Source organism: Theobroma umbraticum, unplaced genomic scaffold (assembly GCF_002168275.2).
Source record: "Theobroma umbraticum cultivar Fairchild unplaced genomic scaffold, ASM216827v3 scaffold_55.0, whole genome shotgun sequence".
Lineage (NCBI taxonomy): Eukaryota > Viridiplantae > Streptophyta > Magnoliopsida > Malvales > Malvaceae > Theobroma > Theobroma umbraticum.
The window spans coordinates 4,087,188-4,193,699 of NW_018397270.1; the positions used below are offsets into that span (position 1 = coordinate 4,087,188).

The window sequence follows — 106,512 nt, forward strand, 5'->3', positions numbered from 1 at the left end:
AAGTTAACAATGGATGATAATTTTATAAAAAAAAAAAAAGCCAAAACAAAAGTGACGTGAAGAATCTAAACTCAAACCCAATTGGAACTGAGCTGAACTTATGAGTTTGGATTGACCATTCGATTCGTTTCTTGGATACTTTTATTAGAAAAACTTTTATTATATTTTAGTGTTTAAAATACCGTAAATTTAATTAACACGAGACTTATTAATTACTATAATTTTAACACATCCTAACGTTTGTTGATCTCTAAAGTACCATCAATGTCTTTGTTGCACTTGTGCTAGTTTCTTTCCTTGATAGGGCCAAGTTTCCAATCTTTACGTCCATCAATGATTCGGCCCCAGAGAAAGTTTCTACATAGATCGAATAGCTTTTGTTCTCTCCATGATGATTCGTCTGTTTTCAATGAAAATTGCAATGATCAATTTGTTCAATGGTTGCTTGTATGTATTATCTTTCTCTTTCATTCCTGGGTAACGTTATAAATTAAGGACAAATTACAAAAAAGGAAGAAGAAATATCCTTGTGGATGGTTGGCATCCATGCCCTCTCTGGACTGCCTTTCTAACCCTTAGGAACAACAATGGTTTAGGCAAGAAAAGGACAGATCGAGCAAGTTGGTGAATTGATGGACCAATTGCACTTTGTGTCCAGTGGTGGATTTGCTTTGTATCAATTTGCCATTGTCTCCGTATAAGGCTTTTGTTAATCAAGTGGAAGATTATACTTTTTTTTATTATTTTTTAAAATTAATTTTTTGATGGAGTGGAATATTTGATGCCAAAGCTAGCCGCCAGCATGATGTTAAGGTGAAACATTTCCGAAAAGATATGATAAATATCAACCAAATTTCCATAATTATGATATCATCATCAAATATGAAAAAACCCCTCATACCCATTTTTTTTAAAAAAATCAATTATTAGATATAAATAGCGGTGTTCAAGAGTCAAACCACTTGTCCAAAATCGTTAGGTCAATTCAATTTGAGTCAGGTTTGGGTGCATATTTTTAAGCCGAAAGTTTGGCTTAATACAAATACGGGAGTTACGATCGTCATTTCTTTTCAATATTCTTATCATTATCATTCACACATATGTGAAATCTGTAAATTAATTGTGAACTTTTTGAATATATTAACGAAAGAGTTATTGGATAAAAAAAATAAAGACGAGTCGAATCAAATACGACACGGGAATCTGAAATATTACTTTTTCTAAACTTGATATTAATGTTTACCCTAACTTAGGGTGATTATATTCAAAAGAAAGCTTGAGTCTCAAACAATATTAAAGAAATGATTGGCCAAAAGGGAAAATTGTATCAAAACCAAATCCAAGTTGCAATTTATATATGCTTGGAATGGTGGGGGATGAGTAGAAGCATGTTTTGAGTGTTGCCAAGAGGCCTCACACTTAATGATTATTATTGAAAAAAGCTTACTTAGTTGCATAATCAATGTTTTCTATACAAATAAAGGCAAGTGATGATAATCATCCACTTATAATTACTATTTGCAAAATTAATCAAGGTGATTGAGCAGAGGGGGTGGCTAGCTTTAATTTGTGTGTATACTATCAGTTTCTTTTCAACACTTTTTCTAAGTGATGAAGTTCATGTATTTGGCATCATCTTGCTGAATGTGCAATGCATCATTTGAAAATTCAAGCAAGTTGAGTGATCAAATCTTTCAAATCCCATTTTTCTTTTCATTCATTAGACTAATTAAACTTGTGTGAGATTATTTAATTATTTTAAATAGGCATTTATATATGCAAGCTTTTGTTAACAATATACATGAAAATACGAATAGAAAATAATTATAAAACAATAATTTTTTTTTCGTTATATACTTCTAGATTCGATTTTAATATTATTTAATAGAAACCCATAAATTGAGAGCTTCAATCGCTGTCAATATATATTATTCAATCATCGTACTAATAAGAGGATATATATATATATATATATATATTCATTTTCATATCTTAAATTAAAATTTAAAAATTATTCAAGGTATCAAAGTATCATTTTCATGTGATGCTAGGTATTTATATGACACAATTGGAAAGAATATTTAATTCTTGCCACTAAACTATAAGACCTTAGGTGGTCTTTCTAGTCAACTTTTGTTTTGTTTTTTTATTCTTTAATGGCCTTGTACCCAATTTTTTTATTTTTTGAATGGATTTCTATGGCAGCAATGCATTGATTGGATGGGTTTGGCTTCTGTGAGACTCTTAAAGAAGCACAAGTTGTACGAATGCTAGGTCAGTCTCTATCTCTATATCTCATTGCCTGTGCTTCAAGGAAAGTTAGCCAACCTAGCTAGGTGGGCCTAAACCCTTAGCCGAGGGGCCGTCCACTTTACCGTGATGTGGCGCACCGGTCTCAGTGCCATGCAGACACAATTTATAGCTTCGGCTCGATCACAACATGGACCATTTTCTTCCACCATGGAAAAAGTGTCCCTTTGAGACCCATCTAGGTCTATCAGCAATAACCCTTTTAATTACATTGCGTATTAGTGCAAAAAAAATGTGAGATTATTAAATTAAATTTTATCATAATTAAAATTTCACTTAACCGTTTGATATTATTTAAAAAAAATTAATGTTTGTTGTCATGTGTAACATATGTGAAAATCCTGATATTACCTTAAGACGATGCTAGTGGGGGTGGATGGAGCTAGGAGTGCCGAACATACATGAAAACATTGATACCACCTTAAGACGATGTTAGTGGGGGCAAACAGAGCTATGGGTGCCAAACGAGGAATTTTGATACCGACTCGATCCTCCAATGTTAAATCGTTGACTTTTTTTATCTTTCAACACTGATCAGTCATCACTAGTCATATACATAGTCTTACAAATTTGTCAAGAGATTGTGTTTTCAATAAGCACTAGTTTAAATCTGTGTAAAACTCGTTGTTTTTGTATTAATAGCTCTTGAAAACTATAAAAACTTATAAAATATAATTTCACTTTAAAAACTCCTAACTAGGTTTATGTTTAAAATTTAAGAATACTGAAGTCTGATCAATATCTACGTTAAAGACAAAAGTTATTCTTTCATTACCTAACTTGAACATGGGTCAAACATTAATCAATTCAAATTAAAATAATTGATCAAAATCGATTGAATTTAATTAATTCAGATGGATTTATCTTATTTTAAAATTAATCGGTTACAAGAGAAGATCTATTTGATTATTTATCGATTTTTTATATTAAAAATTTACAATCAAACTGATCAAATCAATCAAAATAAACCAGTTTTAATTATTTTTATTATAATTTAGTCTATTGTGATTATTTTTAAAAAAAAATTAATTAATTTGATTTTAAAAATTTTAAACTGTAGCAACCGACCAATTATATAGTCTCTCCTATTAAATTTGGAAAGTGTTCACATTTATAATAAATAAAATAAATAAATTATTGGTAGTCAAAAGAGCTGTCAAAGAAAGAAAAAAAAAGAAAAGAAAAACAGAACACTTATCTTTGTACGGCCATAAAAGAAATTAATGCGGCTATATAAAGCGCAGGGTTTTGGGTGAAGCAACAATAGTTTGTGGAGTGAACTATTTTACTACCGTAACACTAAAGCTAAGATCACCACCTTCTGCTTTGCTGCCCTCTTTCTTCTTCTCCATTCCATTAAATGGAAACCAAAGGTTACACCCAAGATGGAACAGTCGACCTTCGTGGCCGCCCTGTCCTTGCCTCTAAGACTGGAAGATGGAAAGCTTGCGCCTTCCTTGTTGGTAAGAACCTGACACACTGTTTTTTCTTTGTCTCTCAATTCTTGTCTTGAAATGCAAAGCAGACAGTTGGAAAGATTTTCAGGAGTTTTTCTTCTGATGTCCCAGATATGTAAATGAAGACTCAATCTTTGTGCGTTTTTCTTAACAGGGTATGAGGCATTTGAAAGGATGGCTTTCTATGGAATAGCTTCAAACCTGGTAAACTACCTGACCACCCAACTTCATGAAGATACAGTTGCATCTGTCAGGAATGTGAATAGCTGGTCAGGTTCGGTCTGGATTACACCCATCCTTGGAGCATACATAGCAGATACTTACCTGGGTCGATTCTGGACTTTCACTGTGTCATCCCTCATCTATGTCATGGTAAAACTCAACAAATTCTCCGAACTCATTTATTTATTTTCAATATTTTTGGTGATTTTCAAAACTGTCTGATCTGAAAGGCAATTTATCAGTACCATAACTTCCAAATTTTGATGAGGTTTATATTCACTATGTTCATCTATCAAGAAGGTCACACCATTTGTTTGGACCATAGTCCTAGATACCGACAATCAGGAGGCCAATTAGGTTCATTATTTTTGCTCTAGTGGGGGTCCAGTGATGAATAGTAAAGCTTTGATTCATTGGGATTAACATAGCTTGGATGTTAGCTCGTACTTTGTTCTCCACAAAGACCATAGCTCCGATTTTCGTTAGACCCACACAGAAGTTGCCATCCCTGTCTCATTTGGCACTTAATATGGGGAAACTATTCTGTTATAGTGTTTAAATTTATGGAAAATGATTTGCAACAAAAATGAAAAAGACAGGTAATTTGTATCCAATGATGAAAACAGAAAAATAATTCAATATTCTATTGCTAATGGGAAAGAAAAGAAGAGAGATTTCTTGTCATTGATGATAAGAGAGAGAGAGAGACAGACACAGAGACACAGAATTGTTTGATACTTCAGATAACTTTGTTGTTAGTGCTTAATTTGACTTGCACCTGCGCATTAAACAATGACTGGTTCATAATTTTCTTGCTTAATACCATACATTTTTTTTTTTTTGTGTGTGAACACGAGTTTTTGGCCCTGGAAATTCTAGATATGTTTTGATTAATATATATATATATATATATAAATGATGATGTAATGTGATGAACAGGGAATGATAATGCTCACTACAGCAGTTTCACTGAAATCTTTGAAGCCAACTTGCAGAGATGGAGTCTGCAACAAGGCCTCTACTTTACAGATAGCATTTTTCTATACATCTCTCTACACCATAGCCATAGGGGCAGGGGGAACGAAACCTAACATATCAACCTTTGGAGCAGACCAGTTTGATGACTTTAACCCCCATGAGAAGGAGCTCAAGGTCTCATTCTTCAATTGGTGGATGTTTAGCTCCTTCTTGGGTGCCTTGGTTGCTACCCTTGGCCTTGTCTACATTCAAGAAAACTTGGGATGGGGCCTAGGCTATATGATCCCTACAGCTGGCCTCCTCTTCTCCCTGTTTGTATTCTATCTTGGAGCCCCAATTTACAGACACAAAGTGAGGAAGACTAAAAGCCCTGCCAGGGACCTGATTCAAGTCCCCATTACCGCCTTCAAAAATCGCAGACTCCAGCTCCCTGACAACCCATCAGAACTCCATGAGCATGAGCCTCAACATTACATCAACAGTGGAAAACGGCAGGTCCATTACACTCCAATTTTCAGGTGACTCTTCCTTTTTCTTTTGAAATATCTGTGTCCGACACATATCTGACAGACATTTGACTTCCGAATTGAAGTAACATAGTAATATTACTTACAATAGACAAACTAAAGCATTAAAATTTTCCACTATTACAAGATAATATAAACTTATAAAAGTATGTGTAGATGCAAAGAACAAGTTGAAATGAGAATAAACAGCACTGTCCCATTTCCTACAATCATTGTGGCCTGGAATCTTTGAAGAGCCAGGTCAATTAGAGTTCGTACAAAATTCCAAAGTGCTTTAAATCCTTGGGTTGCCAGAACAGGCGCAAGGGGGACCTTCAAATTCATGCGCATAACTGGGAAATCTCCTGTGCCAAAGGCAAATGTGGGGCTTTTATGGGGGAAAACTCGATAGCCGTTGGCTCAATAAATTCCTTCCATGTGAAACTGTTTCATCAGTACTCCTACTAGATACCCTTCTCTTTGATCAACGGTCATAATCTCCATGGGGCCAAGTTGTTTCTTGATGGATGAGGTGTTACAGTGAAATGGTGCAGCCCAAGTGCCCCCACCATTATGTTAATCAAATTCAGACAAATGATACGTGAAACACGTTTGGTGGAATCCTCGATTGCATAGCAATAAGTTTTCATTTCAAGGTCAACATCGAATTAGAATCTTGAATATGATTAGGATCCACCATCTTAACAATTATTATGATGATAAGTACTACTAATAAATGACATAGTGCTTATAATTATAAAATCATCTTATTTTAATCTTATGTATCATTTTGTGATTCGTTTTTTCTTATACAAAAATGTTAATCAATATTTATAACCACTCGGTTAATGGAACTTTTTTAATAATACGCATATACACATCCGTGTTCACAGATGCTTGGACAAGGCTGCAGTGAAAGATGGAAACTCATCAGGTAGGCCACCCTGTACGGTAACTCAAGTGGAAGGAACTAAGCTTGTACTTGGGATGCTCTTAATATGGCTAGTGACCTTGATTCCTAGCACCATATGGGCACAAATAAACACATTGTTTGTGAAACAAGGTACCACCTTGGATAGAAACTTGGGTTCAAGCTTCCAAATCCCTGCAGCCTCACTCGGGAGCTTCGTGACTCTCTCCATGCTTGTCTCTGTGCCGATGTACGACCGCTATTTCGTGCCATTCATGCGTAGGAAAACAAAAAACCCGAGGGGAATCACCCTCCTGCAGAGACTTGGCACTGGGTTTGTTATCCAAGTCATAGCTATTGCCATTGCTTATGCGGTGGAGGTCCGGAGAATGCATGTCATAAGACTGCATCAGATCGTAGGTCCTAAACAAATTGTCCCCATGAACATATTCTGGCTGCTGCCTCAGTATGTCTTGTTGGGGGTAGCAGATGTGTTCAATGCTATAGGACTGCTGGAATTTTTCTACGACCAGTCACCGGAAGAAATGCAAAGCCTAGGGACAACATTCTTCACCAGTGGGATTGGGGTGGGGAACTTCCTCAACAGCTTTTTAGTAACAATGGTGGATAAAATCACAGGGAGGGGAGAGAACAAGAGCTGGATTGGAGACAACTTGAATGACTCTCACTTAGATTACTACTACGGATTCCTTCTGGTCATATCTACTCTTAACTTGGGGGCTTTCCTTTGGGCATCAAGCAAGTATGTCTACAAAAGGGAAACCAAAGAAGTGAATGAGGGTTGTATTGAAATCGAGAACAAAACCTTGGAGATTTCTCCACTAGGATTGCAAGTATGAACAAAAAGGCAAAAACAAATGGTAAGTGGTATAAAAAGTACTATCATGATATAGCCTTTGTATAATATGTGCAGCAATTAACGGTTTTAATTTCCATATTAATGAAGCAAGTGTAATTCCCTCTGGTTAACACCTAGCAGGACTACTTGTGCATGAATAAATTAGCATAACTTTGATCCCAAAGATGGAGTTATGGAACATTGATCATCAGTCATATGATTCTGTCTGTCCTAACAATATTTGTCTAATAAGATATATTAACTAAACTAAATTTTCAGAATCAAAAATCAATTGCAAAAATACGTGATGGCATTTTAATTTAATCTATAGAGTTTAAAAGGTCTTTCATGAATGCATTAAATAACAATCTTTTTCTATAATATACTTTTTCCGTTTCAAATTGGATACCTAATTTTATGAATTTTACTCTTGTAATGATGTAAGAGTAAGAAAATCCGGTCGAAAATTAGCATTTCAATGAATAAGAATATTGAAAGGTACTTCCCATTCCTAGCAGAAGACTTGATGACAGAAGCTGTTAAATCTCCTATTGCTTTGCTTGGAGGAGTTTAGTTACCTTTATTATAAGCGAAGCACAACAACTAGTACCAAATTTGGCAAAGAGCAAACGTGAAAGACTCTGCAATTGTAGATACATCCTGTCAGCAAGCAATTGAGTAAATTTTCCTTTGCTATTAAGCATTAACCAAGTGCAGATACTTGGGTTTGCCCGGATTTCATCCATGGCTTCATCAGGGCAACTTTCTCTGGAGTTGTATTGCATTTATAAATGATTCAGAGAAACTTATAATCAAAAAGGAAAGAGGAATGCAGGAATTTGCTGGCAAAGCCAAAACATGGAATCAAAGCAAAGGAGAAACAGAGCTGTTAGCATGAAAGCCAACCCTAAATATTTCTCAAACTTGACCATTCTGTCCAACAAAACATGCTAGAATGCAAGTTAAACTGCAAAGGAAGATATCTAGTTGCAAAATTGAGATCTTTGGGTTTGTACTGACTTTGGATGTACAAGATCTTGTGAAGGGAATCTGTACAGGTACTCTGGGAAATTTATCACTGCCGAGCAAGCCGCTTGTTCTGTGTATTTCTCTTATCATCCTTACGGTCTTGTAACGTGCGGTTCATGGTCTGATGTGATTTTCGCCGTTTAGCTGATAGTCGAGGTCTCAACTGCACAGGATGTGAAATGTTAAAAAACCCTCCAAAGAAACTGAAACAAACGCAAGAGCACATGGTTCAGAGAACCATCCTGAACCCAAAACCACAGAATGTTCTATGCAAGAATAAGAGTGCTTTGATTCGAAGCCAAAGGCAAGTCCAAACCATGAAAGATAATGAATTAATAGCCAATATGCTAGAAGACAGTTATATAACAGATTACAGGAAAACTTGAAACTATAAAATCACATTTTACCCCACCCATCCAGTCTCTAGAAGCCTTGTTTCCCAGAAAATACTAAATACAGAGCCTTCAGATATATCCGAACCTAATGCTGAGAATGCAATCCAACTTGTTGCAGGAGTTCCCTTCTAATTTTCCTTCTTTGTGAAAAAGAATAAATTTTGCATTTCATACAGTTTTTATCATTTGCAGTGGCTTTTCATGTTAAAACACTTCTATTACTTCTTAAGATAGATATTCTACCAAACACCACCTTTTTCTTTTTTCAACAACTGATTATGCAGTTTCTTCAATACATCAATCAAATAGCATCTTTCTTAGTTTATTATTTTCTTTCATAATGTTCCTGAGTTTTATGGTTCATATTATGGAGTGATCAAGTTCAAAACACATAGGCTTCATTGAACCAGTTGGCCTCGTTTTGGAGGTTCTGTATCCCGCTTAGAGCATCCAATAAATCCCAATCACACACGTAATTGTTTTGGATGTATAAATGCCACGTGGTATACTAATAAGTCGTCTTGGCTATAACAAATTTGCTTCCTGGAGAAATGTATAACGTTAAATGTAGAATTAAGCTATTTTACACATAAGAGCACTATGGCTCAAACTCAGGACCTCTACCCCAACCCTACTCCACTATTACTACTTGAGCTAAGACCAAGTTGCAAACATGGCTCAAGGCTTCTTTAACCCTCCTTTCTCGCATTATTTTATATGCAAAAATAACGACAATAAATTGCAACCAGTAATTAATGAAGATAACTAAATAAGAGCATCAGCACATACCATCTCAATATACTTGAGTTGCTTCAAAACTTCATCTGTTTCCAGCTCCTGATGGAATAAATACAGCAAACAGTTCAATTAAAATAAAAATATGGTCATGCTCAAAACAATTATGATAGACTAAAATTGAATTTTTATATATTAGAAAAAAGAACTCAAATTTCTTGGGCTTCAAGCCTTTTTATTACTGACTAAAACCACAGACATCTCTATAATGACTAAAATAAATAAATAACTGGTATTTCTATAATGACTAAAACAAAAGAAAGTACATCCTGTAGTTACGGTACCTTGACCAGGGATACTAGCAGTGTGATAAGGGGGGAGGATGGAAGTGGGTGCAGACGATATGCTATAAAACCTTAGATTGGGGACAACTTGTTCTTCAGGCAAAACTACCATTTACATGACACTGTAAATTCTGTTTCAGACAGATTAATGGACTACAACCAAGATTCTTTCTAGCAATTGATGACACATGAATAGTAATCACTTTACTAAGTTTGAGTTTTAAGTCGACATCATGTAATTAAATAGGTACTTGCATAGTGACATAGTGACATAAATCTTGGACTACTTTTTCGGTTTGGAAAGAACCAATCAAAATTCTAGAATAATTACTGCTCCATGAAGACGTTCCCCATTAACACAAAATCACAAATTCTATGTTCAGGTACCATAACCTGAGGTTGCAATCAAAAAACAATGGCAAGGGATAGAATAAGTTTACTAAAAGGGTTATCACCTGAGGTACAGAACAATCAGCATGGGATGGATCCCATTGGACAGAGCAGAAGCACTCCCAGTCATCAGTTTGGACTTCAGAAAGAGGAGCCCTATAAGAGCCAGAACTAAAATTATGCATCTTGCATGAGCAATACCAAAACCAAAACTACACCAAGAAAGAAACTTGTAAATTTATGTGCATGTTAAGTTACTTGCATTTGGATATTAAAGCTCAATAGCTCATCTAAGTATGCTCAGTACTTAGTCTGAACTGAATTCCTACTGCTCTTGAAAACAGCATAATCATTTTTGTCCTCAATTATCATTATCTACAATATCTTAGGTGTACAGCATTGACCAATTTATAACTGATAAGAAACATGCTATGCTGAGTTTCCATCTCCTCAATTTTCAATTTTACCATGAGACAGTATTATCCACAAATCATTAGGCATCGGATAATGAAAAGGAGGGTGAAGTGAATTCCTCCTGCCCTTGAAAACGGCATAAACCTTTTCATCCTCCATTATGATTATCTACAATATCTTAGGTGTACAGCATTGATCAATTTATAGCTGATAAGAAACATGATATGCTGAATTTCCATCTCCTCAATTTTCAATTTTTACTATCGGACAGTATTATCCACAAATCATTAGGCATAGGATAATGAAAAGGAGGGTGAACTGAATTCCTCCTGCTCTTGAAAACAGCATAATCATTTTTGTCCTCAATTATCATTATCTACAATATCTTAGGTGTACAGCATTGACCAATTTATAGCTGATAAGAAACATGTTACACTGAATTTCCATCTCCTCAATTTTCAATTTTTACTATGAGACAGTATTATCTACAAATCGTTAGGCATAGGATAATGAAAAGGAGGGGGCTATGTGACAAGTAATCTGGTTTGGATTCTATTAGAGTTTATTCTTTGCAAGTTGAAAAGTTTTTATTGTTTGTTACTAGAGGATCAACTATATCGACATTTATCATAATATAACATGTTTACTTGAAGATACGATTCTATGAGTTCAACATTTAAGCTTTTAGACATAAAAGCTATTCCCTCCACAAAAATGCCAAGAGTTTTAGCAAATACCAACTTGTGCTAACATAAAAAACAAGCAAGAAAGTAAAATATCCACAGAAGTAGACTATACCTGCGCCACTTTCCACAGATGGTTCCATTACTACCTCCTATGCCTTCTATGAACTCTCTACATTGAAGCCAGTTCCCTATTGAGCTTACTTTAGATGACTTGTTGCAATTCAGTTCCTATGAAGAAAGATGTGTCAATTCTCCCCAAACGAAATGGTCACTTATCTGCAAATGCTAACCAACACAAAAATTTGAAGCCTTACATTGAAATCAGTAAATTCTAAAGGATCCCATTCCAGTGGTTCACCAATGGTATCAACATCGCTGCATCATATAACAAGAAACTATTTATGAATAAAAGATTTGTGGATCAAGAAGGCCTACATTGAACACAATTTATGACAGAGGAAGAAACTTGAAATCAAATATGAAAGAAAGCTAACAGCAAAGAAACAAAATCGAAAAATGGTCACCTACCAGTCAATCATTTGAGTAATTTGTAACTACATTACACTTTGCATAGGTGACTGATTGATGAATCAAAAAACAAATTGCAGAAAAATGGAAAAGCATAAAGAGGGGAGAAAGTTACATTAATTATAAAACACTCACAAAAGTTTTTGCCCCTACCCCAAAGATTCAGTCCTTTAAGTTATCCAACTTGGAATTTCTCATACTATGAATCAGAAGATTAATCAGAAAAACTGATTTTGAGGCAACTTTCAAGACCAAGGTGACAAGATTAATCAAAAACAAGGCCAAGAACATGACAAGATCCAGCAATAATAATTTTTATTTCACCCAAGATTTTGTTCCAAAAATTAGTTCTTGCCCTGAAATCAGAAGTGCTTATGATTTGGGAAAGACGGATAACTAGATTTCTCAATCAATATAAAAACGACACTACTGCTAGGTTATTTAAACAACGATGAAATGATAGAAGATTTAATTCACTTAAAGCATTCAAATTAAACCAATTGGCAGTATAACCAGAACATAAGACCACAACGAGCGTCCAACCAAACTAATGCTGGATGTAACACCATTTTACACTCCTTTTCACATGTACAGTCGATAAAGCAACTGATGAAAATAAGCGTAACATTGGGACCACTACAGCAGGGAAGCAAACAACTAGGACTCTAAAACCATACTAAAGCATCCAACACATAAACAATTGCAAAGTGTTGGAAAAGCCCAACCAAAATATAGAGCCACAATCAAACCCAAAACAAATTGACATCACATGTAACACACACTAACAGATCCCAGCCCATTCACACACAACACATCTCTTTTCTTCTTCAATTTCTCTTTCAAGATAACCTATTAATTTGGGTATCACTAACTAACTTAGTATTAATCATGCTTTGTCAATGAAAATCATATTCATTTTATCCCCAACGCTGCTTCTTTCATGCACCTCTATTCCAAGAGCTGACTTTCTCCTACTTCAAAGCATGCTTCCACTTTGGAACGAAACTAGCAACCTTAGTTCAATGCAAATATTACAACATTAAATGTATCCTCTGGTTCAAACTTCCTTCCATTTCCTATTTACACTAAAAAGAAAGTTAAAGAAAATCAAAGCGTAGTAATTAGTTCAAAATGAAAAGTTTAAACAACTTTTATAAAGGGGGAGGGGGGGGATATTTCGGATGGTTCAAAATAAAAATTTTCCTGCTTTCAAAGGAGTGATATACCAATTTGAAGTTTTTCTGAAGCCAACACCAGCCACTACACCCCCCCCCCCCCCCCCCCAACCCATTTTGCCACCAGGCTTAGACATGATCATAGCAACATACTGGTAGCTTTTCTAAATAGGGAAGGCGTAAACATTTTGCTATTGTAGTGCAGAAATCTTTACAACCATTCTGTAATTAGACTGGCAGCACAACAAGCCATCAAAGAAAGGTTTGGAAAGCCTATCAGGGTAATAGAAAGAAAAGATAAATAGCCTATTAGTTGGCACTGGGTTTCTTCCAGGTTGTTGCAATTAGCTCACTACCAAAGTCAAATTTTTACTGTTTTATTTTTCTTGGAAAAACTAATGTAGCTTCCCTGTATTTCATGTCCTTTGTCTAGGTCATGACGGAATCTATAGGACCTATTAGCATTTATAATCAATATATAACTATATAAAGTCAAAAGATAATTACATTTGTAATCAATATAACCTATTAGCATGCTTTCCTTTAAAATTCTTATCCATCCAAGCATAAAACAACAATTTGGACTGCCTTGTTTCCGACAGAATTTTGTCTTTCACAAAGGAAGCCTAATTAAAATAATTTGGGAACATAACAAAATAAATGGAACTTCAAGTAGAATGGAATGGTCATATCCATGTTTAGCTATGCACACAATAAGACAGCCTATAAACCTATGCATTCCATATAGACAATTATTTAAAATAAATAGCGTGAGAGCTAATTGAACATACTCATCAATTGGACCTGACCAGTCAGGAACGTCTGCTTGAAAACCCTTGCCAATTCGAACGCTAGTTCTATAAGGCTCAGCATCTCTCAACATTAATTCTATTGGACTGGATTCCCCTTCAGATGATACACCTCTGCATCTGCCCATGCCACCAGTGATACTTGAAGAATTTCTTGCAGTTGTATCCTTGACCATTATTCGCTTCTTTTTCATACAAGAAAAACAATACCACTCATCAACTGGTACTTTCTTTATCCTGGGATTGCAGCAACGTACATGAAATGCTTCTTCACAATTATCACAAATTAGCATCTTTTGTGCAGTTTCTGAACGACCACAAATTTTGCATAACCTAGAAGAACTGCTAGCACCACTAGTCCCAATTTCCTCATTGAGAGGAGCCCTAGAAGGCCCAACTTCCTCAACATTCCCCTGGTTCTGAAGTATAGAGAGGCACCTATCTTTTTCAGATAGATCTTCCCTCACAACTTCAGCAGCTATTACACTAGAGGAGCAGCACTCACCATTTTCATCCATCTCACCTTTAATAGAAGCTAATGCAAGTTCCATATTTGACTTCGATGATGAGCAACTATCATTTATACTGTCAACATCTATGGTTTTCTGCCTAACAGTTTTATGTACATCGTCAGAACCATGGTTGTCCACACTAGAAAATCCATTAGGAAATTCATACTTTGAAATGTGAGGCTCTCTACTGCAAGCAAGAGGCATCAAAGAATCTCCAGTGGCTACATTTCCATGTCCAACTTGAGAAACTCCATTTTGCTCCATGACTGCCATTGAAAGAGCATCAGAACTGACAACAGAAAGACAATCCCCACTTCTCTTTGAATTCACAGGGGCCTCTGCACAAAAATTGGCAACAGCTGCGCTAGCGCTGCTGCCGCTAACCCGCCGTTTTTTTCTCCTACTGTAAACAAAAGTAGGTACAGGACCTTCAGACATTACACTCACAGATGATTGTTGAGAACCAGTTCTTGGTAAGGGGGGGCATGAATACTCAGCCTCTTTACATCCACTCAGAGAAGGGACATCACATTTTGGAGAAATCTGCCTAGTTTCATATCCAGGCATCCAATCACATAAAGAATCTTGTTTCCTGTGTTCAGATACATAAAATAGGCTAGCTTCAATTGAACTAGAAATTGAAGTCTCTATCAGCATTTCACCTGATGTATCTCAATCAAAAAAATCTGGGTCTTTTCACTAGCACCCCTAAATTACTTCCATATAAACTCTCTTTTTGTTCCAATTCCAAACTGTGGGTTTCAGTGCATCAACCTCCCTGGACATCAAATATTTATTCTATTCAATTTCCAACAATATTTTTCAGAAACTATCTAATAAACGAAATTAATAAAATATACCCAATTGGCAGAAAAAGATATCATGAGAATTTGACATACCCTTTTGCAAGAAAACCAAAGAAATCATAAAAGTTATCTTCTTTCTCCTTCTCTAGCCTTGACCATCCTTTTCTTCCAAGAATTAAAGAAAGGGATGTTGGGGTTTTGCAACTTTTTTACAATAAAACAAAAGGCTGGAGAAAATTCAACGGTTCAAAACTGGAACAAATGTTGCAAATCGAAGCGTTTGAGGCAGAACCTGAAGAGGGGCAAGGGCTTTGGGTATTCTTGGTGCAAGGGTGACTGGTTGAACTGGTAGGCAGTGGGCTTAGAGGTTGCTTTTGTAACCAGTCCAACAAGTCTTTTGGCCCTTAAAAGTTCTGAATTTTGCAATTATTTTTCTTTGTATGTGTGAATTTTTGTACCTTAATTAGACTCAATTAAATCTTCTTGATATGTTTTCTTCAAAATAAAAATCTTCCAAATGTTTTACTACCTAACATTGGAATTTATCTAGAGAATATGTTAAATGGTCTGAATTTAAAAGTAAAGAAATACAAATAATAATATTATACATAATTAATACAAATTTAAATGTAATGAATGTCTAATGAATGAATTATTTCATTAAATTTTTATTTTCAAAGTTTTTAGTAATTAGATTGAATGTTCTCATTTTCATCCTAAAAGACATACTTATCGAATGAAAGAATGTTTCTTTTAGTGATATAGAATTTATGACAATCACTTTCTACATAAAAGAAAAGCTCACATTAATTGAGATTTATCTCAATCTTGATATTTCTCATAGAGACTTATCTTGATCCTCATATTTTTCATAAAGGGTCTTACTTCAATGAGGAGTTGGATAAACTTTAATACCATTTTACAAGCTCACATTTTTTACTCAAAAAACATGTTTGTTAAGTTAAAAAAGACTTCTACTTATAAACCCAACACCTATCTCTTCTCTTACTGATGAAATTCACAATAAAAGTTCATGACTAACTTAATTAAGTTTGTCAATGACACAAGTTTTGGGACTGAGGCACATTTTTTGTCCTCAACTTGCTTCTCATACCCATCCTAGTCCCTATATTGTATTGAGGAGAAAATTTCTCTCCGTTTTCACTTCTCAAGAGAAATTATCCGTTTATTTTTTTGAATTTAAAAAAGTTTAAATTTAAAGATTTAAATGTTGAGTTAAGTTATCATATTTAGTTAATATAATTAATTTAAAATTTTAAACTGAATTCATTAAAGTACACTCTTATAAAAATTTCGACAATTTCAAATAAAAGTTTAAATAATAATAAAGTAAAATTATCAAAAGTACAAAATACAAATACAACCAAAACAAATAAAAATCTAAACTTATAAAAGTTAAGCAAATAAAATTTATAAATTAGAACAATGTCAAGCCTTTAAATAATTAACTAAAACATATCTATGTTATGTGTAAAGCCATTGTCAAGTTTGATATTATCAATATAATGACACCAATTCAATTTACGAAATTATTTAAAAATTAAAATAAAATAATAATCAAAATATTATAAATTATAATTATATAAAAATATATTTAATATTTTGTCTCTATATATCCACATTGAAGTGAAGAATATATTCCACTTCGCTACTTTTGTCCTCTTTGGGGAATTCATTTTCTCCTGTCTTTGTTTTTATGCTTGTGCTTATTTTTCATTCTATGAACCAAATTTCATTCGGGTGGACAATTGGGTCCGCATCGAGGCTTAGTAAGATCGACATCCCTAACCTTGATGCGAAATGGGTCGTGTGCTGAGCACGTGCTACAGTACTGGGTCTAGCCTGGAAAAGCACGAGGCAAATAGACTATCCTAAGCCATCGAGACAGGAGGGCAAGGTCCAGGATGAGGCCATGCTCCATTTATTTTACTTTCTATCTCCTTTTTAAGGCAAAGAAGGGATTGAAGAAGTCATGTTCAATGGTTTTGTAGTGGCTTACCTACCAAATAACATTCAAAACCCAATCCTTACCTAAACAAAAACTTTTCTATTTGGGTCTCTTATTGCACCTTCTTTCGAGGTAAAAGTATTTGAAACTTTGATTTATTTTGGGTATAAAGTCTCGAGTCAGAAGAGTACATAAAGGTGATCCCATCCATTTCATGTGAAAATTGTAGACTTTGTGACAAATTTTAGCCATTTTCTTGTGATTGTTGAATAATATATACATAACTAAGACCTTTGATTTTCTTCATTGTAAAGCAACAACTCATGCCCTTAGCTTTCTTCCACTCCAAGGTCTTCTTTAGAGAATATGAAAAGTAATGCTTGTTATAGAATAATATTAAGAAAATTATTGTATATATTGAGGGTAAAGTTTTTAAATTTTACATATTGGGTTAGAAGATTGATGTATGTCTCATTAGAATACAATTATTAAAATTAATAAAATAATTAATTATTAAATGAAGATACGATAATCATTTAATTGTATTTGTGAAAACCGTCCGTGTATGAAATAATAATTTATTATATTATGAGGGTTCACTTGTTTCTTTGTTTTTATTCACAATCTCATTCCATCTAAAAACATTTGAAAATCCTCGATGGTGATCCTATAATAATATGATGATGTATATATGCTTACAAAATATTATTTGTTTTGACGCAATTAATCCTTTTAACATATGCTAAGGACATATATAGCATCTGATAAAATCCTAAATGAATAACATTTTTAACATAATATCATATAGAATTGCCATGGGTCGAGCCTACACGGCCTTTTTTTTACAAGCCAAGTTCAAGTCTAATTCGACTTGCCCACTTAATTATTATTTTATTAATATAATAATTGAATTAAATTGAATCAAATTAAATTCGAGTCTATTTAGAAACAAGTCAAGACCACAAACTTAAATAGATAACTCAACTCTTGGACACCTCTAGAATCAAAGTAATCGAAAATAAGGTGTGGCCATGTCCTCTTAATGTGACAAGAAGAGTCATACTCTTATCTTTATCTTTGTGACATTATTGTAGTCATTTCCATTCCTTTTTAATGTCTACCAACCAACCCATTAAAACCCTAGACAAGTACATAAACCGAGTTGTCCACCTTTTCCGCCATGCATTAAAATCTTTTTAACTAGAACCAACTTTGAGATGATGACCAAGTGGAGCAAATCATACATACGTGGAGGCAGGCTTGAGGCACAAACTCTAAAAGAGGACAATAGAATCAACTTTGGTCATTGAAAGACACTGCTGTCGGGACATTTCCATAACTACTCCAGTTGACATGAACAATGTAAAAGGAATCAATGCTTTGAAATGTTAAGCAGATGGTATTTCTTTTTCACCCTTTACATTTGTTTTATAACTATAGCTGTATGCATGCTTGCTTAGCCACCAAGTTCCAAGCACATTTTTACTTAGTCAATCTTCATATGATTATTGGGTTTGAACTCAATTTTATTTTCTCTATGTAAGAAGACAATTGGGTGTCATATTTGGACTGGGAATCATATCGGATTGTATTATATTTTAGGGAAAGCTATTCAACCTAACTTTACCCTTAATTTGGAAGATTCAATGACATACATTGCCTTTGGTTCTTTCTCTAATTTCTCATATGCTAATCTTCACACTCAATTCTCATGACTATTAATTATTGCATATTAACTTTCAAGTTCAATATTCAAGTCTTATCATATGTACAATTGATCTAATTTTATGTTGGAATTTATTTAGCATATATGTTGGTTTGTTTTGTTTGATTTATTTGATTACCTATTAAAATGGTTTATCTATTTGATCAAATGTTGCTTTCATTCTAGATTTACAGATGGATATATCATATGAGAGAAAATAAAAAAGAAACACTCATGGTGAGCGTTTTAGTGCATTGGAAAAGAATGATCTTAAAATTCCTACTTAATTTTATAATTTTACACAAGTCAGTCTACATGATCTAATTAATCATGTCTAATTTCCTTAATTACCAACCAAGATTGCTTTCAAGGTAATTTGGTATTGAATATATGAATGTAATAATTGATTGCGCTTACTTTTCAAAAAAAAAAAATAATTGATTGCGATTATCATTTTTAGTTATACTTGTAATTTCATCGGAATAATCATATGTATTAAGGAATTCGTCTATAGTGTCACTTTTTATTCTAAATTTACAAACGAATATGTCATGTGAGACAAATTGAAGAAGAAACACTTATGGTAGACTTTTAAGTGCATTGGATAAGAATAATTTTAAAATTTTGTTTTAATTTACAATTTTCCACAAAGCCATTGTTCTTGATCTAATCACATTTATTTTTCGATATTGACTAACCAAGATTCCCTTCGAGGTAATTTGGCATTAAACATTAACATAGTGATTGATTGCAATTGCTAGGTTTAATCGGACTTGTAATTTTATAAAAAAGTAGATCACGTATTAAAGAATTTTGTCTATTTTATCAAGTGTCGTTTTTGTTCTAAACTTACAACGAATATGCCATATGAGACAAAATAAAAAAGAAAGACTTAAAGTAGACTTTTTAGTACACTAAATGAAAAATCTTAAAATTCCTATTTAATTTACAATTTTAAAAAAAAAGTCATTGTGCTGATCTAATCACATCTAATTTCGTTATTGACTAACCAAGATTCCACTCAAGATAATTAGGAATTGAATATGAATGTACTAATTGATTGTGATTGTCACTTTTACTTGCACTCGTAATTACATAAAAAAAAATAACATATTAAACAATTTTATTTATATTTTATTAAGTGTTACTTTCGTTCTAGATTTACAGACGAATACATGAAAAGAATAATCTTAAAATTCTTATTTAATTTACACTTTTGCAACAAGTAATCGTTATTGATCTAATCACATCTAATTTCGTTATTGACTAACCAAGATTCCCCTCGAGTTAATTGGACATGGATTGGATATTGTAGACCTTCATCATCTAGATCTTGCATATGCCATTAATTAATTTAATCAACACCCTGGCCATGCAAATGCAATCTCTTTCCTCAAGGTATCATAATGATCGAGACTTGGAATAAGTCACCATAGTGGAAAATTCATAGTTACCCTTTAAATTGGCAGACATTCTGGTAAACAAACCTGTCTAGTTTTTTGACAAATATATGTGACGTGTTTGACATAGACAGATATGGAAGCCCCTCGAGGGTTTAACTTGTGAAGGCTCTCTAAGCCTTAGTTGAACAATTCAGAGAAGCTCCTGGCTTTATCAGGTGCAAGTAAAATCCGTATTGTGTTAATAAATGCAGTACATTGACTCTAAAGAGACACCCCCAACGATCAATGTTTAATACTCCATTCTAAAAGTTTCGAGTTCAACTCTTCGGATGAGTCTTCGGCTGAGTCAGATGAGAAACAATAACATCCCTTCATATATAATTTAATATCACATATATAAAAAATATTAAATGTAGTAAATTACCAATGGAATCCATTAAAAATAGCTAATTTAGAAATTTCGAGTTCAACTCTTCATATAAGTTGGGTGAGAAAAGATAACTACCTGTTTTATATATATAATCTAATGTCACATGTATCACAAAAGGTTAAATAATGGAATCCATTAAAGCTAGCCGAGATGCTAAAAGATTATGCCCTCGGTTAAGGGTTATTAAACATAATCTTGCTTCTTTTTGAAAAGTAGTAGTCAAATTTTGCTGTTTTTGATATCATAGTCTCAGGTCTTCACCAAATCATTAAGATTTAAGCTGTATCAGTTGGGGGGGACGGGGGGGACCAAGGGCTTTGAAATTTTGCTACCAACAAAACTGGCCTTCTTGACAAATGGATGTGAAACGCCATAGCCAAGTCGTTGGGAAGTGATGTTTTTCAAAGGAAAACGCGTTCTAACAAGCTGCTAAGTCCTAATCTGTACTTTTTTCCTTTCAATTGAATATCATCAGTCAAATATCAGTTTGTTTCTGATATTTTTTTTTTTGCACAACGTTAAAGAAATGCCATGCACATTCAAAGAGTCTACGTGTTAGGTAACCTGCCAAGAGTGATAACAGCCTTGAGAACATCTCTATATAAAGAAAAGGTTTGGCCACAGTTTGTTTTCCAAGCCAATCCACTACTTTTGATCTGATTCTAGTACTTCCCCATGGCTTCTTCTTCTTCTTCCAAGTTTCTTCTGACTTTGCTTCTCCTTGTTCTTGCCTTGGGGAGCAGCAATGCTCAACTTTCAACAAATTATTACTCCAAAACATGCCCCAATCTGTTTCCCACTGTGAAATTCACTGTTCACTCTGCTATAATGAAAGAGGCCCGGATGGGTGCCTCCCTGCTTCGATTGTTCTTCCATGACTGTTTTGTTAATGTAATTCTTCTTCTCCCCATTCTTCCAAACTGAAATATTTCCATAGTCCTAAATGTTACAGCTTTTACATAAACTAGACAAAAAGGTCAAATGCAAAGAACTGATAATAGTATTATATAGTTTATTGATGTCAAGTCTTATGTCTGAAGCTTTTTACCTGGAGTTTTTTTATTAGGAACATGGCTTTCTTTGTTTGACTTATGTCAAAAAGGACAGCAATAAACAGTGTCGTTTCCAAGGGAAACCGACCAAATTGACCATTTTGTTATTGGTCTAATGGCCTTGACTTTGCCATCCTTTTTTCCATGTAGGGATGTGATGGATCATTGCTACTCGACGACACATCTTCCTTCACCGGGGAGAAAAATGCTGCCCCAAATCGTAACTCTGCTCGAGGGTTCGATGTGGTTGACAACATCAAGTCTGCAGTTGAGGGTGTTTGCCCTGGTGTAGTTTCATGTGCTGATATCTTGGCTATTGCTGCTAGAGACTCTGTTGCCATTGTAAGTTCCTGGTTTTGATTATATTTTTTCAATAATCTAAGCAGATCTTAGTGATAGTTTCGATTAAGAAAGTTAAAATTGAGACAATCCCATTTGGTTTTGTAGCTCGGAGGCCCCAGCTGGGATGTGAAACTTGGAAGGAGAGATGCTAGGACTGCAAGCCAGGCTGCTGCCAACAACAGCATTCCTGCTCCAACTTCTAACTTGAACAGACTCATTTCTAGATTCAATGCTCTTGGACTTTCCACCAGGGACTTGGTTGCTTTATCTGGTTTGCTCCCTCTCTCCTCTCTGCCTTTCTAGAAAATCAATTTGAACTACTAGACAATTAGAGTTTATATTCAATACACCATCGTCTACGTTACACTGACTCTTCACATCATCCTAACATACCTGTATATTTCACCATTCATACGGGCATAATACTTTGATTCTCAAAATTAATGTAAGAAATTGTCAAAAACATAACATACTATTGTTATGTAACAGAGTATGTCTGTCACATTTATTTATCCCAAATGCTATTGTTAAATTCAGGTTCTCACACAATTGGACAAGCAAGGTGCACATCATTCAGGCCTAGGATATACAATGAGAGGAACATCGACAGCTCTTTTGCTCAAACGAGGCAGGGAAACTGCCCAAGAGCAACAGGTTCAGGGGACAACAACTTGGCACCCCTTGATATCCAGACTCCAACATCATTTGACAACAACTACTTCAAGAACCTCATCAACAGGAGAGGACTCCTCCACTCCGACCAACAGCTGTTCAATGGGGGATCCACGGATTCCCTCGTGCGGGGTTACAGCAACAACCCGAGCTCCTTCAGTTCTGACTTTGTCACTGGCATGATCAAGATGGGAGACATCAGTCCCCTCACTGGATCAAGGGGAGAGATCAGGAAGAACTGCAGAAGGGTGAATTAAGTGATGGGTTGATGTTTTTGTATTCGGAATAAGAAGTAAAAGTGGTGGAAATTTTGCTTCCTCAAAGCTTGTGGTATCAGTCAAGAATTAGGATTATGTGTTTGTTCATGTTTTCCAAGTTGTTCAATGTCTTAGTTGCTGAGACTTTTGTGATGAAGAAATGAGCTTGATTTATAATTCTAATTATTTTCAGTATTAGCATAAAAGAAAATGTCCCTTCTTGTGTTAGACCCTGTTTTCAACATTGTGATCATATGCAAGTGACAAGCAATTGAAAGCACAAACCATTACCAGCTACTAATTGACTCTGGCCATAGTTGGTTTCCCTTTTTTGTAATAACTAAATCGAAAAATAGATGATTCAAATTCGAAACTTTAAAAAAAAAAATTGACATATAATTGTCTATTTGGATCAAACATAATGGATCAAACCCAAGGCATCACATTTCCAAGTTTTGCCATTCTAGACTATAAGCAAATTGGAGAATTAGCTTGACAGCCCAAGCACAAGCTCCTACCCCATATTTGAGTGATTTATTCATGTCATATTTAGTATAGGATTTGAATTTCAATGACATTTTAATGCCATATTTTGTATAGGTTTTGTGTTGCTTGCAAACCATATAATAATACCACTCTTTCTGCCAAGCAACAAAGTTGGACTTTTAGGCAGTGGATGGGGCCTTGTAGACCTAATAAAATAAGCCCAATTTCAAGATATGAGGCCTTGTTAAGCATACCAACTTAGTAGACCATTAACACAAAAATTAAAATAAACAAATTGGGCATGGGTCAAATCTCCCACAGGGAATGGCATCTTTCTCTGGAGGAACAACAAAGAAAAATGAACATGGTAATGATAGAAAGAAAATATTAATTAGGTCATGTTGCTGACATTCAAATTTTGATATGTTTCATATTGAGAGTGATAGCACACTAGATTTTCTTCACAATTGCAAGGATTTAACACTTTCCTTGGTTGACTTAATCATGCTGATTATATATTCAAATTATCATCGGCAAATTGTTATTTATCAAGATATCGTGGCACGTGATCGAGATTAATTTTCTAATTAGCATGCTTGTCGTTGCGATTAACAAGTTAAGTAATGTCAGATGATACCATAAAAAAAATTGAATAATTGGGATTGATTCAAGACAAAAACGAAATCTTAAGAAATTCTAGAGGTCAGTATGGAATTAATTTATGTCTGAATGTTGAACTTTGGAACTGTGGAATCTTAAGTAAACTTAATTTATTGTAAGAACAACACCTGATATCTGAAAGAAGAAGTTTGTGGTTGGCAACAGTTAATCTAATCAGGAGTTGCCAGCCCAACATTAAAGCCATAGCAGTAAAAAAACTCTTATATATATATTCTTCAATTATTTCTGATCATAACAATAATAATTTTTTTCTGTAATAATCTAATCTTAGGAGTCTTCAAACATCATTCCCTAAGAGCATCTCATGTAACAGCTGTCTTCTGTCCTAAAATTGCCAAGATTCCCCTCTGATTACCTTACTCTACATATTTTATATATCTAGGGTAATTTTTAGGGTCTCTACACCAAAGAAAATCTCCCAATAATGTTTTTTATTTTCCTTTCTCTTTTTGGCTTCTGGAGATAGTGGGGAAAGGAGACATGCTTAAGAGGAGAGACATAGGTCAATTGGGGTAATTAAGGGCCTAGGATTCTGTTTTTCACCATCATCTTCATGTCGTCTTTGCTATCCATTGGTTGAGCTTTAGTTATAGATCAAAGTGGTAGAATCAATAGTATTCTAATTTGAATTTAATTTGAAATGATTCCAAATCAAAATAATTTAAATTCAAAAGAACCTGAATTTTAAATAATTTTATTCGAAAACTTTTAACAACAAAACTGTTTCGAATTTGAAATAATTCAATCTCTTATGATCCGAACCCAAAATGACCCCACTCGAACCCATCTTTTTGCCACCTTTAGCCATAAGCTCCTCCTACTTTCTTCAGCCTCCAATTCTTGACAAACCCTCTCATCAGCCTATAAACGTTTTGTTCTATTTCCAATGACTTCTGAAATTAATCCATTCAAGTCTATTCATTCATTCCAACCAAATTCCTAACTACATTGACTAGAAGCAAAACACTGAATGGTTTGACTGATTTGTGCTTATATTAGTGGTCACCCATATTTAATTTTGAGGGTAGAAAATCTGTCATATATAATGCTGGAATGAGCAAAGGTCACATCTGCCTCTAAAATTGCATTATCATCATCAACTATTAAATCCACTTTCATTTTCAAACAGTTTCTTAAACACATGATTGTTAATTTGTTCACATCCAACATATAAAATAAAGCAGTATATATAAGAGGCTGGAATATATAGAGATAATGATATAACACCAACCACTTCAAAATTCTTCAAAACTTGTTGCAGAGATATATGAGATAAGGTTATTTGATTTTATATTTTTATTTTGCTATATTACAATTGAAATTGTTAAGAAAATATAACTGGGTTTAGAAATATATATATATATATATATATATACAAGTGTAATCATAATTTGATTCAAATAAGCTCTTATGCTTTTATTGATTCTTATTGCAATTGAATCAAATTATGATTACTTTGGTATATATATACTTTGTTTTCTAATCAAAATAAGTTTTTATATTTTTATTTTGAGTTAAATAAAATCTTATAATTAATGATTAACTTAGTCAAATGCCCATTGTTATTCTATGCCATGCGTCACTAACATAGCATGTTAATATATCATAATTAATAATGATGTGTCATACAGATATATCATAATTAACAATGACATGATATACTAATTTGATATGATAATATAATCATGTAATATTTTTCACCCTTCACATCAACATCATATTAGTGTTATGCGGGTATAAAATGTCAAGTGGCATTTTGACTAATGACAATTAGTCAATCATTAATTACAAAAATTTATTTGATCTAAAATAAAATATAAAAACTTAATTGAACACAATAAAAGAATTTTAATTTTTTTTAAATAATTTAAAAACTTATTTGAATACTATACCAATTTTTTTAATAAATTCCTTTCAATTAACCTTTGCCTATACGAGAAGAAGCAAATTTCTATGATACCATTTAAGATCATGCAAACCCACACATTCTACTTTGGATTATGTAATTGTTGTTACTATGGCCTATTTTATCATTCATGCATATGTATACTCTACAGTCTATGGTCACACTAATTAATGAATCAAAATTTTTATTGCTGGCTCCTCTCTTTGTTTCATTGCAGTTCCCAACCTTGTTGAATTGAGACCACAGATTTTTGATCTTGGGAAGATAATGAGAAGGACAAGTAGAATATGCTTTTGATTTATCTTAAATTAATGAGGGACAATAAAAGGAATTGAAAGGGGGATGTATGTGGACAAGGTGATAGAGATGCCATCATTTCAAGCAACCGTGACATGAGACCAAATTCCAGCACATCTCTTTGGGATTCTTAGAGACTCAAAACAGTGGGAGATCTACATTATTCCATCAAATGTAACATACACAATATATACATACATATATATGTTTATATATATGCATGAATTTTATGTATATACTATTTAGATACCCATATATATATATTATGGTATACGTTTTATGCATATGTCCATTAATAAAGGTATACATAATCATTCGTATGTTTAAGTTGTAATAGTAAGATGGTATCGGGATACAAATCATAAATGTAGAAAGAGACGTATAATGGAGACAAAAGCAAAGTAGACAGAGAAGTATACGTACACGTAGCTGCTCATATGTCAGAAGAGACGTATAAATAGGACAAAAATAAAGTAGAAAGAAAAGTATATATACATGTATTTATACACAAAAAGGAAAGTATAAAGGAGAAAAGAAAAGAGATCGAATAGGAAATGGTGATGAATGGAATAAAGTTGCCCATAGCTTGCTTACTTAAACAATTCAATGTTCCTAAAACCCTCTTCCCACACGCCAAGGAAACCCAAGGTTGAGCAAAATAATCTTAGCTAGCTGGCAGCATCATTGGCTATCCAACAAATAACGTATATACATCAACCCCATGATACAGTGTAGCTTTGCTAAGTAGCAAGATTTGCTTCCTTTTCACTAAATGCCATCTGCCTTTCAATTTCTTGACAAGATTCAGTACAAGCATTATTCAAATTCTCTGAATTTTAGAGGATGAAACATATCTCTAATCATATCAGAGAGTTTGTAAATGTAAAATATTTGGTTTTTTCTTCGACTATATTTTCTAATGGTTTTTTCAGTTTCTTTGTTTCTTTGTATTAATTACGGCTCGATAGGCTATTCTCTTTATTGGTATAATACCTAAAAAAAATTTCTAAACTATTCAAAAAAATTTAAATAAAATTTTATTATTTATTACGTTTAATCTAGTTATCATACTTTTATTTTGGATCAAATAATTTTCTAATTAACTATTAACTAATTATCGTTAAAATGACAATTATTGTTTTATATCACATAGTGTTAATGCATCTTGCTGATATGTCATAATATATAGTGACATGATTACATGATCACTTGGTAGCTTCAGACTTTATATCAATGTTATGTAAGAATAAAATGACATATGTAATTAGTCAAAAAATATAATTTGATCTAAAATAAAAATATATAAACTTGATTGAACATAATAAAAAAAAGAGTTTATTTAAATTTTTTTAAACAATTCAAGGACTTTTAAAATATTATACACTCTTTATTCCCTAACAAAATTTCTATGCCTTTCAAAAAAGAAAAACCTCTGGATATTTTCCATATTTTACCCAATATTTAAATACGTACAACTTTGAGAAGTGCCTGCCGGTGTTGAACAAAATTCATGAGTGAGTTAATGGGGTTAGCATCCTAGATTCTTGCTAGGTCCCAATACTTTAGAGCTTGAAGAACTTCACATGTTGAAAATTTGCTATTTAATTAGTGTTGTCAAAGGGAAATTAATAAAACTTAATTACTAATTTCTTCTTTGGTAAATTAAATCTTTGAAATTTTCAGGTGGAAAATAAAAGACCACCAAGGAAGTTATACCTATGTCTATTAGACCCAAATAGCTATCATTCAATTAATTGTTATCACAAGGAAGGTACCTCAAGCAAAGCCTATAATATACTGAATAACATGAAAATAAAAGAGAAAGAAGAAGATTGAAAGAGGCCTAGACCTAAAAGAACTTCCTACAAACTAAGAAGATAGGCATGAAAGAGTTATGAGTGAGAAGAAGACAGAGTTTCTTTGCATGTTTTTCCACAAATCCACACACATTAAAAATAAAAATCCCTTAGAAGCTTCTAACCTACATTGGGATGATCACAACAATACCTTTTGTCTCGCCCCCTTCTCCCCCACCCACCCAACTTCATGTAACCTCAGATCCTTCAATGGCACAGAAAAGCATGTGCAGCACAGTCTGTCCTTCACATGCAATGAGTTCATACTTGTTCTTTCCTCAACACACACTCACACACAATGAAAAAATTCAACTAGACAAGTATATGCATTCTTGCTTCTCTTTGCCAATGCCACATAGTTTACTTTTAGGGTAGGGTTTGATATATCTTATAGTTTCACTAATATGTCTTTTTTCTTCACAAAAGAGTTATATAGTTAAAAGAGAAGCTTAACATAGTCTAAACATTTAATTTAATAGTAGATACAAGGTATTCTGTTATTCTAAGAATCGGATTCAAAATCCTTTTGTTTCAAAAAAAAAAAAAAACCAAAACCTAGAAAGAGAAGCTTGAAATGAGTAGTTGGTATTATAGACTTACTAGACATACATGTCACATATGGCAAAAAACAAAAAAAAAATAAAAATCTTGTGGCTATTGAATATTCTCCATTCCCCATATGGTAGTGGCCATATTATTCATTAAGCAAAACAGTAAAGAGAAGTGGAAAACAAGAAATTTTAATATATGATAAGAAACAATGTGGGAGAAAGAAACACATCAACCAACAATATAGGTAAAAGGCAATATGTGAACTTCAATTGTGGAGCAAGCTAGACAGTAATTGAGTGATCTAAATAAAACAAAGGCAATGAAAACAATAATATTCATCTCTTCCTCTTTTTATTTCATTTGCTTCATAATAGAGAAAAATATATGGGGGGATATATTTGATTCATCCTAGGAATATTTTATCCAAAGTACGAAACATTTTCATTTGAAATGGTGCTATAGTCTGCAGCACTGGTAGGTTGGTTGTACATGGAAGAAGAGGAGGATGTAGGAAGAAGAGGAGGAGGCGGTGGTGGAGGCGGTGGCTGTGTTGGGGCTGATGGTAGTGTAGCAACTGAAACAGCCCCAGAAGAGAGCAAGGTTACGTGAGAAGATGGTATAAGGTTAGCTTCTCCACACTTGTATTTTAGTATCTCAGCCCTTACTGCATTTAGTTCTGCTTGTAAAGATTGAACTTGCTGCTGCAAAGCTGAAATTGCACCCATGCACCCGTAAACAGGATCTCTTAGCCTCACATTAGCCTCATAAACAAGACTATTCACTGCGTCGGCTCTTTGGCTCTCCGGTACCTCCTGAATTACAACATCAAAGGCATCATCAGAACAAAACCAAGAAGAGAAAAACAAGACTAACATATAACTAAAGAATAGGGTTAATTACCATTAGCATCTTTGAGACATTGCTAGCACCAAACACTTTGTGAACAGAAGCAAACTTTTGGGGTTCATGGGGTGAGAAATATGGAGAAAAAGGGCATTCTTGTGCACACCTACGCCTCAAGAGTTTGCAGGCTGCACAAGGTGTGATGGTATTTAGGGTTCCAAGAGGACCCAGCATGTGTCTTCTTCCCATGTGATGAGAAGAAACATCTACTTCTCTCGTGATCTTCTTTCCTACCTCATCAAATCTCTCCCTAGATATATATTGCACCAAGATATCAAAAAGAAGAAAGAACAAAAAAAAAAAACAATGAATAAGTAAAGAATCTCTTGTTATAAGAGGCATATATAGGGCTCTAAATGTATATATTCAATAGAGCCTTATTAGATTGAGAAGTAAAGAAAGAAAATGATCCTTCCAACACAATACAAGGAAAAAGTTTAGTATATATTTAGACTTCATAGGAATTAAAGGGCAATAGGTCTAACCCCTAATAATGATTATAGAGATTCAAGATTTCTACTTCTTACCTTTCTCTGGACATTCAGGCATGCTCTCAAGTATGGGGAACAATTTTCCTCAAGCTGAGAGAGAGAGAGATCAAAGAGATAAAGGAAGAGAGGAAGTGAAGAGAAGACGAGGAAGGAAGGAAGGAAGAAAAAAAAAAGAAAAATCAGAGAAGGGGAAAAGAGTGCTTAAAAGGCAAGATATACAGAGGAAAGGTGTGGTCCACTGTTTATAGAATGGGAGTAGACAAAAAGGCTATAATCAGTTGAGAATAGGAAACAGCAAAGGCTTAACTTATGTATTGGGTTTAGGTTTTATGATGTTTTGGGGTCCTGATCTTCCTTGTTAAAGTTGATGTACGAGGATTCCTGGAATTTAAAATTTGATGACACGAAAAGGAGTACCAGTACCCTGAGAGAGAGAGAAAAAGAGAGAGAGGGAGAGCTTCAATGGGAGCTCAGGGGTGAGAGAAAGAGAGAGTGAGAGGAATTCAAGAACTCCTGTTATTTTGTAGTTCAGAATGCCAGCTCTATCACTGCTTGCCCACGTGCGAGCCTTAAATGTGTTGACTTTCAAATTGGCTTTGCCACATGTGGTCTTTGCTTCTTCATCAGGAGATAAGACCCCAAATCTAGTCCCCTTTATGGACTAACTAAAACCTTCTTTTAATTGTCATCACTATAATACCTACAACATCACAGAATTATGATTTATAAATGACCCATAAAGATTAACGTTTAACACTTTCAATTAGGAAATTAAGTTTGTATATCAAAAAAAGAAGATGGGATTTATAGAATTTGAAAAAAATCTCATATTTTTTTCCATCAAACGATCATATCATATCATTACATGTATATTTTATTATTATTATTATTATTATTATTATTATTATTATTATTGTTATTATTCAAAAACATTGTTTGCATGTTTCTGTTAAGAATGAAGCTAAAAGAAGCTATCAAAGGTTAGGTATATGCAGTCGAAATTGTATTTGATGATCATTGAAATGTGCTTTCTAAAGGGCAGGCATGTTAGTTTCTTGTCAAAATCAAGAACCCATCTCCCATTAAAGGGCCATATCTGGGATCTAGTTCCGAAAATGAAATTTTAAGTATTATCAGAATTTGCCGTGTACTACCCGCAATTTGTTGTTTCAAGATGGCCTTAACACCCTTATTTTGCAGACCCCTGATGACAATGAGTGGAGCCCCTCATGTTGAAAGTTGTTTTATAATTTAATACATGCACCTAAGCTAAGCTAAAAGCATATCAAACATGCACATGAAGGGTCTTGTACATTCCCCTAAATTATTTAAACATCACAGCTTTTGTTGACTAGAGAACTTTATATACATAGGTGAAAAGGCAAGCGAAGATTGTTGGGAGGCAAATATGTATATGATTAACCTAAGTATAGAGTTATACAACCTTAATGTGTGTTGAATTTTATCAAAACAATGGGTGTTTTGTCCCTTGGTGGATGGTCTAAAGGTTAAGAGGAAGTCCTAGCTTTGAATTTTGTAATGAAAGAGTGTGGTTTTGAAATAAGAGAGGATTATTTTTATTTCGTAATGTAATTCGTATAGATTTTCACATACAAAAAAATATAAATATTTAGAGTTTAGACAGACGAGTTAAAATTCTCATTATATCAATAGAATTCGAAGGAGTCAAGACCTGATTACTCTCCCTATTTTTCTTATAGTCTTCTCCTATGAAGAATTAGGTGCAATGCATAGATAGACTTCTTCCTTCCAGTTCTTAGGGTCAGGGTCATTCATTGCCTAACAAAATGGTATTAATCACTTTTTATGCTGCTTGTGAGAGCTTATTACTCCTCAAAATCACACTGCCCTGTCATTGATGTTCACAGAAAGAGATTGGTTACCCTCAAGATTATCTTTTCTAGATAGCAAAACAATGTTTCATGAGGAGATTGATCACATGCTCATGATCATATATAGAAAGACAGCCCACCTACATTTTTCACAAATGGAAAGCATTACAATTCAAGAATTTTAACCCTTTTTGTTAAAGCTCAATACTATATATAATTTAAGTGGATTGTAATATTTCGATCTTATATCTAAATATAACCAATTGATTTTACATTGAAAGTTTTATTATAACCTTTTCGCAATAAGCCAGGTGCTTTGACATGTCATATGAACCACAAACCAAATTGAAAATTAGTTCATTTCTCCATAGAGAATTAGAGAGAGTGTGGGGTTTTGCCTATCTGTAATTCTGAGAAATGTTATATCAAAGTGGGTGGTGAAAGGGAGTGAGGGGGGAGAGGTAAGGAAGAGAGAAAAGGGTATATTTGGACAGGATTAAACTAGGGATAAATTTGCTTAAGTTTTAAGGAAAATGGCACCATCCATTCTTGTTTGACCCGCATTTTAAGGCTTACTAATCGCCCCGTTGTCCTCTCATCCCCAACCTAACTCTGTCTCTCTCTATCTCTCTCTCTCTCTCCATCCCTGGAACTCAAACCCTACAATTCACCCACTTTCACTATTTACTCATGCAGATCAAGGACCTTGATCTTCTCTAAAGCCTAAATAAACTCTAAAAAAAACACAATTCATAGTCTTAATTAGGATATATCCCAAGCTTGACCTGCCACTTTTTTTTTTCAACTTATAGTACACCAAACCAACATTCGTTATCAAATCTCTATATAGGTCAAAACGCATGCATGCTATAATACTATATAGATATCTGAAAAGTTAAAAGATACAGGAACTTGAGACCTAACTGTTATTGTCACACATACAAAGCTCTTTGAAAATCTTTTGGCCTAATTAATAAGTCAAATATGGGTTGTAAAGCAGAGATGATGACTTTCTTTCTAGCTACATTAAACCTGATTTGGGTTTTTCTTTCTTTCATTTCTTTTCCATTTGTGGATATTGTTTGTCCAGGTACTATTGCAGGATGGAATCCAATTTTGGCCACCATAGCTCAGGTTGTTGCCTTGGTTGGGACTATAAGTTTCTAAAGTTTGTGCACCATGCATGCTTCTATCTACTAATAAAAGAATGCACTTGATGAACAATTAACTAGCTTGATTCATCAACTTTCACCCTACCCCAAGTATTTTTCTTAAAATCATCAAGTTTCCGACCTATCCAGGGTTAAAGACTTGTAACACCATTATATACTTCGATCCATTGCACATACATATATATATATATATATATATATATATACAGGTTTTTTTGTTTAAAGTAGTTTTCTTGAAATAAAAGGCTGCATCAAAAGTTCCAGCACATTTTCTGTGATAGTTATAAAAGTCCTGGATATTGACTGTCAATTTGTCAAACCAAAATAAGGGCCAGGGGCAGGGCAACTGTTAGTGCCATGGCCATTTCAATTTCATTGAAGTTGTTGGACATCAATTCTTATTCAACTTTTTTGACAAACCCTTCTTTTTTCTATGTTGGATTTTTTTTTTTTTGGTTTTGATAGCTAAAGATGCATGAAAAATTAAAACTCTTAAAAAGGTGTTGGAAAGTTTGAATGATTTGTGTTGGCTAGAATTAGTAATGATGGGTAGTCTTAATAGTCTCCCTTCTAAAAGGAGAAAGAAAAACCAGATAAGAAACTCAAAAAATAGAATACTTGTTTTACAATTAAGACTGGTTAATTAATTGAAGGAAAAATATTTGATGTACTGGTCATATATAGCTTTTATATACTAGTAAGCTATCAAATCCTAATACCTTATTAATGAGGTATCATTTTAATAGAAATAAAAAGTTGATATTAAAACTTTATGTCGTTTTTGAAACCTTGTCAATTTTTTATTTTCTTCAAAATAATTCATTATTTATAAAGTATCAAAATTTAGTGATCTAACCGTGTGTAGAAACTATTTACTGTTATTGCATCAAATATTAATGTTTGACGGAACGGATGGATGAGTTCAATAAAAACATTTAAAGATGATGATGATGTAGTAGCAAGCCAAGAAGCAGTTATCCTAATAAAAGATATAACTGCATTAAAGGCAAGTCATGAAGATCATGCTTCCTCACAATTTTAATGCCTTTGCCCTACAAGATACCATTTAATTCATATAATTATCATAGCACGAACATATAATAGCAATCACATGCATAAAAGTGCACACGCACACACACATAGATAACCTTCTCTGATAGTTTCTATGACTAAGGAGAATTACATGGGATTAATAGGTTTCTATATATAACTTCCTTTTTTGATAGTTTCTATGACTAAGGAGAATTACATGGGATTAATAGGTTTCTATATATAACTTACTTACCCAGTGAATTGACAAAAAATAGAACCGATTACTATAAACGAGGGAGTCTATCTTATATCCAAATGAATTAGTCTAAATATGATTCGAAGATTCATTATTTTATACATCGGTTACAGAACATTTAGACTTTACAATTAGGGTTATTACAGTGTTTTATAAATATATTTTACTGGACCTTGTGTTAACCCTCTAACCTCACTTAATTGCTAATATATAAGATAAAATACTCTCACTCTCTTAACTTTTAATCATAATTCTATATTGGTCTATTAATTTTTGAAATAAACAGTCTATTTCAAATATTTAAATGACAGTTAATGGTTAAATATGAAATATCAAAATTACCCTTTTTCTTTCTCCCCTCTTTTTCATTAGTTTCTTTTTTTTTTTTTATTTTAGGATAGCCGATGATGCTCCCCTTACGCTGCTTGGCCAACCCCCATGCTCTCGATAACTTTCTTTGATTACCATGATCACTCACATAAATATTTTAACATGGGGGAGCCAACAACATTTACTTCTCCTACCATTGTACTATCTGTCACCCCAATTTTCCGTTTTACGTTTGCAACTAAATAGCATAGCCCATCATAAAGAGGCTGGGGTGGGGGGGATGAGAGGATGACAATAACCAAACATGGGACCTCAATTAATGATGAGCCCACGAGGCACATATTTACTGTTGTCCTTCTGAATGACCCTTTTCTTTCTCTTTTGTGGGCCGAATTTGGATTTGCAAAGCATTTAAGAACGAGAGAGAGAGGTCAGAGGCTTTACTGTTGATGGAAGACAGGACGGCTTCCTTCTTTTCTCTATTCGAATCACAGCCTATACATGTACTATGCCATCCAACTCATTGGGGCTTGTGTTGTGGTCGAACCTGGCAAAGCATTCCTTTCACATTTTTGTGTCGTAAAATAAAATTTATAATATATAAATTCGGCCAACGGATGTTTATAAATATTTTATATTTAATATACTATTTAAGTGGTTATAAGTATTTTTCAATATTTATAATAGAGCCCGATTAATGGGTTCTTATAGACATTTTTCAAGATTAGTTAAATTGTTATTTTAAGAAATGGGTTTTTCATTTAATGTATTTTCTTTTTACCAAATTCAGTAAGAGACAATAAATTACTTACAAAATTCTTAGGACAAAAATTCATATTGAAATTAATTATGAGGATAAGTCATTGCATATTGGGTTAAAAAGTTATTAAACAAAGATTAATTGCAAGCAACTCAACAAATTAGGTTCTAATTAAATTCTAAGTGTTGATCATCTATGGGAATTTGGGAATATAAGCTTTTCTAACAACATCTCATGAGAAGTATTCAACTATATATATATATATATATATAAAAAGATTTCTCTCATTTTTATTAATATATATTAATCTCCTTTGAGAGCTCATCATAGAAAAGTTCAAATCAACTCAGTTATTTGTTTATTTAAGCTTCAAAGCTTAAACACAAGAAGTTACAATTTCGAGTTCAAACTTTTGATTTTAATAAAAATAAAAATTAATATTTATTATATATTTTTATAATTCACGTAACAGAGTTTAAATTTTCTCTTTTTTCTGTTAAGTTTCTTCGAATTTATCAAAATAAAAAATTTAATTATAATTTTATTAATAAATTTTTGTTTCTAATTATTTGGACTATTCTTAACTCTTTTTTTTTCTGTGAAAAGCCAATTAATTATCAGCTAGGTAACAATCAAACCCTGGTATTAAATTTGACACTATAACTTTAGGTTAGGTTCAAGTCCAAGGGTCCCAACCCCATCTCTCCCAGAGATTCTCCCTGAGCAGGGCTAAGAAAGAAACAAAGATACTGTCAAAGGATTCTTACCATTTCTCTATTTTGATTTTTGTATTCATTTCATGCTATAGTTCCGTGTATGAAAAGCAGAAAATGAAGGCCACAGTGAGTTAATGCATCCACATGGTTATTTAATGCCTCAGTTACCAAGGGAAAGCTTCACCAACCCTTACTCACTAATATAATTTCTTAATTAACTTTCTTCCAAGCATGAACATCCATGGAAGCTAGGAGGATGGGTCAAAATATTTTTTTTTGAAAGAAAAAGTTAATTCCAAAAGTAACATCAATAAACAAATGATTAAATGATTAAAAATTGTAATGAGATAAGGGTTTCCTTTTGTTCTTTTAAACAATTTAATTGTTCTTCATTAGAGATTAAAGAAAGACCCAATTCAGGCAAAGTACTAAAACAAAGAATGGAATCATACAATTCCAATGTTGGTAGCCATGGTTACATAAACATCATAACTTTTTATTGATACTATTTTTTTTTTCCAATGTTGGTAGGATACGCATTGGATTGGATTATGATGAGATGAACAAACTGTTCAATAATAAAAATTTGATAGCCCAACACAACAACCAAACATCTGCAGTGGGGCAAAGACTAGAAACTAAGAACACCTCTCTACAATAAACCAGAAAGAAAAGAAGGAAAATCAAAGAGAGGAGAAAAGATAAACAGATTAATAACATCTCAAGGTCATTGAATTTAATTAATTATTATTTGATCTCTAGGCAGAAGTACCTTGACCTGAGCCATGGCTAACAATTGATAGCAATGCCTTCTTCATATTTACCATTGACTGACATCCTCTAAACTCATTCAGGTTCCTGCGTTTAACCCCAAAACACAATGTCGAGGTCGGAGATCCCAGGCCTTCCTCATCATCATCATCCACGCAGTTATGGACAGGGGACCTTGAACATGAAAAATAGCTCCTCCTGTGAAACTTTTGGTTCCTGGGAGCTGATGGGGAACCATGCAATGATGATGACCATGATGAGAAGGATGATGAGGATGATGTAGAGGAGCGTGAAGAAGATGGGGAAGCATGGTTTTTCCTTGGGGTGAGCCTGGGAAAGATGGAGCTCAAAAGGGTCGGTTTCATGCTCGTTTTCTGCGTGGATTTTGACTTGCTTGAGGAATGGTATGATGGAGGGGGAGTCAGAGGAGGGAGGGTGGTGTCAGAACAAGGATGCTTGGGAGTTCCAGGCTGTGACTCCCACATGAACGGAACAGCACCCGAAGCCCCTCCGTAGTAGACCCTGCAAGAGGAATTAGCCATGGAAGTTTCCTTGGCCAAGAGCCTGGAGAAGAACTTGTCATCTTGCTTGATTTGGAGACCTTTCTGAGGCTGCAGCTCACGGCTACTTTCACTCAACATTTCGGAACTGATGTTGTGGTTAATTGTTCTTCGGATGGGATGGGGAGCTTGTCAGCTACACTTAGTAGATCTAATTTCTAAAGGGGCTCAAGATCCGAAGTTGAAGGCTGGTAAAGAGAGAATAGAATACTTCAAGGCCAAATGACTTGTTAAGTCTAGACTAGTGGGCAAATAATTAAGCCTCATGCAAATTTTGATATAATATTTGATGATCGTTTCCTTCATTTCGCCAAAGATTTTAATGAAGTAATGTTTGGACATTTAATTCAATGATAGACATACGTGTCTTCAAAGTTAAAAAACAGTGTTCAAATTATCTGATTCCAAATCAAAATAAAGAGAAATTAATGAAGTGGGACTTAATCAAATTGATTGACATCTTGGGGATTCAATTAATTTTGGTAATTTTTAATGGAAATTTAATGAGAAGGAACATATAGTGGGGAAATTAATAAGGTAGCTACACCTTACAAATAATTTTTTTGTAAGAATCTGAATCATTGATGAGACAGATTGATTTGGGTTAATGTGGACCTTCCATATTCATCCGAAGCAGGGAAAACAGTTGAGCAGTGAGGAAAGCTTAATTAAGTAATGGGTGAGCAAAGCCCTAATAAATGAGAACTTGTCGTGGTCCATGATTCCAGCAAAAGTTGATGGCTTGAGGAAAAACAGATAGGTATCCTAGCTTTAACAATTGGCCTTAGGGTTGATTAGCCTTTCAATTGTAGAGGAAAAGCAATATAATCTTTCATACCTAGACATATATACTATGACATCAAAGATTTTAAATTTGATGATAAAAGTTAGTAAATTATCATTAATAGAATTAAGGGATTCAAATTTATGTTCGATAAAAAATTACTTTCGTGTAACAACCATTAATCCTATTAATAATATTTACTAATTTAAGTAATCGGTTTTCCTTAAATACACAAAACTCAAAAAATTTAATCGTAATTTGGTGAAAATAATAAATCGAATCTTGAAGTGAAAAAATTCGACAAACGATAGATTTTAAAAAATATTTTGCCTATATAAAAACATATATTTTGCACCTGAACATTTAACTCATTAGTTCATATATTATCTTCCTGTCTAAAGAGCAAAATTTGAATTCTCTTTTCCTCAAATATAAAAAAATATATATTTTAAAAAAATAGTGAGTAAACGCATGCTTTAGTGGGGCCACATGAGCAATTGAAAGCAGTTTGGTTGCTAAAGAAACTTAGGACCACTATGGTTTAATTAATGGACCACCTGATTTTGTCACTACAATTTGGCCACCCAATAGTGAAAATTCCAAATACTAAGAGGTCAGTCTCATTAAAATACCTAGCACCAGGCCAGGACTGATCAAATTGGACAAAAACTTCATGAAAGAGGGACAAACAAACCCTAAATTCAAAACCATGAAAAATTAATGAGCTCTGAAGTTTTGCTAGGAGTAGGAGTTTGCACCCCTTTCTCTCTTTGTTTATATCCGTCTCCCCTTTGTGTCTCTCAAGATTAGGTAAATCCGTACACAAAGAAAACAAAAAAACAGATCTCTTTCTTCTAGAAAAATCACTTTCCTGTTCAATAATTTATTTATCGTAAAAATCACTACATTTATATAATATAATCTAACAATAACTAATCGTATCAAGTTATACCAATCTCAATTTCTTATTAAAATGTTGATAACCGTGTTTTTTGTCTACTTAATTTTGACGCGCATAAGCCTAACTTTGATATGTGTATTTGGTGAAAAATGTATCGAAATTCAATAGTCTTGAACTTAAAGATTGAAAATATTATATGTATATATATCTCCAATTTCATTATGCATTTTGGAAATGGTGGAATTAGTTTTGGTGATGACATTGAAATTTGGGTTTTATCCTTTTTAAAAGATTGATTGATACTTGCTACTTATCTATCATCAAAACAATAGAATATGTACATTAAATGAATATATAAGCTTACAAGACAAGAGAATCCTTAGTTTCAACAATCCACTTCTCCCATAAAGAGAGAAGAATATTAACTTGTTTACCTTAAATTGAAATTCTAGGTAAACCTTCCGATTATTTAAATATCAGATACGCGTATTTATTATTGAATCTGTAGCAGAGATCAAACAAATATAATTTTTCATATATGACACATGACACACATTGGATTACATTTGTTGACTTGTTGTCAAGCTTGTAACATGTTTGATGTAGATATATAGCACATATAACAAGTTTAAGTATTTTCTTGTGGAAATCTGATCCCTTTGGGCATATACCTGTACCTTCCATACATTTCTACAATTGTATCTTGTCAATTATCATTCAACTCAACATCCAGCTACCAATGTTTATCCAATTCAAGTCTTTTGAGTCCATGCGACACAAACACAAACAAAGAAAACAGCATCATTCCTCTTAACAAAAGGGTAAAATTGTGTTTCGATCTGAAAGAAAAAATACGATTTTTAAATCATTATCGGAAATGAAATACGTGCTTAATTAATTGAAGAAATTACGGTGTATTTGTAATGTTGCACAGAATCTGTAGTTGGGTCGTTTATGACAGCAAATTCGAATCGGCATTTATGTAACTATTGTCGATTTTTAAATATGAATTATGCTTTTCAAAAATAAAAATAAAAATGTGCTTGATTTTATTTTTAATTTTTTTTATATTGAAATGTTTATGTAAAATTTGGAATTATATTTTAATTATTTGTTCATTTTTAGTTGTAATTCGTAATCGATTTAACCTGTTATTAATTATCTTTAACAACTTTTATTAGAAAATTAATTAACAATTATTTCTTTTTTCATGGACAGGATTTGAGGATGAATTAATCGAGATACCATGTCTTACTGCGGATTCCATGGGAGAAGGGGAGACCACAATCACGTGCAGACCCTTGAATCACGTGCCCTTTTTTAAGTTTTTTATTATTCTAAAATTTTAATAATAATAATAATAATAACAAAAAAGTAAGTTATACCCGACATAGATGGACATGGTCACACAGAGAAGAAGTATCTCTCTCGATGTATCGATACAAATCATTACTTGTAAACGACTCATCAATGAATTAAAACTCGAACAATGCTTTGATTTTATTAAAAATTAAAATAAAAAGGAAAAAGGCAGTTAATGCTAAAAATAGTATGTTATATATTTGACAAATTAAAGTAGCTATAAGAAAAAAAAGCATGTTACATTATTTAGGCAGTATATTATACTATCCACGTGTGAGATTGGGAAACATTGTCTAAACCAACATATAATTAAAGGTATTAATTACTATTAGCCATGATTTATTTAATATTATTAAAAACCATAGCCATATCCTATATTAAACTCCCTTTTCACCTTAACAATAAACTTTATTTTTTTATAATTTAATTAAAAACCCACTCTTTGAAATTTAGATTGATATCAAACTCAAGCTTAGCTCAATTCGAGTAAAAATTTTAAATTTAAATCATGGTATTCTCGTCGATTGGGATTATTTGCAAAACCGATTTAGATTAGTGATATGCTTTAGATTAAGCATGATGGGTTCATGTTTCCTCTTCGAATTTTTTGATTTGAAGGACGAAATTTATAGATAATAAAGGATTATACCTTCCTTGTATTGTTTAATTAAATTTAAATACAAATACATTATCAATTATCTGAAAAAAATTCCTCCAATCCTTAACATATTTTAGGTTTGGGGACCAAATATTTTAGGTGCTTGGTCATGGCAAAAAGAGATATAAGTTTTTGGTAAGCTTTGTTGGCTTAATGATGGGTAGGAAAGTGATTCCATACATGGTAATTATTAGACATGGTGATGTCCTTCCTCACTTTAGGCCTGCATGCATTTGTAGTACTTTAAAAGAGAGAGGTTTTTCCTTCCTTTGTTAGCCCCACTTCCACCCTCCTCCTCTCCCTACCTTTCATTCGGCCTTTGCTTTGCTTTGCTCACTTGCTTTTTTCACTTTATGTTTGTTCTATACCCGAGATAAAGGTTAAATTTATGTTTAATTAATTCAAGGCATCAAAAATTGTAATCTAATTTGGTACTTTTACTATAATAGTAGTCTATATTTATAATGCATCCAAATCCCGTGCCCTCATTTATCGGCTCTTTTCATGCCTCGACTCTCAAAATAAATTATGTGTAATTTTTGTTCGATTTTAAATTTTAACTCGTTAAAAGAAAAGTAAATTTTTTATTAGATTAAAACGTAAACAAGTATAAAGAGAACACTCGAAAAATATAGAGGATTTGAATTCTATCTATGAGGTGCTGTCAATGTCAATATAATTTTCTTCAATTTTACGCAAACGTCGTCGTATACTGGCATGATTTTGATTAGACTTTGCCTTTCCTTCCCATAAAGCCTTACCAAACTGCAATTCCCAATATACTTTTTCATAGAACCGCAATCAACGGCCAAAGGCATAGACAAATCAACCCTTGCATGGAAATCCAATCTCATGGTAGCAATCTGATGTGTTTAGTTATTATTGGTCCAAACTTTCAAACCCTTGAAGCCCCAAACTCTGACTCATCATCAAAACAACCAATACCCATCAAACACGTCAATAACACTTAAACATTCATCCTCATTGAATCCTCAAAAAGGAAAAAAATCAAGAAAAAAAATAACGAAAAAAGGAAAAGAAACTCACTTTGCCACCTTTTCTCTCTCTCGCCTAGTGGGGCTATGGACACAATCATAACAAACTCAGCTCTAGAATTCTTGATTTCTCATAATGTAGCTTTTCCTTTGGACCATCTTTAAAGCTAAAATTGCACACCCTTTAAAGAGAGGACACCTTTCCTCTTTGCATTACACTCACATTCACATTCAACATTCTCATTCACATTCACTATTAATTAACATTTTATTTTGTGTTGTTGCATATATGCAATGTCAGCAGAATCTCAAGACTCCCCCATGGAAGGGGTTCCGGGTACACCTGGAATCCGGGAAGTGAGGCCCGAGTCCGGCTCCCACAACTTCGGGTTTTGCACCGAGACATGTCGTGTTCCGGACGGGGACTCAAACCCTGGAATAAGGAGGGTCAGTTTGAGGGCTGAGATTGACACCTCACCGCCTTTCGGGTCAGTTAAGGAGGCTGTGACCCGGTTTGGTGGCAGTGGACCTTGGGTGCCTTTGTACAAGTTTGCAGAGGCATATGTAAGTGTATTTATTTTTTTCCCCGCTTTTCGTTTGACGATGATGTAAGAAAGGTGTGGTTTGTCTTAATGGAATATATGCATGTAGTCCCAAAATTAGCTAATTATGAACAAAAAAATGGTTTTCTTATTTTAATTTGTATTTCCTGTTCATGGTTTTGAACATATTCATAGCTAAGTTTAATTGTGGTTGTCTAGATTATATGTATGTAACATTTATATATAGAATGTGTGTGTAAGAACATGGGAAGTTCAATTTTTCTATCTATTTTGTTGTCTGTTTTTTCTTGTTCTTGGTAATGTGTTTCTGATGGGCATGAGAAATTTTGATTGAGCAGCATGGAATTGAGGAGTTCGACATAAAGAAAGTGGAGGAGCAAGCAGCAGAGTTGGAGAAGGATCTGATTGTGAAAGAATTGGAGACCCTTGATGTGCTTGAAGAGCTGGGGACAACGAAAAGGATTGTGGAAGAGCTAAAGAGACAGCTCCAGAATGAAGCTCTGAAATGCATGACCACTCCAGACTTGAACTCGGATGAGCAGCACATGCCTGCTCCTGCTATCAAAGAAATGAACAAGGAACACTATGAACAGATCAGGATCGGGAGTTCGAGTCCATGCCCGGTTTTGTCTCCTGATTTGATCTTGATGGAGTTGAAACAGGCAAAACTGAACCTTGGTAAAACTATAAATGATCTTGGGGTGATTCAAACTTCTGTTGAGTCTCTAAATAAGAAAATGAAGAAAGAGAAAAGTTTACTTGAAAAGACCCGTGAGAGGCTAACTTCTAAGTTTGCAGGGGTGGCATCTCTAGAGGAGGAGCTTAAACAGGTGAGGGTGAAGCCGCAGATTGCCAACAATGGGAATTTTGAGAATTCTCCAAGCATTTTAAGGCCGCCTTTACACAACAATTCCAAGCCTGAGCAGTTTAAGAGAATGGCTGATCCTTCAAAAGCAATGCCACTGCCAGGGAATGAGCAGAACAAGCCCTGTGTAAAAACTGCTGAAATGAGGTGGGTTGCAGCCAAGAAGATGGAGGAAGCAGCCAGGGCAGCAGAGGCTCTTGCTCTTATTGAAATGAATGCCCTTACTGGGATGAAGGGTTTGTCAAGCAATGAGAACTTGTCAGGATTTTCCTTGCCAGAGCCGGTGCCGTCTCCTCGGACCCCAAAAGTTCAAAGGCCAGAAGAAGTTTCTAACAGCAGAGCAATTCATGCTATGCACAAATTTGCTGAAGCAAATATCTCCAAACTTGCAATCCTGAGGAAGCTGGAGGAAGCTTCAGAAGAAGTTAAACACAGTAAAGACGCATTGGAAGAGGCTCTTAATAGAGTGGAAATTGCAAGCAGGAAGCAACTTGATGCTGAAGAGGCTCTCAGGAGATGGATTCCAGAGCATGAACAGAAAAAACAGATAATGTATACTACTACGAAGATCAACAATTTCCATCCACCACATCATCCTCATCAGCATCTTCCGCGATCTCCATTGCATGATCTGAACAATCAAAACCCAACAATGGATGATGAAACAAAGCCTGTTTTAAGGCCAACAATTTCAATGAGGGATATCTTAAGCAGGAAACAAGTTACTCCTGAAGACTGTGCTGTGAGAAGGCCTAGTAATGAAGGCCACACCGGAAGGCAAAAGGTAGCTCTGAGCCAAATGCTTCATGAACTAAGGGAAGACCTGAAATTTCCTCCAAAACCTGATCAAAAAGATCACGGGGATGATCCAAAGCAGTACTTCACCCAGCGCAGAAAGTTTGGGTTCATCCACATATCTCTCCCATTGGCAAAGCAAAGCAAGAAGAAACCACAAGCTTTAAACACAATGTGATACAATAGAATAAATGGTACCCACCAAATTGGTAATCTGTGGTCATATACTAACATTTTTTAATATATTATATCCTGTCTGCTCCAATTTGTTTGTGTTGTTTTTGGGTGATTCAATTCATGTTTGTTGGCTTCTGGTTTGAAACCTTCCTCTGGTGTAAAGGTGTTCTATAAATTTATATGTATCCGTGTGTTCTGCAATCAGCCCTGAAATATATTTGATGGGGCCCCTGGAATCTCTTGTTATCTATATCAAAACAAGGCATTGAAATGGTGATGAATTCTTTTGCTTGGCAACTATCTTCCATTCCTCCCATTTTGTCTTTTCCTTCATGTTGCTGGTATAGTTTCAAACACAGTTGATTACTAGTGGCAGACTGATATTCGTGCAAATTTAGTGCTGAAAATTGAGTGGGTTGGAACTATGATTAATGGGGAAACATAAAGAGATCATGAAAGCTATAATTGGTTATAATCTTTTCTTTGTTGACAATTAACATGAAAGCTATAATTGGTAATAATTAGAGCTAATGAAATCTTTAAGGTGACAGGATTAGAGAAGTCAATTGGGCTTGGTACTAATATCATAATGAGAAATTCTAGCCTTACTCATTGACTAAGAAAATTAACTTACATCAATCAAATATTTGATACAAAATAATAAAAGAGAGAGAGAAATGATCATAATTTTAATACTATTATTTGAAATTATTATTTTACATATCTAGATAGAGTTTTTTAAATTCATAAACGGATTTATGAATTGTCAAGTATCCATTTAATTATTAAATAATTAATTTTTAACTATATTTTAAAGACTTAAATAAATACGTAGCAAATTATTAAACATATTTCATGATTGATGAATTAAATCGGCTTTAAAAGTAGGTTGAGTTTGATAAATCATTATATTGAATATTTTTTATCATGATAATTGTAACTCGATAAATTAACATATAATATGTAATTAAAATTATTTAAGTACATTATAAAACATTTATAAGCCCAATACTTAATATGGAATACTATTTCAAGTTTGACAAAAAAATTGGAAATTATGTTTAGGTGATAATTTTTTATTATTCATCGTATTTTGATTTGTTGAATTCATAATTATCGTTAATTATTTTTACTTTAAATTAGAAGTAATGTTCCCACAATTAGACTGTTTTTATTTCATTTATCCAATCATAATTTGACACGTCTAAAACTTGAGAGGCAATAAATCTTACGTGTCATCTTGTGATTTGTGTGTCCTTATTTTGTCGTAATTAGATTTTCCAAATTCTCTTTTACCGCGGGAAATTGATTTCTTTCGCTTTAAGTTTCTTTACCGTTTGGTGGAATTCATTTTCCTTCCCGCGAAAAAATAGTTGTGCATTTTAGCAACTCCCCTAACTTGCGCCGTACTGAAACAAGAAGTCTATGGTGTAAATACAATTCAGACCCTCATATTTTCATTTTTTTCCTTTTCCATATCCATTTGGTCTTTTCGAGTTCGAGTTATAACAAGTTCGAGCATTTTGAAATAAAAATTTATTTTGGTTATTTCGAGTTTGAGTTAGAAAAAAAATTAATAACTGAATATTTATATTTTTAATATTAAATTTAAATTATAACGATGTTGAATGAATTGATTTCGAGTTTAGATGGTTTTGAAGAATTTTTTAAATTTGAATTTTTGATTTTTTAATCAATAAGAATTTGATCAGATTCGAGCATTTTTTATTCAGTTCTGTTTTGACACCTCTAAATATGATTACATGTTAATTTTTTAAAAAGATAAATATGTTTAACAAAATTTAATACTAAATTAACCTAATATGGTAATTTAATAAGACATTGAAATTGGGAGTTGAAGGTGTTAATTGATAAACACAAAAACTAGAGTGTAGTAATCCAAGAACCAAAAGAATGTCCGTAGCGATTCATCACCATGGGCCTATGATAGCAAGACCCACGACGGCGATGAGCCGAAAGAGAGTGCTTTTCCGTGTTCCACACTTCCACTTACTAAAATGAAGTGTGACCATAATGAAGTGTGACCATTGTTTGCTTATTATTATTATGGTTTAATTTGTTTTATATAAAAAGTGGAGAAAATTGCAGAGCTTTAATGGCGAATCATCCAAGAACCCGCAAAAGGGTCCATGCTACTATCCCACGCCGTGCCGCTGATGGTAGCGCCTTTGAGAAGTGGTAATATGTACTCATATTCCCATATTCATACATTTACTAAAAGACATTGCTTTTTTTGATCAAATGATCATAGGTTTTCCAATGCTTCATTTTGGGTGATTTTGAGGATTGGGTTTTTGATATCGTAACGTATTTTGAATCCTAAAGTGATGTTTGTGGTGAAATGGTGGCAATTGCTTTGGCTGACATGCACGAATGCGGGACTGAGAAGAAAGAGCTGAAGAGGTTTAAGGGCATTGTTGGAACTCAAAATGTTGTCAAACCGACAGTTCCTTGGCAACCCAGATCAGCCTTTAGTAGTTTCATGTAAACTTCTTAATTCTGATTCCTTTCTTTACTTGTCATTCTGCTATATTATCCAGTTTTTTGGTTGCTCTGTTTGGTAACATTTGAGAAAGTCTAACGACAGGGATTCAAACCTCAAACCTTTAGCCTTAACTTTGTAGATTACTAGGCCATGCATATGCATACCTTTTTCCTTTGCTTTTGTGGCGTATTTACTCTTTATTTATTGTAGATTGTTGAGTAGATTGAAGTCTATGCTTATATATGCACATAGGATTGGTTGTCTTTATGTTCTTGTTTGTGTTTGTAGTGTACTGTGTATATGTCTGTCAAATTTCTCAACTTTTTGTATGTTCAAAGTTACAACTTTGGAGGAGACAGGGATTCGAATCTGATTCTTTGTTTATTAATTTGTTACTATAATTGGTTATGAGTCCTTATTTACATACCATCAGTTAATCATATTTGAGATTCTGCTTGGTTGGTGAGAAAATTGATCAAGAAAGAAGTGAGATCCAATAAAGGAACTAAACAAGCAACTGCATGAAAAATATATAGTTAAAAGATAGTACAAACTAAATTGAATTATGCTTCTGTTTTGGTGGGCTTTCTAGGGAAAGCTTTATGATCGACAACAAGAATGGAAATTTGATTGATATTGATAGAAGGGGCTTTGAGACTTGGAAAAATATGTGCAAGGAGGTAATGGTCATCCCAATATGTTGTTGCTAATACTAGGAAGTTGTATGTTGGTATCTTGTATTGAATGTCTGTACCTTTTTGTATTATTCTTTACAGGAGAGGCAACCTTATGTTACTCAAGCCGAAAAGGTGAACTCAGCCTACACAAAAACTGTAATTGAAGAGGAGAAAAATGTTAAAGAGGTAATTGGACTTGAGAGTTTATGGATATAAATTTCATTTAAACTGTGTCTAGAGCAACATCAATGCTCTCTTGGCATAATTGGTGTAATAAATTTTTGTTCTTTCCATCAAATTGTGGGTAGCCTATGGATGTTTGGTCACTGAACTTGTTGTGTAGATTCTGAAATGGGAAGTTGTTTGTGAATTCTGTTTTGTACTGTTATCGGCTGTGATTCACTTGTTAAGGGACAATGTTGTTAGGGTCAAATTCCATTCACACGATAGATATTGAAAAAAAGCGATAGGCCATCCTAAGACAAGATTATGCAAAGATATGTGATTTTGGACACCATGGTCTTCCCATCTTTACATAATTTACGTTACTATTCAGCTTCTTCCAACATTGTTTTGTCATCATAATTGCTTTTCGATTTAAATGTTTGTTTTAGTAAGACTCTGTCTCTCTCTCCTTTTTTTTTGTCCAGAAGAGTAAAAATCAGTATATGAAAGCACTTTTCTTTTTCATCTTTTTTTATTTTGCAACTGTATGGTTGCATGATGAGGCTTTCATGCACTCCCTAGCCATTGATTTTTCTTGATAAATTGGCTTATCAATATCTTTCTCCCTCATGGGTTCTTGAGCCAAATTCCTTTGCTTTCTGAACTAGGAAGTTAGTATATTGATTGTCCAAAATAAAATAACCCTTTGCATCTATTCTTCCATATCTAATGTTGTCAAGCTTTAGCAATGAGGTTTTCTTCTGTAGGTGGATGATGATGAGGCTGATTCAGCAATGGTTGGGAAATTTGATCAGGTTTGTATATTTGGGGCTGAGAAAACATCATGAATATTTAAAACAGGGCAAGGGAATAAGTTTATATCTGCCTGATTTTAATCGTTTTTTAACAAAGTAGTTGCATGCTATTTTTTTTTATCATTTCTTATTCATGGAATTTACAGTTCTATGAAGACAGTGAGTACCATGGGACATCTGATAATGATGAACCTTACCAGTCTGGAGGACTTGAGAGCTTAAAGACGTCAGAATGGTACTTTTCATTCTTTCTGCATATCTAACATAACTGTAATCATATGGAAGATAGGTGCAAAGTGAAGTACTTCTACTTTTCAGTTTGACTTCCTTCAAAACTAACATAAAGTGCAGTCCTATGTTGTGCTCAGCATTACTAAGTTGTGACCTTCATAAAGCAGGGAAATGCAGCAATCAGGGACCGCTTAAGCACTCCAGCTCAAGCTGAGGACTGAACTTAAAAGGTTTCCATTTTGTCAAACCTTTTGTTTAATGTCAATGGGACTATCACAATTGGCAGTGGTGGAAAAACTTTGCCACTTCATCATTTTGTGAAGGCAAGTCATTTGGCTATTGTAAAGTAGTTGTAGGAGTTTAGCTTTTCTACCAGATTGGTATTTGGTTTTGTTACTTGGCATGGTTGAAGGGGGAGTTTCACACATGAAGGGTTGAGAGTAAGCATTTTTTCGTCCATATTTTTGTTTTGTAATATTTCTCTCAGAATATCTCTTTCATACAAATATATTCAAAGCATCTTTTTGCAAGTTGAAGCTTTCCCTCCCTCCCTCTTTCCCACTCTCAAATAATTTTAGGGATGAATTTAGATTGTTATAATATCTCGTGATAGAGGTGGCAAAAGACTGAGCAGCAACATCTGAGTATTTGGTTCATTAGTTGGTGTATTATCTTTCTGTCTAAGGAACAGGATTCGAATTTCCTTTCACTCAAATATAAAAAAAGAAAAAAACTGAGCAGTGGGTTTCGGTCGATTATTACGGTTCGATTTACGAGTTCAGATTATTTTAAGTTCGGGTCTGAGGTTAGGTTAGAATGAAATTGATAATTAAATTTTGCATTATTAGTGTTAAGTTCGGGTTATTACTGCTTCAAGGTAGATCAATCTAGGGCTCAAGTCATTTCTTTTTCATATTGTTTTGGATTTAGGTCATTGAAGTTCAAATTATTCAAATTTGAATATAATTTTTTAATCAATTCGGGTTCAATGTCCGGTTTATTGAACTTTTTGATCTCTTAAATCCAATTTTCTAATTGAAGCTACCAATATGAGTATTTCTCTTATGGCCTTGTTAAAAATTTGATGCCTTTAGTTTGTTATATGATAAAATTTAAATTTTAATATTTTATTTAAATGAATATATTAAATAAAAATGTCAATAAAATTTTCTTGCCATTACCATTGTTATATAAAAAATTTAAATTTTAATATTTTATTTAAATGAATATGTTAATTAAAAATGTCTAAATTTTTCACTATTCATCACAAGTTACTATACACAATTATATCATTTTAATAAATCCCTTATTATTAAATTTTAATTATAAATTTCAGGAAAAAATTTTCATTTAAATCGATAAAAGTAAGAAAATTAAAAGGAAATTTCTCGATATTTAACTTAAGCCAATTATTACAAAAAATTTATTTCATCCAAAAAACCCTTTAATTTAAATTTATGGGCCATAAGAAAATTTATAGAAAATAAATCCAAAAATAGTAAAAATAAACAAATCCAAAATAGTAATTTTCCATTTTTGTGGTATGAGCTTAACATGACAATCACGTGACATCCTCAAACCTTACACCAAAAAATAAAAAACAAAAAAGGGTTTATAAAGCTCTCCTTGTTTCATCATCTCTTGTTGTAAGCCTTGGAGCCCAAAAGAATGGATACTAATATGAGAAGCTCTTCTGCTTTACTTCAACTGAGACCTTCCTTTTGTTTCTCTCACTCACTCTCTCCTTCAAAGCTAATATTATCGGTTTGTTTTTTTTCTTTTTTTCCCCAATTTTGGTGACCTTTTTAAGTGGATTATTGAATTTTATTGTTGATAATTATTGCTTGTTTGTTTTTTTTAACAGAAATCAAAGCGGTTAAACTTGGTTCAACAGCGTTTAGTGATAAAAAACTCAAGTGGGTTTGATGGAAATGGCTCTGTTAATGGCTTTCCAGTTAAACCCAACAAGCTTTTCATGCAAGAGGTACCCTTTTCTCTTTTATTTTGTAGTATTTTTCATGGATTCTTTTAACTTGTTTGTTATGTGTTGAAAACATGGTAATTTTTATATCTGGGGTTTTTGTGAATTTTCTCATGGTAAAGGAGATATTTTTCCAGTAAAATATTTTCGTGCAAGCTTTTTTCTCTCTCTTTTTTGGGGATTTTCAAGGGTATTTTTTTACTTGTTTTTTATTGTTTTGAGTGAATTAATATGGCATTACTTAAAAAGTTGGAGTTTTGATATCTGTGGTACATGTGTGTTTTTTATCCTGAGCGAATGAAGATAATTTTTGGTAAGTTCTGTGAATTTAGAGGGAAGAGCAGTTCTGGGTTTAGTATGTTAATTTTTTTTGGTTGATAAATTTTTATGGTTTTTTTCTGGTTTGTTTGCCTTAAGGCAATTGGAGCTGAGTATGGAGAAGGTTTTGAGACTTTTAGGCTGGACGGGCCATTAAAGGTTGATGTGGTAAGGAATTTAAGTGACCCTGCACTCAGCTGACTGGTTATCAGAGTTTTCAATGAATGGCTGTCTTATTGGCTTACGTGTTTTAAACTTTTGGTTTGAATAGGATTACTTGAATGATAGATTACAAGAAGGTTTTCTGAAGCGAATTCGCTATGCCATGAAACCAGATGAAGCATATGGTCTCATTTTCTCTTGGGATAATGTTGTGGTAAGTCTTAAATATTTTCCATGCCACAAAGAGTCATATGATCATAGATATATACTTTTGGTCAACGTTTTATGTATACTTTTCCTGTTGATTTGGGATTATATATAGTACTTAAGTTTGTGATATAACATTCTTGACCAAATACTGGGATATAAATGACTATCATGACAAATACTTTTTCAGCTTCATTTCTCTTTTAATAAGGTACTTGGGTTTATGCTTGAAACTTTTCATGCAGTGGGGTGTTAGATGGAAACACCTTAATATGCTAAATTGAATTTTAGCATGCATATTTTGCTTTATGTCATGTGATTTCATCTTTGGCATGTTACAGTCGGATACTCGAGCCCTGAAGCTAAATGCCTGGAAACAACTTGCCTTTGAAGAGGGTATGTATCCTTTCTTCCCATATATGTGTTTATGATTCAGTGCTGGGGGATAGAGGATAGTTGGATGAGTTTTGATTGTTTTTGTGTATTTTGTTCTTCATAACCTTGTACAGATGATGGGAGAATCTTTGTTAGCTGTTGTCAATGTTTGTCTGATTGGTCATCTTCTAAATGTTTTAAGTGCCTTCGTAATAGTTAAAGATGACTTTCAGATTTATGAACATCAAAATCAACTGTAAGCTTGAATAGGGGCTTGAATTTTCCTTTCCTGTATAATGGAGGAGTATCTTAGCTTAGTTGAATCGCTAGCTTGAATTGAATTTTGTTACTTTTTGCTAATTAAGCTAGAAGTCAGCCTTTGAATTATAAGTTTTTCTGCCATGTAGATCCCAATGTTTCTTTGTTGAATTGGTGCAGGAAAGGAGATTCCTGATGAGGGTGATGCTCAAAGGTTGATGCTTTCTGCAGGTGCTGATCATGTATTGCGTAAGGTTTGGCAGTTTGTGGTCTTTATTATTTGGATTATGTTTTGTGATATATAGCTATTTAAGCATGACACATAGTTTCTTAGGATGCATTCTGATGTTTTATTTATATGACTCAGAGGGCAGAGTAATAAGTCAATCGGAGTAATTATGTAATTTGTAAAAGTAGTTTCATGGTGATGTTTTCTGAAGAGCCGTAAAGTTGCAAAAATTCTTATCATCAATTTATTGGTTCTTACTTGTGATTGTATTTGGTGTCAGATTTGTTGGTTAGAATTGTTTTGTTGTACTTCTTTGCCTTTGTTTATCCTTTCATGAAATTTAATCTCATTTTTAGCAAATACAATGAGAAAGAAAGCTATATTAGATGAGGGATTCTTGGTTTGGGCAAATTTAAATGTATAGGAACCGAAATATTAACCCTAATATTCAGCTTTCGTCATTAATCTCTTATGAATTCATTTGTTCCTTTCCTGTCAATCTGATTAGTTTCTTTTTATGCTATTTCTTTTTGGTCTCTTACCAATTTCCAAAATTTCTAGATCTTGTTCTGGGAGACTGCAGAAAGTGAAGTGGATAGATTGAAGTTGAGGCTCTTACAGATTTATTATGATAATCTTCTAAAGGTGAGAGCTTGTTCAATTGATTTCATGGGTTTTTCTTTTATCTTTCAAGTTAACAAACCACATTGCTACGTTCATCTTCAATCAGCTAGAAAAACCAATGGATGGCCTAAAAGAATGGCTTGATGCTGTATCTACTGCTCGCATTCCTTGTGCTGTGGTTTCAAGTCTTGATCGAAGGAACATGGTTGATGCCCTAGAACGATTTGGCCTCAAGAAGTATTTCCAGGTTCATCGTCTTTCTAAGATTTTTGATGTATCTCTTGTATGATGGCAACTAATTTTGGTACAGTTTTGTTATGAAGCCCTGTGGAATGGGATGCTTAATATGTCATAGTATGAGCATAGCAGTTATGAGCTTGACAGGCAGATAATTTGTATGCCACTATGGTTCCATACAATTAAACTTCAATTTGTTCTGTCCTGAGATGCCACTATTCTAGTTTTCTTGTTGAAAGTATATTCTTTTCTTTCTTGTATTAGCATAAAAAACATTACATTTGGGGCAAAAATTGAATAAAATTTAGATGACCATGTACATTGTGTAATGCTCGATATGAAAAATGTATAATTTTTGTTGCATCCTCTGATGATGGTTTCATGACAATTTAGAAAAGACAGTCAGCATAAAATGTTTCCAGTCCATATATAAAATTATAACATTTGCCGTAAAATTCTTTTATTGTTCACAGCTCACAATAATATTACATAATGCAGGGAATAGTTTCAGAGGAAGATGGTATGGAGTCAATAGCTCATAAATTTCTGTCAGCAGCTATGAAGGTATGGTCCATTTAAAGATCACAGCATTATGTATCTCACCTATCATTGTTGGATTATTTGTCCTCTGGATTACCCATATAGTTTGGGATCTACATATTGATTTGTTATATTGCTGTGAGCAACTTTGATGGTTTTTTTTTTTAAATTTTTGTTTATGTTTTCTTAAGATGTTTACTGCAATATTCAGAAAATTTTTGATTCTTTCAGTTTCCTTGAAGTAACAAGGTGAATTTTACTGTCTTATGGATATGTTGAAAAGTTGTCCATCAATCTGTGTATGTGAACTTTTAAACCAATCTATGGCAGTAACGTGTCATGTCTGTTCACTTATCCAAACTAGCCACAACTGGCATGACTGAGACCTGTTTTATGAAGCCCTACCTTGAGATTATTTCAGATTATAGGCTTGAAATATGTGGATCAATTGGAAGCATTGCTTTCCGATAGCGGAAAAGTTGGACTTTTTGTGCACATGGACGTGCAGTGAAGCTGCGACTATAGATGTCAATTGCAAGAGATAAAAAAGAGGAAACAAAAAGAAAGAAAAACTATAGATGCCAATTTGGTTAGGATAATTTTGAGACCTTATTCTTTAGTTATCTTGTGATATAGATGAAGCACATGCACCTGAACGCATTTAATTTCTCATTGATTTTATTGAAAAAGGTAGTTGAGTTGTTATATTGTAAATCTAAAAGTGTCTGGGTGTTTATAGATGTCCTACAGAGAAAATACTATTGAAGTCAACTATAGAAGCTTCTTTTTGTTAATTTGTTCTTCTCTGTTTTTGATTTACTTCCATTAATTCTTTGCAGCTGGATCGTAAACCATCCAAGTGTGTAGTTTTTGAGGATGATCCTCGGGGCATTACTGCAGCTCACAACTGTACTATGATGGCTGTGGCATTGATTGGTGCTCACCCTGCGTACGTGTTTCACACAACATAGATACATGCTATCATTACTACATGCACACTTTATAATTGCAACATTTGAAAGAAACATATATCTATGAAATGTGATTATTGCACCCAAATATTTCCTTATCCCTTTATAACAAGAAATTATGAGATATATCTATCTTACCACATCCGTTGTAGCTCATAGGCAGCATATTTTAAAAAGCAAGGGTGTAAATGTAAGCATCTTATGGTTGAGAGTAGTTTTTAAATTAATATTTAGAATATAGGATTCAATATATTTATATATATGAATGCTAAATTGTTAATAGTTTGAAAAAAAAAAGTTATTTAACAATTTTTTATTTATGTTCTAAATACTATTCTTGGTTGCTAGAAATGCAATCACACAAGCAGAGATTTGAGAAGAAGAATTGACATGTTCATTGGGGGTTGTACTCTTATTGTCATTTTCCTATAGAGTCATCTGAACAGGCATGTTACATGTCGAACCCTTCTCAGGTAGAAGATTTAGTCAAATAACAACCGATCCCTAAATGCTAAATGCCATAGCAAACAAACATAAAGTAGGGAGAATGCCTTAACAGCAGGTGATCTACTGTTGCCTTGCACGTTACCAAACAGTGGCAGTATAGCTGATAGGTCATTGCCTGATATGTTAGCAAATTTGTCACCTCAGCTTAAATGAGACCTGGGCAGTAACTTTACCACATTAGTAACAAATTTGGTCCAATTTAAATGGATGTGGCAAATTAATTAATTTGTCTTGCTTGATTTTTTCAGTCACCATCTGATAGGAAGGAACTTGTTTTCTCACAACTTTGCACTTTTAATTTAGTTTGTTCTTGTAGTTAGAGAGCCTTCTGTAACCTACAAACTATATATTCAGAAGTTGATTGACATGAAAACATGCAGGTATGATCTGGTGCAGGCTGATCTTGCAGTTGCTAACTTCAATGAGCTTTCAGTGATAAATCTTCGAAGATTATTTGCTAACAAGGGTTCTACCTTCATGGACCGGCAAAAGCAGATCATAGAGAAAACTCCTCCCAAAAGGAAGCTTACAATTGATACCATATTCTGATTCGTTTTTCACCTTCCTCCCTTTCATTCGAAATTTGTCCCTGTAATTAACACTGTAGGCAGGACAATTGTTTCCATTTTATATTCCCATGTTAGGAATATGTTTTGCCATACAGCATTCTTCTGATTGTACAGTGGATAGGTTAATTCAATTCTCATCACTGTGGAACTTCACAATAAATATACATGTTACAACTGAGCATCTGTAGACAATCCAGAGTGCTGTTGGAATTTTGTGCAGGATCAGTGAAAATAATTCATTTTTTCCCTGGTTATTATTATGCTTTTACTGCTTTTACCTTGCAATACTTCTAGCCAAAATTATTTCTACTTCCAACCTCCCAAATGATTGATATTGCTTAGCATGGGGGAATTTCAGGTGCATTCTGATCCAATTTCACATTTGGACACTGTATATTCATGCTTATATCAGGGGTGGATTTATTCTAAGACCAGGGCTCCAAAAAAGTTTTATATTTATAAACATCACACTGCTTATCTGGGACTATAGGCAGCATGCCATGTCTTCAGTCTTGCAGGCAAAAGTTGACAACAGGACTAATGACATATATTTTCTTTAACTCGAGTTTATTTGATCCAAAATATAAATTCAAGGACTCAATCACAACCTTTAAAGTTAATCACCGGATAAGAACTTGTAATCTTTTTAAAGGTAAAAACCTATAAATTTTGGCTTGAGCCAGATAAACTTGTCAGCCTCATTGATCTCTTAATTGGTGTAGCTTTAACATATTTTTGGCATGTTAGGTTGACATTCATATAATCAAGAATCAGGAAATTTGGAAGGAAAAATGTTGAATTTGGATGTAAACAAGGCATATAATTTCAGATAAAACTATAAGACAATTACATATAATTCTGGACAAAATTCACTGTAAAAGAAGATGATGAAAGTTATTACAATTCTCTCTGACTATTCATGAGACTGTCCAATATCAAGAAAATCACTTGACCTTCACTCATACTGATACAAGCTTAATTGACCGATAAAACAAAAAAGAATAGTTTACTTACCATCTACTCAGCATACAAATGAGCTTCTGGCTCTCATAAGAGGCAGAAATCCTTGCAAGGAAAGGCGAGTAATAAGCTCAGGAATCCGTGTTGGCTTGAGAGGACAGCGATACAAATTATTTTTCATTAGCCTTGTGCTAAACCGGCAACCTGATCATGAATTCTACCCACTTTACATTCTCTTCTAGTACCCTTTTCTCCTCTGTCATTATGTTCCTCTCCAGCTTCGTCACATACACATTCTATCTGAACATCTTTTAAAAGAACAGTTACCTTGCCCAACCTGCTAGAAGCTCCATATTCTCCATCACTTTGCCTCTGTCAAATTTCATCACTTCCCCCATGTTTAATTCCCTTAATTTCCAATTCTTTTTGCCCTGTTCTTTCGCCAATTTCCTCCTAGTCTTAAACTTATTTCTCCATTTGCAGCATTGCAGGCAAGTGAAAACACTAAAACCCAGAGACAATCTCACATCCATGTATACACACACCCATAAAGACAAAAGCCCTCATAGACAATGAAACTCCAGATGTCAAACAGAAGAAAAAGAAGGCATGAGGAAAATCAAAATTGAAACCAAAAGATAAATGTATTGTCTTAAAAGAAACAATTAAAAGCTGTTTCATAAACAGGACAACTAAAAAACTGCTAACTAAAGTGTGAAAACTGAGCCGACTTCAGAAATTTTATCTCATCATTCAAAATGACTCTGATTCTACAACTTCAGAGCACTTATGCATACAAATGTTTCGTTGTCTCAAACAAGTTCTCTCATTGTTTTTAACAGCATCATGGCACTCAATGCAGTGAACAGAAACACAAAACTCATTGACATAGAAGTTAGCTTGAACTAAAATTGGATTGTGCAAATGAAATAAAACAAGAAATTTCTGGCTCTATTTCTATTATTATTAATGAGAGAGCTTACCAGTTCAAGTACCGAAGAATCACAGCACTTTCAGCTGCATTTCAGATCAAGCTACTACCAAGAAAACATTGCATTCATCCAAGAGTCCTCACAATAATCAAACATAAAGGATTAAGGCATAAAGCAGTGGATGGGGAAGAAAATGAGTGTTGTCAAGCATGCTTCCCAAGGAAATCAGTAATGTCCATTCCTTAATCAATGCCAGTAAGAAAATTTATTCAAACGAAACCAGAATTTTAGGCAAGCAACATCAATTATTTACTTTTTCCTTTTATTATCTCTTTCGCATAACAATCTCACATTTTCCTTTCACTTTGTTCTTTTTTCATTTTTAAATTTCTTTCTTGTATGTATAATACTTATTCAATTCCTAAGAAAAGCATGTCTGTTCTAACATTAAACAATATAGCACCAAAAGTAACACAAGCTTAATGGACAAAAAATACAACAAAAGCAGCTACGTTTTTGCTTTACCAATAAGCAGAGGAAAGTAAAAACAACTAATTTCAGTTGAGTATAACATAATTTCCTTCCTTCTTAAAATAAGCATAATCAATCAATTTGCTATGCCCATCATGCATCATCTATTTTAACAAGAAAAAGCAACTAATCAGGAACCTTAAGTTGCAAATGTCAAATAAGACTATGCAAAAATTGCATAATTTTATATCATAATAAATCAATGCAACAGATGTTAAGAGTAACAACTCATTCTATCCAGCTATCATACCAGAAAACATCCAATATACAAATAAAAGTCAACTACCTTTACATTTTATTTGAGCTTCAGCGACAATACTATGCATAAAGTGATTGAATTATACTCTAGATGAATTCAGAAGGAGAATTGGAATCAGGCTTCACATTGTCACCCAAACCTCCAGCATTGTGCAAATTTTGCAAAACTTGAGGAGGCAAACCCCCCAAACCAGCTCCTAATCCATCATTTGCTGAACCATAAAACTGACAAAAGAGTCTAGACATAACCCCAAGAATCTGCATTTGGTTCTGGCATGCATCCATGTGCATTTGCATCATTGTTTTCTCATGTTCAATCTGCAATCCCACCAACCTCTCCTTCCATTCCATCTCTTCCTCTTCACGCTTCTCCTCCATTCTCCTTCTCCTTCTCCTCTCCTCATCCAATTCCTTCTCTAACCTCAATCTTCTGTCACCCTCCCTCCTAGCCCAAACCAACTCCCTTTCCTCCAACTCCATTTCCCTATCCTCCACCCTCTCCTCCCTCTCACTCCATCGCTTCTCCTTGCCAAATTCCAACTCTCTCCTCTTTTGCTCCCTCTCCATCTCTCCTTTCTCTCTTACAAACTCTCTTTCCTTCCTTTTTTCTTCCCTCCTCACCACCACATCTCTCAACTCCAAAACTTGTGCCCCAAGCAAACCAAACCCCTTACTTCCTCCTAAACCTTTCCTCGATTTTCGAACCCGAGAAATACCAATATCACCAAATTCCCTCTCTCCTCCAAACTCACCCTCACTCCCGACCTTCTCCTCACCACCATCATCTCCATCCCCATCCCCATCAACACCATCGTCTTCCTCTTCCTCCTCAAAATCCTCACTATCAATTTCAAACCCCAAGTCACAGCAATCCTCAAACAAATCACTCCCATTACCATTACTTTCACTTCCTTTCTTCCCTTTAACTTCAAGTTCCACATCACCAAAAACCTCTTTATACTTCAAAAAGTTTTCCCAATGATTCTCACCATCTTTCCAATTAAACTCATCCTTTGAAATCCTAATCTTCTGCTTCACCCCCAAGTACTGGTGCCTCATGTTTTGAACCTTAATAGACACATCACGCCAAGACCATTTGAAAGGAAAAGTAATGGGATCTTGAAGATGATGGACTGAGTTAACGTGGTCAGCTATAGGCTTGAACTTTTTCTCTCTGGTTTTCAGTTTGGATAAAGTTCCTGAATTGAGAAGATCAGAGTATTTGGACAAAAGGGTTTGTTCTTCAAGCTCTGACCACTTCTTTCGTTTCATTTTTGTAGGAAGATCTTCTGGGAGGGCGTTGGTTTGGTTTTGAGGATTGTTTGAACAAAAGGACTTCAAGCTTGTCTGAAAAAGCCACAGGACTCAACTAAGCAGTAGTTTTGATTTGAGAGATTTGGGGGTCGAAAGCTTTTTCCGTTTTTCTTCTAAATGTAAACTTTGAAAAAAAAAAAAAGGACAAGTAAATAGGGCAGTAAAATAATAAAGTGGCATTACAAAAGTAAAACTGAGGTGGCAAAAAAAGACAAGACGACTTTTGGCTTTGGGACATCTCTAAAGATTACATTTTTTCATTTTCCTTATCTTCCTTTCTATCTAAACCCTGTCAAACACCCTGCAGGAGTTTGAAGAAGCTTTATAGATGAGTTGAGAGTTGAGGCCCAGCTACAGAAACAAACTCAGAGACTGAAACTTTTCAGGCGGTTCCAATTGATTCCCAGAAACAATGTCTTGTAGCTCAGTTTCTTCCTTCACTTCTTCTCTCTTTGTCCCTCCAAAGAAATCATCTTTTTCCAATCACAAGCCCAGATTCATCCACTGTTCCCTTGGAGGTACTCAATTTTTTTTTTTCAATTTCAAATGTTAAAATTTTATTTAGTACATTCTTGTTGGATGTTTTCTTGGTTTGTTTTGCTTTCTGTTGTGGGAGTGGCAAGAGACCAAGTCAAAATTTTGGAATCTTAGAAAGTTAGGAGCCTAAGCCTGAGAACCTCTATGTCTAAGCTGAATTGCGTTATTTATTATATTGCAATTATGGGTTCATTGGTTCAAATTGAGATGCAATTATGGTTTTAGTGAATGAAGCTCATTTGATGTATGGGCTTCGTTTTCGAAAAGTTGCTTGAAATTATGAATGGGCTAATATCAAATGTGAGAATTAGAAGCCATTGTTAGATGTGATGGTGATTAGTTAGTAATGTATAAGTTCTAGCTGAAGTCTTGGGAATGGCTGTTTTGAGTAAGATTGCTGAAGGCTAGAACTAGGACAGTGTTGCAATCACCATTAGCTATGCTTTGATGGAACCATGACACTACGACAAGACAATGACCCTCTTGTGAAAGAGAACAACTATGGCATAGAAAGGCATTGAGACTTTTCTTTTTTTGTATTCTTGGGGAAGATAGAAGAAAAAATCTGGAAAGAATTTTCTTCTATGTTCTTTGTTCATGTCTGCTGTCCTTGATTTATTTGTTATTACTGGCGATATAACAAAATTCGAGTAGCATGCTTGTTACTAATGCATGATCATGATCACACTATATCTGGCTATAGTGGCCTGTTTGATATTGATAATTGTTTGAGAAAGCATGAATAATATTGGTCTGGTTCAAATTACCTTCAATTTCTTTAATTTCAGTGTGGCATATCCTGATAGCTTCTTTACATTTGCATCCCCTTGTATGTGAGAATAATATTGGTCTGGTTCAAATTACCTTCAATTTCTATAATTTCAGCATACAGGTCCTGACAGCTTCTTTACATTTGCATCCCTTTGTATATGAGCAGCATGTTTCCTTTTACAAAATCATACATTGTGATGGTTCTCTATTCCTCAACTATTGTTATTTACCAGGCCTGACTGCATATCCGACCATATCTAAGTTTGCTGAAAATTGCTGATTTATAAGTTTTATCTGTAAAATTCTCACTTAGGGACCGTAGTAGGACCAAAAGCTACTGCCACTGCTGAACCCCTTTTGCTCAATGCTGTTCGAGGGCAAGATGTTGAACGACCACCAGTTTGGCTTATGAGGCAAGCAGGGAGGTACATGAAGGCAGGTTTTGAATCTGTGATGGTTTGAAAAGAAAATATTTTTTTCATGTGCTGCATTTACTTTGGTGATTGCATAACTAGATTGTAACTTCTAAACTCCTAAATGTCTGATTCATGTTTCTGCTGTCAAACCTTTTTTAGAAGAAATAAGATTTATCAATGATTCCCTTTAATAATACAAGTGAAGGGTAATAGTAGGCTATATCACATTTCTCTTAATGAGGATTGTATGGGCAAAGTATAGACAAATTCCTAGCACAGTGCTCCTTTATCAGGAGGGTCCAACTTCCAAGTTCTAATCATTAAAAAAAATGAAAAAGAGAAAAGGAAGGAAAAGAAAAGGGAGAGTATATTACATGGAGTGGAATGAGAATTTCCTTAAAAACTAACCATATAGCACTTGCCAGGTTTTAGTAAGTTATCTAAAAGGTTGCTTTTTATGCTACTGTGAAATAAGCAGAAATGACAAGTATATTTTGCCAATATTTTTGTGGTATTGTTTGTGTTGGCAATATTTATGCTAGCTTTGCAGGCTTCTTTTTGCAAAGGGATAATGTCTTGTTTAGTCCCTGAAATTTAGGAAAATCTCTAATGTGGTATCTCTACTAAAAACATGTTCAATGTGGTACCTCGACTTACATTTTGTCTATCTATTTAAGCCAACCCCTTAACACTGTTAATGGAAGCTCATGAAGTGGCTGTCAACTAACCAAATTGTGACATATGGCCAAATAAATGTCATGTCACCCATTGGGGCACTTTCCATTTGAACACATGGCACCATGTGACTTCCATGTGTCTCAAAATTACTGGTGCATCCCTTTGGAAGAAATTTTGTGACATGTGTGTGCCGCATGTACAAGTTGAAAGGGTCCCAATGGGTGACATGGCATTTATTTGGCCACATGTCGCAGTTTGGTTGGTTGACAGCCATGTCATCAACTTATGTTAACAGTGTTAAGGGGTTGGGGTAGATGGATACATGAATGAAAGTTGAGGTGCCACATTGGACATGTTTTAGTATAAGTATGAAAGTAACGGGGCTAAAAATAGGACATTATCCCTTATGCAAATCTTATGCTCTGTTGACATCTTTTTTTTGACTTTCGATTAACATGCATGTAGATCGTTTTTACTTGAATCCTTTGTTTATTTCTTGCAAGTTCCATGTTTGTATCTCTCCTTTTTGTATCTCTAAGAAGAGAGCAGGTCATTGCTGTTTGGTTTCATATTGCGTCTCCTTTTTCAGTTAAATCTTACTTTGAGTGTTTCATATTGTAGAGCTACCAAATTATCTGTGAAAAGTATCCATCCTTTCGTGAAAGATCGGAAAATGTTGATCTTGTTGTTGAGATTTCACTGCAGCCATGGAATGTTTTCAAGCCTGATGGGGTAAGAAAATTTTTTTGTAATCCTTCTAATAATTTTTCTTGAATGAACATTTATAATAGTAGGTTCTGTTCCCTATATTGCTATTTTATTGTTTTTAGTTAAAAACCCAATCCTTCCACATTTTGGGTATCAAAAAATTTCAGTTAACTTTTATATTCTACACCCCCTCCCCCTCATTCTTGTTGCTCTTTGCTTATTGCAAGTTGTTAATCTGTTTTAATCATCATGTATTATGACAGGTGATTTTATTCTCAGACATTCTTACTCCTCTCTCTGGGATGAACATACCTTTCGACATTGTGAAAGGTAAGGGTCCGGTTATCTTTGATCCTCTAGGCAGTGCTGCTGATGTTGATAAAGTGAGAGAATTCAATCCTGAGGAGTCAGTTCCATATGTTGGTGAAGCATTGACAATCTTGCGAAGAGAGGTCTATATTGACATTTCCCATAGTGTCCTGATTTGAATGTCTTATTTTTCCCATTATTTTCAGTTCATGCTTCCATAAGTGAAACATTCATTTGTGGCCATGTACCATATGATATTTTCCACATACAATCAGTTCTGCATTTGGGATGTTCTTCGGCAGGAATGGCAGACTAATAATATAGTTAAACAACCAATGTTAATTAAATTAGAGAAGTTGGCTAACCTTAATTTTGCCAAACAGAAAGGTTAGCTATTAGGCCTCTCTGCAATAGATTTTTGCCTTAACGTGACCTAAGTTTGAATTCAAAATAATTATCCCATAAGCAAGTAATTGTCTGTGGTCAGAAGCAAGCAATTAAAAGTTTTACTATTATTTTCTATCATTTTATATAAGGATGCTTGAGAACTTAGAAAACATTGATAATGTCCTTGCCTAATTAGTGTTACCTGCCTTTCAGTGAGTTCAAAAGCTAGTGTAAAACTCACTCCTTTCTTTCCTTTGCCAGGTAGATAACAAAGCTGCTGTTCTGGGTTTTGTTGGTGCTCCCTTCACTCTAGCATCATATGTGGTTGAAGGTGGTTCATCAAAGAACTTCACCAAAATAAAAAGATTGGCTTTCTCTCAACCCAAGGTGGTTTTACTTGTCTTTCTCTAGCATTGAGGACCAACAGGATGTCAAGTTTTTTGTATTTGTTTTTTCTTCTGGGCTTTGTCGTAAATAGTAGTGTCCAATCCATAACTGAAACCACAAACTTCAAGCCACTTACATTAAAGGTTTCCATCAGCTACCTCTTAAGTTAATTTCCGGAAATTGATTGCTTTTCATTTTTCTTATTTTTCTTCTGCTTGCCAAAACATTTCTGAACTACCCTTTGTACTTATGAATAATGTTATCAACTGGATTCCTTTTGACCTCATTTTTCTCCTACAGGTACTTCATTCTTTGCTTCAGAAATTTGCAACCTCCATGGCGAACTACATTCGATACCAAGCTGACAATGGAGCTCAAGCGGTTCAAATTTTTGACTCTTGGGCAACAGAGCTCAGTCCAGTGGATTTTGAGGAGTTCAGCCTGCCCTATTTGAAGCAAATTGTAGACTCTGTAAAACAAACCCATCCAGGTCTTCCTTTAATCCTTTACGCAAGTGGATCTGGGGGCTTGTTAGAGAGGCTAGCTTTAACAGGTGTGGATGTAGTTAGCTTAGATTGGACTGTTGACATGGCAGAAGGTAGAAAGCGACTAGGACATGATATTGCTGTCCAGGGAAACGTTGATCCTGGTGTCCTTTTTGGCTCGAAGGAGTTCATCACCAATCGGATAAATGATACCGTGAGAAAAGCTGGTAAAGGGAAACATGTATTGAATCTAGGTCATGGGATTAAAGTAGGTACACCTGAGGAAAATGTTGCCCATTTCTTCGAGGTTGCTAAGGCAATCAGATACTGAAAACGATACGGAATTAACTAATTTCCTGCTGAATAGAGTTAATGTATCTTTAGGTTCTTTTTCCCGCCCTTGATTCTTCCCTTGCATTTATAGTTTTTCATGCTGGAGAAACATACTACGGTAATAAAATTTTGTTGACAGCTCCGGTTCCCAATGTCTGGGAGCATAGATAAAAGTTGACTCTCCTCTCCCTTCACTGTCCCTTGCCATTCTTATTCTAGCTTTGATTCAATTTGTTAAGGTATGCCTGGTTGTGGATTTGGAATTTGGATACATAGTTCAACCTATTCATCGCAAAATGAACTCAGAATCCAGAATCAGTTGTTCAAAGTTTCTTTCTACTATTTGCTAGTATTCTAATGGAGTTCTATTCTACCAATGAGCATTAGCTTACATATGCACATTTGCACAAGGCCGGGGGGGAGTAGTTGAGGTTTAGTTCTTAACCATTCATTGGAAGAGTACCAACAGTTGGAAAGTTGAGACAAGTTTGGCTTGTTTGTGTTTGTTATGTCACTGCTATAAGAGAACCTGCCAATATTTTATTGGTTTCAGCTATCTAGTGTCTCTAAATATGGAGGCATCCTTCTCAATCAAGACATTGCTGGGGGCCCTTTTCATTCCTTTAATTTAAATCTCCAATATAGAGAAGGGGGCCGTTACTAATCATGTGCCTCATCTAACTTTAGTCAAATATTCCCTTCATGTGCTCTTCGTTACCTTCTACATAAAGGAATGATATAATGAGATAGAAATCTGTAACAGGAATTGCAATCTTTTTTCTATCCCATCACAACAAAATTTTGATGATCAGATTGAGAAAATTTGGACTTCTTTACAGCGGAAAAGATGGATCAAAGTCACTTTGAGCCATGCTGAATGATGTCAGTATGCAGAAAGAGGGGGTTTACCTTGCCGGGCCAAAAAAGAAATGAAGATTCCGGATTCAGCTTAAGCTTATAATATATCAAATAGGGTCATAAAACAGAATCTGACCCCTCGTTTATCATTTGGCTTTAGCTCAAAATTATAGGCTGTTCACCTACCGGTTTGTATGCTAGTAATGATGTGTCCTAGTTATGAATTCTCAGCTTACAGAATATCCTGATGGCATATCAGAATATAGTTCAAAAGGTTTGGCAACTTTCACTGAAATTTCCAGGCCAGAATGAATTCATTGTCTTTGGGGGGGCAAATGAATCATATCGGACCTACCAATCACCAATTCTACTCAGCAAATATGCTCATGCCACCTCAATGATCTTTCAACTTTTTAAATGGTTTATACATTGATTGATCAGTTCTACCTGTCCAATTTGTACACATTAGGATATCTTAACCCCCCCGCTCTTCTTTTGTTCTTTATTTAGTGTTACTTAGTGCTTCAACTTTCATTTTTAAAAAGAAATGAAAATCTAGACTGCATGTAAAACTCCAAATCCTGCTTTAATTAAGAACTTGAACTTTTTTTTTATTATTATTTGGCAGTTCTTAGACCCCATTTTAAAAGAAAGTCGATGTCAAGCTTTTTTCTTTTGTCTCCGCCTTCTTTGACTAGGAAAGGCCAAAAAATAAATGCAAGAAAACAAGAATAGCCTTGCAATCATCATGCTTCAGGCCAGAGGTTAGTAACAATGGGGCCAACAAGGAGGGTATCAACCTATAACCACACAAAAATATTGCCAAAAAATTTCAAAATCTATGCTGTGGGTCCAGGAAAATTTCATGTAACATCAACCCTTTCGAGACCTGCCACCCACCATAAAGTCATTTCGCACCAAATGGTGAAGAAGCAAACATTTCCAGGACTCCCATGGTATCATTTTGTCAATAGTTTAATGCTTCATGATGTCATCTGTGACCTAGTGGTCTGCAATGGCAAACAGTTTAGAAGCCACCAGGAGCCTACTTGCACAATCAATAAGCCTGCTCAACAGTGCCAATTTTCATTTGGGTGCTTGGACAAGTTAAAAGAAAAGTTAATGGCTTGAGCTCATTTTAAACAAGAAAAAGAAATAAAGTTTGGTTTTTGAAAAGAGAAAGAGAACCTGCCATTTCTCAAATCCTATGTTTTGTTTTCTGCCTCCCTTTTAGGGTGAACTTTTGTTTTCATTCTTAAATAAAATTGGGATCAAGCTGCTCTTTTCCTTTTATATTAAGCATAATTTTGTTGAAGCCAAACCAGGAGATTTGAAGGTTATTCTACAAAAATAGATACTGATTTCCCAAAGTAGCCTTATTGTTGAGGCCCCTCAGACATGATTTGTCACCCTTCCATTTACCCGTTGCTTCCAATTGCAGAGCTTGCATGTCCTTTGGACAGCATAGAAAAGCCAGGCTTTTCTCCTAACCACACCTTACATACGCGCTTCTATATATAGTTCAAAACCAGTAATGCCAATTATTACATGACAAATTTGCATTACTTTACATACGTTGTACTTGCATCATTTCTGTCTTTCACCTCTATCCCCCACCTCCTCCTCAAAAGACCATCTTCCACTCAAAACTCAACACCATCTCTTTTTCTTTCCCCTTCAAAAGTAAGTCTGGTTCTTTCTTTCATCCTGAATTTCATTGCCTTTCTCTAGTTTTTTTTTTGGTTGAGTTTCTTGATCTAGGTAACAATCTTGGTCATAAGACCAATAGTTTTGTTTAAATCAGTTTCTTCATGGTTGAATCATATGCATTCTGTGAAGCTGGTGGATTTTAAATGTTTGTTTCTGGGTAGTTTCTAAATCTAATCTAATTTTAGTTTATATTTGATCAAGAATCATTGTTCTGTTCTCTGATATGTTTGCTGTGCCTAGTTCATTTTTCATCTACTTTTGTTTGCAGAGACAAGGATTTTTTTTCCATACCTGTTATTTCCTTTTCCTGGTTGTTGCTGTACTGGATATTTTGTGTAGCTTGCATGAGCTGGGATTAATTGACTATGTTGATGAAATCAATAGATTGTATTGTGTTAGCCTGAGACTTTATTTCCATATCTTTAAAACTTTGTTGAGCTAGTATTTTCCTTCTTCACCAAGAGAGAGAATGCTTCATAATTGGTTTTCTGAAACTAGATGGGAATTTAAATTGTAAAAGACAAGTTGCTGAATTTCTTATGCATTAATTAATCTTGTTCAACCATGTGAACCATGATTTCTGCATATGAATCCGTGAATGAGAGATAATACAAAAGTAAAAAAGAGCTTTATGGAATATTTAAAGGGGAATACACCATCATCAAGTATGCTAATTTGCAGGTTACATAAATTTAAAGCCGAAAGATGCTTCTTCTTTCCTTTTTTTTTTTTTTTTTTTAATATTTATCAATAATGGTGGTCCTTGAATTGCAACCAACAAGCTGAGCCAAGGGAATAATACATGGTTCAAGCATACTTATCTGTATAACCAGTTCTGTGCTATCAATCAGAATGGCTCTGCATATAACTGCACAAATCTAAACAAATATTTGTACCAAATGTCTACTTAATCTAATTAAGAGTCCTGTTGTTATTTAGCATGTTTTTTGTGTTTGAATCTATAGTAGCTTCAACATGTCATCATCTTACATTCTTGGTCTACATTTTTACATCATTAGAGCTGCTTTTGTTGGTTTTAAGCAGTTTATGCCTCATGAAAGTTTTATTTTTCTTCGATTCTAGGAGATGTCGGCGATGTCGGCGGGTCTGATTTTACATTTGATGCATTGTCTGCGTAATTTAGTATATGAAGATACAAGAGATGGCTAGAAAGAAGCCTTTTAATGATTCATATGCACACCCCTTTATCTGATGCATGAGTGTCAGATAATAACTTGCATTAGGAAAGATTACACTTCTAGTCCTAAAGGTAATCCTGTTGTCTTTAGGACTAAAAGTCGAGCTTTTAGGACTGAAGGGGAAAAACTTGATGCTTGCTGTTTTCTGGCTAATATAGCATTGATGGTTACCAGCACATAGTTGTCAAATTTGGTGCATCTTTATCGTTCTTGATCTTTCTTTGGTTGTAATACAAATTGTGATTTGTAGATACATTTCTTTACTTGAAGCATGAGCATAAATTCAGAAGATATATTAAGATATGTATGATGCTTTCTTACTGATTGAATCATTGTCTACTTGCCTATTTGTGTCTTTCAGACAGCATCCAGACAGGACCAGGGAATGCAGAAAGATGTGCTTGCATGCTGTGAATTCTTTCTCTCAAGCCCATAAGGTTAAATCCAGCTCTGAATTGCCCTTATTCATTCTCGATGGGGTTGGATACTCAACAGACAGCAGATTCATATTCTGTGTCCAAATGCTTAATAGGATTCAAAACAAAATTTCTGTCATGTTGATGCATGACCTTGTTGAAGACGGTTGAGTTCTCAGGTTATAAACTCTCCTGCTCTGTAGAGTATATATATAACAACTGCAGAAGACAATACGTTGTTGGAGTGTGTTAAGATTCAAACTTTGGAATGGAAAATACGGGGAAGGTGTTGATGCAAAAATATGAATTTGGAAGATTGTTAGGGCAAGGAAGCTTTGCCAAAGTTTACCATGCTAGGAACATTGAAAGTAGTCAGAGTGTGGCCATTAAGGTCATTGACAAGGAGAAGGTTTTGAAAGTAGGGATGATTGATCAAACCAAGCGGGAGATATCTGTTATGAGCCTGGTTAAACACCCTAATATCTTGGAGCTTTATGAGGTCATGGCCAGCAAAAGCAAGATTTACTTTGTCATGGAATATGCCAAAGGTGGTGAGCTCTTCAACAAGGTAGCAAAGGGAAAGCTGAGAGAAGACATGGCAAGGAAGTATTTTCAACAACTGATCAGTGCAGTTGATTTTTGCCACAGCAGAGGAGTTTACCATCGGGATTTAAAGCCAGAAAACTTACTCCTGGATGAAAATGGAATCCTTAAAGTATCAGACTTTGGTTTGAGTGCCCTTGCTGAGTCAAAGCATCAAGATGGGTTACTCCACACAACTTGTGGAACCCCTGCCTATGTAGCTCCTGAAGTTATAAACAGAAACGGTTATGATGGGGCCAAGGCTGACATCTGGTCTTGTGGGGTGATCCTCTATGTTCTGCTTGCCGGTTATCTGCCATTCCATGATTCAAATCTAATAGCAATGTACAGGAAAATAAGCAAGGCAGACTACAAATTTCCTGGTTGGTTTTCACCTGAGGTGACCAAGCTGCTGTCAAGAATCCTCAATCCTAACCCAAAAGCTAGAATATCAATTGCAAAAATAATGTCAAATCCTTGGTTCAAAAGGGGATTTAACTCCAAACCAGTTCAGAGAAAAGCTGAAAAGGAATTGGCTCCTGTTGATATTGATGCAGTTTTTGGTTCTGAGACTAACCACATTACATTTGAAGCAAAGAAAGACATGGCTAAGCTCACTAATATGAATGCCTTTGATATCATTTCTTTATCAAGTGGGTTTGATTTGTCCGGATTATTTACAGAAATTGATAAGAAGAAAGAAGTACAGTTCACTTCCATGCATACTGCCTCTACCATCACATCTAAACTCGAGGACATTGCTCAACATCTGAAGTTAAAAGTTAGGAAGGATGGAGGACTGCTGAAACTGGAAGGATCAAATGGAGGTAGAAAAGGCGCATTGGCTATTGATGCAGAAATATTTGAGTTTACCCCATCTTTCCATTTAGTAGAGATGAGGAAGTCCAGTGGTGATACATTGGAGTTCCGGAAGACGTTGCAACAGGATGTTAGACCAGCTCTCAAGGATATTGTTTGGGCTTGGCAAGGTGAGGAGCAGCAGCAACAACAACAGCATCTGCAGTCATCCTAACGGTGTTCATGTCCAAGTGTCTCAAGGTTTTTTCACAGTATGTTGTGTTCTTGTTTCTCAATAAATGTAGCCAAAAACAAAGTTGGATTTCTCCAGGTCTATTTAAATGCCCAATTCCATAGCAAAATACTGGCAATTGGGTGTTTACTTGCTTTCATTAAAGTTCAATATGTGGTTTCTTTTCTAATTTCTCCATAGCTGGCATCCTTGCATGATATCCTGCTTGAGTTGCCAGAATTTTGGTTCTCTGTTAAATGATATTGTGCTTGGAAAAGGCTCTTGGCTTTGCACTTATAGAACATTCAGCCTTGCTGCTATTTTGTTTCAATCTCAGACTCAGAGTGAGTAGGTGGTAGCATGAGATTGATTAAGAACTGAAGTGATCTAATTATGGTTACACATTGCATCCTTTTTTTTTTTCCTCTTATTTGGTTTGATTAAAATGTGAAATGAGTGCTTAACCTTACTCTTTGCTGTCACATACAACATGATCAAGGACTGGGACTTTTAGCCTTGTTGAGTCTTGTATCAAGTATCAATAATATTTGAAGGTGTTCCAAATCAATACAAGATATTTTGGAATTTATCAAATAGGACTAATTTCCACTATATTATTTATAGAATGAATAACATAATACTATCTTATAAAGAATTTGGATACTTCTTTTTAGTTATATCTAGGAAAAAAATCATATTTATAATTTCCTTTGTATCATATATGTATTATTTTGCCTTGATATCAAAAACCTTAATTCATTTATGGATACCCAAATTAAAAAAAAAAATTAATTATCCATGTTCCTAATAGGATTTAGGCACAATTGAATATGGTCGAGAGATTATTAGTTTCGAATCAGAATTTTTTGGATATTTGTCGGTCATTCATCGTTAGTTAATTTTTGTCTTGATATTTTTTTTTTAAGGATAAAATTTAATGAGGTTTTTCGTATAAAATCTGGAATTCTTTCTTACTCAAAGGGTAAAATTTAATGAAAATTTTCATATAAAACCTTGAGTTCTAATAAGGAATGAAATCAAAATCTTGTCCAAAGAAAATATCCACAATAAATGTTTGAAAAATTTCAATGGTAAGTCAAAGTTATAATAAAGACAATCAATAAAGAACTTGACAATTTGGTGTCTTCCAGGAACAAGGAATCCTAGAAGGTGAGACCAATCAGGACTAGGATTTCCAAACCGACAACAGTTTTGTTTCAATATATACCCACTGTTTGGCCTTTCATACCATATCAAATCTCGCTCTTCTCTCTGTTCTAATCTCTGATTCCCCTACTTTCCTTCTGTTTTCTTTACCCTTGTCTACCCCTGGTTCTGTATTCTCTCGATATGGCTGCTGCAAAGGCATGTCCGGTACCATCGTTCACGGCTCAGGAAGTGGCTGATTCCTTCGTGCGCCAGTACTATACCCTGCTTTGTATTTCTCCAGGAGAGCTTCACAGATTTTATCAGGGTTCAAGGACAAGCACGGTGAGTCGGCCGGCGGGACCTGATGGTGCCATGATCAGCTTCACGACCATGGAAGAAATCAAGAAACATGTTCAATCCTCTTTGGATTGCAAGGGATATGATATTCATTCTTGCGATGCACAGTTTATTGCTGATGGGGGAGTGTTTGTTTTGGTCATCGGTCGATTCACTGCACAGAATGACAAGACCAGGAAGTTCAATCAATCCTTCCTCCTTGCTCCAATGGAAGATGTCAATCATCATCGTTTCTTCGTATTGAATGATGTTTTCAGGTTTCTTGAGGACCAAGAGACCATAGCCATGCATCTCCGAGATGCCTCAGCTGCTGTTTCAACCAACGATGTCCCCAACAACGCTGTGCCGAAGAAGAGTTTCCTTGCCATGGTGCATGCACTGAGTGAAAACCCTGCTTCCTTCAAGGCACCGCCGGTGAAAACATCTATCCGCACACTGCCTCGCGAGTCGAATCTGAACGGAAAAAGTTGCTTGGAAGGCAAGAAAAACACCAGGAACGTGGACAATGTCGGGGAAACATCTATATTTGTTGGGAACTTGGCCATGGATTCAAAACCTGAAGATCTCTATGAAGCTTTCAAGAGGTTTGGGGCCATTAAAGGTAATGGGGTTCAAATCAGAACTGATCAGCATAACAGACGGTTTGCTTTCATCCAATTCGAGTCTTCAAGTTCTGCACAAAGTGCTGTCGAAGCTTCTTCTATCAGGATTGGCAACCGGACACTTAAAATCAAAGAGAAGAAACGCAACAATGACCCTGGAAATCGCAAGACTTATCAAGGTTTCAGCAATGGCAATGGCAATGGCCAGGACAATTCCAGGGGCGCTGGGAATTTCACTAAGGGCAATGGACCTGCTAATCATTAGAAACATTGAAATTTATGTTATCTTGTTTTTAGATTAAAAATCATGGTAAACAAATTCAAAGTTTAGGACTTTCTTTAATGTAATTTTAGAAGTTGCGAATGATACCATGAAAAACTTTATTTTCCTTATATATTAATATTAAATTAGACATTCCCAATATGCTAGCTGAATCCATCCAACAATATTGTGGAAAAAAAAGAGAGAGTAGTTTTGTATAATTTCTTTTGTTCTAAAGGTCTTCCATTCCATTATTATTCCAATAGTTGGAGTCAGATATTTAAATTCAGTGTTTTTGAGTAATATCATTGTAGAGGTTACTTGTGATATTTGATACTAACTTTGTTATTTTCATGTATTCAAATTTAATTCATGCTACTATGAGTTGGCCTTACCTTTACAATATCTCCTCTCTAAGAATGTTAACGAGTAAATACTTGTTATTTTTTAAATATCTTAATCCAAACCTTATTATTTTATAAGATACATGAAACTTATAAATACTTGATTACATTTGTGGAATTACTGCTCCAATCAATACATTAATATCCTAAATACCACCCATTAAATACTCAATTAAAATAAATTTAAATTAAGATCACTCTCCCTGCTGTCACACACAATATTACCAAGGACTGGATTTTTAGCCTAATTACTTACTTGAGTCTTATATCAAAGTAAGCTTTATTATTGTCAAGGGGTAAAAGCTAAAGATAGCTTATTGATTACAAGACCATAATACAAATAAACAAACCCCGCATCATTTAGAAAAATAAATTTCTATTGCATTTAGAAGAATTCGGGTTTAAAATTTACTATAAATTGTGTGATTGAACTCATAAAAAAGTAACTTTCATGATTGTCTATCTATTTATAATCTATAATCAATATCAATCAATATATATACATGTATTTTTTTTATTATCGATAAAGGCGTGAACTCAAAAAAATGTAAATAATGAAAGACATATATATGCCTTTATAAATTTATAAAATTATTTTTTGTCCTTAATATTGATGATTTTTATTAATTTAAAACATTAACTATTTATTTATTTATTTTCATCTATTCATCAACTTTCCTTCTTAATACATAACTAACTAATTGATTATATACTTCCTTATCCTTATCCATATTAATCTCGAGTTTTTTATTAATGACCAATTTTTCATTAATATATATATAAAATATAAAAGATTTTTTTCCATAAACTTTATAGCTGGAGAAACTTCAAATTACATATACTAGCTAGAATAAAAGTAGGAAACCCTTCCTGGCAAGCAACCCTAAAAGGTAGAAGCCGAATAAATCTAGGAAACCTAAAAATCTTCTATATATAAACAATAACTGGTTAGATCTTGTATTTTCTATAGGAACCAAGGAAAAATCTCTGTGTTCTCTCTGTTTAATCTTGGATTCTGTCTTTTATTATCTTTCACCCCTTCTTGAAACATGGTTGTATTGACCCCAGAAGAAGTTGCTAAAGCCTTGGTGAAGAGTTACTACTTCCACCTCTGCAATGATCGGAAAGATGTTCACAAGTTCTATAGGGACTCGAGCATGTTCTGCCGGCGAGGACCCGATGAGGTCATGAACCAGTGGACAACCTTGGAAGCCATTGATGATCATGTTGTTTCTTACTTTAATTGTAAGGGGTGTGTTTTAGGTATTGATGCTCAATTATCTATAGGCCTTGGAGTTCATGTTTTGGTCGTTGGTTGCATGGATGATGACAGCAACACCAAGAGGAAGTTCATCCAATCATTCGTCCTGGCCCCTATGAATAAACCCAAGGCTTATTTTATTTTGAACGATGTTTTGAGATTTCTTGATGAGGAAGAAACACCCAAGACTTTACCAGCTGATATTACTGCCCCTAACGAGACTGTTAAAGAAGTTGAGGATGCTACTGCTACTGCTACTGCTACTGCTGCTGCAGCTGCTGCTCCTCCCAAAGAGGCTTCTCTAACAGCTGTGAATGCATTGAATGAGAACACTGCTCCCGAAGAAGGTGCTAAAGCCTTGGTGAAGAGCTACTACTTCCACCTCTGCAATTTTCCGGAGCAAGTTCACAAGTTTTACAAGGGTTCAAGCAGATTGAGTCGGCAAGGACCCAATGGGGTCATGAATCGTTGCACAACCTTGGAAGCCATTGCTGATCACTTTTCCTCCTACTCTAATTGCAAGGACTGCGACCTTCTTTCTATTGATGCTCAATTGTCTATAGGCCTCGGAGTTCATGTTGTGGTCATTGGTTGCATGACTATGGACAATGACGCCAACACCAAGAGAAAGTTCATCCAATCATTCGTCCTGGCCCCTATGAATAGACCCAAGGGTTATTTTATTTTGACTGATGTTTTGAGATTTCTTGACGAGGAAGAACCGCTAAAGACCTATATCAAAAGAGTTGATTCGACTGCTGAACCAAACTCAGATCCTTTGCCAGCTGATATTGTTGCCCCTAGCGAATCTGTTCAAGAAGTTAAGGATGCTACTGCTGCTGCTGCTGCTCCGAAGAAGTCTTTTCTAACTATTGTGAATACATTGAATGAGAACAATGCTCCGTTCAAGGCTCACCCGGCGAGGAAACCTGGCTTGGGATGGAAGAAAAACGGAAGGCACGTCGATACAGATAAGGGAAAGTCGGTCTTTGTCGGGAACTTGGCCATGGGTGTAAAAGCCGAAGAACTTCACAGAGCTTTCAGGAAATTCGGACCGATTAAGCCAAATGGGGTTAAAACTAGATCGGGTATGCACAACAGATGCTATTCCTTTATCGAATTCGAGTCTACCAGTTCAGCACAAAGTGCCATCCAAGCTTCTTCCATCACAATTGGCAACCAAAAAGCTTATATCCAAGAGATGAAAAGCAAGCTTCCATCAGGCTCCAGCATTGGCAATGGCAATGGAGAAGATAATCTCACCAGGCACAATGATGAACCTGGAAATTGATTAGCTCTTTTTTTTTTTAATAGCTTTCTATTTAGAATTATGTTCATAAACAAGTTCAGCCTCATGACAATTTAGTTTTTTTTTTTATGGAAAGTGAATTTAGTATTAAAAAGCAATAATATAATATACAGAAAGTTATATTATTACGAATTGTTACTCACAAATTTTAAACGATCTATGGATATTGAGGATAGAAAATTAAATAAAAGGAACCGTTACTATTAATTAAGTTAAAACTTTATTTTGATAAAAATTGAATTTGTGAAAAAAAATTAATTTATTATGAAATTTACTCATATGGCATTAAACCCCTACTTGCCATCCAAGTTCACATATTTTTAGTATGAATATTTTTTTTTTTACTTTTTGTTTATGTATATTCATACTTTTTAGAAGTACAAATCAATATAAAAAGATTTTTTATTATAAATCATAAGTAAAAACCGAATAATTTTAATTACATAATAAATTTAAATCAAACATGAGAGGTTTAGAGAGTTAAGTATGAATATTTATCAAATTATAATGATATTAGCCTAACTTGAGAAACAAATCAATAGCTATTAATAAGTAGATTCATCCCATTCCAATTGGGTTATTCTGTCACTATAAGTACACAAGGAGGTGAAAATTTAATCTAAATAAGACTTTGCAGAACCTTCTTTGCAAAATATATCTCTTGTTCCTTTGCTTTCTTTGCTGTTCTTGCAGTTGCAAAGATGGTTACAGTAGTTGAGGCTGATGCCTTTGTGAAGCAATATTACTGTTTACCTCGTGATAACCGGAGTCTCGTTGATAGGTATTATAACGATTCGAGCAGAGTTAGATGGTCAGGAGAAGATGGGGTTGTGAGAGATGTGACAACCATGGAAGGCATATATGATCATTTCCTCTCATCCTTGGATGCCCAGAAGTATCTCATTCAGTCTTGTGATGTCCTAGATTCTCTTGCCGGTGGACTTCTTGTTTCTGTCACGGGTTGTGTGACTTTGAAGAATGACAAGACCAAGATGTTCACTCAATCCTTCTTTCTTGCTCCCCAAGAAGAAAGTTTCTTTGTATTGAATGATGTTTTCAGGTTTTTTAGTGACGAAGAAGCCGTGAAAGATCATGCAGACGAGACCTCGGATCCTTTGCCAACCAATCTTGAGCCTGTGCCGGTTCAAGAGATCCCAGCGGTTCCTTCCGAGGAGTCGAAGCACGAGGCTAACAGTGAGAAATTCTCCCCTCAAGATTTGGCTGATGGCTTTGTAGATAAATATTACTACATCCTCCTTGTGAGCCCGAATCTTGTTCACAGATTTTACAAGGATTCAAGCAAGGTTAGCTGGGAAAGTCGGGATGGGGTTATGAGCCATGTGACAGTCATGGAAAGCATGTATGAGCATTTTTTCCCTCGGTTTGATGCCAAGAAGTGTGACCTTCTATCTTGTGATGTCCAAGGTTCTTGTGATACTGGAATTTCTATTCTGGTTGTTGGTCGTATGACTATGGACAATGACGAGATCAGGCATTTTATTCAGTCCTTCTTCTTGGCTCCCCAGGAAAAGGGTTACTTTGTATCGAATGATGTTTTCAGGTTTCTTAAAGATCAAGAAACCACAAAAATTGATGCTGATGAGACCTCGGATCCTTTGCAAATCAATTTTGAACCCGTACCGGATCAAGAGATGACAATGGTTTCTTCCTTGGACTCAAAGCAAGAGGCTAATAGTAACGACCCTACAATTCCAGTCACTGAGACAAGCAGTTCTGCAGTCCAGAACAATGCCTTGGAAGAGACATCCATATATGTTGGGAACTTGCGCATGAGGGCAAAAGTAGAAGAACTTGAGGAGGCTTTCAAGAGGTTTGGAATTATCAAACCTGATGGGGTTCGTATTGTTAGCAATGACAGGATAAAGAAATGCTATGGCTTTGTAGAATTCGAGTCTCCCATGTCTGCACAAAATGCTATCCAAGCTTCGTCTATCAAAATCGGGAAGAAGAGAGCCTCAATTCAAGCAATTAAAAAAACGAGTGATGATGAATTTCACCAAGGCCTAATGGACTCCTGCCAATAGAAATATGATGGTTATTTTCTTTCCAGATTCCAGTGTTCTAAGAAACTTGATTCTGTCATACCTTAGCTCAAATTCTTTTACATTGTTTTGGTTTATTAAGAGTTGACAGTTGACACCAAATTGCTGCATTGGCATGGCATGTGGGAAGCTGCCAATGCACATTTTCTCTGTTTGTAAACCTCCATGAATTCCTATTCTTTTCCAATCTTGAGATTCCATCTATGCATTTTGTTTGCTAAGCTCCAATTTCTATGTGCCTCTTGAAAACCAAAACCCATATTTTAAGTAAGGGTATGGAGGAAAAGAAATAGCAGAACCACTTTTTGTTCATCAAGTTGAGATATTAGTTTGATAAAAACTGAATTGCAAAGGAAATAGGGAACAAATTAATAAATTTAATAATGAAATTATATGTTTGGCATTGAACCCTTATAATTCATTCAAGTTCACTTATATGTAATCTAAATTGTACTTTTTGGAAGCAAAAATATATAAAAAGTTATGTTATAATGAATCATTACTCACCACTTATATAGAGGAAAAGAAATTAAATAAACGAACCGTTACTATTACCAAATTAAGATTTTATATTCATAAAATTGAATAGCGAAAAAAGGAAAATCAATTTATTATAAAATTTACCAATATGGCATTAAATCCCTACTTGCCATTCTAATTCACGTATTTTGAGTATAAATTGTGTTTTACCTTTTTTTTAGTTATGTATTCTCATACTTTTTAGAAGCAAAAATCTAAGTAAGGGATTTGTTATCATATATTATTAGTAAAAATAAAATAATTTTAATTATATAATAAATTTAAATCATAAAAAGCTTTAGAGAGTAAGTATTATCAAATTTTATAGATATTAGAAAAATCAATTCTAGCTATATTAATGACCAACCATTTAAAAAATTTCATTTTCTTCCATTTTCCCCCATTCCATTGGTGAATTCATCCCATTCCAATCAGGTTATCCTCTCACTATATATAAGAACCCAAGAAGGTGAAAACTTTTAACCCAAATTTGTAAAACCTTTTTTGCAAAACAAAATCTCTCATATCTTTTTCTTTCTCCACTTTCTGTTTTGTTCTTGCAGTTGCAAAGATGGCTACAGCAGCTAAGGTTAAATCCTTTGTGGAGGAATATTATCGCATCCCTTGTGATATCCTGACACTCGTTTTCAGGTTTTATAAGGATTCAAGCAAGGTTAGCTGTTTAGGAGAAGATGGGGTTATGAGAAACGTGACAACCATGGGGGCCATATATTATCATTTTCTCACCTTGGATGCTAAGAAATATGACATTCTGTCTTGTTATTCCCAAGATTCTTTTGACGGTGGAGTTCTTGTTTTGGTCATCGGTTGTATAACTTTGAAGAATGACAAGACCAAGATGTTTAGACAATCTTTCTTTCTTGCTCCCCAAGAAGAAGGTTTCTTTGTGTTTAATGATGTTTTGATGTTTTTCAGTGATGAAGAAACCATGAATGTTCATGCTGGTCAAATCTCAGATCCTTTACGAACCAATCTTGAGCTTATCTCGAATCGGAAGATCACAATGGTTCCTTCCTTGGAGTTAAATCAAGAGACTAACTGGAATAATCCTAAAATGTCAGTCATTGAGACAAGTTGTTATACAGTCCAGAATAATGCTGCTTATTCTTCTATGGTAGAAAATTCAGATACTTTAACCTCTCAGGGTTTGAATAATCTAAATAGAGTCGATGCCTTGGAAGAGACATCCATATTTGTTAAGAACTTGGGTAAGAACACAAAAGTTGAAGAACTTCATGAGGCTTTCAAGAAGTTTGGAACTATCAAACCTAATGGGATTGATGTTAAACCTGCAAAGGAAGGGAAATTCTTTGGCTTTATCGAATTCGAGTCTCCTACTTCTGCACAAAATGCTATCCAAGCTTCTTCTATCAGAATCAAGAATCGAAAAATCAAAATTGGAGAAAGGAAAAGAAAGAATTGATGATGAATTTCATTTGGTTAAATGGACTCACTGCCAGGAGAAATATGATGGTTATTTTCTTTTCAAATTTCATTGTTCTAAGAAACTTTATTCTCTCATACCTTAGATCAAGTTCTTTTACCTTCTTTCGATTTATTAAGAGTTAATACCAAATTTCTACATTATGTCATTTTGATCAATTCACTCTTGTAGGCATGTGGGAAGCAATCAATGCATTTTCTTTGTTTGAAAATTTTCATGAATTCCTATTCTTTTGCAATCTTAAGATTCCATCTATGCATTTCATCTATTAAGCTTCAGTTGCTATGTGCCTTATGGACCCACTTGCAACCAATGGCATGGGTGTTTTTGGGTAAAAGTATTATGCTCGATGTACCATTGTCCTTTAATGCTTTCAATGCAAGTGCCATGGCAACTCTCTAATGTGAATAGTTGACAACTTGATGATAAGAGCTTTTTTCATGTATTTGTGATAAAAAAGTAATGAATGTCTTATGGGCAAGAAAGAGTATGACAGGACAAATGTTTAGCTATAGGGTATAAAGTGATAGTGTTTGTGTGAGATGGTAAATCAAAATAATAGGCATCAAGGTACTTAGGAGTTTGTTTAGGTTTTGAACTTTTTCTAGTTGGTAAGACCATATCGATGACATTGCCAGTTTCTAGTTTATTAATATCATTAGCAGTAGGCATACTATCAGTGTCAAGGGGGTTGTGAGAAGAATTACTTGTAGTTGATGTGGGAGGGAGTTTAGAAGATGATATAGGTTCAAGTGAGTGTAGTTCAACAGACATTTGGTCTTGATAAGGATAATTTGAGAAATTTGAGTCAAACTCATCAAGATAACCAACATGCATATAAGGTGTTTCATGAAACTAGGAGACTATATGCTTTGCTATGAAGATTGAAAAGGAAATAACTTATTATGAAGATCAACAATTCTAGATGTTGGGATCTTTTGTGCACAACGATCATAAACTCTACACCATTTTATATTGTTAGGGTACCTTATGAAAATGCATTTACTGACATTTTTTTGTCTACCTTCTTTTTGTACTGTATCAATGTAGATGCAAAGCATAGGCACCCAAAGACTCTGAAATGGTCATCTGATGGAGGTTTTTGCTATAACAATTCAAATAGGGAGTTATTTTGAAGGATCTTTGTTGGTACTTTATTAAAAATATTTATTGTAGTGAGTACTGCATCCTTCTAAAAGTGAATGGGAACATTTAATTGATGCATTAAGGCCATTGCCACCATCAAAATGTGTTGATGCTTTCTCTTAATAACTCCATTTTGTTAGAGGTATCTACACATGATAATCGATCAATTTTAGAAAATAATTCAGTAAGTTTAAATTCCTAGCCACTATTTAACCTTAAACATTTGGTAAAGAGATCAAACTGTTTTTGAACAAACCTTTAAAAAAAAAAGATGATTGTCAAAACATCTTATTTGTTTTCCATCAGAAATATCCAAGTGAAATGTGTAAAATCATCCATAATGGTGAGAAAGTAGTGTTAAATAGGTAAGGTGGGAGTCTCATATGGACCCCATATGTCAACATGAATCAATTCAAAGGCAATTTTGGAGCTTTGAGTATGAATTGGAAAAGGAAGCCTTTTTTGCTTTGCCAAAAGGTAGATTTCATAAAGTAATTCATTGGAACACTTAACATCTAGATGTTGATGTATTACATTAATTCCTTTCAAAAGAGCATGGGCTAATCTATAATACCATAAAACCAAAGGTTTTATGTCCTGTTTTACAAGCATTGACAGAAAAAACAAAGGGAAACTTGAGAAGTTTATCCAGATAGTATTTGGATAATAGATATATGATGGTTATTTTCTTTTTAGATTCTAGTTTTCTAAGAAACTTGCTTTTGTCATACCTTAGCTCAAGTTGTTTTACTTTGTTTGGGTTTATTAAGAGTTGACACCAAATTATTGCATTGGCATGGCATGTGAGAAACTACCAAAGCACATTTTCTCTGTTTGTAAACCTCAATGAATTCCTATTCTTTTACAATCTTAAGATTCCATTGATGCATTTTACCTACAATGCTCCAGTTACTATGTACTTCTTGAAAACCAAAGCCCATATTTTAAATAAGGGTATGGAGGACAAAAAATAAAAGAACCATTTTTTGTTGATCAAGTTGAGATATTAGTTTGATAAAAATTGAATTGCAAATGGATATATGGAACAAATTTATAAGTTTGGCATTAAACCCTTATAATTCATTTAAGTTCACTTTTATGTAATAGAAATTGTACTTTTTGGAAGTAAAAGTATATAAAAATTTATGTTATAATGCATATTACTCATCGCTTATATAAAGGAAAAGAAATAAAATAAAACGAATCATTACTATTACCAAGTTAAGATTTTATATTGATAAAAATTGAATTGTGAAAAAAGAAAAGTCAATTTATTATCGAAATTTACCAATATGGTATTAAATCCCTTCTTGCAATTCTAGTTCACGTATTTTGAGTATGAATTGCATTTTATCCTTTTTTTTTTGTTATATACGTTCATACTTTTTAAAAGCAAAAATCTAAGTAAAAGATTTGTTATTATAAATCATAAATAAAAATAAAATAATCTTAATTATATAATAAATTTAAATCAAAAAGAGCTTTAGAGAGTAAGTGTGATCAAATTATATTGATATTAGACAAATCAACTCTACCTATATTAATGACCGATTGTTGAAAATATTCCATTTTCTTCCATTTTTTCCCCTACCATGGGTGAATTCATCTCATTCCAAGTAGGTTGTCATCTCACTATATATAAGAACTTAAGAAGGTGAAAATTTTAATATAAATTTGTAAAACCTTGTTTACAAAACAAAATCTCTCACATCATCTACTCTTTTTGCTTTCTGTTTTGTTCTTGTTGTTGCAAAGATGGTACAGCAACTGAGGTTAAAGCCTTGGTGGAGGAATATTACCACATCCCTATGATATCTTAACATCCATTTTCTGGTTTTATAACAATTCAAGCAAGGTTAGTTGGTTAGGAGAAGATGGGGTTATGAGAAATGTGACAACCATGGGAGCCATATATTATCATTTTCTCTCCTCGAATGCTAAGAAGTATGACATTCTGTCTTATTATTCCCAAGATTCTTTCGACAGTGGAGTTCTTCTTTTGGTCATCGATTGTATGACTTTGGAGAATGACAAGATCGGTATGTTCAAACAATCACTCTTTCTTGCTTTGCAAGAAGAAGGTTTCTTTGTGTTTAATGATGTTTTGATGTTTGTTAGTGATGAAGCAACCATGAACATTCATGCTAATCAAACCTCGCATCTTTTGAGAGCCAATCTTGAGCTTATGCTAGATTAGGAGATCACAACGATCCCTTCCTTAGAGTTTGATCAATAGGCTAACTGAAAAGACCCTGCAATGCCAATCATTAAGACAAGTTATGCAGTTCAGAATAATGCTGTTTATTCTTCTGTAGTAGAAAATTCAAATAGTACAGCCTCTCAGGGTTTGAATAATCTAAATAGAGCCGATGGCTTGGAAAAGACATCAATATATGTTAAAAACTTGGGTAAGAACAAAAACGTTGAAGAACTTCAGGAGGCTTTCAAAAGGTTTGGAACTATCAAACCTAATGGTGTTCGTATTAAACCTAGTAAGAAATGGAGATTCTTTGGCTTTATCGAATTTAAGTCTCCCACTTCTGCACAAAATGCTATCAAAGCTTATTCTATCAGAATTAGGAATCAAAAAATCAATATTGAAGCAATGAAAAGAAAGAATTGATGATGAATTTCACCAACCCACATGGACTCACTGCCAATAGAACTATGATGGTTATTTTCTTTTTAGATTCCAATGTTATAAGAAACTTTATTCTCTCTTACCTTAGCTCGAGTTCTTTTACCTTCTTTTGGCTTATTAAGAGTTGACACCATTTCAATCAATTCTTTCTTGTAGGCATGTGGGAAGCAGCCAATGCATTTTCTCTATTTGTAAACCTCCATGAGTTCCTAGTCGTTTCCAATATGAAGATTCCATCTATGAATTTTATCTGCTAAGCTCCAGCTGCTATGTGCCTCTTGAATGCTTCATGTTTTTACTTCATGGCTGCCATTGATTAGACTTTGTCCTTTTTCTTTGGATAAATAACAAATGCATTCTAAGTTTATTTTGAATAACCATAAGTTCAATTTAAATTTCACTTATGTAAAATAAAACAACATCAAATCAAATTCCATATTTCCCACGTTATGTGATTTAAGTTTGAATATTTTTTACTTCATCTTTTGAATATGTTTATATATCTTAGAAGTAAAAATATTACTCAATACTCACATTTAAAGTTCAATGTGACAAATGAAGTAAGATAAAATAAACTTTAATTAATTACGTTATAGTGTTTGTTTCGATGAAAATTGATTTGCACATAAATGGGAAAGCTATTAATCAAAGCCCATATTTCAAATGGAGTTTATGGAAGAAAAGGAATAGAAAAACCACTTTTGTTGATCCACTTGAGAATTAGTTTGATACAAAATTGAATTGCCAAAGAAATATGGAACAAATTAATAAATTTAAACCTTTATAATTCATCCAAGTTCACTTATCTTTAATATAAATTAGAAGAGCCTTTGTGTTAAACAACGGGTTTGAAAATTTTATAAACGTTTGATGTTAAAAATTGTGAATCCATGCAAACAATTTTGAATTTTTTCATTTATATAATTCTTTCAATTATTATTTGACATATTGTAACGATCCAAATCCAAGTTCTAGCTCAGCAACTTTTCAAAACTAAACCATAGTCTACGCACTAGCCAAGCAACTTTTCAGGCTTAAATCATGTGGTCTTTAAAGCTGTTAATAATAATGAACTTGGATTCGTTATTTAATAATAACATTCATATTTGATATAAATGGGGTATCATAATCTCACTCACTCAAACCTTTGATGTCTTCATCAAAGCCACTCATCACATCATAATCACAATCAAAGACTATTTCACAAGACCAAGATTTCACCAGCGTAATATGAAAGCTCACATCGGGTTGGCTCATACTCTGATACTATTTGTAACGACTTAAGTCCAAGTATTGGCCTAACAACTTTTGAATCCTAAACCATATAGCTCTCAAAAGCTGAAACTTAAGTTGCTAATAATGATGGGCTTGGATTTGGTATATATATCTTAACAGATGACGTCGTAAAGATGATGTATCACACGTATGCCTAAACAACATTTGTTACAAAATATATAAAAATTATTCTGCATTCATCAATGAGCAAGTTGCAATCCAAAAAACAAGGCACACTTTGATTTGCAGGATTGTATACATCATATAACAAAAAGTGATCTCATAGCAATGATTTGAGATCTTTAGCTACGTTTGTTCCGTCTAAGTGTAGTACTGCAATATTATCAAAATGGTATGATATATGAGTAGCTTTGTAAATAGGCTAAATACTACCTTAAAATATGATAAAAATGATATTTGCAGTGTTTCACTAAAAGTGCATTTGATTGTACAACAATTCAGGTTGAGTAAAATAAAAGCTATTTATCTAAAATATCAACCAAAATAATAAGCTAGTGTTGAGCAAATTTCATTTGCATTTCTTTACTTTCACTAAATTCCTACCACGCTAATAAGATAAAGAGAAACATAGTATGAACGTTAAACGTATATATATTAAAAGAAGCTTTCTTTGCTTTTGCAAAAGGTAGATTTCACAAAGCAATTTATTATAACACTTAACATCTGGATATTGTTGATGCATTACATTAATTCTTTCCAAATGAGGGAATATCTTGAACAATATAATACATGTCAGTGAAGAGAACACAAGTTTTCTTAGAGCTAATAAGCTGACTTACAAATATGAGGTTGAACTTAAAGCTAGGTACACATAGGATATTCTTTAAGGTTAGTAACGAAGTTAATTTGACCATTCCTATGTGAATGACAATGGCTTTTCTATTATTAGGTAATTAAACAAAACAGTTGCTAACTAGTCTTGTGGAGATGAAATTGTTTAAAGAATAAAAGATATGATTACCTACACCTGAGTCAACAATCCAACAGTCTTGTTTTATCATGGTAGTATTTACATATCTAAACTTAGGAAGCATATTATCGATGGTGTTGAAAATAGGCGTGGCCAAAGTTGAATTTACCAATTAATGCTTTGTCTGCTGAGTGCTTGTTGAAATGCTCTTATTATCGTTGCTAGTCAGACTTTTCTCATTCGAGAGCTCTATCAACTTGTTAACTTGTTACTTGATGATGGACATTTAGTACATAGAGCTAGTTCCACCCAATTCCTCTTCTTGATCAGATTGAAGTTTTACAACTCATGACTTACTACAGAAACATTATTGACTACAACTTCTCCCTTTTGGTGAATTTGAAATCCTTAGGGAAGCCAATGATTTGGTAGCATTTTTTTTAATTTACCCACTCTTTCGATAGTGGTTGCAGGTTAAGTCTTTCTTTAATTTCTTCTTTCCATCAATTGTGCTAAGCATAGTAGATGACTCTAGCACTGGTTGTGATTGAAAGAAAAAATAGGCTTCTTTGTGTTTCCTCCCCCAAAATAAGGCTAGAAACCTTGTCCAGTGTTAGAATAGGATCCATAAGTATGATTTGAGACCTAATAGCAGAGAAAGACTAATTCAATCTGTTGAGAAACCTGAAAACCATATCTTTTTTATATTGGTCAATGTACATTTTGAAGCAACCTGAATTGCATTTCCCATACTCATAATGTGGCAAAGGATGGTACATTCTCATCCCTTCCCAAATTCGTTTCAACTTGATAAAAAAAAAGTCCATTGACTTAGTACCTTGAGTTACACGGCCCAAAGTGTATTGCATATTGCACACTCTGATGTCATTAGGTTGTGCAAAGTTTTGTTTGAAGGTAATCCAAATCTTTGCAACTAATTCCATGTAAAAAACTAAACCAAGGTTCAGTGTGATGTAAATAGTAAGGTGATTGAAGGTCTCCTATTGGTGATACTTGACTCGGTTGACTCGACCATTATCAATTAGAGAAATAGATGCAAAAATGATGATGTTGAAGATGTGGGTGTATCGAGATTTAATTGATATCCAAGTAAAAAGAGGACTGTGAATCCACTTACTAGAAAATTGAAGATGAAACAGAGAATGACAATCACACTGCTCTTCAACAAATGTCTGGCGTTGACATTCAGAAGAACCCTAGTTGCTTTGATACAATGATGAATATTGAGAGAGGTAGTGTAGGAGAATGAAAGAATGTTAGAAAATTCTCATTAAAAAATGTAAGGACAAAAACATGGCAATATATACTAACAGGAGAGAGAAAATATTGTTAGAGCCTAGCTAATCACTAATTAACTACAGTTTAAAATGGTTTTGGGTACAACGGTGAGTTTCAAACAAAAATACCATCAGTAATTCAGTTGGTAAATTTTTCTCGATACTGACTAAAGTCTCTGTTAGTAATTTTGTCAGTATATTCCGTCAATAAACCCATTACCTATGGAGGCTGTCGATTGGAATTCTTCACACCTTTGTCATTTTTTGCACATCAATCAATTTATCAATGGAATCATGTCCATTAGTAATTTTCATCAGTAATCTGTCGATATTGTACACCTCACCATTGGTCAATGATCCGTTGGTATTTTGTCGATATTCACCATCGAATCTTTACTAATGAATTCAATATCTTCGATGAAGACCTAATTTTTTTTAGTGAAACTGATTCCACTTTTTTGTACCATCAGCTTGGACCGGCCTAAAACCCTACCCTCATTCGTTTACACCTTCCCCGGATTAGGACCACTAGCATCAAAAGCAGTCCACACTAAGATTTTTGATCTGCCAAGCTCCAGCTACTATGTACGTCGTGAAAACTTCATGCATGGATTCCATCTATGCATTCTATAGTAGTGTTTTGTTCTTTTTCTTTTTCTTTTTCATATAAAACAAATGAATTCTAGGTTTATTTTGAATAATCATTAGTAAGTTCAAAATAGAACAACGTCAAACCGAATTTTATCTTTGCTAGATTTTATTGATGTTTTTAAATTTGAACCTTTTTTACTTAATTTGCCTTCTGTATATGTTTTATATTTTTCAGAATTAAAAATGATACCTACTTGCTTTTTGGTACAAATTGATTTACAAATAAATGCGATATAAAAATAAAGAAATAAAATTATCACCATTAGCATTCATCCAGGATTACATGTGTTATTATAAACAAGTTTTACTTCTCTTTTTATGTCTCTATGCACGATTTAAAATTGCAAGTCTCCCATAAATAAATATATATATATATATATATGAATCGATGTGAGAGTTCTATTATCATGAACTGTTATTATTTATATCTCATTTTTTAAATAATCAATGCAAAAAAGAACCATCAAATTTATGAATTTGATTTTAATGATTAAACCTCTAGCATTATTTAATTTTTATGTATATTTCTACTTTATGGAAACAAGAAAATATATGAAAACTGTTAACCAAAGCCCATATTTTAAATGAAGGGTAAGGAGGAAAAGAAATAAAAGAGCTATTTATGTTAATCAAGTTGAGATATTAGTTTGATAAAAATTGAATTGCAGAGGAAATATGAAATAAATTAATAAATTTAAAAAAATTGGCATTAAACCCTTAAAATTCATTCAAGATCACTTATCTTTAATATGAACTATACTTTTTGAAAGTGAAAATATATAGAAAGTTTTGTTAATTATTATGAAATATGGCCGATGGCCTATATTATAGGTGACGGATATAGAGGTAAAGAAATTAAATAAAAAGATACCATTACTATTTACGGAATAAAAATTTTATTTTGATAAAAATTGAATTATGAAAAAAAAAGGAAGAAAAAATCAATTTATTATGAAATTATGGCATTAAACCCCTACTTGCAATTCAACTTTACATATGTTTATTATAAATTATAATGATTAAGGGCATCTCCTTTTTAACTTGCAACCCCAGCAATTTAATTTGGCAAGAAGATTAATAAATTTTATTTTTCTTTCATTTTTTTTTCTCTTAGGTTAGTGAATTCATCCCATTCCAATTATTAGGTTATCAACTCATTATAAGAAACCAAGAAGATGGAAATTTTTAATGTAAATAAGACTGTATAAACCTTCTTTACAAAAATCTCTCATATCCTTTGCTTTCTCTCTTGTATTTTTAATCAAGGGTTAGGCTGCCAAATGTAAAGAGAAAATGTGGTTAATGGCAGAAAATGAGGGTTATTCTTAGCAAAATACAGAGAAATATGATAAAAAAAATTTTTCCATTAATCAAGTCAACGTGTTGTTTAGATAAAAATTGATTTTCCAATAAATATGATATAAAAATAAAGAAATAAATTTATGATCCAAGTTTACATGTATTTATTATTAAACAATTTTCACTTTTCCTTTTATGTGTGTTTGCACTATTTAAAAGTATGAGCCTCGCATAAAAAAAAAAAGAATGAATCTATGTGAAAATTCTATTATTGTGAATTATTACTTATAGCTTGTTTTTTAAATAATCAATGCAAACAAAAAAATAAAAAAAACCATGAAATTTATGAATTTGATATTAATGATTAAACCCCTAGCATCTATTCATGTTCCAAATGTATTTAGAATATCTTAAAATCTTGTTTTATGTATATCTTTACTTTATGGAAACAAAAATATATATGAAAACTATTAACCAAAACCCATATTTTAAATGAAGATTATGGAGGAAAAGAAATAAAAGAACCATTGTTAGTAATCAAGTTTGAGAGATTAGTTTGATAAAAATTGAATTGCAGAGGAAATATGGAACAAATTAGTAAATTTAAAATTTTTGGCATTAAGCTTTTATAATTCACATTAGTAAATACATTTTGTATGTCCTTTTGTAAAGTATGACACTTAAAAAAAATTTAAACTATATAAGTTTCAAACAAGTTCTTATTGTTTTATTGTATTCAATCATGCTTTTGTATTTTTAAATTGAATCAAATAAATCATTTTATGTTTACTTTAAGTCAAATAAACTTTTATAATTAATAGTTGATTTAGTTAAAATACCATTTATCATTTTATATCACGTGATGCCGATGTGGTATGCTGACATGACATATTAGATGGTGACAGAACATGATGACATTGTCGTGCAACATTTTTTACCTTTTGCATCAACATTACGTTAGTCCACATGGATCTAAAAATAATATATAGTATTTTGATTAATGATAAATTAATCAATATATATATATATATATATTTGAGCTTTTGATTGAATGTAATAGAATAATAAAAGTTTATTAAAATTTTTTTTAAATAGTTCATAAGTTTTTTCAAGTATTATGTCATTATTATTTTACTGTTTGAAAGAAATATATATATATAAAGTTATGTTATTATAAATCATTAATACTCACGACTTATAAGAACCAAGATAGGTGAGAATTTTTAATCTAAAAAATGTAAATTACAATATTATCACTAGTGCTTCAACTTGGCAAGAAGCCATTTTGAAAAGACCCTACCATCTCCTGCAAGAGTGGACACAATCTAGTTAGAAGCAATTTAGTCAAGATTTTATAAGTAATACATATTCAACAGACTTATAGGCTTCGAATTGTCCTTTTTTGAGATTAAAGTAACAAAGACCTTCGAGAATTTTAAAAGAAAGAATTCATCATTCAACGCTTGATTAACAAACATTAAAATATAATTTTTGACTATTTTCGAAACTCTCGAAAAAATTAAAGGTTGAATACCATCCAGCCCAAAAGCTTTTAGCCCCTTCATAGCGGACGATGCTGCTATCAACCAAAGGAGTAGTGTCACACCAGCCAAAGACAGCTGCATAGAGAGAAATTGCTTGTCGTTTAACACTATCATTGTCCATCACCCTTTGACCATCAAACATCAAACCAGCCACCTAATTTCTATTATGATGAAATACAAATAGAAAGATGGTAGAACCTCATATTCCTCTCTTCATCCCATATTTATTGCACACTGAGACTTTAGATATCAAATTAGTTCTTCTTGATAAAGAGCTTCCTAGCATTCTTTTTCCAAAGTCTAAATTGAGTGATTAAAAAAATAAATTGAATTTTCAAATCCTTTTATCTACGTTATGTATGAGCTTATTGTTAAATAGATCAAAATTTTCCCTATCACTTGTCACAGTCATAGCCCCCCTTTAATAATTTAGCAATTACGAAAAATGAAAGAAAAATATAACTATTTAATGTAACCATAAACATGACTTCGGGTTTCTAGAATAGGAAGGAAAGGTCAAGGCATCAACAACTTTGTTGAAATTGCTAAAAGGAAAAAAGAAAAAAGTGTGCCTTTAGATTAATGGGGAAAAAAAGTAAATAAAATAATGGAAAAATTAGAAGCAAACATACCTAATTTGAAAGAGAATGTTTGGAGCTATCTCTCTAGAAATGAAATTTATTGCTTTAATTTTTTTTTTCTTCAAAAAAATAGTATCTCTATATACCACTTGCATTACATATTCCTCATTGAATTATGTACCATGGTGGCATAGCATGGCATCGGGAATGATTCATATGAAGATTAATGCCAAGTTGAAAAATAATGTTTTGCAAAGCAATGATGAGCCCACATGTCCAAATAATGTACAAATTAGAAAGAGTGAATACCCAAAGATATAAAAATTGTTCTCCCCCACACTGTCTCATTCCCATGACAATGAAGACAAATGAATTGAAAGGAGATGTCATCTTGAAACAAAAAAAATTTGGCCTCCATCCAAGCCCTCAGATGAGGTTTCCACTTGCCAAAGCATCATTCACTTCCAAATCTGATTTGACATCCTCTTCCCCTTCCTTCCATCTTATCTCCTCTCTTTGCTTTAACAAGTTTGCAAGCCTTTAACTTCCATTCCAAGCAATCCTTTCAATAGATACCCATTTTCCCTTTCTCAAATTGATTTTTTATTCCAATTGTATCTGTAATTTGTCTTAATGTTATTTGACCAAGAGGTTAACTATTAGATGTACCCTAAACTCGAAAAACCTGTCTTATCTAAATTCTACTTCGATCTTGATTTAATCAGAAAAAAATTAATAATTTAAAATTAACTCGAACCCAAAATAACTTAAATTTGAATTCAAACCTAAATTAACTGGAAAAGAAAATAATTGCCACCTCTGTTAAATGATTTGGTTTTCACTTTTTTTTCCTCTCAAGCATTTATAGGCAAGTCAAGAAGGGTGCCCACTTGGCCTGGAGGAAACAGAACCATGTCCAGTGTGGGGACATTCTGCCATGGATGATATGTGAGTAACACAATATGGTGTTTGGCTTTAGCTTCCTACTAATTGATTCCTAGATTCCAAAATATCCAGTTGATGCCTCGACACCCTATCAACAGATTCCATAGGTCTTCATGTTCAAATTAGCCAACTCCACGTTTTATACCCAAAGAAAGCCCTATCCTTGTGAGGCAGAGGCTTTGGAATCTACTAGTTTCCTATTTCAACAACTATATGTATCCCCGTGCTTCACTTATTTATATATATTCTATCATTACGAGTGTCAAATCACTTTGAATTATTACTTTTTTCAATCTCGGTATATAAAATAACTTGAAAAGAAATACTTAATACTTTTCGTAATATGATATCGTTTCTCTTTTAATGTGAACTTAATTCTTTATCCACAGTCAATTTCAAGTCTAATACAAAGATAAGATACTTGGGTTTTATGTAACACTCATCAAGATTCTTGGAGATTTTTTCAGTTCCAATCATTTTCTAGGCTGTTAAAAAAATTTTCATTGTCTGCCACCTTCTTCTTTTTTTTAACTATAAGTTGTGCCCATGCCCACCAGTCCAATGACAGGTTTTAAGTACAGTATCTCTTTCACAGGGTAGCTTTAACAAAGGGGAAAACAAAAGAGAGACCTAAAAGTGAGGTAAAATTCACATGATATGTGTCAACACTCAAGGGGAAAAAAAAAAGGGGTGGGGGGGTGAAAGATACTAAGTTGAGATAAGGATAATACTCTTTACACTCCTTTTTCCATTCTCTTTTACTTGGTGATGGAGGGAATCACACAAGTTATAGAGAGCTTTCATGGGGATAAAATTTTATTTAAGTTGTGATTGCAAATAATAAAAAATAAATAAATGACAATATATGTAAATTATTCTATTGGATTAAATATTTAAATTTTTTTAAAAAAATTTATATAGGATACATCATCGATGTATAATACATATATATTATTATTTAAATATAAAATATTATATCGTAAATATAATATTTTTAAAATTATAAATATTTATCTTATGGAATTTATATACCACAAATATATCAAGATGTTTTGATTCCCAAAGCAACCAATTAGTAATTGACAATAAGAAGGAACTTGATTTGAAGGCAAGTTGTACTTTTCACTCACATCACCTTTCACTAGCCAAAGGCAAGAGAGCTTTGTCCTGACCTTGGAAACTCATAATGCAAGAGAGGCTAAAATGCCATTCACTACTTCAGAACTATTCAAAGTACCACAATTTGGAGAGTTGTGGGTCCATAAATCACATTTTTCTAAATGATTTCTTCTAATTTTGCCATCATATGAACTGCAAAAAAAATTATATATTTTTTTATCATTTTGTCTATAGCTAGTAGGGATTCAATGAGACCATATGATTAAGGAATAAGAAAGTGTTTCATAAACTAATGTTTGCCCACCTAATTTGTGCATTAAAATATTGTCAATTAAAGCACTTAGAAGTATTTTCATGATTGTACAACTAGACAAGATGTGTGGGGGGTCCAAAATTGGTCATGTTACTGAGATATCTAACCCTTTAATTCACCCCATTAACATTGCCTTTTGTCAAGGATATTCAATAGATTATGAGACAAATGGTTGAGAGAAGGAAAGATTAAACTATATGTAGATATTCATTTACATTGCAATCTTTTTGGCTATAAAGAAATCAAAAACTTCCTTAGATGGTAAGGTTTTTGTGCAAACTTCTTTTTGGCCCCCATGGGATACAATTACTGCTTTATATACACCAAATCTCACAACCTAGATTTTATCTCTCTTGTGCTTGTCACAATCATACAAAAGAAAGTCTCAACATCAAAGTCCATATAATTCCACACTGAATCATGCTTTGAGATTTCAAGAGCTAGAAAAAGTAAGATCTTAATTTTAACCTAAAATCTCATATTTAATAGGAAGAAATAAAGAGTTGTCAATTAAGTTCATATTCCAATTAGTGCAGGCATGCCAAACTTTTGGCCCCATCTTTGTCTAATTAAGATTTAATAAGAAAGTAACAACTCATGAGTGTCCGAAATGTGTTAATTATGAACAGTCAATGATTCATAAGAAATAAATATCGATGAATAGATTATTCATTATCCTTGTATGGTTCGTGAATGATCCAATTGTTCTATGAAACGGCAGTCGAAACTAGGCATTACCCTTACATTCAAGGCAATTGATTTCAATTACCTGCATGCTCTTGCTGAAGTAGATAAAGCATTCAATACAAAGAAAGTACAATGTCCGGCCAATGAAGGCAATGGTCTCGTGAAGTTGTCGCCTTCCATGCTGCAAAAAGATTTAATTGTCTTACATATCTATGCTAACCAGGGGCCCCTGGCCGGCTGGCCTGCACAAGTCATCTCCAAATGATAATGCGGATGATCTTCCTCCTCTTCCTTTCCCTTGGAAACAAGGTAAAAAACAAACAAGTTATTCTAACCATTTGGTTGGCAAAAAGAAGAAAGAGAAGCCATGTGCATGGAAATGGAATATGGAAATTTGGGTCAGTCTTGTTGACCCCCAAAACCAAACCAGGTTGATCAACTAACTGTGACAGCTACGTTTACTCACTAATGGCTTGGAACTAAGTGCAAAGCAAAAGGGTGTAGGAATCTGACATTTATCAGATCCTAAGATGATGGGGAAAAATATAATTAATACGTTTTGACACTAAATGGCCTCCCATTCTCAAATTCAAACCTGATTTAATCAGCATGAAATTGAAATCAAAGAGTGGGAACCCAAAATCAAGGTGTGAAACAGGTCATAGTCCATTGCTATTGGCGCTTGGGAAAAAAAAAATAAAAGGGTATTACGAACGTGGTATTTAAGGGGGGGAAATGGATAGTTCCTGAGAAGGAAGTCAACTCTAAGAAGCTGTAATATGTTAGTCAATATTTCCTTTCAAAATTGGCAACATGTTCGTCAAGTTGCAATAGTAGCCCACTATTGCTGTGCATATTCCAACCTTTTTCCCAATTCCTGCTTTAATTCTCAGTATTAGCTTACAACTTTTAAGTTATAGACTTTTTTTTTTCTTTTATTTCTAGTCGTGTTTCCATTTATTCTGTCACGTTTTCACATATAAACTTTTAAAATAAACTAATACTTTTATCGATAAATCAAAAGGTTCCTTTCAATTAGACCAATCAAAACTCGAGATCGACAAAAGAAAATTACAATTATGTCATTAAAACGAAGAAAGAAAGCAAAATCAAACATGCTAATCATGGACTTTTATGTTAAGCCAAGAGAACTACAAATGGAAATAGATTATCCTTACTCTGTTAAATATCATGGGGTACACTTGTCCTTTCCTTGCCTTTTTTTCTTGGTCTGAGTCTAAACGTAAATCAGTCTACGTGGGTTAGTCGCCATTTTTATGAGTTTTTTTCCTTCATTGCCAGAGATTTTTCCTTTAATTTATATGGAAAGAGATAAATAATATTGAGTGAGGGTGGATGAACCTGTCGCGGGTTCACACTTAAAAATCAGGAAGAATCATCATCATCATCATCATCATCATCTGCTTTCAGATACTTTCCCATATATAAAAAGATCCCTTCTTCTCGCCTTCTCTCTATAGAATCTTTCCCCCTTCCTCCACTAATCATCTTCTGCCATCGAAATTTCCCCACTCCCATAAAAAACCAGAGTTTTTTTCATCTTGGTTTGTTCAATGTTTATATAGAAGCAAACCCTTTTCTTCTTAAGGAGTAACCAAGTGTTTGTCTTTTGATTTTCCGTGGTCATGGAACCTCACCCACCATCCAAAAAGTTCATAACTCGGCTCAACTCAGCCGTGGCCAATAGCCGGGTCGGGAAACGCTTCAAGCTATCCGAACGGAACTCGAGTTTCACGACCGAGTTGCGGGCTGGCACCGCCACGTTCCTCACCATGGCCTACATCTTAGCCGTCAACGCTTCCATCCTCGCCGACTCCGGAGGTCCCTGCAGCGTCTCGGATTGCGTCCCTCTGTGTTCTGACCCTTCCGTTCCGTTATCTAACTGCACCGGGCCAACTCAACGAGTCGTCCAGCCCGACGTGTCGTGTAAATTCGACCCGGTCAACCCGGGTTACGCTTCGTGTCTGGAGAAAGTACGTAAAGATCTCATAGTGGCGACCGTCGTCTCTTCTCTTATTGGCTGTGTAATTATGGGTGCTTTCGCGAATTTACCCCTGGCTTTGGCCCCGGGTATGGGAACAAATGCGTATTTTGCCTATACCGTGGTCGGGTTTCACGGGTCGGGTAATGTCCCTTATAAGAGTGCTTTAGCAGCAGTTTTTATAGAAGGGTTAATTTTTCTGTTCATCTCAGCTGTCGGGTTCCGGGCCAAGTTAGCTAAGTTGGTTCCTAAACCGGTTCGGATCAGTTCCTCCGCGGGTATCGGGCTTTTTCTCGCATTTATCGGGTTACAAAACAACCAAGGGATCGGGTTAGTCGGGTATAACCCGTCAACCCTTGTGACTCTTGGAGGCTGCCCGAGTTGGTCTCGGACTTCGGTTGCCCCGGTTTTAACGACAACTAACGGAACCGTTAGTTTATTGCCTGGAGGTACTGTATCAGGTGACATTTTTTGTCTACGTGACAGAATGGAGAGTCCCACATTATGGCTTGGAATTGTAGGTTTTGTGATTATAGCTTATTGCCTGGTGAAAAATATAAAAGGTGCTATGATTTATGGTATAGTATTTGTAACAGCGGTCTCATGGTTTCGTGACACAAAGGTTACGGCTTTTCCCAACACCGCCGCCGGTGATGCAGCCCATGAGTATTTTAAAAAAGTTGTTGATGTCCATTTAATTGAAAGTACAGCTGGGGCATTGAGTTTTAAAACTATAGGTAAAGGTTATTTCTGGGAGGCCTTGGTCACGTTCTTATATGTTGACATATTGGACACGACTGGTACATTATATTCAATGGCTAGATTCGCCGGTTTCACCGACGAAAATGGTGATTTCGAGGGCCAATACTTCGCTTTCATGTCCGATGCTATGTCAATCGTCGTCGGATCATTGCTCGGGACGTCTCCGGTGACGGCATTCATTGAATCATCGACGGGAATACGAGAAGGTGGACGAACAGGGCTGACCGCGTTGACAGTGGCGGCATACTTTTTCCTGGCGTTTTTCTTCACCCCACTTTTGGCGTCGATACCAGCTTGGGCGGTGGGACCGCCGCTAATCCTGGTGGGGGTGTTGATGATGAGAGCTGTGGTGGAAATTGAGTGGGATGACATGAGGCAGGCAATCCCTGCTTTTGTGACGTTGATTTTGATGCCTTTGACCTATTCAATAGCGTATGGCTTAATTGGTGGGATTGGAACTTACATTGTGTTGAACATTTGGGATTGGGCGACGGATTTCTTGGCCAAGCACGGTGTTATAAAAAGGAGTGGTGTTGGAGTCAATGGGGCGCACGAGCAAGCAAGGGAAGATGGAAGTGTAAAAGCAGTTGAACTTGATCGTGTTTAGGCCGCCATGGGAGACAAGCCTTTGAGAGGCTTCTCTTTTGTCTCTTTCAGACAACATCTTGGCACTCCCATGGACTTGTAGAAAAGAGATATAGGATAAAGGAAATGGATTCACATTTCACACATATTAGAGATAATTAGTAAATATTTTTGTGAATTTGATTATTGAGTTTGATATCTATTTTACCCGTGTTTGATCGGGTACGAGATAATGTATTTGCAATTAAATCAAATGTTCCGATACACAAATTTTCTAATTTAGAATAAAAATTTTATCGATTTTTTTTTAATTTTAATATTCTCCTTGTATCCTTCTCAAGAAATAAAAGACAAGCATAAAAGGGCATATTTCTCTTTTGTTATTTTCCATTGTTAAAATAGACTAGTCATGGGTCCAAAACCCCTATTTGGTCAAAGAGATGGTGATTGATATTTCAACTTTAAGCAAATGGGAGTGGTGATGGATGGTGTAGGCGACCCCTTTACTTGCACAACTGAAATTGTTGGGCTTTTTAATAGATATTTTTCGTTGCTTCTTTTGGCAAAATTTTCTTATTAAAATAAACTGAAATTCAATATTTGGGTGCTACACATTGTCCAATTGGTCACTCCAATTTCTTGTTATAAAGAAGAATTCTTTTTTGGTTTGAGTTGGAATCTCTCTTTTAACTTTCAAACTATTGACAAAACTACATATAAATTTTTGGTGAGACAAGCATTGATTGAAGCAATCAAGCATGATTCTAAACAATTTGTGACCAATATTTTTTTTTTACTTGCAGATAAGGGGATTGTTTTGCATGTTCCATGGTGTTTGAAATCTGTCATAACTATTGGTTTAAAAGCATCAAAAGTGGGACAGTAAACAGAGCAACTTTTAGAGATAACCCAACACATATTATGTGTAAAGAATTTGATGTTTGATCCTCATCTCTCAATCACAAACCAATATCTTAGGGTCATCAAAAAGCAAATATGCTTTTAGTTTCGGACTGATGAAAGGTTCAATTTTATATGAAATAGTACCCTTTTTTATGTTCATAGTAATTAATAAGCCATGTTTATCTCAAACATGTGAATCTCACCATAAAATCAAATTGGGTATTCAAAGTATAGCTCAATTCTTTTCAAAAATATAAAGAATCTATCAAATTCGAAACAAAGAGCAATGTTTTTAACAAGTTTTACATGAATGTAATATCAAATTGACTTTCAAGATGTTTTGACGGTTAGAGTTTGAGATTCTCAAATTCGAATCTTAAAAACAAAAAGGTAAAATTTATAAGGCGGCGGAATTTTACCCCCCTCAAAATAGTATGAAAATGTATGGTATGCAAATTTCTTGCCAATTTTGTGAGTATTTATGAAAGGGTAGATTGGTTTTTTTTGGGCAGCAATTCTTGGGACATGCACACCCTTTTTAACATGTGGATAGCACCAAGCATGCATGGTGAGTGTCCCCAATTTGATTGTGAAGTCCCAATTAGGTGTGAATGTAAAGCATCTTTGATTGAATGAAATGGCAGGGAGACCCCATGGAAGTAAATTTTATTTGTTTATGGTCCTTATGAGTGCTAGTCGCTTTCTTCCTCTAAATTATGCCCTCTCAAATGGGAAAATGGAGGGGGTGATGTGGTGAGAGGGCCGATGAGGACATAGAAGTAAGCATTTTGCCTTATATTTCTTGGCCGGCTGTAAATGGTCCACCTACTCTTTCTAGGTTAACTAACCCCAATTATAAAGACCTTTCCCAATTTTTTTAATTAAAAAAATAAAATTCAAACTTTTCCTTTTAAGAAGAAGATAAATGTTTGAATATCAATCATTAATAATCTTTGAATTTTTTAAATATCTACACTTCCTAATCTTTAAGTAATTTTTTTTTTCATGTGTTCCTTTTAATATTCTTTTTTTATATGATTCCTCTTCACACATAAATAATTGAAAAATTAAATATTATAAAACTTTACTTTAATTGCCATTAGTTAAGATTCATATTATCATCGGCTGTAATCGAAATTAGATTAGATTAGTGGTAATCTCGAGGATAATTGAGTGCGATTAGATGAGGTGTCAAACTAAAATGTTAATAAACAAAAAAAAAAGGGTATGGTTAAAATATTTAATTAAGTCTAGGAAACAAGGACATAGCATATTTTCCCTATTAAGGATATTAGCTTTTGTTTAGTGCTGGGATATTGTTTACAACCTAGCTTTTGGCCAATCAAATAAGATTCCCCATAGAACAAAAATTAAAGCTTTACAATAAAGAGAATTAATGTCACAAAGGTGTGTCTTGCATCAGAATTCTGGTTGTGCCCTTGATTGTGTGCGTAGACCAGAATTCAAAGGGATGGGGGCAGGCAATTTGAAGTGGGAAATGAAAGGTGGAAAGCTACCACCACACACCTGTCCTTTGCTGCTGGATTAGTGGGGTTCCTAAGCCACAATCAAAGAATGTCATTAACTTGTATAATACAAAGAATTTGCACTTTCACAAAGGGGAAAATATCCCTAATGTCGTGTACGAATTAGAACTTCATAACACGTACCAATGTACGTTGACAGGATGATTCCTCCATCGGAAAAATAACAAATAAAATTTCGATACGCGATCGGGATTAGCATTGAGAACATTATGATGGATTAATATTCTGTTTGTTACATGGATTACCCAATTCTTTTCTTGTGAGAAAAAGTTGATGAAGGGAAAAGGAAGAGAGGGTTTGGTGACAGAACATATTCTTGACCCTGATTTGTTGATCTGACAAATGATCAAACAACATAACACTGTTGTTGTCATCTAAAAGGCTAATCTTGTACCTTTGTGAAGAGCATCATCTTGAAGCTCATATGTGTCATAAGGTAACAAAAATGGCATTTTTGTTTTGTATCAAGACACGTGTCGGGGTCCCATTCGACGATGACCTTTCCAAGTTGGGCATTTTTATCCGTTAATCACTGATTAAACAAAGGTGATAAGCCTGCAGTCATCTCTTGATCCACCCACTGTCTCAAATGCTGGAAATGGAGATTTCCCAATCCTTAAAATTGATCTTGGATAAAGAGAATGAGGAATGCTATTATGATAATGAACTTGATTGATTTGCCTACCTTCAACTGGATTGCAATGCACAAATTCTCATGTTTTTCTTAAAGCTGATTGTGGCATTTGATTGTTCTAGTTTCTCAAGACACCTGTCGAATTTAATTTTGTGCTGCTAATCAGGGAATGAGCCCACAAAAGCTGGAGCGAGGATTCAGTACATGTTTCTATAATCTATACATATTTGTCTAGTTCAGTAGTAAAGGAAAGTAAAAATTATATATGGTTTTTAATAATTCGCTGCAATTCGAGTTGTTAGATAGATATTAATAAATTTAGAATATATAAAGTTTCGATTTATATAAATTATTACATAAAGATCAAATTTACTATTTTGATAGAGTATAAAGAGAAAGGTTTGGTCCATTTTCTTAATAAAGAATTACACACTAATGATGTTTTAGTCTATATAGCATTTGTACCCAGACTTTCGATCACTAATATGTTTGTTTTCGAATTGAAATATGTTAAAAGAGTCCAAACAAAATTAGTTGAAATAATTAAAATACGAGACATTAAATCTTTACTTTTAAAGTTTGCATTATTTATTAATCACATGGCCAATGGCCAATAAGTTGCGATGCCAATTGTAATGCCAAGTAAGGGTAATGATAATTGGAAGAAAAAGATTCAAATATTACTCTTTAAGTAAAGAAATAATATACCAATCAATAAATTAAATGTTCGAGTGTAATTAATAGTGATAGTTACGTCACTTATTTGGGTCGATTGTTGATTGAGGATCCTTCCATGCAAAGTCAATCGTTATTTACTTATAAAATATATTTTAAACATAAACATATTTACTTTCTATTTTAAGTTAACATTATAAATTATAAAATTATTAATTATAATATATATAATTTTGTTTATATAAATTTATAATATATAAATCTAAAGAGAAGTTGTGAGATTAGAATAGTTCTAAAACCTAGTTATTTTTTTTAATTCATGCAATTAACAACAAACTCGTATAGTTTATTAAATTAATTCATGAAACTATAATTATTAATTAATTTGTAATGTCTTTTAATATATGTACTTTATATATATTAAGTTTATTTATAAGGAATATAATTACTATTATATATATATATATATAAGAGTGTGTGTATGTATATATATATATATATATGTACTTGTTATGAATATTATTGTGAACATCCATTTATGTTATCTATATCTAGTTTTGGATGTAAATTAGATTGGATCAATATTAGGATTTAATATATCTAATCTCTTAGTATTATCTTTATCTTGTAAATTCTATCGAGATAAGAGGTTATTTGTTTATAAATAGGCCCCTCACTTCATTTGTAAATGCATACTTGGATAAAATCTTTCTTTCTTCCTCTAAATAGTTTCTTTTTTCTCTTTCTTCAGTTGTTTTTTTAAGTTTTATTTTCATAACATATTATCAACATGATCTTCCGACCTCTCAAGTTTAGATTTTGTTTTCATTATCTTCAAGTTTTAACATAATTTCAATAATTAGATTTCGATTTCTGGTTTTAGTAAATCCAGTAAGTGTTAGTTTTATTTTGTTTTCATCCTCTCACAAAGGTTATTTTTTTTATTTTTGAGTTTAGAAAATCAAGTAAGTAATTTGATATCTCTTTAGTATCTTTATTCTCTAGAAATCAACCTTAAAATAAATTTTGCTATCATGTAGTATATATTATATTTTATCTCCTGCTATTAATAAAAAATCATAATGTTCATTCCTTGAAGTAAATGTGACAAGCAAACTACTAATAAAAAAATTATAAATTTGTCTATTTCCTGAAGTGACTACGATATCATTTAATAATTATAGTCATAGTTATAAATTTATTTATTCCTTAAATTGAATGTCATATCATTTAATAATTATGATCATGAACGTAAAAGAGGTCGTCATAATAATTTACACTATCACTATTTTAATTAAAGATAATTTTGCCAACAAAAGCGGATAGATAATTTTGTCATCAAAAATAGATAAAGAACTTAACCCACTAACCCATGAGAAGTAGATAACCCATCAAAAGTGGATAAATACTTTCAACCCATCAAAAGCAAATGAATACTTTCAACCTACCAAAAGTGGATAAATAATGAAAAGACAAAAATGGAAAGAATAAAAGGAATATAGAAAATGTATTGTCATTGATGTGGCATAAAAGATCATTGGTTACGTACCTGTTATAGGTCTTAAATTTTATCTAGCATCATTGAAAACTAAAACATCTTGTGATAAATTTAACCATAGTCAATTTGATATAGTACATCAAGATGTTTGTCCACCTTAAAAGAGGAATTGATTATATAATTAGTAATGGAAATATCGAGAATGAACTTAACAGTAATTGGTATATTTTCGTATAACTATATTATGAAGATTTAATATGTTCTTATACTATTTAAATGATATGTTCTTATTATATGTTTTAATTATTTATTTAATGTTATTTCATGTTAACTTGTAAATTTTTCATTGTATATATCTTATTTTATTAAAAAAAATAGATATTCATCTTGTTGGATCCAAGATGTATGATATAAATATATGTCTTGCAAACATTGTTACAACGTGCATTATATTTAAAGATAAGATATATTATTCCCCCTTGGTAATAGAAAAAACCAATGTCAATACAATATTTGATAGTATAAGATTAATTGAAAGCTTCGAAAGAGCTAATATTTTACTACTTTAGAGAATAAAGTTTATATTTTTCTATTAAGTCTCAAAGAAGTTTATTAAGTTTTAAAGATATTCATTTGAATAAACATCATATTGAGACAATGAATGAAAGAAACACTTATTACCTCTCTATTAGATTTATTATCTCAAAGAAGTGTGTGTTGAAAAAAAATTACTTAATTTGTTTACTGGATTAAACTACATAACTATTAGAATAATTGAAATTCAAGTAAATCAGAAGTTTATTAATGATTTTAATGTTTGGTATGACTGGTCGGACCATCCTAAATGAAAAATGATGCAAAAAATAATTGAAAATTAATATGATTATTCATTAAAAAATCAAAAGATTTTTCAATCTAATGAAATACTCATGTGCTGCTTACTCTAAAGGCAAATAAATTATAAGGGTATCACTATTTAAAGTTAGGACTAAATTTTTTACATTTTTTAAACGTATTTAGGGTGATATATGTGGACCCATACATCCATCATGTGGACCAGTAAGATATTTTATGGTTTTAATCGATGCATTGACAAGATGGTCACATGTGTGCTTATTATCAACCCATAATTTGGCATTTATAAGATACTTGTACAAATAATTCATTTGCAAGCACATTTTCTGATTATGTAATTAAGACAATTGGTCTAGAAAATGTTGGTAAATTTACATTTTAAGCCTTTAATATTGCATATTAGTTGAAATAGCTATTAATAAACCTATTGTTTATGTTCAAACACAAAACGGTCTAGTAGAATCGTTTATTAAATACTTCCAATCGATTGTAAGGCCATTATTTATGAAATTTAAACTCTTAGTTTCTGTTTTGAGGCATGCCGTTTTGGATGCAACAGCATTTGTATGCATCAAGCTAAATGAGTTATTAGAAATTCTCCTCTATACAATTAGTTTATGATCAAGAATCAAATATTTTCCATCTAAGAATTTTTTGATGTGCGGTATATATTCCAATTGCTCCACCACAATGCACTCAGATGGGCCCCTCAAAGGAAATTATGAATATATGTTGGATATGAATCTCCATGTATAATTAAATATCTAGAACCCTCAACGGGAGATTTTTTTACTTCAAGGTTTATTGATTGTTATTTTGATGAAACAATTTTTCCAACATTAGAGGGAGAAAATATGTAACCGGAAAAGGAAATTTCTTAAAATGAATTATCATTATATAGTTTTGATCATCGCACAAATCAATATGAACTTAAAGTTCAAAAGATAATTCTTCTGCAAAATATACTAAATCAATTACTAGACATATTTACTGACCTAAAGAGAATAATTAAATCTTATATACCAACTACAAATGCTCCTATTAACATTGATGTCCCTGTGGGACAAGGGATTCCAGAAGTGTGGAGACTAATTAGTTCTAAAGATAAAATGCTTGGAAAAAAAAGGAAGCAAATATTCAATATGGTCAGAAATAGGAAGTAGAAACTCTAGAAGAGACTCCTAACATAATTGATAAAATTTCAAAAGAAATGCAAGTACCTGAAATTATTGAAAATGAAAAGATCTCAATCAATTATATCATAACGGGAAAAGATGAAACTGGAATGAAATAAACGTCGACGATATTTTTGTATATAATATATAGCTTAATATTATGAAAAAAAAACGAGGTACTTGAACTTATATTTATTGAAAAATATAGACAAAGAAATGATTGGCCAATGTGAAAAGATGCAATAAATGTGGAATTGAATTCAATTGCAAAACTTGAAGTGTTTATACCTGTAGTCCATACACCAAATAATGTAAAACTAATGAGATATAAATAGGTATTTGTGCAAATATAAAATGAGAAAAATAAGATTATGAGATATGGAATACGACTTGTCGCATAAGGTTTTACCCAAATATCTAATATTAAGTATAAAGAGATATATTCTATGTGGTGGATACAATTACAATTTTATAATAACTAGTCTAGCAATACATGAGAAGATTGAAATGTGTCTAATGAATGTAGCTGCATCTTATTTATATGGCTCATTTTATATCAATATCTATATGAAAAATGTTGAAGGATTTAAGTTGCTTGAAACACAAAATTTGAATTCCTAAAAAATTTATTCGATCAAATTAAATAAATCTTTATATGGATTAAAACAATCAAGACGCATATGGTATAATTGCCTTAGTGAATATTTATTGAAAGAGGGTCATAAAAATGATCTTATATACCCATGTGTTTTTATAAAAAGATTCAGATTTGAATTTGTCATTATTGTTATTTATGTTGATGACTTGAATATTATTGAAACTCTTGAAGAGTTATGAAAAGTCGTAGATTACTTAAAAAAACATTTGAAATGAAAGATCTTTGGAAACAAAGTTTTGTTTGAGTCTTCAGATTGAATACTTAACAAATGAAATTTTTGTACATCAATTAAATTATATAGCAAAAGTGCTAAAATAATTCTATATGAACAAAGCATATCCATTGAGTTCACCAGTGATTGTATGGTCACTAAATGTGTAAAAGATCATTTTCGACCTCGTGTAGATAATAAAGAACTTCTTGATATTGAAATATCATATCTTAGTGCAATTGGAGTACTAATACTTCTTACTAGCAATACACGACTTGATATATCATTTGCTGTGAATTTATTAGCAAAATATAATTCTTCTCAAATTCAAAAATATTGGAATGAAATTAAACATATACTTCGATATATCTGAAGAACAATGGATATGGGCTTATA

General features: G+C 33.7%; 13 protein-coding genes across 18 annotated transcripts; 9 read left to right on the forward strand and 4 right to left on the reverse strand.

Annotated features, from left to right (window-relative positions):
• Positions 1-3,574: 3,574 nt before the first annotated feature.
• LOC110426155 (Major facilitator superfamily protein) lies at positions 3,575-7,796 on the forward strand. Its single transcript, XM_021441292.2, has 4 exons — positions 3,575-3,773; positions 3,922-4,139; positions 4,929-5,485; positions 6,367-7,796. Exons 1-4 carry the CDS (start codon positions 3,671-3,673, stop codon positions 7,241-7,243), a joined length of 1,755 nt encoding a protein of 584 aa, XP_021296967.1. The 5' UTR covers positions 3,575-3,670; the 3' UTR covers positions 7,244-7,796.
• On the reverse strand, positions 7,020-15,415 carry LOC110426156 (uncharacterized). Of its 3 annotated transcripts, XR_002446108.2 has the most exons (9): positions 15,159-15,415; positions 13,730-15,037; positions 11,550-11,610; positions 11,348-11,463; positions 10,201-10,291; positions 9,456-9,503; positions 8,263-8,434; positions 7,821-7,883; positions 7,020-7,152 (listed from the first exon to the last, which is right to left on the reverse strand). XR_002446108.2 is itself a non-coding variant. In XM_021441294.2 (7 exons), the coding sequence occupies exons 2-7, from the start codon at positions 14,914-14,916 to the stop codon at positions 8,318-8,320; spliced, it is 1,620 nt and encodes a 539-aa protein (XP_021296969.1). In that variant the 5' UTR covers positions 14,917-15,037; positions 15,159-15,415; the 3' UTR covers positions 8,109-8,317. The 3 variants fall into 3 exon arrangements, 1 of the variants encoding a protein (XP_021296969.1); XR_002446109.2 differs by lacking the exon at positions 15,159-15,415 and having other exon boundaries at positions 13,730-15,148; XM_021441294.2 differs by lacking the exons at positions 7,020-7,152; positions 7,821-7,883 and having other exon boundaries at positions 8,109-8,434.
• A 5,781-nt stretch (positions 15,416-21,196) lies between these two features.
• Positions 21,197-23,106, forward strand: LOC110426133 (peroxidase 4-like). Its single transcript, XM_021441255.2, has 4 exons — positions 21,197-21,463; positions 21,775-21,966; positions 22,072-22,237; positions 22,504-23,106. Exons 1-4 carry the CDS (start codon positions 21,248-21,250, stop codon positions 22,893-22,895), a joined length of 966 nt encoding a protein of 321 aa, XP_021296930.1. The 5' UTR covers positions 21,197-21,247; the 3' UTR covers positions 22,896-23,106.
• A 5,778-nt stretch (positions 23,107-28,884) lies between these two features.
• LBD15 (LOB domain-containing protein 15) lies at positions 28,885-30,555 on the reverse strand. The gene is made up of 3 exons (XM_021441421.1): positions 30,104-30,555; positions 29,574-29,826; positions 28,885-29,485 (listed from the first exon to the last, which is right to left on the reverse strand). Exons 1-3 carry the CDS (start codon positions 30,115-30,117, stop codon positions 29,093-29,095), a joined length of 660 nt encoding a protein of 219 aa, XP_021297096.1. The 5' UTR covers positions 30,118-30,555; the 3' UTR covers positions 28,885-29,092.
• A 6,107-nt stretch (positions 30,556-36,662) lies between these two features.
• Positions 36,663-37,821, reverse strand: LOC110426246 (uncharacterized). The gene has a single exon (XM_021441422.2). It carries the CDS (start codon positions 37,596-37,598, stop codon positions 36,945-36,947), a length of 654 nt encoding a protein of 217 aa, XP_021297097.1. The 5' UTR covers positions 37,599-37,821; the 3' UTR covers positions 36,663-36,944.
• A 4,602-nt stretch (positions 37,822-42,423) lies between these two features.
• On the forward strand, positions 42,424-44,914 carry LOC110426355 (WEB family protein (DUF827)). Of its 2 annotated transcripts, XM_021441573.2 has the most exons (3): positions 42,424-42,781; positions 43,119-43,458; positions 43,579-44,914. In XM_021441573.2, exons 1-3 carry the CDS (start codon positions 42,512-42,514, stop codon positions 44,616-44,618), a joined length of 1,650 nt encoding a protein of 549 aa, XP_021297248.1. In that variant the 5' UTR covers positions 42,424-42,511; the 3' UTR covers positions 44,619-44,914. The 2 variants fall into 2 exon arrangements, with proteins under 2 accessions (XP_021297248.1, XP_021297247.1); XM_021441572.2 differs by having other exon boundaries at positions 43,119-44,914.
• A 1,726-nt stretch (positions 44,915-46,640) lies between these two features.
• LOC110426288 (HMG-box (high mobility group) DNA-binding family protein) lies at positions 46,641-49,532 on the forward strand. Of its 2 annotated transcripts, none has more exons than XM_021441483.1 (7): positions 46,641-46,816; positions 46,964-47,122; positions 47,716-47,803; positions 47,900-47,986; positions 48,733-48,780; positions 48,927-49,015; positions 49,179-49,532. In XM_021441483.1, the coding sequence occupies exons 1-7, from the start codon at positions 46,734-46,736 to the stop codon at positions 49,204-49,206; spliced, it is 582 nt and encodes a 193-aa protein (XP_021297158.1). In that variant the 5' UTR covers positions 46,641-46,733; the 3' UTR covers positions 49,207-49,532. The 2 variants fall into 2 exon arrangements, with proteins under 2 accessions (XP_021297158.1, XP_021297159.1); XM_021441484.1 differs by having other exon boundaries at positions 47,722-47,803.
• A 1,080-nt stretch (positions 49,533-50,612) lies between these two features.
• LOC110426217 (Haloacid dehalogenase-like hydrolase (HAD) superfamily protein) lies at positions 50,613-56,237 on the forward strand. Its single transcript, XM_021441394.1, has 11 exons — positions 50,613-50,775; positions 50,876-50,995; positions 51,410-51,478; positions 51,582-51,686; positions 52,021-52,075; positions 52,493-52,566; positions 53,103-53,186; positions 53,272-53,412; positions 53,901-53,966; positions 54,782-54,891; positions 55,801-56,237. Exons 1-11 carry the CDS (start codon positions 50,680-50,682, stop codon positions 55,967-55,969), a joined length of 1,089 nt encoding a protein of 362 aa, XP_021297069.1. The 5' UTR covers positions 50,613-50,679; the 3' UTR covers positions 55,970-56,237.
• A 575-nt stretch (positions 56,238-56,812) lies between these two features.
• LOC110426256 (uncharacterized) lies at positions 56,813-60,107 on the reverse strand. Its single transcript, XM_021441432.1, has one exon. The coding sequence runs from the start codon at positions 59,940-59,942 to the stop codon at positions 58,758-58,760; it is 1,185 nt and encodes a 394-aa protein (XP_021297107.1). The 5' UTR covers positions 59,943-60,107; the 3' UTR covers positions 56,813-58,757.
• Positions 60,108-60,254: 147 nt separating this feature from the next.
• Positions 60,255-65,057, forward strand: HEME2 (Uroporphyrinogen decarboxylase). 2 transcript variants are annotated; one of them, XM_021441433.1, is made up of 6 exons: positions 60,255-60,502; positions 61,606-61,727; positions 63,008-63,118; positions 63,358-63,546; positions 64,052-64,177; positions 64,478-65,057. In XM_021441433.1, exons 1-6 carry the CDS (start codon positions 60,397-60,399, stop codon positions 64,991-64,993), a joined length of 1,170 nt encoding a protein of 389 aa, XP_021297108.1. In that variant the 5' UTR covers positions 60,255-60,396; the 3' UTR covers positions 64,994-65,057. The 2 variants fall into 2 exon arrangements, with proteins under 2 accessions (XP_021297108.1, XP_021297109.1); XM_021441434.1 differs by having other exon boundaries at positions 61,615-61,727.
• Positions 65,058-67,024: 1,967 nt separating this feature from the next.
• On the forward strand, positions 67,025-71,220 carry LOC110426255 (CBL-interacting protein kinase 2-like). The gene is made up of 2 exons (XM_021441431.2): positions 67,025-67,536; positions 69,124-71,220. Exon 2 carries the CDS (start codon positions 69,447-69,449, stop codon positions 70,791-70,793), a length of 1,347 nt encoding a protein of 448 aa, XP_021297106.1. The 5' UTR covers positions 67,025-67,536; positions 69,124-69,446; the 3' UTR covers positions 70,794-71,220.
• An 858-nt stretch (positions 71,221-72,078) lies between these two features.
• Positions 72,079-73,306, forward strand: LOC110426259 (nuclear transport factor 2-like). Its single transcript, XM_021441435.1, has one exon. The coding sequence runs from the start codon at positions 72,141-72,143 to the stop codon at positions 73,161-73,163; it is 1,023 nt and encodes a 340-aa protein (XP_021297110.1). The 5' UTR covers positions 72,079-72,140; the 3' UTR covers positions 73,164-73,306.
• Positions 73,307-95,837: 22,531 nt separating this feature from the next.
• On the forward strand, positions 95,838-98,271 carry AZG1 (AZA-guanine resistant1). Its single transcript, XM_021441549.2, has one exon. The coding sequence runs from the start codon at positions 96,258-96,260 to the stop codon at positions 97,980-97,982; it is 1,725 nt and encodes a 574-aa protein (XP_021297224.1). The 5' UTR covers positions 95,838-96,257; the 3' UTR covers positions 97,983-98,271.
• Positions 98,272-106,512: the final 8,241 nt, after the last annotated feature.

Bases quoted from the DNA above. Each gene is read 5' to 3' on its own strand.
- HEME2 (XM_021441433.1), top strand. From the start codon at position 60,397: ATGTCTTGTAGCTCAGTTTCTTCCTTCACTTCTTCTCTCTTTGTCCCT. The intron at 61,728-63,007 runs GCAGGTTTTGAA...TTCATATTGTAG, and splicing joins AAGCAGGGAGGTACATGAAG to AGCTACCAAATTATCTGTGA. The intron at 63,119-63,357 runs GTAAGAAAATTT...GTATTATGACAG, and splicing joins ATGTTTTCAAGCCTGATGGG to GTGATTTTATTCTCAGACAT.
- LOC110426155 (XM_021441292.2), top strand. From the start codon at position 3,671: ATGGAAACCAAAGGTTACACCCAAGATGGAACAGTCGACCTTCGTGGC. The intron at 4,140-4,928 runs GTAAAACTCAAC...TGTGATGAACAG, and splicing joins CATCCCTCATCTATGTCATG to GGAATGATAATGCTCACTAC. The intron at 5,486-6,366 runs GTGACTCTTCCT...CCGTGTTCACAG, and splicing joins CATTACACTCCAATTTTCAG to ATGCTTGGACAAGGCTGCAG.
- LOC110426256 (XM_021441432.1), bottom strand. From the start codon at position 59,942: ATGAAACGAAAGAAGTGGTCAGAGCTTGAAGAACAAACCCTTTTGTCC.
- LOC110426246 (XM_021441422.2), bottom strand. From the start codon at position 37,598: ATGTTGAGTGAAAGTAGCCGTGAGCTGCAGCCTCAGAAAGGTCTCCAA.
- LOC110426255 (XM_021441431.2), top strand. From the start codon at position 69,447: ATGGAAAATACGGGGAAGGTGTTGATGCAAAAATATGAATTTGGAAGA.
- LOC110426217 (XM_021441394.1), top strand. From the start codon at position 50,680: ATGGATACTAATATGAGAAGCTCTTCTGCTTTACTTCAACTGAGACCT. The intron at 53,413-53,900 runs GTTCATCGTCTT...TACATAATGCAG, and splicing joins GCCTCAAGAAGTATTTCCAG to GGAATAGTTTCAGAGGAAGA. The intron at 54,892-55,800 runs GTACGTGTTTCA...GAAAACATGCAG, and splicing joins TTGATTGGTGCTCACCCTGC to GTATGATCTGGTGCAGGCTG.
- LBD15 (XM_021441421.1), bottom strand. The intron at 29,486-29,573 runs GTAATTAACCCT...GTTGTAATTCAG, and splicing joins ATGTCTCAAAGATGCTAATG to GAGGTACCGGAGAGCCAAAG.
- LOC110426133 (XM_021441255.2), top strand. From the start codon at position 21,248: ATGGCTTCTTCTTCTTCTTCCAAGTTTCTTCTGACTTTGCTTCTCCTT. The intron at 21,464-21,774 runs GTAATTCTTCTT...TTTTCCATGTAG, and splicing joins TCCATGACTGTTTTGTTAAT to GGATGTGATGGATCATTGCT. The intron at 22,238-22,503 runs GTTTGCTCCCTC...TGTTAAATTCAG, and splicing joins GGACTTGGTTGCTTTATCTG to GTTCTCACACAATTGGACAA.
- LOC110426288 (XM_021441483.1), top strand. From the start codon at position 46,734: ATGGCGAATCATCCAAGAACCCGCAAAAGGGTCCATGCTACTATCCCA. The intron at 47,987-48,732 runs GTAATTGGACTT...TTTCTTCTGTAG, and splicing joins AGGAGAAAAATGTTAAAGAG to GTGGATGATGATGAGGCTGA. The intron at 49,016-49,178 runs GTACTTTTCATT...TTCATAAAGCAG, and splicing joins AGCTTAAAGACGTCAGAATG to GGAAATGCAGCAATCAGGGA.
- LOC110426355 (XM_021441572.2), top strand. From the start codon at position 42,512: ATGTCAGCAGAATCTCAAGACTCCCCCATGGAAGGGGTTCCGGGTACA. The intron at 42,782-43,118 runs GTAAGTGTATTT...TTGATTGAGCAG, and splicing joins ACAAGTTTGCAGAGGCATAT to CATGGAATTGAGGAGTTCGA.
- LOC110426156 (XM_021441294.2), bottom strand. From the start codon at position 14,916: ATGCTGATAGAGACTTCAATTTCTAGTTCAATTGAAGCTAGCCTATTT. The intron at 9,504-10,200 runs GTGATAACCCTT...TTATTCCATCAG, and splicing joins CTGATTGTTCTGTACCTCAG to GAGCTGGAAACAGATGAAGT. The intron at 8,435-9,455 runs GTATGTGCTGAT...CATCCTGTGCAG, and splicing joins AACTCAAGTATATTGAGATG to TTGAGACCTCGACTATCAGC.
- LOC110426259 (XM_021441435.1), top strand. From the start codon at position 72,141: ATGGCTGCTGCAAAGGCATGTCCGGTACCATCGTTCACGGCTCAGGAA.
- AZG1 (XM_021441549.2), top strand. From the start codon at position 96,258: ATGGAACCTCACCCACCATCCAAAAAGTTCATAACTCGGCTCAACTCA.